This window comes from Nelumbo nucifera, chromosome 2 (assembly GCF_055504915.1).
Source record: "Nelumbo nucifera cultivar China Antique chromosome 2, China Antique-T2T, whole genome shotgun sequence".
Taxonomy (NCBI): Eukaryota; Viridiplantae; Streptophyta; class Magnoliopsida; order Proteales; family Nelumbonaceae; genus Nelumbo; species Nelumbo nucifera.
This window is the reverse complement of record NC_142650.1, coordinates 70,302,559-70,446,737: the sequence shown is the minus strand read 5'-3', so window position 1 is coordinate 70,446,737 and position 144,179 is coordinate 70,302,559. Positions and strand designations below refer to the sequence as shown.

The following is a 144,179-nucleotide window of genomic DNA, read 5'->3' as shown; positions in this document are numbered from 1 at the left end:
ATACATCACATGGTGTCACATGTGAACGGATTGTGATGGAACACTAAGAAAAGCTAACAACAGGGGAAGATTTAATCAATTGTCAGAAAACTTAGGGATACTTTAAGGAAATCTCTAAACAATAGGGGTAGAGTTGGTTAATTTCCTAAAATTTAAGGGTAACTTATGAGATTTGCCCTTTTTATAAACTTTAGAAAATATTATAGGCTTCTATATCCTCTTAAGGCTCTAAACCATCTTTTTCCATATAAAGTACAAAGTTGTAATGAATTGTTGAGGGGTCAAGCCATCAAGCCATATAAAGTACTGGATTCTCTTTGGGAGAAGGATGTTCAAGACATCAAGAGAGGGCGGTGAGGGCTCTGTTTTTGGTATGAACACCAAGGTGCAAAGTGAATGAGTTTAAGGATAATGCTTCGTGCAAAAGTGGGTAGATAGAGAGGTCACGATTGGAAAAAGTTTGGGTCTCTATTTTTGGAGTGGTGAAGAGTTCGCTAGGAGGGCCTTTGAGAAATTTGAAAGGAAAAAGAGGGAAGAGAAGTTAAAGAGCATATCTACTAGGTGTTTCAAGGTTTTTCGCTTGAGTCCAGTTTAGTATGAGTTCTTGGCATATAAGTTGCATGTTTGTTTTTTAGGTGTTGTTTAAGGGGTCTTGTAGTTTGTTTGTTGGGTCATTTAGTTGTTCTCTCCTTTTGGATGTTATCTTATCATCTTCTTGCTGTAATTCTTTTTCCTTTTAATAAAATTTTCCTTTTATTCTTCAAAAAAGTATAGTCATATAAATCTTGCATCTAGAATAAAATTAAAAATTAGAGATAGAGTGAATAAAGATAACAGAGTTATAACCTTATCTAAATCTTGCACCAAAGACAAAATAAACAAATTAGAGATAGAGTGAATAAAGATAAGAGTTATACCCTTATCTAAATCTTGCACCAAAGACAAAATAAACAAATTAGAGATAGAGTGAATAAAGATAAGAGTTATACCCTTATCTAAATCTTGCACCAAAGATAAACAAATTAGAGATAGAGTGAATAAAGATAACAGAGTTATACTCTTATCTAAATCTTGCACCAAAGACAAAATAAACAAATTAGAGATAGAGTAAGGATAACTGAATTATAATCTTTTCCTAGTTTCTTTGTACTATGTCAGGAGAGGTTGCGACTTGTACCTCTCTAAGGGATCTTGTATGAGATTGTAATCCTGAATCAGTTTTTGTGTTAATAAAACTCCATTATTATTCATAAAAAAATTACTCTTTTCCTTAAAAACATGCAACCAGAAGAGAAGTATGTAACATGCTAGGCATCAAACTGTTACGGACAAGGACTAGTCGGTTGAACCGTGACTCGGGCACTTGGCTAGTTCAATTATACCCCCAAAACCAAAAGTGACAAAAAACCACCCAAAACCGTTGACCTAGATGGTCCAACTGAAAAACCAGTAAATTGTTCTTGGTTTCAGAAAATCAACCAGTTTTTTGATTTATTTTTTAAACATAGATGCAAACTTCTAGAGGCCATAACTTTGTGTTCAACTGTTTGATTACGATGATTTTTTTGGGTAACTTTTTGAGACCTACATATTCTTAGGTGACCTACCCCACTATTTTTCCCCAAAAGTGCCTTTTTTGGCCTAAAATATTATATTTAATATAAAATTGAAACTAAAATAAAAAATATGTTATAGATGAATTCAATTATATCTGTATTGATAAATGAATAATGATTTTATTAATAAGAAAGGAAGTGTACATTCACCCTAAGAGGAAGCATGAGATGTTGCCTCCCCTTGGAGGTGAAAAAATAAACAAACTCTTAACAGAATACAATCACGAAGTGGCATAAAATAACTCAACCCTTGAGAGGCCTTGTTTTGCCAAAGAATCTGCCATGGCATTTATTGATCTGCTGACCCACTAATAGGTGAGACATATTCCTTGTGAGCCAATTCACTTTCTTAAGAAGATCATTGTATCCCCATAGAACAGTCTCTAGAGGGGAAAGATAACAGAATTACTAGAGTAGATATTGAAACAGGATCCTTTTTAAAGAGGGAGATAAAGTACATGGGGGGGAAACGATCTTTTAGTGGTTAAGAGCCCATCCAAATATCTTTCCAAAAAAGAACAGAATTACCAGAGCGGATGCCATACCTTACATACTTGAGGAAATTAGGGAGTGTGCTTGAAATAGCCTTCCAAGGGATTGTGAGGGAAGCTCGTTAAGATACCTCTGCATCCCAAACGGTCTTAGAACAGTCATGAATGCTAGGCACCACCTCATGCCATAACCTCTCTCTCTCTAAGGGCCACCTCCAAAGCCATTTGCCTAGAAGAGATTTGTTCTTCCTAGCTATCTATCCTAGCCCTAGCCCCCCTTCTTTTTTAATTCGGTGCATTCCCAGTTGACCAAATAATCCTTTTTTCCTTCCCTTTGCTCCCATAGGAAGTCCCTCATCAATTTTTGCAATTCTCTTGACTTCCCTATTAGGTATCCTAAAGACTAACAGGAAATAAATTAACAGATTGGCAAGTGTATCTTTTATTAAGGTTACTCTGCCTCCTAAAGAAATGTAGTTCCCCCTCCAAGCTGCCAATGTTTTTTCAAACTTTTCCATCATAGGGTTCCAAAACTGACTTTCCTTTGGGTTGGCACCTAGAGGAAGTCCTAAATAGGTCAAAGGCCACTTGGAATAGATGCAACCTAAGCAAGAAGCGATAATCTCCAATACCCCTTCATCCAAGTTTAATCCAACCTCACAACTTTTTTCAAAATTGATTTTCAAATTAGAGGCATTCTCAAAGAGTATAATCAGATTGTTCAAGTTTCTCACTCCCACCAAATAACAACCCTCACAAAAGATGATAGTGCCATTAGCAAACTAAAGGTGGGTTACCTGAATTCTATCTCTATCTATTCTCTAGCCTCTTAAAAGCCTAACCCTATCTGCATTTGATAAAAGTCTACTAAGAGCATCAACAACCAGGCTGGGAAAAAATCATTAACTACCCCTTTGATTAGAATAGAAAAAAGATAGGAGCAAAGGCATCCCTTCATCCATTTACACCATCTGTCCCCAAACCCACACTTCTTGAGCACCTCTAACAAGAAACTCTAGTCCACTAGATCATAGGTCTTTTCAAGATTCAATTTACAAACGAATCCTTGATTACCCAATCTTCACATCTCCTCTATACATTTATTTGCTATTAAAATTTGATCAATTATTTGTCTCCCCTGAACAAAAAGCACCTTGTGCTTGATTGATGATTGAGGGGAATACATTTTTGATCCTCAATGACAAGACCTTGGCCATAATCTTGTAAATTCTAGTCACCAAACTGATAGGTCTAAAATCTTTAGGATGAATGACCTATTTCTTCTGTGGAATCAGGGCTAGAAAAGTAGCATTAACTCTTCGACTTATTATTGAACTTTCCTCAAACTCTCCAAAGACCTCAAGCAAGTCTTCTTTAATACTATTCCAACAATCTTGAAAGAAAGCCATAATAAATCCGTCCAGCCTTGGTGCTTTAAATTTATCCATAGAAAAGATAGTATGTTTAATTTCATCCTCCTCAAACTGCCTTTCAACCCATCCTTTATTTCCCTCAGAAAGTCTTGGCCAAGTAACACCTTCCAATTCCATATCTTATGGAATCCAATTCCAATTACCATTTGAACCAAACAGGTGGGGAACACTCCGGATTTACTATCCACAAATTGTACCCATATCCACACACGAAACACCATTGCATGTTTTGGAAACATCTCCCCATGAATGATAAGGGAGATATTCCCAATATGTAAGTGTAATTACTCATGGTCATGGGTAGAGATATGGGATCAACTCGTGAGTAGCAGATCGGAACCCATGGGGGAATAGGTGATTCTAATTCTGATTCTAAAGAATTTCTATTATTGACCACAAACCAAATAGAACCTTAGTTTTTATTAATAATGTATATTCTTTGATTTGTCATTTAATTTTGTAAATGAATTGGATATACAGATGTATAAAAGAATCAAGATAGAATTCATGTCATATACACACACAAATACCATCCCATATTCCCATTCCGTCCCCGATACTAGAGTTTTGAATTTCCCCGACCCCACTGGAACCAGTGGTCAAAAACCACCCCGATTGGGGTGGACCCCGCGAGATGGGTCAAATTGCCATAACTTCGCCGTACCAACAGGAAAATGTATAGTAGAGACGTAGAGTAACGGTGTACACCCAATAATGCAATAACGATCGAGAACCGACAGAAACAAGCATCATTTAGTAACGGTGTACACCCAATAATGCAATAACGCAATGACCTCTTACTAAATAATTTGCAAATTACAACAATAAATCACTTACGTGTCAAAGTTCCAACCCTAAAATGGAAAATATTAACTGTGTACAAATCGGAACAAATTAACACAGAGCATAACCCGGGTTGCTTCAGTTCATCTGGATTCTCAAAATCATCAACTCCCAGAGCTTGCACATACGAGTCTGAGGACGAAGAAGGCGGAATTCCAACTAAATTTTTATCCAGAATCAAAGAAGAGGAAGGGACAACCGACTCTTTCTGTTGTTGTTGCTCCGATCGATATGCGTCTCATCACATTCTCCTTGCTTCGGTCAACGCAGGTTCAACTTCTCGAATTTGACCTTCAAAACCATCCAAATCAACGCATGCGGTATCATCTTCAACAGCTAGACATGTTGGCTCGGGGTGCTGCCGGGTCTGATGATGAAGGAGAAGGTAGCGATCGATTATGGAATCGACCAGTGGATCTCCGAACTTGAAAATCTTATCAGCCGGAGAGAAAATGACGATGGCTGTCTTTGCACCGGAGAGATGGCCTAATTTTTCAGCTTTCTTGAACAGTCCAGTCCTACCCTTGGAGAAACAAACATTGAGTTTCTCCTTGCTCTGAATCTTCTCAGTCTCGATCTTTCTACGACCCATTGCAAAACCCAAAATTATAAAATTATTGTCCGATTGATTAATCGGAACACAGAAAACTAAAATAAAAAGGTCGCAAGAATGCACACACTAGGGTTTAGGGTTTTGGATGATATAGAACTGGTGTTTTTTTTTTTTTTTGTTTTCTTTATTGCCAAAGAGATCAAACGAAGGTAGAGCGAGAGAGAGAGAGAGAAAGAGAGAATAATCAATAAAGACGATCGGGTGTAAGGTCTTGTGCACTGGTGGGAAATGGGAAATCTGAGAATAGTGCAGCGAGTAGGGGTGTCAATTGGACTGGATTTGGTCCAATCCGGTCCAGTCCAATGTGAGTCCATTACAAATGGACCTGGTCCAATCCAGTCCAATGAATATTTTGGACCATTTTCGACAGGTTCAGAGATTGTTCAATCTGTTCAAATCATGTTAATTTAGATTGGTTTCAACTCAAACTTGGCCATTGACACCTATGTTCTAATCTTCTATCAATGGACCAGATATTGGCACAATCCGATATAAATTCATTATGGACGGACCAGGTCCAATCCAATATATCATATTGGTCCGTCCAGTCCGTCCAAATTCAATATGTCTTATTGGTCCGTCCAATCCGTCCAAATGGATTTTGATTTGGGCGGAGTCCAACCCAAAATCGGTCCATTGACACCCTTAGCAGTGAGTGCGTGTTATGTTTATAGTGTTGCTAAAAGTAACTTCGTGGAGTAACTGGAGTTTCAATTTTGCTGCCAAGACGTTATTAACGGAATATTCGTTATACCAGATTTTTAGGCTCATTGCAGCCATAAGTAGTGTCCAAACAAGTCTAGATTAAACCAATCAAGGGCTGGCTCATTGGTGTGTTAGTTGGTTTGTTCCAGCGTTGACGTAGCCTAACCATCCCAATCCGACTGACTGGATCTCATTCGAATCCCAATCCAACCAGATCTCATCATTTTATCATCCCATTTGCCCTAAGCCTTTAGTATACCTCCTGCACTTGGTCTTCCTTTGTCCTTCAAAGAGACCCCGTACGTAGCCTAACCATCATACTCACAATTATTAAATAATAAAATACATAGAATTCTAGAAAATGTAGAAATTTGTTGACAAATTTAGGTACATTCTATAATATTATATATTTTTCATATAAAAAAGTGTGATTAATGAGAATTATTTTCATTAATGATAGAAATGGGATGAAAATTAGGATAAAAAATAAAGAGCATTAATGTCTAACACATGACCCCACTAACCATGTCAAATGGTTCAATGATTTAATTAGTTAGGTCATTGTAGGCAAGTGGTTTGGTAGGGATGCAAATAGATCAGATCAGATTTGAATCAGGGTATATTTGAGTTCGATTCAATCCGAAGATCGGATTGGATCTCATAAATACTGATTCAAATCTGAACCCGATCAATATGATGGATATCTAAATCTAATATGACCCGATTTAATTGAAAAAATAATAAATTATTAAAAGGAAAAGAAAATATTATAGTTAAAATAAAGAAAAACAAAAAAAAATATAAGTATTTTTTCAACTATTTTCATTATATAAGAAGTTTATAAAAATGCAATATAAATAACATATTTATAAATAAATAATAAATAACATATTATATATATAATTGATTTGACTACAATATTAAAAACCAATGTTCAGACAATATATTGGAATTGCATTTCCTCTTGGTAAATAAGTAATTTTTATTATCTCATAAATCAAATAATAAAATATAAAAATATAAAATTTTTATAAATTTTATAGAAAAATGTGAACATGCATTAATATTATATATTTTTCATATTAAAAAAAATATATTTGAAAAATAAGAATTCTTGTTAGTAAAGATAGAAATGACTAAAGTATAAAGTAAAAAAATAATTAATGTCTTAATTATAGTCCATTTTCCTAGTTAAATAGGTTAATGGCTGAACCATTAAGGTCATTTGATTGTTGACTATTATCATCATCATCATTTGATATTGTCACGTGTACACTTTTACTGGTGTGTGAGAAAAGAGAGGATGAAGAGGTATGGTGAGCTATTTGGTGAGAGGACCCTCACCTCCACACACATCTCATACATGGTGGGTTGCATTATTATGGTGAAGTATCCAAAATACAAATCATGTTGGAACAGTTTTTGTTGAGAGGAGATCCCAATTCTAATATATGAATGATGGTAGTAGTTTTTTCCCGGACTCTAAATCTAGCCCCAACAGAGGGACCCAACAACACAGTCCTAATGGCCATTGCAGTCATGCATCTATGATCCGGATGTACATGAGGAACATCTCCCTTGTCCTTCATGCGAGAATGTTCCTGATGTACAACTACAATAACTGTTGGGACCATGTACTAGTATCAGATCTTTTTTTTTTTTTTTTGGTAAAAATGGTCATTGTTTTGAAATCCAGCTTCTATAAACTAACTCTACTCCTATTCTAGCTATCTCCCTTATGGCTAGAAATATATGTATGATGGTTTTAATGTGATACTTTTCATCTTCCTTCTATCTACTTACATTCCAAATTTTAGTGAATACATAAACAAATAGATTAGAACAAATTAATATGATCCATTTAAGTTGGATTTGATGTTCATTAATTTTGCCATAATCGAAGAGATGATGGAATTTTGAATTCCAACGAACTAAAGATCCATTTGATTCAAAGGAATGGGGGTTTGAAATCGGAACTAGAATGACCTAATTGTTTGGTTTGGTGGAATGGGATTCCTATTCTTACTTCTAGTGAAATGGCATTCCCCCTTTTGAGAATAGCCATTCCTACTCTCCCAATGAGAATCACATTCCAGCCAACCAAAAAAAGAAAAGAAAAAGTCAAGTGACTTAAACCCCCAACCCTATTTCTCTTTAATTACCCAATCCTAATCTTCATTGAAAGTCATGCATATTTTATGGAATACAATTCCAGTTACCATTTGAACCAAACAGGTGGGAAAAACTCCGGATTTTCTATCCACAAATTGTTCCCACACCCACATACGGAACACGAACACCATTGCATGTATTGGGAACATCTCCCCATGAATGATAAGGGAGATGTTCCCAATGTGCAACTGTAATTACTCATGGTCATGGGAAGGGATGTGGGATCAACTTGTGGGTAGTAGATTGGAACCTGTGGGGGAATAGGTGATTCTAACTCCGATTCTGAAGAATTTTTATTCCAATCCTGACCGCAAACCAAATGGAACCTTAGTTTTTATTAATAATATATATTTTTTGGTTTTTCATTTAATTTTGTAAATGTATGCTGGTTTTATACTGATTTACTAAGCTATCAATTCAATTGGATATATAGATATAACAGAATGAAGCTCGAATTCATGTCATACACACACACACACACAAATACTGTCTCCTTTTTTTGGACCTGGTCCATTTTATAATGGAATCACATTGGACTGGATCAGATTGGACCAAATCTGGTCCAATTGACACTCTAGGCCCCACGAGATGGGTCAAATTGCCATTTCTACCTTCCCCATACCAACAGTACAATGTATAGTAGAGAAAAAGAGTAGGAGTGTACACCCAATAACGCAGTAAGCCAGTAATGAGAATCGACAGAAACTACTTAGACACAAGCATCATTTAATTAGTATAACAATATAGAAATTAATTATACATAACTATCTCAGAGCCTTAGATGTTAGATCAACTGACCTCGCACTAAATAATTTGCAAATTACAACAATAAATCACTTACGTGTCAAAGTTCCAACCTTAAAATGGAAAATGTTAACTGTGTACAAACATAATCAATTTGAATAATGATCAGAAAAAGCTTGCCAACAATTCATCCACATCTGGTTGTGCTTCACCAGATTCAGATCGCAAATCTGGGGAGGTCTCGAAATGTGATTGCTCAAACCTCTCTGCATCTTGTTGTTGCTGATTTTGATCGGTGGATTCTTCAGGTGGTAGCGGGTCAGACAGGGTGTCAAGTAACTCATCAATATCGAAGAACAAATTGGGGTCCCATGAGAGTTCCTCCAACCAGGTTTGTTCATGTTCAATTCCACTTGTAAGATCGTCAACTACCAAATCTAATCCAGGTTGCTTCACTTCATCTGGATTCTCAAAATCACCAACTCCCAGATCTTGCACATACGAGTATGAGGACGAAGAAGGCGGAATTCCAACTAAATTTTCATCAAGAATCAAGGATGAGGAAGGGACAACGAACTCTTTCTGTTGTTGTTGCTGCTCCGACATGTGTCTCATCACATTCTCCTTGCCTTTGATCAACGCAGATTCAATTTCTCGAATTTGATCTTCAAAACCATCCAAATCAACGTCTGCGGTATCATCTTCAACAGCTAGACATGTTGGCTCGGGGCGCTGCCGGTTCTGATGATGAAGGAGAAGGTAGCGATCGATTATGGAATCGACCAGTGGATCTCCGAACTTGAAAATCTTACCAGCCGGAGAGAAAATGACGATGGCAGTCTTGGCACCAGTGAGATGGCCTAATTTTTCAGCTTTCTTGAACCCATTGCAAAACCCATTGAGTTTCAGTCCTACGCTTGGAGAAACAAACATTGAGTTTCTCCTTGCTCTGAATCTTCTGAATCTCGATCTTTCTACAACCCATTGCAAAACCCAAAATTATAAAATTATTGTCCAATCGGAACACAGAAAGCTAAAAGAAAAAGATCGCAAGAATGCACACACTAGGGTTTAGGGTTTTGGATGATATAGAACTGGTGTTTGTTTTTGTTTTCTTTATTGCCGAAGAAATCAAACGAATATATTAATAAAATATTCATAAGATATTAATAAAATATTCATAAATTAATGATAAATAATAAGATATTGATTATTAAATACTAATAAAGTAATAATAACAAAGTACTAATAAAAGTAATTATATATTCATAAGATATTAATAATGTAACAGTAAAATAATAAAAAGGCTAATAAAAAATTTAAAATTTTCAGTTGATCCCAATTCTGACTCCAAATGAATCAAGCAACAACAATCAGAATCTGATTTTGATTCCAATTCCAATTTCGATTTTGATCTTGTCTGCGGACCAAACGAACCTTAACTACACTAAGGCTAGCCTATATTTTGGCTAGGGTAGAATTTGTCTTGCAGTGTAAATGTAATATGTTACAATATTTCATTCTTATTACACTCTATAGTACAACAAAAAAGTAAAAATTAAATTCTACAAATATGGACATAGTATGCAGTTACCCTTATTAGTGGTCCATCATGTTGATATTGTTTTTTATGGAAGTAGTGTTTTATGTATTACTTGCAATGTAAATGTAATTTGTTGGGAGGAGATCCCAATTTTAATATATGAATGATGGTAGTTGTTTTTTTCCCGGACTCTAAATCTAGCCCCAACAGAGTGACCCAACAACACAGTCCTAATAGCCATTCAGTTATGCATCTACAATCCGGCTGTACGTGAGGAGCATCTCCCTTGTCCTTCATGCGAAAATGTTCCGGATGTACAACTACAATAGCTGTTGGGACCATGTACTAGTATCAAATCTTTTTTTTTTTTTTTTCTTGTGGTAAAAATGGTCATAGTTTTGAAATCTAGCTTCTATAAACGAACTCTACTCCTATTCTAGCTATCTCCATTATGGCTAGAAATATATGTATGATGGTTTTAATTTGGTACTTTTCATCTTCCTTCTATCTACTTACATTCCAAATTTTATTGAATACATAAACAAATAGATCATAACAAATTAATATGATCCATTTAAGTTGGATTTGGTGTCCATTAATTTTGCCATAATCGAAGAGATGATGGAATTTTGAACTCCAACGAACTAAAGATCCCTTCGATTTAAAGGAATGGGCGTTTGAAATCGGAACTAGAATGACCTAATTGTTTGGTTTGGTGGAATGGGATTCCTATTCCTATTTCTAGTGAAATAGCATTCCCCCTTTTGAGAATAGCCATTCCTACTCTCCCAATGAGAATCACATTCCAACCAACCGAAAAAAGAAAGGAAAAAGTCAAGTGACTTAAACCCCCCAACCCTATTTCTCTTTAATTACCCAATCCTAACCCTCATTGAAAGTTATGCATATTTTATGGAATACAATTCCAATTACCATTTGAACCAAACAGGTGGAGAAAACTCCGAATTTTCTATCCACAAATTGTTCTCACATCCACATACGGAACCCGAACACCATTACATGTATTGGGAACATCTTCCCATGAATGATAAGGGAGATGTTCCCAATGTGCAACTGTAATTACTCATGGTCATGGGTAGGGATGTGGGATCAACTCATGGGTAGCAGATTGGAACCTGTGGGGGAATAGGTGATTCTAATTCCGATTCTGAAGAATTTTTATTCCAATCCTGACCACAAACCAAATGGAACCTTAGTTTTTATTAATAATATATATTTTTTGGTTTTTCGTTTAATTTTGTATATGTATGTTGGTTTTATACTGATTTACTAAGCTTTCAATTGAATTGGATATATAGATATAAAAGAATGAAGCTTGAATTCATGTCATACACACACACACACACAAATACCGTCCCCTTTCCGTCCCCGATTCTAGAGATTTGAATTTCCCCGACCCCAACTAGTGGTAAAAAAACCACCCCGATTGGACTAGAACCCACTATGGGTGTCAATGGACCGGTTTTGGATTGGACCCCGTCCAATCCAAAATCAATTTGGATGGATTGGATGAACCAACAAGACATATTGGATTGGACCAATCTGATCCACAATATTTATTAGATTGGATTGGACCTGGTCCGTCCGTAACAAATTTATATTGGATTGGGTTGGATTAAGCCAATATCTTGTCTATTGATATAAGATAAGAATATGTGTCAATGGACTGGGTTTGTGTTGAAACCAATGTAAATCAAAATGAATTTAAATAGAATGGACAGTCCAAACATTGAATTGAACTGGTCCAAATTGATTCAAAACAATCATTAGATTGGATTGGACCTGGTCCATTTTATTTGCTACTACCATGTGCAAAAATAAATGTGGAAATAAGAATTACTTTTATTGATGATAAAAATGTAAAACACAATTTAAGATCAACCAAAAGAGAAAAGAAAAAAGGTTCTCCATCCAAGTGGTGGGTTAGTGGTTCAATTATTCATGTCATATGGACCAACACATGATATCATTATTAAATAAAAAAATACATAAAATTCTTCAAAATGTTGAAATTTGTAGATATGTTTGGGTACATTCTATAATATTATATATTCATCATATAAAAAAAATGTGATTAATGATAATTATTTTCCCTAATGATAGAAATAGGATAAAAATTATGATAAAAAATAAAGAGCATTAATGTCTAACACATGGCCCCACTAATCATGTCAAATGGTTCAATGGTTTAATTAGCTAGGTCATTGTAGAGAAGTGGTTTGGTAGGGATGCAAATAGATCATATTTGAATCAGGTTATATTTGAATTCGATTTGATCCAAAGATCGGAACATATCTCATAAATATTGATTCAATTTTAAATCTGATCAATATGTTGGATATCCAAATCTAATTTGACCCAATTTAATTAATAAATAATAAATTATTAAAAGAAAAAGAAAATATAATAGTTGAAATAATAAAAAACAAAAAATATAAGTATTTTTCAACTATTTTCGTTATATAAGAAATTTACAAAAATGCAATATAAATAACATATTTATAAATAAATAATAAATAACACATATATTATATATAAATGCTACATATGTAATATATATAAATGATATATATATATATATATATATATATATATATATGTATATTATTGATTTGACCACAACATTAAAAACCAATATTCAGACAATATATTGGAATTGCATTTCCTCTTGGTGAATAAGTAATTTTTATTATCTCATAAATTAAATTATAAAAACTAAAAATATAAAATTGTTTGTAAATTTTATAGAAGAATTTAAACATTCGTTAGTATTATATATTCTTCATATTAAACAAAAATATGTTTGAAAAATAAGAATTATTGTTAGTAAAGATAGAAATGGCTAAAATATAAAGAAAAAAAAAGAATTAATGTCGAAATCACAATCCATTTCCCTAGTTAAATAGATTAATTGTTCAACTAGTAAGGTCATTTGGTTGTTGACAATTATCATCATCATCATTTGATATTGTCACGTGCAACACACATACGCTTTTACTAGTGTGTGAGAATAGAGGATGAAGAGGTACAGTGCGTTATGTGGTGAGACGACCCTCACCTCCACACACATCTCATTCATGGTGGGTTGCATTATTATGGTGAGGTATACAAAATAAAAATCACGTTGGAATAGGGTAGTAGTTTTTGTTGGGAGGAGATCCCAATTTTAATATATGAATGATGGTAGTAGTTTTTTTCCCCAACTCTAAATCTAGCCCGAACATAGTGTCCCAACAAGACGGTCCTAAAAGCCATTTGCAGTCATGCATCTACAATCCGGTTGTACATGAGGAACATCTCCCTTGTCCTTCATGCGAGAATGTTCCTGATGTACAACTACAATAGCTAGTTGGGACCTTGTATTGGTACCAGACCTTTTTTTTTTTATTTTGGTAAAGATGGTCATAGTTTTGAAATCTTCTATAAACAAACATCTCCCTTATGGCTTGAAATATATGTATGATGGCTTAATTCGATTCTTTTCATTTTCCTTCTATCTACTTACATTCCAAATTTTAGTAAATACATAAACAAATAGATCAAAACAAATTAATGTGATTCATTTAAGTTGGATTTGGTGTTCATTAATTTAGCCATAATCGAAGAGATGATGGAATTTTGAATTCGGATGAACTTAAGATCCATTTAATTCCAAGGAATGGGGGGTTTGAAATCGGAACTGGAACGACCTAATTGTTTGGTTGGGTGGATTGGGACTCCTATCCCCACTTCTAGTGGAATGGCATTCCCCCTTTTGAGAATGGCCATTCTGACTTTCCCAATGAGAACCACATTCCAGCCAACCAATAAAAAGATAAGAAAAAAGTTTAGTGACGTAAACCCCCAACCCTATTTCTCTTTACCCAATGCTAATCCTCATTGAAAGTTTGAAAGTCATGCATATCTTATGGAATCCAATTCCAATTACCATTTGAACAAAACAGGTGGGGAACACTCCGGATTTGCTATCCACAAATTGTACCCACATCCACACCCGAAACACCATTGCATGTATTGGAAACATCTCCCCATGAATGATAAGGGAGATATTCCCAATGTGTAAGTGTAATTACTGATGGTCATGGGTAGAGATATGGGATCAATGCATGAGTAGCAGATCGGAACCCGTGGGGGATTAGGTGGTTCTAATTCTGATTGTAAAGAATTTCTATTATTGACCACAAACCAAATGGAACCTTAGTTTTTATTAATAATATATATTTTTTGTTTGCCATTTAATTTTGTAAATGAATTAGATATGCAGATGTATAAAAGAATCAAGATCGAATTCATGTCATACACACACACACACACAAATACCATCCCATATTTTTCAACTATTTTCGTCATATAAGAAGTTTACAAAAATGCAATATAAATAACATATTTATAAATAAATAATAAATAACATATATATTATATATAAATGATACATATATATTATATATAAGTGATATATAAATATATATATATATATATATATTATTGATTTGACCACAGCATTAAAAGCTAATATTCAGACAATATATTGGTATTGCATTTCCTCTCGGTAAATAAGTAATTTTTATTATCTCATAAATTAAATAATAAAAAATATAAAATATAAATTTTATAGAAAAATTTGAACGTTCATTAATATAAATATTCTTCATATTAAACAAAATTATGTTTGAAAAATAAGAATTATTGTTAGTAAAGATAGAAATGTCTAAAATATAAAGAAAAAGAAAAGAATTAATGTCTTAATCACAATCCATTTCCCTAGTTAAATAGGTTAATTGTTCAACTAGTAAGGTCATTTGGTTGCTGACAATTATCATCATCATCATTTGAATGCACACACTAGGGTTAAGGGTTTTGGGTGATATAGAACTGGTATCGCTGAAGAGATCAAACGAAGGTAGAGAGAGATAGAGAGAGAATAATCAATAAAGACGATCAGGTGTAAGATGTTGTGCACTAGTGGGAAATGGGAAAATCTGAGAATAGTGCAGCGGGTGCGTGTTATGTTTATATTGTTGCTAAAAAGTAACTTCGTGAAGTTTTAATAATTTTGCTGCAAGACGTTATTAACGTAATATTGGTTGTGCCAAGACGTTATTAATTTTGCTGCCCCGTGTCTGGTGGAGGACTCCGAAAGTGCCGGCGAATCTTGGTATTGTCGAAAGTCCATCCTCTAATCCTCATTTGGTTAACGGATTGGTGTCAAATTCTTTACACCGACAATGGTCTAAGTTGATAGATTTTGCTTTATGAAACTCTTGGTTCTTGGACATTGCTGTCCTATATATGGTTGGTTTCCTAGGTTTAAATAAGATATATATTATTATTTAAGGTAAATTACGTAGTGACACATAGCCCTTGGGGTGTTTACAGTTTGGTTATTAATTGAATGGTGGGCATATTTTTTAAATCGAATTAGTAGTATTGGTTTTTGGAAAACAAATAACCAAAATAAAAAAAAAGTCGATTGATTAACTGGATGATCAGTTCAGTTAACCATTGGTTCTGTTTGTTGATTTTTTGATTTTTTTGATTTTTATAATATATATTATAAATAAGTATATAAATATATAAAATATTATATTATAAATAATAAATAATACATTATATATTATATACATATATATAATATATAAATAAATATATATATTTATCGAACGATTCAGTTAATTGAAAATTTTGGTTCAGTTTCAACGGTTCAATTTGACTTTTTGGTTTTTCCTAATCACCCCTACTAGGCCCTCAAATTGTTTTGTGACAACTCTTACCAATTTTTGGAATTCCAGCACTTTGTCCTGACCCTTAGCATTCCATTAGTCAATTTCATGGAATAATCTATTAACCTTATAAGACTTCTTAGTTATTGTAGAGTCCATTTTATCGTTTTGACTTAAGTTTTTTTGAAGTCTCATGTTTCTTTCAATTTCTTTAACAAAGAACACATGGTGCATGATCAGTTCATCAATACTGTAAGAATGATTTATGCTTTAAAATGACCAATAAATATGCAAGTGCGTTGCATGTGGCATTTTCAGATAACATTAATATTTTCAACATCCTTATTACAACCACTTAAAAAGGATAAATAATTAAAGAATGGTGTGTTGATGGATTTAGATTTTATATTTCATTTTCATTATTAATAAAAATACTTATTACTTGTCATATTTATTTTTGTCTAATATGATACATATATAATATTAGAGATGTGCACAAACTTTATAGACATATTTTGATGTTTTATATATTTTTATTTTTATTTATCTTTTGAGTTTATATTATATAATTATGACATCATGTTCTGGCCTATTTGACTTGTAAAAAGCAATCTCATTTTTTGACAACTTTAAATGTTTTACTCCATTTACATAATTAATTCTAAAAATAATTCTTGTTTATTACACTTATTTTTGTTTGATATACTAAGTTTATAATATCTAAGATGTGCCAAAATTTTCTATGAATTTTATGTATTTTTTATTTTTGTGTTTCTATCTGTTTTTTAAAATTTTATTGTTTAACTATGTTAGCATTGGTTAATCCATTTACTGAAATGATTGGACCATTATGGTGCAAGTCATGTAGGTTGGGATGAATTTAATCTTAACCCGAACCCAACCCTATGTATTGGATCTAAGGCTTTAGACCAAAGTCAAGCTTGAGTTGTCCAACTTGGGCCCAACTTGCATTGAAATTTTATGCACTTGGGTTAGTCTTATACTTGGTTTTGTTGATTAGCACCCTTAACCAAATTTAACATAAAATGTATGTCTATGATTGCATGTATGTACATATATGCAAATATGTGCTATAGATGTATTTATGAATGTATGCATATAATCAGGCTTGACTTTAGCTACTTAAGGGCTAGACTTGGGTTCAACCTAAAAAATAAAAAAAAAGGCCAAACATTTGTGCCTTGGCTTAGGCCCAAGTCAGGGACCAAAAATCGAAGCTAGCCTCTCTAAAATTATGAGTTAGATTAATTCAAACTCGAGTTAAACCACCTAATTTGGCTCCATTAGATGCAAAAATAGTTTTCTTTTTATGTTTATTTAATTTTTAATTCTATTTCTATTGTTAATAAAAATAAATCTTATTTGTCACACTTATTTTTGTTTAATATGATGAATACATAATATTAGAGATGCACCCAATTGAGTTTTTACAAAATACTATGTTTTTAATATTTTTTTGTGTTTATATCTTTTTTTTTAATTTTAGTATTTATTTATTATATCACGAACTGATCCATTTGACTTAAAGGATTGAACTATTGACCCACCACTTGAATAAGAAAAATGGTTTCGTTTTTGCGTCAATTTTAAATATTATATTTCATTTCCATCGAATAAAAATACTTTTATTTAGCATGCTTATTGTTGTGTGATATAATAAATAGATAATATTAGAGATATATCTAAATATAAGATTTAAAGAAAAGTCCACAAAGAATATCATGTGCTTTAAATATAAAATTTAACGAAAGGGTGGCTTAAATACCGGGCTTAATGATAAAGGATATAATGATTTGAATAAAAATAGTAGATTATAAAGGGATACAAGGTGTAAAAAATATGGGTATTTTACAAAACACCTTACGAAATGTGGTGTTGTTCAAAACATGCGGTTCTAACCACACTATATAGGGCTTAAAAGATTCAACTACACCACCTTATAGAGACTATATTACCAAACAATCCCTTAATTTCTAATTTATGTTCAAATTTTCCAACCAAAATGTTTTTGTTATTTCCTTTAGTTCTTGTTGTGACAATGGCAGAAAGGAGGCTTATTTGAGTATGCAGAGTTGCATTTGATAAGCTTTGGGATTTGAGCATTTAAAGGCCAAAAGCATTTACGTAGCCATAATAAAAACTAATAAACATAATAAAAGAATTAATACAAGTTTTTCTAACAATACATAACAAAAAATATTGTTTGGGTTGGGATCAATTTGATTTTGTCTAATTGAAAATGTCACTAGTTCCTTCAACTCATATTTTGTTAAATAAAGACCATGCATCAAACGAGGCCATCGCTAGATTATATGCCAATTTGGTTGGGTCTTTCCGTGTGGGCTTCTTGACTTTTGAACGCCTGTTGGCTTGAATTCTGGTCTGTTTGGCAAGTCATAGATCTTTCGCATAAAAGACCCAACTCATAAAGGACACGCGACGCTCAAATTTTGCGCTTTTTGGGAACCTTCAACTGAAGATTCCCATCTTTTTCACCCCTAACTCTTCCTCGAGCATGTGTCACAATGCACATGCTTGGGAGATTTTGACTCTCTTCGATAAATATCTACGAATCGAGAAAATCAAACCAAAAAATGTGGTTAACCAAACCGATTGATTCGGTTTCGGTTCGGGATATTTGAAAAACCAAAGGAGAGGTTCGGTTTTCGGTTAACCGACAAGAAAACCGATGGTTAACCGAACCAACCGGTATATATATTTATATATCTATTTTTAATATATGTCACATATTTTCAATGTACTATATATAAATATATATTCATTGTATATATATAAATATATACTTATATTATATTTATAATGATCTATTTATAAATATATTATATATATTATTTATTTTTCAAATATTTAAAATATATTATATATCATTTATTATTTATTATATAATTTTATACATATATTTGTATAATATATATTATAAATATAAAAAACTAAAAAGTCGAAGAAGTAAACCGGTCAAAAACCAAAACTGGCAGACCAGTTAACTAGTGGTTCTAATTTGATTTCGGTTTGGAGAATTAGAAAAACCGATACCATTGGTTCAATTTACAAAAAAGTGGCTTGATTCGATTAACTGAACCTTGGACACTCCTACTAACACCTTTAAAATCATACATGCGGTAAGTCCTCCCATATTCTTCTTTTCTTCTTCTCCATGGGCCTAATGTGTCTTGCCTTTTGCAAAGAATTCATCAAAGGTAACTGGCTACATCAACCGAACAATGGAAATTTCTTTGTGTGACAGGTACAATCCGCATACGACCGTTGTTCATCATTTGTTTTGGTTTTTTTCGTCAGGTAATTAAAGTGTTTATTTTTTTTTCTGTGGCCGAATATTTTCTACAATATGGAATGGGGGTTTTGTTTTTATATGATTCACAATGAGCGTTTTATTTCCAAGTGATTTACAATGGAAATCCAAATATTGTTATAAATAAGAACTCCAAGTTCTTAAAAAGAGGCACAAAGAAAGGAATGGAAACTTATGTTGCTTATACAATTTTCTGCCAAATGGCAAAATAGTGAAACAAATAAAGGCTTAATATCCTTTTGTTTCTATCTGAAAATTTGATTGTTATAATAGCTTCCATGCATTGTTCTCTTATTTTGAATAAAACATTGAAACATATTTTCCAAACAAATGTTTGAATAATCTTTTCTTGGGAAATGTTCCGTGTGAGTAGTAGATTCATATATACAATCGAAACGTAGAACCAATATCTATGGGGCCCACTTGGGAAAATATATGTTTTGTGAAGTCCAAAATGTGGGATATGCATAGGTGGACTTGCATGTAGGGCCCATTTGTGATAATTGCATGTTGGGCGTACAAGTATGATATGCACATATGAACGTATATGTGGGTCCCACATTTGTTAAATGAATGGTTTGCTGGCCAATACACAAAACATTTCATGTATATGTAGCACATATTTTCACAACATTAGCAAATGGTATTTCAGCTTTTATAGTATTTTAAAAGATCTATGGAAAATATTTCAACCAAACAATCTTTGGTCTTTCATGATCTATTTGAAAAAAGCTCAAATCTAACTACAGTTTATATTGAAGAAAAACACTTAGATTATTAATACATACATGTGGTTAAGTTAGTTTGTATATTGAAAACAATTTAAATTAGTTATTGGAGATAAAAGAAACTTTGATATTAATATAAATTATGTTTCTATTAAATGTAAATTAATTAACTATCTATCTTAAATTAATAAATTATTTATTTAACTATTTCTATTAGTTAAAATACTTTTTTAGGACAATTATATAATGTTTACGTTTCTTTTTGATCCCTTCAATCATCACATTAAATATTGTATTCCTAGGCATGAACCTTGTTAATATTATTAATAGAGTAAATTGCTGAAACTTCTCTTGAAGTTTGGTCATGCAATTACCTCTCCTAAACTTTCTAACATGGTTGCAAGAAGACTTCCTATGTTAGAATCCTCTAAAACTAAAACAGAAGTATAGAGTGTGTGTGGATTTCAAAACCGGACTGGACTGGACGGTCGGACCGGAAAAACTGGAAACCGTGATCGGTTCAGTTTTACCCCAGAAGCGTTATTTTCCCCAAAACAGTTGATTTAGTCTGTAAACCGCTGACTTGGGCAGTTGAACCGTTCAACGATTTGGCAGGTTTTTATTTTTTTGGGAGAATGACAGTTCAACTTATGGTCAGAATTTTTAGGCCCAAAGTACCATTGGGGTAGGTGCCAGCTCGGAATTGATGCCAATTCACAGGCGGGCATTGATGCATAGAGTGGGAGTATTTGACCTTTTGAATGCTTATAGGTCTGCAGTAGAATTGAGAAATCTGCATTGAGTCTATTCGTACTTATCTGAATTTTTTATTTTTTGTTAGAATGAGCTATCTATTCAGTTCGAACAATTGGACCGTTCGACCCGGGAACCGGACCCCTAATCGGTTCATTTTCCGAATTAGTTTTAAAAACCTTGAAATAAACATGATACAAATCAAAATTTGGTCTAGATATGGATCCTACCAATGCATTTTTCTGTCGGACATGAGACATAACTGAACCCAACACCTAATAATGATAATGATTTATTAGAAGATTAATATTTTTTATGGTGGAAATGATGACCCTCTAAAATGATCATTTTGTTTTACATTTCACACTCGGCTACATGTGACATAATATGTAGTCCAAATTCTTTGATATTAATTGAAGGTTGTCTTTGTTTACATGTAAAAGCAATTCACAACATAATTTTCATTTTTCTTTTTGGTCAAAAAGCCAATTCCTTGAGAGTGGAACGGGGCAAATCTTGGGAATGGGTTTTCTCAAGTAGAATCATATACCCTAGGGTAGTTCCCTATGTTCCATTGCAACTAGCAACCATATTCTCTTAATAATTATTCATAGTTTTCATAAAAAAGTATAAACTTCATTGTGAAGTATGGAAAATCAACATATCCATGAGAAGAAAAAGAGAAAGAAAAGAAAATTCAGAAAAATATAGGGGTTAAACCCCTATTTTTGTTATAGGTAAAGAAATGTGTTGAATAGACAAAATTTTAAGATCTTCCATTGACATATTGGTTTAGGTTTTGAAGTCTTTGAGAGTTCAAGACAGCATTTAATAACGTTTGTGTGGATTAAACCCTAACAAATATGAAAATAATAAAAAAAAAACAAGTATATAAATTGACAAAATGAATATTTTAGTTTAATAATATCTATTTTATAATTATAATCTCAAAAAAATTAAGAATATAAAGTTATTTGATTACACTATATAGAAAACTGCTTTGCAATTTACCTTGACAATTATGGCTACCACAAACTTAAGGGTCTGTTTGGTTTCTGGGAATAGGTGCCTAGAATCGGAATGGCATATTTCAATTCCAACTATTCACTTAGCAGGAATGGGATTCCAATTCCCGTTCTGCCCAGAATGGGATTCCCCCATATGGGGAAATGGACATTTTAGGCCCCCTTAGGGAATGAGATTCCCATTCCAAAGTTTGTCAAGAACTAAAGAATTCATGACAAAAAACCCAAACCCTAATATTAATGAAATAATAAAATTTATTAAATTAATAATGAGATAATAATATAATAAAATATTAATAAACAAAAATAATAGAATATTAATAAACTAGTAAGAAAATAATAATAAAATATATTAAATTAATAAATTATTAATAAAATATTATTAAAGTCATACTAAAATAATAATATATTAATAAAATATTCATAAATTAATGATAAATAATAAGATATTAATTATTAAATACTAATAAAGTAATAATAACAAAGTACTAATAAAACAATAGTTATATATTCATAAGATATTAATAATGTAACAGTAAAATAATAAATAGACTAATAAAAAATTCAAACTTTTCAGTTGATTCCAATTCTGACTCCAAATGAATCAAACAACAACAATCAGAATCTGATTTTGATTCCAATTTCGATTTTGATCTTGTCTGCGGACCAAACAGACCTTAACTAAACTAAGGCTAGCCTATATTTTGGCTAGGGTAGAATTTGTCTTGCAATGTAAATGTAATATGTTACAATATTTCATTCTTATTACACTCTATAGTACAACAGAAAAGTAAAAATTAAATTCTACAAATATGGACATAGTATGCAGTTACCCTTATTAGTGGTCCATCATGTTGATATTGTTTTTTATGGAAGTAGTGTTTTATGTATTACTTGCAATGTAAATGTAATTTTTTGGGAGGAGATCCCAATTTTAATATATGAATGATGGTAGTAGTTTTTTTCCCGGACTCTGAATCTAGCCCCAACAGAGTGACCCAACAATATGGTCCTAATAGCCATTGCAGTCATGCATCTACAATCCAGCTGTACATGAGGAACATCTCCCTTGTCCTTCATGCAAGAATGTTCCGGATGTACAACTACAATAGCTGTTGGGACCATGTTCTAGTATCAGATCTTTTTTTTTTCATTTTTGGTAAAAATGGTCATAGTTTTGAAATCTAGCTTCTATAAACGAACTCTACTCCTATTCTAGCTATCTCCATTATGGCTAGAAATATATGTATGATGGTTTTAATTTGGTACTTTTCATCTTCCTTCTATCTACTTACATTCCAAATTTTATTGAATACATAAACAAATAGATCATAACAAATTAATATGATCCATTTAAGTTGGATTTGGTGTCCATTAATTTTGCCATAATCGAAGAGATGATGGAATTTTGAACTCCAACGAACTAAAGATCCCTTTGATTTAAAGGAATGGGCGTTTGAAATCGGAACTAGAATGACCTAATTGTTTGGTTTGGTGGAATGGGATTCCAATTCCTATTTCTAGTGAAATGGCATTCCCCCTTTTGAGAATAGCCATTCCTACTCTCCCAATGAGGATCACATTCCAGCCAACCAAAAAACGAAAAGAAAAAGTCAAGTGACTTAAACCCCCAACCCTTTTTCTCTTTAATTACCCAATCCTAACCCTCATTGAAAGTCATGCATATATTTTATGGAACACAATTCCAATTACCATTTGAACCAAACAGGTTGAGAAAACTCCGAATTTTCTATTCACAAATTGTTCCCACATCCACATACGGAACACGAACACCGTTGCATGTATTGGGAACATCTCCCCATGAATGATAAGGGAGATGTTCCCAATATGCAACTGTAATTAATCATGGTCATGGGTAGGGATGTGGGATCAAGTCGTGGGTAGCAGATTGGAACCTGTGGGGGAATAGGTGATTCTAATTCTGATTCTGAAGAATTTTTATTCCAATCCTGACCACAAACCAAATGGAACCTGAATTTTTATTAATAATATATATTTTTTGGTTTTTTGTTTAATTTTGTAAATGTATGCCGGTTTTATACTGATTTACTAAGCTTTCAATTGAATTGGATATATAGATATAAAAGAATGTAGCTCGAATTCATGTCATACACACACACACACACACAAATATCATCCCCTTTCTGTCCCCAATTCTAGAGATTTGAATTTCCCCGACCCCAACTAGTGGTCAAAAAACCACCCCGATTGGGTTAGGCCCCACTAAGAGTGTCAATGGACCGGTTTTGGATTGGACCCCATCCAATCCAAAATCAATTTGGACGGATTGGATGAACCAACGAGACATATTAGATTGGACCAATCCGGTCCAAAATATTTATTAGATTGGATTGGACCTGGTCCGTCCATAACAAATTTCAATTGGATTGGGTTGGATTAAGCCAATATCTTGTCTATTGATATAAGATACGAATATGTGTCAATGGACAGGGTTTGGGTTGAAACCAATGTAAATCAAAATTAATTTGAACAGATTGGACGGTCCATACATTGAATTGAACCGGTCCAAAGTGGTTCAAAACATTCATTAGATTGGATTGGACCTGGTCCATTTTATAATGGACTCACATTGGACCAAATCTGGTCCAATTGACACTCTAGGCCCCACGAGAAGGGTCAAATTGCCATTTCTACCTTCGCCATACCAGCAGTACAATGTATAGTATAGAAGAAGAGTAACAGTGTACACCCAATAACGCAGTAAGCCATTAATGAGAATCGACAGAAACTTCTTTGACACAAGCATCTTTTAATTAGTATAACAATATAGAAATTAATTATACATAACTATCTCAGAGCCTTAGATGTTAGATCTACTGACCTCGCACTAAATAATTTGCAAATTACAACAATAGATCACTTACGCGTCAAAGTTCCAACGCTAAAATGGAAACTGTTAACTGTGTACAAACATAATCAATTTGAATGATGATCAGAAAAAGCTTGCCAACAATTCATCCACATCTGTTTGGGCTTCACCAGATTCAGATCGAAATTCTGGGGAGGTCTCAAAATGTGATTGCTCAAACCACTCTGCATTTTGTTGTTGCTGATTTTGATCGGTGGATTCTTCTGGCGGTAGCAGGTCAGACAGGGTGTCAAGTAACTCATCAATATCGAAGAACATATTGGGGTCCCATGAGAGTTCCTCCAACCAGGTTTGTTCATGTTCAATTCCACTTGTAAGATCGTCAACTACCAAATCTAATCCAGGTTGCTTCACTTCATCTGGATTCTCAAAATCACCAACTCCCAGATCTTGCACATACGAGTATGAGGACGAAGAAGGCGGAATTCCAACTAAATTTTCATCAACAATCAAGGATGAGGAAGGGACAACGGACTCTTTCTGTTGTTGTTGCTGCTCCGACATGCGTCTCATCACATTCTCCTTGCCTTTGATCAACGCAGATTCAACTTCTCGAATTTGATCTTCAAAACCATCCAAATAAACGTCTGCGGTATCATCTTCAACAGCTAGACATGTTGGCTCGGGGCGCTGCCGGTTCTGATGATGAAGGAGAAGGTAGCGATCGATTATGGAATCGACCAGTGGATCTCCGAACTTGAAAATCTTACCAGCCGGAGAGAGAATGACGATGGCAGTCTTGGCACCAGTGAGATGGCCTAATTTTTCTGCTTTCTTGAACAGCCCAGTCCTACGCTTGGAGAAACAAACATTGTGTTTCTCCTTGCTCTGAATCTTCTGAATCTCGATCTTTCTACGACCCATTGCAAAACCCAAAATTATAAAATTATTGTCCGATTGATTAATCGGAACACAGAAAACTAAAATAAAAAGATCGCAAGAATGCACACAGTAGGGTTTAGAGTTTTGGATGATATAGAACTGGTATTGCCGAAGAGATCAAACGAAGGTAGAGAGAGAGAGAGAATAATCAATAAAGACGATCGGGTGTAAGATGTTGTGCACTGGTGAGAAATGGGAAAATCTGAGAATAGTGCAGCGAGTGCGTGTTATGCTTATATTGTTGCTAAACAGTAAATTCGTGAAGTTTTAATAATTTTGCTGCAAGAAGTTATTAACGTAATATTGGTTGTGTCAAGAAGTTATTAATTTTGCTGCCCCTTGTCTGGTGGAGGACTCCAAAAGTGCCGGTGAATCCCTTGGTTAAGGGATTTGTGTCAAATTCTTTACACCGACAATGGTCTAAGCTGATAAATTTTGCTTTATGAAACTCTTGGTTCTTGGACATGGCGGTCCTGTACATGGTTGGTTTCCTAGGTTTAAATAAGATATATATTATTATTTATGGTAAATTACGTAGTGACACTTAGCCCTTGGGGTGTTTACAGTTTGGTTATTAATTGAATGGTGGGCCTATTTTTTAAACCGAATTAGTTGTATTGGTTTTTGCAAAACAAATAACTGAAATCAAACCAAAGTCGATTGATTAACTGGGTGATCAGTTCAGTTAACCATTGGTTATGTTTGTTGGTTTTTCGATTTTTTTTTTATTTTTATAAAATATATTATAAATAAATATATAAATATATAATAAAGCTATAAATATATAAAATATTATATTATAAATGATAAATATTACATTATATATTATATATATGTATATAATATATAAATAAATATATATGTTTATCGAACGATTCGGTTAATTGGAAATTTTGGTTCAGTTTCAACGGTTCAATTTGACTTTTTGGTTTTTCCTGATCACCCCTACTAGGCCCTCAAATTGCTTTGCAACAACTCTGCCCAATTTTTGGAATTCCAGCACTTTGTCCTGACCCTAAGCATTCCATCAGTCAATTTCATGGAATAATCTATTAACCTTATAAGACTTCTTAGTTATTATAGAGACTATTTTATCGTTTTGACTTAAGTTTTTTTGAAGTCTCATGTTTCTTTCAATTTCTTTAACAAAGAACACATGGTGCATGATCTGTTCATCAATACTTTAAGAATGATTTATGCTTTAAAATGACCAGTAAATATGCAGGTGCGTTGCATGTGGCACTTTCAGATAACATTAATATTTTCAACATCCTTATTACAACCACTTAAAAAGGATAAATAATTAAAGCATGGTGTGTTGATGGATTTAGATTTTATATTTCATTTTCGTTATTAATAAAAATACTTATTACTTGTCATATTTATTTTTGTCTAATATGATACATGTATAATATTAGAGATGTGCACAAATTTTATAGACATATTTTTGTGCTTTATATATTTTTATTTCTATTTATCTTTTGAGTTTATATTATATAATTATGACATTATGTTCTGGCCTATTTGACTTGAAAAAAGCAAACTCATTTTTTGACAACTTTAAATTTTTTACTCCATTTACATAATTAATTCTAAAAATAATTCTTGTTTTTTACACTTATTTTTGTTTGATATACTAAGTTTATAATATCTAAGATGTGCCAAAATTTTCTATGAATTTTATGTATTTTTTATTTTTTGTGTTTCTATCTATTTTTTAAATTTTATTGTTTAACTATGTTAGCATTGGTTAATCCATTTACTGAAATGATTGGACCATTATGGTGCAAGTCATGTAGGTTGGGATGAATTTAATCTTAACCCGGACCCAACCCTATGTATTGGATCTGAGGCTTTAGACCAAAGTCAAGCTTGAGTTGTCCAACTTGGGCCCAACTTGCTTTCAAATTTTATACACTTGGGTTAGTCTTATACCTAGTTTTGTCGATTAGCACCCTTAACCAAATTTAACATAAAATATATGTATATGATTGCATGTATGTACATATTTGCAAATATGTGCTATAGATGTATTTATGAATGTATGCATATAATCATGCTTGACTTTAGCTACTTAAGGGCTGGGCTTGGGTTCAACCTAAAAAATAAAAAACGCCCAAACTTTTGAGCCTTGGCTTAGTCCCCAGTCGAGGACCAAAAATCGAAGCTAGCCTGTCTAAAATTATGAGTTAGATTAATTCAAACTTGAGTTAGACCACCTAATTTGCCTCCATATGGACCATTGACATCGATTAGATGCAAAAATAGTTTTCTTTTTATGTTTATTTAATTTTTAATTCTATTTCTATTGTTAATAATAGTAAATCTTATTTGTCACACTTATTTTTGTTTAATATGATGAAAACATAATATTAGAGATGCACCCAATTGAGTTTTTACAAAATACTATGTTTTTAATATATTTTTTTTGTGTTTATATCTTTTTATTTTCAATTTTTAGTATTTATTTATTATATCACAAACTGATCCATTTGACTTAAAGGGTTGAACTATTGACCCACCACTTGAATAAGAAAAAAGGTTTTGTTTTTGAGTCAATTTTAAATATTGTATTTCATTTCCATCGAATAAAAATACTTTTATTTAGTATGCTTATTGTTGTGTGATATAATAAATAGATAATATTAGAGATATATCTAAATATAAGATTTAAAGAAAAGTCCACAAAGATTATCATGTGCTTTAAATATATGATTTAATGAAAGGGTGCCTTAAATACAGGGCTTAATGATAAAGGATATAACAATTTGAAGAAAAGTAGTAGATAATAAAGGGATACAAGGTGTAAGAAATATGGGTATTTTACGAAACACCTTACAGAATGTGGTGTTGTTCAAAACACACGATTCTAACCACACTATATAGGGCTTAAAAGATTCAAATACACCACATCTTATAGAGACTACATTACCAAACATTCCCTTAATTTCTAATTTATGTTCAAATTTTTCAACCAAAATGTTTTTGTTATTTCCTCTAGTTCTTGGTGTGACAATTGCAAAAAGGAGGCTTATTTGAGTATGTAGAGTTGCATTTGATAAGCTTCGGGATTTGAGCATTTAAAGGCCAAAAGCATTTACATAGCCATAATAAAAACTAATAAACATAGTAAAAGAATTAATACAAGTTTTTCTAACAATACATAACGAAAAATATTGTTTGGGTTGGGATCAATTTGATTTTGTTTAATTGAAAATGTCACTAGTTCCTTCAACTCATATTTTGCTTAATAAAGACCATGCCTCAAACGAGGCCTTCGCTAGATTATATAAGCCAATTTGGTTGGGTTTTTCCATGTGGGCTTCTTGGCTTTTGAAAGCCTGATGGCTCGAATTGTGGTCTATTTGGCAAGACATAGGTTTTTTGCTTAAAAGACATGCGAAGCTCAAATTTTGCGCTTTTTGGGATCCTTCAAATGAAGATTCCCATCTTTTTCACCCCTAACTCTTCCTCGAGCATGTGTCACAATGCACATGCTTGGGGAATTTTGACATTCTTCAATAAATATCTACGAACCGAGAAAACCAAACTACAAAATGCAGTTAACCGAACCGGTCGGTTCAGGATTTTTGAAAAACCGAAGGACCAGTTCGGTTTTCGATTAACCTACAAAAAACTGACAGTGACCCAAACTCACCGGTATATATATTTTTAATATATGTCACATAATTTCTATGTATTATATATAATAATATGTTCATTATATATATAAATATATACTTATATTATATTTATGATGATCTATTTATAAATATATTATATATTTTTCAAATATTTATAATAGATTATATATCATTTATTATTTATTATATAATATTATACATATATTTGTATAATATATGTTATAAATATAAAAAACTAAAAAAATGAAGAACCAAACCGTTTCAAGACCGAAACTGGCGGACCAGTTAATTGGTGATACCAGTTCAGTTTTGGTTTGGAAAATTGGAAAAACCGGTACCACCGATTCGGTTTACAAAAAAGTGTCATGGTTCGGTCAACCGAACCGTGGACAGTCCTACTAACACCTTTGAAATCAAACATGCGGTAAGTCCTCCCATATTCTTCTCCTCCATGGGCCTAATGTTTCTTGCCTTTTTCAAAGAATTCATCAAAGGTAAGTGGCTACATAAACCGAACAATGGAGATTTCTTAGTGTGACAGGTACAACCCCCATACAACCGTTGTTCATCATTTGTTTTGGTTTTTTTTTTTCTTCAATTGGTAATTTAAATGTTTATTTTTTGTTTCTATGGCCGAATAATTTTGCAATATGAAATGGGGGTTTTGTTTGTATATGATTCACAATGAGGGTTTTATTTTCAAGTGATTTACAATGGAAATCCAAATATTGTTATAAATAAGAAGTCAGAGTTCTTAAAAAGAGGCACAAAGAAAAGACTGGAAACCTATGTTGCTGATACAATTTTCTGCCAAATGGCAAAATAGTGAAACAAATAAGGGCTTAATATCTTTTTGTTTCTATCTGAAAATTTGATTTCTATAATAGCTTCCATGCATTGTTCTCTTGTTTTGAATAAAACATTAAAACATATTTTCCAAACAAATGTTTGAATAATCTTTTCTTGAGAAATGTTCTATGTGAGTAGTAGATTCATAATACAATCGAAACATAGAACCAATATCTATGGGGCCCACTTTCAAAAACATATGTTATGTGAAGTCCACAATGTAGGGTATGCATAGGTGGACTTGCATGTGGGGCTCATTTGTGATAATTGCATGTTGGGCCTACCAGTATGATATGCACATATGGACGTGTATGTGGGTTCCACATTTGGCCTATACACAAAACATTTCATGTATATGTAGCACATATTTTCATCACATTAGCAAACGGTCTTCTAGCTTTTATTGTGTTTTGAAAGATCTATGGAAAATATTTCAACCAAACAATCTTTAGTCTTTCATGATTTATTTGAAAAAAGCTTAAATCTAACTACAGTTTATATTGAAGAAAAACACTTAGACTATTAATACCTTCATGTGGTTAAGTTAGTGTGTATATTGATTCAATTTAGTTTAGTTATTGGAGATAAAAAAAAAACTTTGATATTAATATAAATTATGTTTCTATTAAATGTAAATTAATTAACTAACTATCTTAAATTAATAAATTTTTTATTTAACTATTTCTATTAGTTAAAATATTTTTTTAGGACAATGATATAATGTTTACATTTCTTTTTGATCCCTTCAATCATCACATTAAATATTTTCCAAAATTTTCACAAGAAGATCCCCTATGTTAGAATCCTCTAACGCAATTGCACCTTTAACTTTAAGCAATTGGTATGAAGGGCAAATTTGAAAAATAAATGAATTTCATAAAAGAGATGAAAAGGGTTTTGAATAACAATTCTTATGTGAAAAAAACTTGAAAAATAAACATTTTGGGCAAAATAATTATATGGATATTTTGAACATTTTCATACCTCTTTTTAGAGGATTCTAACAGAAAGGATCTCCTTGCAACTGTGTATGAAAGTTCAGGTTTCAACAATTTATCCTAATTAATAAAATATTATTTTATTTCAGAAAGGCTTGCAGATATTAAAGAATTCCTATTTATTAAACTTTACATAATGCATGGCAAAGGCTCATTTTGCTTCAATTTGGCTCATGTAACATAAAAATACTTATAGGAAGATTTCCATATTCCATGTGTTCGACTTGTAGAGAAAGGAAAGAGTAGGATGTGGGACGACCGCAAAACAAGGGACGCAATGCGACCCCGGTGGGAAAGGAAAACAATGAGACATTTTGCGAGAAAAGGAGTCGGAGACTTGTCAGAGCGGAGCTCATTTCTCTTACCCACTCTAGCGTCAAGCCGATCAACGTTCGGATCTCCGATCGTTTTTCACGCCATCTCAGGCAACGCTAAGACTAGATCTACGTTCTAATCTCTATGTGCTTTCTTCTTTGTAGCCTGCCGGCAAGTCATGGGTTCTCCTGGTCTGGTAGACATGGATTCTGGCATTTTTTCGTCCCATTTTTGCAGCTGTCTCTTTAAACGAATCCAAAACTGAGGTAGGTAACATTTTGTCTTATGATTGTAGTTTTTTTCTCTTTGTTTTTGTTGTTCTTTTTTGTTTTATAGTGTAAAATAGCATTATTATTTCTTCCAGTTGACGATTCGAACAGCTTGATCCAATCCAATCTGTCAATGGATTCTATCCCAGATTCTCTAATCTTGGATAAAAATCCCAGGTGCTTTGCTCACTTCATTATTGTTTTATGTTTAATCTTTCCTTTTGTTTTATGTTCTTCTCATAAAATTAATGGTTTGTCGAGCTTCCACCTATGCTTTTTTTTTTTTTTTTTAATTATGATTTGTGAATGAAATTTCCCCATTGATTTTCTCTGTTCCTCGGCCAAAAAGAGTATCAGAACATTCAATCAATTGAGCAATGCTTATGATTTATTTTAAATTTCTTTTTGATGCCATAATTCCTAAAGTTAAAAAATAAAGAAGAAACCATTAATATCTTTGATCTAAATCATTTCCATTGTTCATCGGAATTTAAAATCAGTATTTGGGAGTCTTGACATGTTTAAATCCTGAGTAGAAGAAGAGATAGTGACTATAAAAGTCACTCTTCCAAACTCGGTATGAATTGGAATGGGTCATTTTACGTACCTACTTACTACTTTGTAGGTTTGGACCCTACTAATGATCTGCATTAAAAAATAAACCATCGTTTTCAAAACCGGACTAGATTGGACGGTTGGACCGGAAAAACTGGAAACCGTGACCGGTTCAGTTTTACCTCAGAAGCGCTATTTCCCCCAAAACAGTTGATTTAGTCAGTAAACCGCTGATTTGGGCAGTCGAACCGTTCAACGTTTTGGCCGGTTTTTTTTTTATTTTTTATTTTTTTGGGAGAATGACAGTTCAGTTTAGGGTCAGAATTTTTAGGCCCAAAGTACAATTGGGGTAGGTGCCAGCTCGGAATTGATGCCAATTCACAGGCGGGCATTGGTGCATAGAGTGGGAGTATTTGACATTTTGACTGCTTATAGATCTGCAGTGGAATTCAGAAATCTACATTGAGTCTATTCATACTTATCTGAATTTTTTATTTTTGTTAGAACAGGCTATCTATTCAGTTCGAACAGTTAAACCGTTCGACCCGGGAACCGGACCCCTAATCGGTTCGTTGTCTAAATTGGTTTTAAAAACCTTGAAATAAACATGATACAAATCAAAATTTGGTCTACATATGGATGCTACCAATGCATTTTTCTGTCGGACATGAGACATAACTGAACCCAACACCTAATAATGATAATGATTTATTAGAAGATTAATATTTATTATGGTGGAAATGATGACCCTCTAAACTGATCATTTTGTTTTACATTTTCACACTCAGCTACATGTGACATAATATGTAGTCCAAATGACAACATAGTTTTCATTTTTCTTTTTTGTCAAAAAGCCAATTCATTGAGAATGGAACGAGGCAAAGCTAGGTGACAAGGGTCACCTAGGGAATGGGTTTTCTCAAGTAAAATTATATATCCTAGGGTAGTTCCTTATGTTCCATTGCAATTAGTAATCATATTTTCTTAATAATTATTCATAGTTTCATAAAAAAGTATAAACTTCATTTTGAAGTATGAAAAATTAACATATCCATGAGAAGAAAAGGAGAGAAAAGAAAATTCAGAAAAATATAGGGGTTAAACCCCTATTTTTGTTATAGGTAAAGAAATGGGTTGAGTAGACAAAATTTTAAGTTCTTCCTTTGACATATTGGTTTAGGTTTTGAAGACTTTGAGAGTTCAAGACAGCATTTAGCAACGTGTGTGTGGATTAAATCCTAACAAATATGAAAATAATAAAAAAGCTAGTATATAAATAGATAAAATGAATCTTTTAGTTTAATAATATCTATTTTATAATTATAATCTCAAAAAAATTAAGAATATAAAATTATTTCATTAGCTTTGCAATTAGGTGAGGCGACCCTCTAAGGGTGTCTTGTTGCCCAGGTGTTACCTTGACAATTATGGCTACCACAAACTTAAGGGTCCATTTGGTTTCTGGGAATAGGTGTCTAGAATTGGAATGACTTATTTCGATTACAATTATTCACTTAGCAGGAATGGGATTCCAATTCCCGTTCTGCCAAGAATGGGATTCCCCTATATGGGGAAATGGACATTCTAGGCCCCCTTAGGGAATGGGATTCCCATCCATAGTTTGTCAAGAAGTAAAGAACTCATGACAAAAAACCCAAACCCTAATATTAATTAAATAATAAAATATTATTAAATTAATAATGAGATAATAATAATGAAATCATAATATATTAGTAATAAAATAATAAAATATTAATAAACAAAAATAATAGAATATTAATAAACTAATAATAAAATAATAATACAAAGTAATAATAAAAAGCAAAGATGTTATTTATTAAATACTAATAATAATTAAGTACAAATAAAGTATTAATATAATATAATTAAAGTAATAATAAGATACTGAAATAGTAATTATTAAATAATAATAAATTAATTTTAAAATAATAAACAAAAATAATAGAATATTAATAAACTAATAAGAAAATAATAATAAAATATATTAAATTAATAAATTATTAATAAAATATAGTAATAAAATATTATTAAAGTCATACTAAAATAATAATATATTAATAAAATATTCATAAATTAATGATAAATAATAAGATATTAATTATTTAATACTAATAAAGTAATAATAACAAAGTACTAATAAAACAATAATTATATATTCATACGATATTAATAATGTAACAATAAAATAATAAATAGACTAATAAAAATTAAAAATTTCAGTTGATTCTAATTCTGACTCCAAATGAATCAAACAACAACAATCAGAATCTGATTTTGATTCCAATTTCGATTTTGATCCTGTCTGCGGACTAAACGGACCTTAACTAAACTAAGGCTAGCCTATATTTTGTTTAGGGTAGAATTTGTCTTGCAATGTAAATGTAATATGTTACAATATTTCATTCTTATTACACTCTATAGTACAACAAAAAAGTAAAAATTAAATTCTACAAATATGGACATAGTATGCAGTTACCCTTATTAGTGGTCCATCATGTTGACATTGTTTTTTATGGAAGTAGTGTTTTATGTATTACTTGTTTAAAGAGGGTACAAGTTATTATAACTCTGATTTCTATCTTGATATAAGTAAATAGATTATTATGTTTTGGATATACGTTCTTCCTGGCTCCATTCACTTTGAAAACTTTCTACATTGGTAAAGCTTTCCAACCGATTGAGATGTCCAATGAAACCTTCTACATCCCAAAAACTAGATGGGATCATCTCCCTTCTTTGTTTTTGCAAAGACCTCTGAAAGGTGAACAGGAGAGATCATTTTCCACCCACAAACTAGATTTTGAGGATTCCATGTTAACTCTTATTAGCTCCATGTCCATTTGCTTCAATATCACAGGAAATGATGAGATTTGCCCTGTTTATAAACTTTAGAAAATATTATAGGCTTCTATATCCTCTTAAGGCTCTAAACCATCTTTTTCCATATAAAGTACAAAGTTGTAATGAATTGTTGAGGGGTCAAGCCATCAAGCCATATAAAGTACTGGATTCTCTTTGGGAGAAGGATGTTCAAGACATCAAGAGAGGGCGGTGAGGGCTCTGTTTTTGGTATGAACACCAAGGTGCAAAGTGAATGAGTTTAAGGATAATGCTTCGTGCAAAAGTGGGTAGATAGAGAGGTCACGATTGGAAAAAGTTTGGGTCTCTATTTTTGGAGTGGTGAAGAGTTCGCTAGGAGGGCCTTTGAGAAATTTGAAAGGAAAAAGAGGGAAGAGAAGTTAAAGAGCATATCTACTAGGTGTTTCAAGGTTTTTCGCTTGAGTCCAGTTTAGTATGAGTTCTTGGCATATAAGTTGCATGTTTGTTTTTTAGGTGTTGTTTAAGGGGTCTTGTAGTTTGTTTGTTGGGTCATTTAGTTGTTCTCTCCTTTTGGATGTTATCTTATCATCTTCTTGCTGTAATTCTTTTTCCTTTTAATAAAATTTTCCTTTTATTCTTCAAAAAAGTATAGTCATATAAATCTTGCATCTAGAATAAAATTAAAAATTAGAGATAGAGTGAATAAAGATAACAGAGTTATAACCTTATCTAAATCTTGCACCAAAGACAAAATAAACAAATTAGAGATAGAGTGAATAAAGATAAGAGTTATACCCTTATCTAAATCTTGCACCAAAGACAAAATAAACAAATTAGAGATAGAGTGAATAAAGATAAGAGTTATACCCTTATCTAAATCTTGCACCAAAGATAAACAAATTAGAGATAGAGTGAATAAAGATAACAGAGTTATACTCTTATCTAAATCTTGCACCAAAGACAAAATAAACAAATTAGAGATAGAGTAAGGATAACTGAATTATAATCTTTTCCTAGTTTCTTTGTACTATGTCAGGAGAGGTTGCGACTTGTACCTCTCTAAGGGATCTTGTATGAGATTGTAATCCTGAATCAGTTTTTGTGTTAATAAAACTCCATTATTATTCATAAAAAAATTACTCTTTTCCTTAAAAACATGCAACCAGAAGAGAAGTATGTAACATGCTAGGCATCAAATTGTTACGGACAAATATTGAAGTGTAGTGAATATTTAAATTAATACTTTTTTCCCTTGCTTAGAGAATTGGACTGGACTAGTCTGTTGAATCGTGACTCGGGCACTTGGCTAGTTCAATTATACCCCCGAAACCAAAAGTGACAAAAAACCACCCAAAACCGTTGACCTAGATGGTCCAACTGAAAAACCAGTAAATTGTTCTTGGTTTCAGAAAATCAACCAGTTTTTTGATTTATTTTTTAAACATAGATGCAAACTTCTAGAGGCCATAACTTTGTGTTCAACTGTTTGATTACGATGATTTTTTTGGGTAACTTTTTGAGACCTACATATTCCTAGGTGACCTACCCCCCTATTTTTCCCCAAAAGTGCCTTTCTTGGCCTAAAATATTATATTTAATATAAAATTGAAACTAAAATAAAAAATATATGTTATAGATGAATTCAATTATATATGTATTGATAAATGAATAATGGTTTTATTAATAAGAAAGGAAGTGTACATTCACCCTAAGAGGAAGCATGAGATGTTGCCTCCCCTTGGAGGTGAAAAAATAAACAAACTCTTAACAGAATACAATCACAAAGTGGCATAAAATAACTTAACCCTTGAGAGGCCTTGTTTTGCCAAAGAATCTGCCATGGCATTTATTGATCTGCTGACCCACTAATAGGTGACAGACATATTCCTTGTGAGCCAATTCACTTTCTTAAGAAGATCATTGTATCCCCATAGAACAGTCTCTAGAGGGGAAAGATAACAGAATTACTAGAGCAGATATTGAAACAGGATCCTTTTTAAAGAGGGAGATAAAGTACATGGAGGGGAAACGATCTTTTAGTGGTTAAGAGCCCATCCAAATATCTTTCCAAAAAAGAACAGAATTACCAGAGCGGATGCCATACCTTACATACTTGAGGAAATTAGGGAGTGTGCTTGAAATAGCCTTCCAAGGGATTGTGAGGGAAGCTCGTTAAGATACCCCTGCATCCCAAACGGTCTTAGAACAGTCATGAATGCTAGGCACCACCTCATGCCATAACCTCTCTCTTTCTAAGGGCCACCTCCAAAGCCATTTGCCTAGAAGAGATTTGTTCTTCCTAGCTATCTATCCTAGCCCTAGCCCCCCTTCTTTTTTAATTCGGTGCATTCCCAATTGACCAAATAATCATTTTTTCCTTCCCTTTGCTCCCATAGGAAGTCCCTCATCAATTTTTGCAATTCTCTTGACTTCCCTATTAGGTACCCTAAAGACTAACAGGAAATAAATTAACAGATTGGCAAGTGTATCTTTTATTAAGGTTACTCTGCCCCCTAAAGAAATGTAGTTCCCCCTCCAAGCTGCCAATGTTTTTTCAAACTTTTCCATCATAGGGTTCCAAAACTGACTTTCCTTTGGGTTGGCACCTAGAGGAAGTCCTAAATAGGTCAAAGGCCACTTGGAATAGATGCAACCTAAGCAGGAAGCGATAATCTCCAATACCCCTTCATCCAAGTTTAATCCAACCTCACAACTCTTTTCAAAATTGATTTTCAAATTAGAGGCATTCTCAAAGAGTATAATCAGATTGTTCAAGTTTCTCACTCCCACCAAATAACAACCCTCACAAAAGATGATAGTGCCATTAGCAAACTAAAGGTGGGTTACCAGAATTCTATCTCTATCTATTCTCTAGCCTCTTAAAAGCCTAACCCTATCTGCATTTGATAAAAGTCTACTAAGAGCATCAACAACCAGGCTGGGAAAAAATCATTAACTACCCCTTTGATTAGAATAGAAAAAAGATAGGAGCAAAGGCATCCCTTCATCCATTTACACCATCTGTCTCCAAACCCACACTTCTTGAGCACCTCTAACAAGAAACTCTAGTCCACTAGATCATAGGTCTTTTCAAGATTCAATTTACAAACGAATCCTTGATTACCCAATCTTTACATCTCCTCTATACATTTATTTGCTATTAAAATTTGATCAATTATTTGTCTCCCCTGAACAAAAAGCACCTTGTGCTTGATTGATGATTGAGGGGAATACATTTTTGATCCTCAATGACAAGACATTGGCCATAATCTTGTAAATTCTAGTCACCAAACTGATAGGTTTAAAATCTTTAGGATGAATGACCTATTTCTTCTGTGGAATCAGGGCTAGAAAAGTAGCATTAACTCTTCGACTTATTATTGAACTTTCTTCAAACTCTCCAAAGACCTCAAGCAAATCTTCTTTAATAATATTCCAACAATCTTGAAAGAAAGCCATAGTAAATCCGTCCAGCCTTGGTGCTTTAAATTTATCCATAGAAAAGATAGTATGTTTAATTTCATCATCCTCAAACTGCCTTTCAACCCATCCTTTATTTCCCTTAGAAAGTCTTGGCCAAGTAACACCTTCCAATTCCATATCTTATGGAATCCAATTCCAATTACCATTTGAACCAAATAGGTGGGGAACACTCCGGATTTGCTATCCACAAATTGTACCCATATCCACACACGAAACACCATTGCATGTTTTGGAAACATCTCCCCATGAATGATAAGGGAGATATTCCCAATGTGTAAGTATAATTACTCATAGTCATGGGTAGAGATATGGGATCAACTCGTGAGTAGCAGATCGGAACCCATGGGGGAATAGGTGATTCTAATTCTGATTCTAAAGAATTTCTATTATTGACCACAAACCAAATAGAACCTTAGTTTTTATTAATAATGTATATTCTTTGATTTGTCATTTAATTTTGTAAATGAATTGGATATACAGATGTATAAAAGAATCAAGATAGAATTCATGTCATATACACACACAAATACCATCCCATATTCCCATTCCGTCCCCGATACTAGAGTTTTGAATTTCCCCGACCCCACTGGAACCAGTGGTCAAAAAACCACCCCGATTGGGGTGGACTCCGCGAGATGGGTCAAATTGCCATAACTTCGCCGTACCAACAGGAAAATGTATAGTAGAGACGTAGAATAACGGTGTACACCCAATAATGCAATAACGATCGAGAACCGACAGAAACAAGCATCATTTAGTAACGGTGTACACCCAATAATGCAATAACGCAATGACCCCTTACTAAATAATTTGCAAATTACAACAATAAATCACTTACGTGTCAAAGTTCCAACCCTAAAATGGAAAATATTAACTGTGTACAAATCGGAACAAATTAACACAGAGCATAACCCGGGTTGCTTCAGTTCATCTGGATTCTCAAAATCATCAACTCCCAGAGCTTGCACATACGAGTCTGAGGACGAAGAAGGCGGAATTCCAACTAAATTTTTATCCAGAATCAAGGAAGAGGAAGGGACAACCGACTCCTTCTGTTGTTGTTGCTCCGATCGATATGCGTCTCATCACATTCTCCTTGCTTCGATCAACGCAGGTTCAACTTCTCGAATTTGACCTTCAAAACCATCCAAATCAACGCATGCGGTATCATCTTCAACAGCTAGACATGTTGGCTCGGGGTGCTGCCGGGTCTGATGGTGAAGGAGAAGGTAGCGATCGATTATGGAATCGACCAGTGGATCTCCGAACTTGAAAATCTTATCAGCCGGAGAGAAAATGACGATGGCTGTCTTTGCACCGGAGAGATGGCCTAATTTTTCAGCTTTCTTGAACAGTCCAGTCCTACCCTTGGAGAAACAAACATTGAGTTTCTCCTTGCTCTGAATCTTCTCAGTCTCGATCTTTCTACGACCCATTGCAAAACCCAAAATTATAAAATTATTGTCCAATTGATTAATCGGAACACAGAAAACTAAAATAAAAAGGTCGCAAGAATGCACACACTAGGGTTTAGGGTTTTGGATGATATAGAACTGGTGTTTTTTTTTTTTTTTTGTTTTCTTTATTGCCGAAGAGATCAAACGAAGGTAGAGCGAGAGAGAGAGAGAAAGAGAGAATAATCAATAAAGACGATCGGGTGTAAAGTCTTGTGCACTGGTGGGAAATGGGAAATCTGAGAATAGTGCAGCGATGTCAATTGGACTGGATTTGGTCCAATCCGGTCCAGTCCAATGTGAGTCCATTACAAATGGACCTGGTCCAATCCAGTCCAATGAATATTTTGGACCATTTTCGACAGGTTCAGAGACTGTTCAATCTGTTCAAATCATGTTAATTTAGATTGGTTTCAACTCAAACTTGGCCATTGACACCTATGTTCTAATCTTCTATCAATGGACCAGATATTGGCACAATCTGATATAAATTCATTATGGATGGACCAGGTCCAATCCAATATATCATATTGGTCCGTTCAGTCCGTCCAAATTCAATATGTCTTATTGGTCCGTCCAATCCGTCCAAATGGATTTTGATTTGGGCGGAGTCCAACCCAAAACCGGTCCATTGACACCCCTAGCAGCGAGTGCGTGTTATGTTTATAGTGTTGCTAAAAGTAACTTCGTGGAGTAACTGGAGTTTCAATTTTGCTGCCAAGACGTTATTAACGTAATATTCGTTGTACCAGATTTTTAGGCTCATTCCAGCCATAAGTAGTGTCCAAACAACTCTAGATTAAACCAATCAAGGGCTGGCTCATTGGTGTGTTAGTTGGTTTGTTCCAGCATTGACGTAGCCTAACCATCCCAATCCGACTGACCGGATCTCATTCGAATCCCAATCCAACCAGATCTCATCATTTTATCATCCCATTTGCCCTAAGCCTTTAGTATACCTCCTGCACTTAGTCTTCCTTTGTCCTTCAAAGAGACCCCGTACGTAGCCTAACCATCATACTCACAATTATTAAATAATAAAATACATAGAATTCTAGAAAATGTAGAAATTTGTTGACAAATTTAGGTACATTCTATAATATTATATATTTTTCATATAAAAAAGTGTGATTAATGAGAATTATTTTCATTAATGATAGAAATGGGATGAAAATTAGGATAAAAAATAAAGAGCATTAATGTCTAACACATGACCCCACTAACCATGTCAAATGGTTCAATGATTTAATTAGTTAGGTCATTGTAGGCAAGTGGTTTGGTAGGGATGCAAATAGATCAGATCAAATTTGAATCAGGGTATATTTGAGTTCGATTCAATCCGAAGATCGGATTGGATCTCATAAATACTGATTCAAATTTGAACCCGATCAATATGATGGATATCTAAATCTAATATGACCCGATTTAATTGAAAAAATAATAAATTATTAAAAGGAAAAGAAAATATTATAGTTAAAATAAAGAAAAACAAAAAAAAATATAAGTATTTTTTCAACTATTTTCATTATATAAGAAGTTTATAAAAATGCAATATAAATAACATATTTATAAATAAATAATAAATAACATATTATATATATAATTGATTTGACTACAATATTAAAAACCAATGTTCAGACAATATATTGGAATTGCATTTCCTCTTGGTAAATAAGTAATTTTTATTATCTCATAAATCAAATAATAAAATATAAAAATATAAAATTTTTATAAATTTTATAGAAAAATGTGAACATGCATTAATATTATATATTTTTCATTTAAAAAAAAATATATTTGAAAAATAAGAATTCTTGTTAGTAAAGATAGAAATGACTAAAGTATAAAGTAAAAAAATAATTAATGTCTTAATTATAGTCCATTTTCCTAGTTAAATAGGTTAATGGCTGAACCATTAAGGTCATTTGATTGTTGACTATTATCATCATCATCATTTGATATTGTCACGTGTACACTTTTACTGGTGTGTGGGAAAAGAGAGGATGAAGAGGTATGGTGAGCTATTTGGTGACAGGACCCTCACCTCCACACACATCTCATACATGGTGGGTTGCATTATTATGGTGAAGTATCCAAAATACAAATCATGTTGGAACAGTTTTTGTTGAGAGGAGATCCCAATTCTAATATATGAATGATGGTAGTAGTTTTTTCCCGGACTCTAAATCTAGCCCCAACAGAGGGACCCAACAACACAGTCCTAATGGCCATTGAAGTCATGCATCTATGATCCGGATGTACATGAGGAACAACTCCCTTGTCCTTCATGCGAGAATGTTCCTGATGTACAACTACAATAACTGTTGGGACCATGTACTAGTATCAGATCTTTTTTTGTTTTTGGTAAAAATGGTCATTGTTTTGAAATCCAGCTTCGATAAACTAACTTTACTCCTATTCTAGCTATCTCCCTTATGGCTAGAAATATATGTATGATGGTTTTAATGTGATACTTTTCATCTTCCTTCTATCTACTTACATTCCAAATTTTAGTGAATACATAAACAAATAGATTAGAACAAATTAATATGATCCATTTAAGTTGGATTTGATGTTCATTAATTTTGCCATAATCGAAGAGATGATGGAATTTTGAATTCCAACGAACTAAAGATCCATTTGATTCAAAGGAATGGGGGTTTGAAATCGGAGCTAGAATGACCTAATTGTTTGGTTTGGTGGAATGGGATTCCTATTCTCACTTCTAGTGAAATGGCATTCCCCCTTTTGAGAATAGCCATTCCTACTCTCCCAATGAGAATCACATTCCAGCCAACCAAAAAAAGAAAAGAAAAAGTCAAGTGACTTAAACCCCCAACCCTATTTCTCTTTAATTACCCAATCCTAATCCTCATTGAAAGTCATGCATATTTTATGGAATACAATTCCAGTTACCATTTGAACCAAACAGGTGGGAAAAACTCCGGATTTTCTATCCACAAATTGTTCCCACACCCACATACGGAACACGAACACCATTGCATGTATTGGGAACATCTCCCCATGAATGATAAGGGAGATGTTCCCAATGTGCAACTGTAATTACTCATGGTCATGGGAAGGGATGTGGGATCAACTCGTGGGTAGTAGATTGGAACCTGTGGGGGAATAGGTGATTCTAACTCCGATTCTGAAGAATTTTTATTCCAATCCTGACGGCAAACCAAATGGAACCTTAGTTTTTATTAATAATATATATTTTTTGGTTTTTCATTTAATTTTGTAAATGTATGCTGGTTTTATACTGATTTACTAAGCTATCAATTGAATTGGATATATAGATATAACAGAATGAAGCTCGAATTCATGTCATACACACACACACACACACACAAATACCGTCTCCTTTTTTTGTCCCCAATTCTAGAGATTTGAATTTCCCCGACCCCAACTAGTGGTAAAAAAACCACCCCGATTGGGGCAGGCCCCACTAAGGGTGTCAATGGACCGGTTTTGGGTTGGACCACATCCAATCCAAAATCAATTTGGATGGATTGGATGAACCAACAAGACATATTGGATTGGACCAATCCGGTCCAAAATATTTATTAGATTGGATTGGACCTGGCCCGTCCGTTACAAATTTATATTGGATTTGGTTGGATTAAGACAATATCTTGTCTATTGATATAAGATAAGAATATGTGTCAATGGGCTGGGTTTGGGTTGAAAACAATGTAAATCAAAATGAATTTGAACAGATTGGACGGTCCAGACATTGAATTGAATCGGTCCAAATTGGTTCAAAACATTCATTAGATTGGATTGGACCTGGTCCATTTTATAATGGAATCACATTGGACTGGATCAGATTGGACCAAATCTGGTCCAATTGACACTCTAAGCCCCACGAGATGGGTCAAATTGCCATTTCTACCTTCCCCATACCAACAGTACAATGTATAGTAGAGAAAAAGAGTAGGAGTGTACACCCAATAACGCAGTAAGCCAGTAATGAGAATCGACAGAAACTACTTAGACACAAGCATCATTTAATTAGTATAACAATATAGAAATTAATTATACATAACTATCTCAGAGCCTTAGATGTTAGATCTACTGACCTCGCACTAAATAATTTGCAAATTACAACAATAAATCACTTACGTGTCAAAGTTCCAACCTTAAAATGGAAAATGTTAACTGTGTACAAACATAGTCAATTTGAATAGTGATCAGAAAAAGCTTGCCAACAATTCATCAACATCTGGTTGGGCTTCACCAGATTCAGATCGCAAATCTGGGGAGGTCTCGAAATGTGATTGGTCAAACCTCTCTGCATCTTGTTGTTGCTGATTTTGATCGGTGGATTCTTCAGGTGGTAGCGGGTCAGACAGGGTGTCAAGTAACTCATCAATATCGAAGAACAAATTGGGGTCCCATGAGAGTTCCTCCAACCAGGTTTGTTCATGTTCAATTCCACTTGTAAGATCGTCAACTACCAAATCTAATCCAGGTTGCTTCACTTCATCTGGATTCTCAAAATCACCAACTCCCAGATCTTGCACATACGAGTATGAGGACAAAGAAGGCGGAATTCCAACTAAATTTTCATCAAGAATCAAGGATGAGGAAGGGACAACGGACTCTTTCTGTTGTTGTTGCTGCTCCGACATGCGTCTCATCACATTCTCCTTGCCTTTGATCAACGCAGATTCAACTTCTCGAATTTGATCTTCAAAACCATCCAAATCAACGTCTGCGGTATCATCTTCAACAGCTAGACATGTTGGCTCGGGGCGCTGCCGGTTCTGATGATGAAGGAGAAGGTAGCGATCGATTATGGAATCGACCAGTGGATCTCCGAACTTGAAAATCTTACCAGCCGGAGAGAAAATGACGATGGCAGTCTTGGCACCAGTGAGATGGCCTAATTTTTCAGCTTTCTTGAACAGCCCAGTCCTACGCTTGGAGAAACAAACATTGAGTTTCTCCTTGCTCTGAATCTTCTGAATCTCGATCTTTCTACGACCCATTGCAAAACCCAAAATTATAAAATTATTGTCCGATTGATTAATCGGAACACAGAATACTAAAAGAAAAAGATCGCAAGAATGCACACACTAGGGTTTAGGGTTTTGGATGATATAGAACTGGTGTTTGTTTTTGTTTTCTTTATTGTCGAAGAGATCAAACGAATATATTAATAAAATATTCATAAATTAATGATAAATAATAAGATATTAATTATTAAATACTAATAAAGTAATAATAACAAAGTACTAATAAAAGAATAATTATATATTCATAAGATATTAATAATGTAACAGTAAAATAATAAAAAGGCTAATAAAAAATTTAAAATTTTCAGTTGATTCCAATTCTGACTCCAAATGAATCAAACAACAACAATCAGAATCTGATTTTGATTCCAATTTCGATTTTGATCTTGTCTGCGGACCAAACGAACCTTAACTACACTAAGGCTAGCCTATATTTTGGCTAGGGTAGAATTTGTCTTGCAGTGTAAATGTAATATGTTACAATATTTCATTCTTATTACACTCTATAGTACAACAAAAAAGTAATAATTAAATTCTACAAATATGGACATAGTATGCAGTTACCCTTATTAGTGGTCCATCATGTTGATATTGTTTTTTATGGAAGTAGTGTTTTATGTATTACTTGCAATGTAAATGTAATTTGTTGGGAGGAGATCCCAATTTTAATATATGAATGATGGTAGTAGTTTTTTTCCCGGACTCTAAATCTAGCCCCAACAGAGTGACCCAACAACACAGTCCTAATAGCCATTCAGTCATGCATCTACAATCCGGCTGTACGTGAGGAGCATCTCCCTTGTCCTTCATGCGAAAATGTTCCGGATGTACAACTACAATAGCTGTTGGGACCATGTACTAGTATCAAATCTTTTTTTTTTTTCTTTTGGTAAAAATGGTCATAGTTTTGAAATCTAGCTTCTATAAACGAACTCTATTCCTATTCTAGCAATCTCCATTATGGCTAGAAATATATGTATATGATGGTTTTAATTTGGTACTTTTCATCTTCCTTCTATCTACTTACATTCCAAATTTTATTGAATACATAAACAAATAGATCAGAACAAATTAATACGATCCATTTAAGTTGGATTTGGTGTCCATTAATTTTGCCATAATCAAAGAGATGATGGAATTTTGAACTCCAACGAACTAAAGATCCATTTGATTTAAAGGAATGGGCGTTTGAAATCGGAACTAGAATGACCTAATTGTTTGGTTTGGTGGAATGGGATTCCTATTCCTATTTCTAGTGAAATAGCATTCCCCCTTTTGAGAATAGCCATTCCTACTCTCCCAATGAGAATCACATTCCAACCAACCAAAAAAAGAAAGGAAAAAGTCAAGTGACTTAAACCCCCCAACCCTATTTCTCTTTAATTACCCAATCCTAACCCTCATTGAAAGTCATGCATATTTTATGGAATACAATTCCAATTACCATTTGAACCAAACAGGTGGAGAAAACTCCAAATTTTCTATCCACAAATTGTTCCCACATCTACATACGGAACACGAACACCATTACATGTATTGGGAACATCTTCCCATGAATGATAAGGGAGATGTTCCCAATGTGCAACTGTAATTACTCATGGTCATGGGTAGGGATGTGGGATCAACTCATGGGTAGCAGATTGGAACCTGTGGGGGAATAGGTGATTCTAATTACGATTCTGAAGAATTTTTATTCCAATCCTGACCACAAACCAAATGGAACCTTAGTTTTTATTAATAATATATATTTTTTGGTTTTTCGTTTAATTTTGTATATGTATGTTGGTTTTATACTGATTTACTAAGCTTTCAATTGAATTGGATATATAGATATAAAAGAATGAAGCTTGAATTCATGTCATACACACACACACACACACAAATACCGTCCCCTTTCTGTCCCCGATTCTAGAGATTTGAATTTCCCCGACCCCAACTAGTGGTCAAAAAACCACCCCGATTGGAGTAGAACCCACTATGGGTGTCAATGGACCGATTTTGGATTGGACCCCGTCCAATCCAAAATCAATTTGGATGGATTGGATGAACCAACAAGACATATTGGATTGGACCAATCTGATCCACAATATTTATTAGATTGGATTGGACCTGGTCCGTCCGTAACAAATTTATATTGGATTGGGTTGGATTAAGCCAATATCTTGTCTATTGATATAAGATAAGAATATGTGTCAATGGACTGGGTTTGTGTTGAAACCAATGTAAATCAAAATGAATTTAAATAGATTGGACGGTCCAAACATTGAATTGAACCGGTCCAAATTGATTCAAAACAATCATTAGATTGGATTGGACCTGGTCCATTTTATTTGCTACTACCATGTGCAAAAATAAATGTGGAAATAAGAATTACTTTTATTGATGATAAAAATGTAAAACATAATTTAAGATCAACCAAAAAAGAAAAAAAAAAGGTTCTCCATCCAAGTGGTGGGTTAGTGGTTCAATTATTCATGTCATATGAACCAACACTTGATATCATTATTAAATAAAAAATTACATAAAATTCTTCAAAATGTTGAAATTTGTAGATATGTTTGGGTACATTCTATAATATTATATATTCATCATATAAAAAAATGTGATTAATGATAATTATTTTCCCTAATGATAGAAATAGGATAAAAAATAAAGAGCATTAATGTCTAACACATGGCCCCACTAATCATGTCAAATGGTTCAATGGTTTAATTAGCTAGGTCATTGTAGAGAAGTGGTTTGGTAGGGATGCAAATAGATCATATTTGAATCAGGTTATATTTGAATTTGATTTGATCCAAAGATCGGAACATATCTCATAAATATTGATTCAAATTTAAATCTGATCAATATGTTGGATATCCAAATCTAATATGACCCAATTTAATTAATAAATAATAAATTATTAAAAGAAAAAGAGAATATAATAGTTGAAATAATGAAAAACAAAAAATATAAGTATTTTTCAACTATTTTCGTTATATAAGAAGTTTACAAAAATGCAATATAAATAACATATTTATAAATAAATAATAAATAACACATATATTATATATTAATGCTACATATATAATATATATATAAATGATATATATATATATATATATATATATATGTATGTATATTATTGATTTGACCACAACATTAAAAACCAATATTCAGACAATATATTGGAATTGCATTTCTTCTTGGTGAATAAGTAATTTTTATTATCTCATAAATTAAATTATAAAAAATAAAAATATAAAATTGTTTGTAAATTTTATAGAAGAATTTAAACATTCGTTAGTATTATATATTCTTCATATTAAACAAAAATATGTTTGAAAAATAAGAATTATTGTTAGTAAAGATAGAAATGGCTAAAATATAAAGAAAAAAAAAAGAATTAATGTCGAAATCACAATCCATTTCCCTAGTTAAATAGGTTAATTGTTCAACTAGTAAGGTCATTTGGTTGCTGACAATTATCATCATCATCATTTGATATTGTCACGTGCAACACACATACGCTTTTGCTAGTGTGTGAGAATAGAGAGGATGAAGAGGTACAGTGCGCTATGTGGTGAGAGGACCCTCATCTCCACACACATCTCATTCATGGTGGGTTGCATTATTATGGTGAGGTATACAAAATAAAAATCACGTTGGAACAGGGTAGTAGTTTTTGTTGGGAGGAGATCCCAATTTTAATATATGAATGATGGTATTAGTTTTTTTCCCCAACTCTAAATCTAGCCCGAACATAGTGTCCCAACAACATGGTCCTAAAAGCCATTTGCAGTCATGCATCTACAATCCGGTTGTACATGAGGAACATCTCCCTTGTCCTTCATGCAAGAATGTTCCTGATGTACAACTACAATAGCTAGTTGGGACCTTGTATTGGTACCAGACCTATTTTTTTTTTTTATTTTGGTAAAGATGGTCATAGTTTTGAAATCTTCTATAAACAAACTCTATAAACAAACATCTCCCTTATGGCTTGAAATATATGTATGATGGCTTTAATTCGATTCTTTTCATTTTCTTTCTATCTACTTACATTCCAAATTTTAGTAAATACATAAACAAATAGATCGAAACAAATTAATGTGATTCATTTAAGTTGGATTTGGTGTTCATTAATTTAGCCATAATCGAAGAGATGATGGAATTTTGAATTCGGATGAACTTAAGATCCATTTAATTCCAAGGAATGGGGGGTTTGAAATCGGAACTGGAACGACCTAATTGTTTGGTTGGGTGGATTGGGATTCCTATCCCCACTTCTAGTGGAATGGCATTCCCCCTTTTGAGAATGGCCATTCTGACTTTCCCAATGAGAACCACATTCTAGCCAACCAATAAAAAGATAAGAAAAAAGTTTAGTGACGTAAACCCCCAACCCTATTTCTCTTTACCTAATGTTAATCCTCATTGAAAGTTTGAAAGTCATGAATATCTTATGGAATCCAATTCCAATTACCATTTGAACAAGACAGGTGGGGAACACTCTGGATTTGCTATCCACAAATTGTACCCACATCCACACACGAAACACTATTGCATGTATTGGAAACATCTCCCCATGAATGATAAGGGAGATATTCCCAATGTGTAAGTGTAATTACTGATGGTCATGGGTAGAGATATGGGATCAATGCGTGAGTAGCAGATCGGAACCCGTGGGGGAGTAGGTGGCTCTAATTCTGATTCTAAAGAATTTCTATTATTGACCACAAACCAAATGGAACCTTAGTTTTTATTAATAATATATATTTTTTGTTTGTCATTTAATTTTGTAAATGAATTAGATATGCAGATGTATAAAAGAATCAAGATCGAATTCATGTCATACACACACACACACACAAATACCATCCCATATTTTTCAACTATTTTCGTCATATAAGAAGTTTACAAAAATGCAATATAAATAACATATTTATAAATAAATAATAAATATATATTATATAAATGATACATATATATTATATATAAGTGATATATAAATATATTATTGATTTGACCACAGCATTAAAAACTAATATTCAGACAATATATTGGTAATGCATTTTCTCTCGGTAAATAAGTAATTTTTATTATCTCATAAATTAAATAATAAAAAATATAAAATATAAATTTTTTTATAAATTTTATAGAAAAATTTGAACATTCGTTAATATAAATATTCTTCATATTAAACAAAATTATGTTTGAAAAATAAGAATTTGTTAGTAAAGATAGAAATGTCTAAAATATAAAGAAAAAAAAAGAATTAATGTCTTAATCACAATCCATTTCCCTAGTTAAATAGGTTAATTGTTCAACTAGTAAGGTCATTTGGTTGCTGACAATTATCATCATCATCATTTGAATGCACACACTAGGGTTAAGGGTTTTGGGTGATATAGAACTGGTATCGCCGAAGAGATCAAATGAAGGTAGAGAGAGATAGAGAGAGAATAATCAATAAAGACGATCGGGTGTAAGATGTTGTGCACTAGTGGGAAATGGGAAAATCTGAGAATAGTGCAACGAGTGCGTGTTATGTTTATATTGTTGCTAAAAAGTAACTTCGTGAAGTTTTAATAATTTTGCTGCAAGACGTTATTAACATAATATTGGTTGTGCCAAGACGTTATTAATTTTGCTGCCCCGTGTCCGGTGGAGGACTCCGAAAGTGCCGGCGAATCTTGGTATTGTCGAAAGTCCATCGTCTAATCCTCATTTGGTTAACGGATTGGTGTCAAATTCTTTACACCGACAATGGTCTAAGCTGATAGATTTTGCTTTATGAAACTCTTGGTTCTTGGACATTGCGGTCCTATATATGGTTGGTTTCCTAGGTTTAAATAAGATATATATTATTATTTAAGGTAAATTACGTAGTGACACATAGCCCTTGGGGTGTTTACAGTTTGGTTATTAATTGAATGGTGGGCATATTTTTTAAATCGAATTAGTAGTATTGGTTTTTGGAAAACAAATAACCAAAAAAAAAAAAAAAGTCGATTGATTAACTGGATGATCAGTTCAGTTAACCATTGGTTCTGTTTGTTGATTTTTATAATATATATTATAAATAAATATATAAATGTATAATAAAGCTATAAATATATAAAATATTATATTATAAATAATAAATAATACATTATATATTATATACATATATATAATATATAAATAAATATATATGTTTATCGAACGATTCAGTTAATTGAAAATTTTGGTTCAGTTTCAACGGTTCAATTTGACTTTTTGGTTTTTCCTAATCACCCCTACTAGGCCCTCAAATTGTTTTGCGACAACTCTTACCAATTTTTGGAATTCCACCACTTTGTCCTGACCCTTAGCATTCCATTAGTCAATTTCATGGAATAATCTATTAACCTTATAAGACTTCTTAGTTATTATAGAGTCCATTTTATCGTTTTGACTTAAGTTTTTTTGAAGTCTCATGTTTCTTTCAATTTCTTTAACAAAGAACACATGGTGCATGATCAGTTCATCAATACTGTAAGAATGATTTATGCTTTAAAATGACCAATAAATATGCAAGTGCGTTGCATGTGGCACTTTCAAATAACATTAATATTTTCAACATCCTTATTACAACCACTTAAAAAGGATAAATAATTAAAGAATGGTGTGTTGATGGATTTAGATTTTATATTTCATTTTCATTACTAATAAAAATACTTATTACTTGTCATATTTATTTTTGTCTAATATGATACATATATAATATTAGAGATGTGCACAAACTTTATAGACATATTTTTATGTTTTATATATTTTTATTTTTATTTATCTTTTGAGTTTATATTATATAATTATGACATCATGTTCTGGCCTATTTGACTTGTAAAAAGCAATCTCATTTTTTGACAACTTTAAATGTTTTACTCCATTTACATAATTAATTATAAAAATATTTCTTGTTTATTACACTTATTTTTGTTTGATATACTAAGTTTATAATAACTAAGATGTGCCAAAATTTTCTATGAATTTTATGTATTTTTTATTTTTTGTGTTTCTATCTGTTTTTTAAAATTTTATTGTTTAACTATGTTAGCATTGGTTAATCCATTTACTCAAATGATGGGACCATTATGGTGCAAGTCATGTAGGTTGGGATGAATTTAATCTTAACCCGAACCCAACCCTATGTATTGGATCTGAGGCTTTAGACCAAAGTCAAGCTTGAGTTGTCCAACTTGGGCCCAACTTGCATTGAAATTTTATGCACTTGGGTTAGTCTTATACCTGGTTTTGTTGATTAGCACCCTTAACCAAATTTAACATAAAATGTATGTCTATGATTGCATGTATGTACATATATGCAAATATGTGCTATAGATGTATTTATGAATGTATGCATATAATCAGGCTTGACTTTAGCTACTTAAGGGCTAGACTTGGGTTCAACCTAAAAAATAAAAAAAAGGCCAAACATTTGTGCCTTGGCTTAGGCCCAAGTCAGGGACCAAAAATCGAAGCTAGCCTGTCTAAAATTATGAGTTAGATTAATTCAAACTCGAGTTAAACCACCTAATTTGGCTCCATTAGATGCAAAAATAGTTTTCTTTTTATGTTTATTTAATTTTTAATTCTATTTCTATTGTTAATAAAAATAAATCTTATTTGTCACACTTATTTTTGTTTAATATGATGAATACATAATATTAGAGATGCACCCAATTGAGTTTTTACAAAATACTATGTTTTTAATATTTTTTTGTGTTTATATCTTTTTTTTTTAATTTTAGTATTTATTTATTATATCACGTACTGATCCATTTGACTTAAAGGGTTGAACTATTGACCCACCACTTGAATAAGAAAAATGGTTTCGTTTTTGGGTCAATTTTAAATATTATATTTCATTTCCATCGAATAAAAATACTTTTATTTAGCATGCTTATTGTTGTGTGATATAATAAATAGATAATATTAGAGATATATCTAAATATAAGATTTAAAGAAAAGTCCACAAAGAATATCATGTGCTTTAAATATAAAATTTAACGAAAGGGTGGCTTAAATACAGGGCTTAATGATAAAGGATATAATGATTTGAATAAAAATAGTAGATTATAAAGGGATACAAGGTGTAAAAAATATGGGTATTTTACAAAACACCTTACGGAATGTGGTGTTGTTCAAAACATGTGATTCTAACCACACTATATAGGGCTTAAAAGATTCAACTACACCACCTTATAGAGACTACAGTACCAAACAAGTCCTTAATTTCTAATTTATGTTCAAATTTTCCAACCAAAATGTTTTTGTTATTTCCTTTAGTTCTTGGTGTGACAATTGCAGAAAGGAGGCTTATTTGAGTATGCAGAGTTGCATTTGATAAGCTTCGGGATTTGAGCATTTAAAGGCCAAAAGCATTTGCGTAGCCATAATAAAAACTAATAAACATAATAAAAGAATTAATACAAGTTTTACTAACAATACATAACGAAAAATATTGTTTGGGTTGGGATCAATTTGATTTTGTCTAATTGAAAATGTCACTAGTTCCTTCAACTCATATTTTGTTTAATAAAGACCATGCATCAAACGAGGCCTTCGCTAGATTATATATGCCAATTTGGTTGGGTCTTTCCATGTGGGCTTCTTGGCTTTTGAAAGCCTGTTGGCTCGAATTGTTGTCTGTTTGGCAAGTCATAGATCTTTCGCATAAAAGACCCAACTCATTAAAGACACGCGAAGATCAAATTTTTCGCTTTTTCGGAACCTTCAACTGAAGATTCCCATCTTTTTCACCCCTAAATCTTCCTCGAGCATGTGTCACAATGCACATGCTTGGGAGATTTTGACTCTCTTCGATAAATATCTATGAATCGAGAAAATCGAACCGCAAAATGCGGTTAACCAAACCAATCGATTCGGTTTCGGTTCGGGATTTTTGAAAAACCGAAGGACAGGTTCGGCTTTCGGTTAACCAACAAGAAAACCGACGGTTAACCGAACCAACCGGTATATATATTTATATATATATTTTTAATATATGTCACATATTTTCAATGTACTATATATAAATATATATTCATTATATATATATATATATAAATATATACTTATATTATATTTATAATGATCTATTTATAAATATATTATATATATTATTTATTTTTCAAATATTTAAAATATATTATATATCATTTATTATTTATTATATAATATTATACATATATTTGTATAATATATATTATAAATATAAAAAACTGAAAAGTCGAAGAACTAAACCGGTCAAAAACCAAAACTGGCAGACCAGTTAACTAGTGGTTCTAATTTGATTTCGGTTTGGAGAATTAGAAAAACCGATACCACTGGTTCGATTTACAAAAAAGTGCCATGATTCGATTAACTGAACCGTGGACACTCCTACTAACACCTTTAAAATCATACATGCGGTAAGTCCTCCCATATTCTTCTTTTCTTCTTCTCCATGGGCCTAATGTTTCTTGCCTTTTGCAAAGAATTCATCAAAGGTAACTGGCTACATCAACCGAACAATGGAAATTTCTTTGCGTGACAGGTACAATCCGTATACGACCGTTGTTCATCATTTGTTTTGGTTAGGTAATTAAAGTGTTTATTTTTTTTTTCTATGGCCGAATATTTTCTACAATATGGAATGGGGGTTTTGTTTTTATATGATTCACAATGAGCGTTTTATTTCCAAGTGATTTACAATGGAAATCCAAATATTGTTATAAATAAGAACTCAAAGTTCTTAAAAAGAGGCACAAAGAAAGGAATGGAAACTTATGTTGCTTATACAATTTTCTGCCAAATGGCAAAATAGTGAAACAAATAAAGGCTTAATATCCTTTTGTTTCTATCTGAAAATTTGATTGTTATAATAGCTTCCATGCATTGTTCTCTTATTTTGAATAAAACATTGAAACATATTTTCCAAACAAATGTTTGAATAATCTTTTCTTGAGAAATGTTCCATGTGAGTAGTAGATTCATATATACAATCGAAACATAGAACCAATATCTATGGGGCCCACTTGGGAAAATATATGTTTTGTGAAGTCCAAAATGTGGGATATGCATAGGTGGACTTGCATGTGGGGCCCATTTGTGATAATTGCATGTTGGGCCTACAAGTATGATATGCACATATGAACGTATATGTGGGTCCCACATTTGTTAACTGAATGGTTTGCTGGCCTATACACAAAACATTTCATGTGAAAATGGGTCCTACATATTTTCACAACATTAGCAAATGGTATTTCAGCTTTTATAGTATTTTAAAAGATCTATGGAAAATATTTCAACTAAACAATCTTTGGTCTTTCATGATCTATTTGAAAAAAGCTCAAATCTAACTACAGTTTATATTGAAGAAAAACACTTAGATTATTAATACATACATGTGGTTAAGTTAGTTGGTATATTGAATCAATTTAAATTAGTTATTGGAGATAAAAGAAACTTTGATATTAATATAAATTATGTTTCTATTAAATGTAAATTAATTAACTATCTATCTTAAATTAATAAATTATTTATTTAACTATTTCTATTAGTTAAAATACTTTTTTAGGACAATTATATAATGTTTACGTTTCTTTTTGATCCCTTCAATCATCACATTAAATATTGTATTCCTAGGCATGAACCTTGTTAATATTATTAATAGAGTAAATTGCTGAAACTTCTCTTGAAGTTTGGTCATGCAATTACCTCTCCTAAACTTTCTAACATGGTTGCAAGAAGACTTCCTATGTTAGAATCCTCTAAAACTAAAACAGAAGCATAGAGTGTGTGTGGATTTCAAAACCGGACTGGACTGGACGGTCGGACCGGAAAAACTGGAAACCGTGATCGGTTCAGTTTTACCCCAGAAGCGTTATTTTCCCCAAAACAGTTGATTTAGTCTGTAAACCGCTGACTTGGGCAGTTGAACCGTTCAACGATTTGGCAGGTTTTTATTTTTTTTATTTTTTTGGGAGAATGACAGTTCAACTTATGGTCAGAATTTTTAGGCCCAAAGTACCATTGGGGTAGGTGCCAGCTCGGAATTGATGCCAATTCACAGGCGGGCATTGATGCATAGAGTGGGAGTATTTGACCTTTTGAATGCTTATAGGTCTGCAGTGGAATTGAGAAATCTGCATTGAGTCTATTCGTACTTATCTGAATTTTTTATTTTTTGTCAGAACGAGCTATCTATCCAGTTCGAACAATTGGACCGTTCGACCCGGGAACTGGACCCCTAATCGGTTCATTTTCCGAATTAGTTTTAAAAACCTTGAAATAAACATGATAGAAATCAAAATTTGGTCTAGATATGGATCCTACCAATGCATTTTTCTGTCGGACATGAGACATAACTGAACCCAACACCTAATAATGATAATGATTTATTAGAAGATTAATATTTTTTATGGTGGAAATGATGACCCTCTAAAATGATCATTTTGTTTTACATTTTCACACTCAGCTACATGTGACATAATATGTAATCCAAATTCTTTGATATTAATTGAAGGTTGTCTTTGTTTACATGTAAAAGCAACTGACAACATAGTAGGGAATCTAGGGAATGTCTTGAGAGTGGAACGGGGCAAATCTAGGGAATGGGTTTTCTCAAGTAGAATCATATACCCTAGGGTAGTTCCCTATGTTCCATTGCAACTAGCAACCATATTCTCTTAATAATTATTCATAGTTTTCATAAAAAAGTATAAACTTCATTGTGAAGTATGGAAAATCAACATATCCATGAGAAGAAAAAGAGAAAGAAAAGAAAATTCAGAAAAATATAGGGGTTAAACCCCTATTTTTGTTATAGGTAAAGAAATGTGTTGAATAGACAAAATTTTAAGATCTTCCATTGACATATTGGTTTAGGTTTTGAAGTCTTTGAGAGTTCAAGACAGCATTTAATAACGTTTGTGTGGATTAAACCCTAACAAATATGAAAATAATAAAAAAAACAAGTATATAAATAGACAAAATGAATATTTTAGTTTAATAATATCTATTTTATAATTATAATCTCAAAAAAATTAAGAATATAAAGTTATTTCATTACACTATATAGAAAACTGCTTTGCAATTTACCTTGACAATTATGGCTACCACAAACTTAAGGGTCTGTTTGGTTTCTGGGAATAGGTGCCTAGAATCGGAATGGCATATTTCAATTCCAACTATTCACTTAGCAGGAATGGGATTCCAATTCCCGTTCTGCCCAGAATGGGATTCCCCCATATGGGGAAATGGACATTTTAGGCCCCCTTAGGGAATGAGATTCCCATTCCAAAGTTTGTCAAGAACTAAAGAATTCATGACAAAAAACCCAAACCTTAATATTAATGAAATAATAAAATTTATTAAATTAATAATGAGATAATAATAATGAAATCATAATATATTAATAATAATATAATAAAATATTAACAAACAAAAATAATAGAATATTAATAAACTAGTAAGAAAATAATAATAAAATATATTAAATTAATAAAATATTATTAAAGTCATACTAAAATAATAATATATTAATAAAATATTCATAAATTAATGATAAATAATAAGATATTAATTATTAAATACTAATAAAGTAATAATAACAAAGTACTAATAAAACAATAGTTATATATTCATAAGATATTAATAATGTAACAGTAAAATAATAAATAGACTAATGAAAAATTCAAACTTTTCAGTTGATTCCAATTCTGACTCCAAATGAATCAAACAACAACAATCAGAATCTGATTTTGATTCCAATTTCGATTTTGATCTTGTCTGCGGACCAAACAGACCTTAACTAAACTAAGGCTAGCCTATATTTTGGCTAGGGTAGAATTTGTCTTGCAATGTAAATGTAATATGTTACAATATTTCATTGTTATTACACTCTATAGTACAACAAAAAAGTAAAAATTAAATTCTACAAATATGGACATAGTATGCAGTTACCCTTATTAGTGGTCCATCATGTTGATATTGTTTTTTATGGAAGTAGTGTTTTATGTATTACTTGCAATGTAAATGTAATTTGTTGGGAGGAGATCCCAATTTTAATATATGAATGATGGTAGTAGTTTTTTTCCCGGACTCTGAATCTAGCCCCAACAGAGTGACCCAACAATATGGTCCTAATAGCCATTGCAGTCATGCATCTACAATCCAGCTGTACATGAGGAACATCTCCCTTGTCCTTCATGCAAGAATGTTCCGGATGTACAACTACAATAGCTGTTGGGACCATGTTCTAGTATCAGATCTTTTTTTTTTCATTTTTGGTAAAAATGGTCATAGTTTTGAAATCTAGCTTCTATAAACGAACTCTACTCCTATTCTAGCTATCTCCCTTATGGCTAGAAATATATGTATGATGGTTTTAATTTGATACTTTTCATCTCCCTTCTATCTACTTACATTCCAAATTTTAGTGAATACATAAACAAATAGATCAGAACAAATTAATATGATCCATTTAAGTTGGATTTGGTGTTCATTAATTTTGCCATAATCGAAGAGATGATGGAATTTTGAACTCGAACGAACTAAAGATCCATTTGATTCAAAGGAATGGGGGATTGAAATCGGAACTAGATTGACCTATTTGTTTGGTTTGGTGGAATGGGATTCCAATTCCTATTTCTAGTGAAATGGCATTCCCCCTTTTGAGAATAGCCATTCCTACTCTCCCAATGAGGATCACATTCCAGCCAACCACAAAACGAAAAGAAAAAGTCAAGTGACTTAAACCCCCAACCCTTTTTCTCTTTAATTACCCAATCCTAACCCTCATTGAAAGTCATGCATATATTTTATGGAACACAATTCCAATTACCATTTGAACCAAACAGGTGGGGAACACTTGGGATTTTCTATCCACAAATTGTTCCCACATCCACATATGGAACACGAACACCATTGCATGTATTGGGAACATCTCCCCATGAATGATAAGGGAGATGTTCCCAATATGCAACTGTAATTAATCATGGTCATGGGTAGGGATGTGGGATCAAGTCGTGGGTAGCAGATTGGAACCTGTGGGGGAATAGGTGATTCTAATTCCGATTCTGAAGAATTTTTATTCCAATCCTGACCACAAACCAAATGGAACCTGAGTTTTTATTAATAATATATATTTTTTGGTTTTTTGTTTAATTTTGTAAATGTATGCTGGTTTTATACTGATTTACTAAGCTTTCAATTGAATTGGATATATAGATATAAAAGAATGTAGCTCGAATTCATGTCATACACACACACACACACAAATATCATCCCCTTTCTGTCCCCAATTCTAGAGATTTGAATTTCCTCGACCCCAACTAGTGGTCAAAAAACCACCCCGATTGGGTTAGGCCCCACTAAGGGTGTCAATGGACCGGTTTTGGATTGGACCCCATCCAATCCAAAATCAATTTGGACAGATTGGATGAACCAACAAGACATATTAGATTGGACCAATCCGGTCCAAAATATTTATTAGATTGGATTGGACCTGGTCCGTCCGTAACAAATTTCAATTGGATTGGGTTGGATTAAGCCAATATCTTGTCTATTGATATAAGATACGAATATGTGTCAATGGACTGGGTTTGGGTTGAAACCAATGTACATCAAAATTAATTTGAACAGATTGGACGGTCCATACATTAAACTGAACCGGTCCAAATTGGTTCAAAACATTCATTAGATTGGATTGGACCTGGTCCATTTTATAATGGACTCACATTGGACCAAATCTGGTCCAATTGACACTCTAGGCCCCACGAGAAGGGTCAAATTGCCATTTCTACCTTCGCCATACCAGCAGTACAATGTATAGTATAGAAGAAGAGTAACAGTGTACACCCAATAACGCTGTAAGCCATTAATGAGAATCGACAGAAACTTCTTTGACACAAGCATCTTTTAATTAGTATAACAACATAGAAATTAATTATACATAACTATCTCAGAGCCTTAGATGTTAGATCTACTGACCTCGCACTAAATAATTTGCAAATTACAACAATAAATCACTTACGTGTCAAAGTTCCAACGCTAAAATGGAAAATGTTAACTGTATACAAACATAATCAATTTGAATGATGATCAGAAAAAGCTTGCCAACAATTCATCCACATCTGTTTGGGCTTCACCAGATTCAGATCGAAATTCTGGGGAGGTCTCAAAATGTGATTGCTCAAACCACTCTGCATCTTGTTGTTGCTGATTTTGATCGGTGGATTCTTCTGGCGGTAGCGGGTCAGACAGGGTGTCAAGTAACTCATCAATATCGAAGAACATATTGGGGTCCCATGAGAGTTCCTCCAACCAGGTTTGTTCATGTTCAATTCCACTTGTAAGATCGTCAACTACCAAATCTAATCCAGGCTGCTTCACTTCATCTGGATTCTCAAAATCACCAACTCCCAGATCTTGCACATACGAGTATGAGGACGAAGAAGGCGGAATTCCAAATAAATTTTCATCAACAATCAAGGATGAGGAAGGGACAACGGACTCTTTCTGTTGTTGTTGCTGCTCCGACATGCGTCTCATCCCATTCTCCTTGCCTTTGATCAACGCAGGTTCAACTTCTCGAATTTGATCTTCAAAACCATCCAAATCAACGTCTGCGGTATCATCTTCAACAGCTAGACATGTTGGCTCGGGGCGCTGCCGGTTCTGATGATGAAGGAGAAGGTAGCGATCGATTATGGAATCGACCAGTGGATCTCCGAACTTGAAAATCTTACCAGCCGGAGAGAGAATGACGATGGCAGTCTTGGCACCAGTGAGATGGCCTAATTTTTCTGCTTTCTTGAACAGCCCAGTCCTACGCTTGGAGAAACAAACATTGAGTTTCTCCTTGCTCTGAATCTTCTGAATCTCAATCTTTCTACGACCCATTGCAAAACCCAAAATTATAAAATTATTGTCCGATTGATTAATCGGAACACAGAAAACTAAAATAAAAAGATCCCAAGAATGCACACAGTAGGGTTTAGAGTTTTGGATGATATAGAACTGGTATTGCCGAAGAGATGAAACGAAGGTAGAGAGAGAGAGAATAATCAATAAAGACGATCCGGTGTAAGATGTTGTGCACCGGTGAGAAATGGGAAAATCTGAGAATAGTGCAGCGAGTGCGTGTTATGTTTATATTGTTGCTAAACAGTAAATTCGTGATGTTTTAATAATTTTGCTGCAAGAAGTTATTAACGTAATATTGGTTGTGTCAAGAAGTTATTAATTTTGCTGCCCCTTGTCTGGTGGAGGATTCCGAAAGTGCCGGTGAATCCCTTGGTTAAGGGATTTGTGTCAAATTCTTTACACCGACAATGGTCTAAGCTGATAAATTTTGCTTTATGAAACTCTTGGTTCTTGGACATGGCGGTCTTATATATGGTTGGTTTCCTAGGTTTAAATAAGATATATATTATTATTTAAGGTAAATTACGTAGTGACACTTAGCCCTTGGGGTGTTTACAGTGTGGTTATTAATTGAATGGTGGGCCTATTTTTTAAACCGAATTAGTTGTATTGGTTTTTGGAAAACAAATAACTGAAATCAAACCAAAGTCGATTGATTAACTGGGTGATCAGTTCAATTAACCATTGGTTATGTTTGTTGATTTTTTGATTTTTTTTTTATAATATATATTATAAATAAATATATAAATATATAATAAAGCTATAAATATATAAAATATTATATTATAAATGATAAATATTACATTATATATTATATACATATATATAATATATAAATAAATATATATGTTTATCGAACGATTCGGTTAATTGGAAATTTTGGTTCTGTTTCAACGGTTCAATTTGACTTTTTGGTTTTTCCTGATCACCCCTACTAGGCCCTCAAATTGCTTTGCGACAACTCTGCCCAATTTTTGGAATTCCACCACTTTGTCCTGACCCTAAGCATTCCATTAGTCAATTTCATGGAATAATCTATTAACCTTATAAGACTTCTTAGTTATTATAGAGACTATTTTATCGTTTTGACTTAAGTTTTTTTGAAGTCTCATGTTTCTTTCAATTTCTTTAACAAAGAACACATGGTGCATGATCAGTTCATTAATACTTTAAGAATGATTTATGCTTTAAAATGACCAGTAAATATGCAGGTGCGTTGCATGTGGCACTTTCAGATAACATTAATATTTTCAACATCCTTATTACCACCACTTAAAAAGGATAAATAATTAAAGCATGGTGTGTTGATGGATTTAGATTTTATATTTCATTTTCGTTATTAATAAAAATACTTCTTACTTGTCATATTTATTTTTGTCTAATATGATACATATATAATATTAGAGATGTGCACAAATTTTATAGACATATTTTTGTGCTTTATATATTTTTATTTCTATTTATCTTTTGAGTTTATATTATATAATTATGACATTATGTTCTGGCCTATTTGACTTGAAAAAAGCAAACTCATTTTTTGACAACTTTAAATTTTTTACTCCATTTACATAATTAATTCTAAAAATAATTCTTGTTTATTACACTTATTTTTGTTTGATATACTAATTTTATAATATCTAAGATGTGCCAAAATTTTCTATGAATTTTATGTATTTTTTATTTTTTGTGTTTCTATCTATTTTTTAAATTTTATTGTTTAACTATGTTAGCATTGGTTAATCCATTTACTCAAATGATTGGACCATTATGGTGCAAGTCATGTAGGTTGGGATGAATTTAATCTTAATCCGGACCCAACCCTATGTATTGGATCTGAGGCTTTAGACCAAAGTCAAGCTTGAGTTGTCCAACTTGGGCCCAACTTGCTTTCAAATTTTATACACTTGGGTTAGTCTTATACCTAGTTTTGTCGATTAGCACCCTTAACCAAATTTAACATAAAATATATGTATATGATTGCATGTATGTACATATTTGCAAATATGTGCTATAGATGTATTTATGAATGTATGCATATAATCAGGCTTGACTTTAGCTACTTAAGGGCTAGGCTTGGGTTCAACCTAAAAAATAAAAAACGCCCAAACTTTTGAGCCTTGGCTTAGTCCCAAGTCGAGGACCAAAAATCAAAGATAGCCTGTCTAAAATTATGAGTTAGATTAATTCAAACTTGAGTTAGACCACCTAATTTGCCTCCATATGGACCATTGACATCGATTAGATGCAAAAATAGTTTTCTTTTTATGTTTATTTAATTTTTAATTCTATTTCTATTGTTAATAATAGTAAATCTTATTTGTCACACTTATTTTTGTTTAATATGATGAATACATAATATTAGAGATGCACCCAATTGAGTTTTTACAAAATACTATGTTTTTAATATTTTTTTTTTGTATTTATATCTCTTTATTTTCAATTTTTAGTATTTATTTATTATATCACGAACTGATCCATTTGACTTAAAGGGTTGAACTATTGACCCACCACTTGAATAAGAAAAAAGGTTTTGTTTTTGGGTCAATTTTAAATATTGTATTTCATTTTCATCGAATAAAAATACTTTTATTTAGTATGCTTATTGTTGTGTGATATAATAAATAGATAATATTGGAGATATATCTAAATATAAGATTTAAAGAAAAGTCCACAAAGATTATCATGTGCTTTAAATATATGATTTAATGAAAGGGTGCCTTAAATACAGGGCTTAATGATAAAGGATATAACGATTTGAAGAAAAGTAGTAGATAATAAAGGGATACAAGGTGTAAAAAATATGGGTATTTTACGAAACACCTTACGGAATGTGGTGTTGTTCAAAACACACGATTCTAACCACACTATATTGGGCTTAAAAGATTCAAATACACCACATCTTATAGAGACTACATTACCAAACATTCCCTTAATTTCTAATTTATGTTCAAATTTTTCAACCAAAATGTTTTTGTTATTTCCTCTAGTTCTTGGTGGGACAATTGCAAAAAGGAGGCTTATTTGAGTATGTAGAGTTGCATTTGATAAGCTTCGGGATTTGAGCATTTAAAGGCCAAAAGCATTTACATAGCCATAATAAAAACTAATAAACATAGTAAAAGAATTAATACAAGTTTTTCTAACAATACATAACGAAAAATATTGTTTGGGTTGGGATCAATTTGATTTTGTTTAATTGAAAATGTCACTAGTTCCTTCAACTCATATTTTGCTTAATAAAGACCATGCCTCAAACGAGGCCTTCGCTAGATTATATAAGCCAATTTGGTTGGGTTTTTCCGTGTGGGCTTCTTGGCTTTTGAAAGCCTGATGGCTCGAATTGTGGTCTATTTGGCAAGACATAGATTTTTTGCTTAAAAGACATGCGAAGCTCAAATTTTGCGCTTTTTGGGAACCTTCAAATGAAGATTCCCATCTTTTTCACCCCTAATTCTTCCTCGAGCATGTGTCACAATGCACATGCTTGGGGAATTTTGACATTCTTCGATAAATATCTACAAACCGAGAAAACCAAACTACAAAATGCAGTTAACCGAACCGGTCGGTTCAGGATTTTTGAAAAACCGAAGGACCAGTTCGGTTTTCGATTAACCTACAAAAAACTGACAGTGACCCAAACTCACCGGTATATATATTTTTAATATATGTCACATAATTTCTATGTATTATATATAAATATATGTTCATTATATATATAAATATATACTTATATTATATTTATGATGATCTATTTATAAGTATATTATATATTTTTCAAATATTTATAATAGATTATATATCATTTATTATTTATTATATAATATTATACATATATTTGTATAATATATGTTATAAATATAAAAAACTAAAAAAATGAAGAACCAAACCGTTTCAAGACCGAAACTGGCGGACCAGTTAACTGGTGATACCAGTCCAGTTTTGGTTTGGAAAATTGGAAAAACCAGTACCACCGATTCAGTTTACAAAAAAGTGTCATGGTTCGGTCAACCGAACCGTTGACAGTCCTACTAACACCTTTGAAATCAAACATGCGGTAAGTCCTCCCATATTCTTCTCCTCCATGGGCCTAATGTTTCTTGCCTTTTTCAAAGAATTCATCAAAGGTAAGTGGCTACATAAACCGAACAATGGAGATTTCTTAGCGTGACAGGTACAACCCCCATACAACCGTTGTTCATCATTTGTTTTGGTTTTTTTTTTTCTTCAATTGGTAATTAAAATGTTTATTTTTTGTTTCTATGGCCGAATAATTTTGCAATATGAAATGGGGGTTTTGTTTGTATATGATTCACAATGAGGGTTTTATTTTCAAGTGATTTACAATGGAAATCCAAATATTGTTATAAATAAGAAGTCAGAGTTCTTAAAAAGAGGCACAAAGAAAAGACTGGAAACCTATGTTGCTGATACAATTTTCTGCCAAATGGCAAAATAGTGAAACAAATAAGGGCTTAATATCTTTTTGTTTCTATCTGAAAATTTGATTGCTATAATAGCTTCCATGCATTGTTCTCTTATTTTGAATAAAACATTAAAACATATTTTCCAAACAAATGTTTGAATAATCTTTTCTTGAGAAATGTTCCATGTGAGTAGTAGATTCATAATACAATCGAAACATAGAACCAATATCTATGGGGCCCACTTTTGAAAACATATGTTATGTGAAGTCCACAATGTAGGGTATGCATAGGTGGACTTGCATGTGGGGCTCATTTGTGATAATTGCATGTTGGGCCTACCAGTATGATATGCACATATGGACGTGTATGTGGGTTCCACATTTGGCCTATACACAAAACATTTCATGTATATGTAGCACATTTTTTCATCACATTAGCAAACGGTCTTCTAGCTTTTATTGTGTTTTGAAAGATCTATGGAAAATATTTCAACCAAACAATCTTTAGTCTTTCATGATTTATTTGAAAAAAGCTTAAATCTAACTACAGTTTATATTGAAGAAAAACACTTAGACTATTAATACCTTCATGTGGTTAAGTTAGTTTGTATATTGATTCAATTTAGTTTAGTTATTGGAGATAAAAAAAAAACTTTGATATTAATATAAATTATGTTTCTATTAAATGTAAATTAATTAACTAACTATCTTAAATTAATAAATTTTTTACTTAACTATTTCTATTAGTTAAAATATTTTTTTAGGACAATGATATAATGTTTACATTTCTTTTTGATCCCTTCAATCATCACATTAAATATTTTCCAAAATTTTCACAAGAAGACCCCCTATGTTAGAATCCTCTAATGCAATTGCACCTTTAACTTTAAGCAATTGGTATGAAGGGCAAATTTGAAAAATGAATGAATTTCATAAAAGAGATGGAAAGGGTTTTGAGTAACAATTCTTATGTGAAAAAAACTTGAAAAATAAACATTTTGGTCAAAATAACTATATGGATATTTTGAATATTTTCATACCTCTTTTTAGAGGATTCTACCAGAAAGGATCTCCTTGCAACTGTGTATGAAAGTTCAGGTTTCAACAATTTACCCTAATTAATAAAATATTATTTTATTTCAGAAAGGCTTGCAGATATTAAAGAATTCCTATTTATTAAACTTTACATAATGCATGGCAAAGGCTCATTTTGCTTCAATTTGGCTCATGTAACATAAAAATACTTATAGGAAGATTTCCATATTCCATGTGTTCGACTTGTAGAGAAAGGAAAGAGTAGGATGTGGGACGACCGCAAAACAAGGGACGCAATGCGACCCCGGTGGGAAAGGAAAACAATGAGACATTTTGCGAGAAAAGGAGTCGGAGACTTGTCAGAGCGGAGCTCATTTCTCTTACCCACTCTAGCGTCAAGCCGATCAACGTTCGGATCTCCGATCGTTTTTCACGCCATCTCAGGCAACGCTAAGACTAGATCTACGTTCTAATCTCTATGTGCTTTCTTCTTTGTAGCCTGCCGGCAAGTCATGGGTTCTCCTGGTCTGGTAGACATGGATTCTGGCATTTTTTCGTCCCATTTTTGCAGCTGTCTCTTTAAACGAATCCAAAACTGAGGTAGGTAACATTTTGTCTTATGATTGTAGTTTTTTTCTCTTTGTTTTTGTTGTTCTTTTTTGTTTTATAGTGTAAAATAGCATTATTATTTCTCCCAGTTGACGATTCGAACAGCTTGATCCAATTCCAATCTGTCAATGGATTCTATCCCAGATTCTCTAATCTTGGATAAAAATCCCAGGTACTTTGCTCACTTCATTATTGTTTTATGTTTAATCTTTCCTTTTGTTTTATGTTCTTCTCATAAAATTAATGGTTTGTCGAGCTTCCACCTATGCTTTTTTTTTTTTTTTTAATTATGATTTGTGAATGAAATTTCCCCATTGATTTTCTCTGTTCCTCGGCCAAAAAGAGTATCAGAACATTCAATCAATTTAGCAATGCTTATGATTTATTTTAAATTTCTTTTTGATGCCATAATTCCTGAAGTTAAAAAATAAAGAAGAAACCATTAATATCTTTGATCTAAATCATTTCCATTGTTCATCGGAATTTAAAATCAGTATTTGGGAGTCTTGACATGTTTAAATCCTGAGTAGAAGAGATAGTGACTATAAAAGTCACTCTTCCAAACTCGGTATGAATTGGAATGGGTTATTTTACGTACCTATACTTACTACTTTGTAGGTTTGGACCCTACTAATGATCTGCATTAAAAAATAAACCATCGTTTTCAAAACCGGACTAGATTGGACGGTTGGACCGGAAAAACTGGAAACCGTGACCGGTTCAGTTTTACCTCAGAAGCGCTATTTCCCCCAAAACAGTTGATTTAGTCAGTAAACTGCTGATTTGGGCAGTCGAACCGTTCAACGTTTTGGCCGTTTTTTTTTTTTATTTTTTATTTTTTTGGGAGAATGACAGTTCAGCTTAGGGTCAAAATTTTTAGGCCCAAAGTACAATTGGGGTAGGTGCCAGCTCGGAATTGATGCCAATTCACAGGCGGGCATTGGTGCATAGAGTGGGAGTATTTGACATTTTGACTGCTTATAAATCTGCAGTGGAATTCAGAAATCTACATTGAGTCTATTCATACTTATCTGAATTTTTTATTTTTGTTAGAACAGACTATCTATTCAGTTCGAACAGTTAGACCGTTCGACCCGGGAACCGGACCCCTAATCGGTTCGTTGTCTAAATTGATTTTAAAAACCTTGAAATAAACATGATACAAATCAAAATTTGGTCTACATATGGATGCTACCAATGCATTTTTCTGTCGGACATGAGACATAACTGAACCCAAGACCTAATAATGATAATGATTTATTAGAAGATTAATATTTTTGATGGTGGAAATGATGACCCTCTAAACTGATCATTTTGTTTTACATTTTCACACTCAGCTACATGTGACATAATATGTAGTCTAAATGACAACATAGTTTTCATTTTTCTTTTTTGTCAAAAAGCCAATTCATTGAGAATGGAACGAGGCAAAGCTAGGTGACAAGGGTCACCTAGGGAATGGGTTTTCTCAAGTAAAATTATATATCCTAGGTAGTTCCTTATGTTCCATTGCAATTAGCAATTATATTTTCTTAATAATTATTCATAGTTTCATAAAAAAGTATAAACTTCATTTTGAAGTATGAAAAATTAACATATCCATGAGAAGAAAAGGAGAGAAAAGAAAATTCAGAAAAATATAGGGGTTAAACCCCTATTTTTGTTATAGGTAAAGAAATGGGTTGAGTAGACAAAATTTTAAGTTCTTCCTTTGACATATTGGTTTAGGTTTTGAAGACTTTGAGAGTTCAAGACAGCATTTAGCAACGTGTGTGTGGATTAAATCCTAACAAATATGAAAATAATAAAAAAGCTAGTATATAAATAGAAAAAATGAATCTTTTAGTTTAATAATATCTATTTTATAATTATAATCTCAAAAAAATTAAGAATATAAAATTATTTCATTACACTATACAGAAAACTGCTTTGCAATTAGGTGAGGCGACCCTCTAAGGGTGTCTTGTTGCCCAGGTGTTACCTTGACAATTATGGCTACCACAAACTTAAGGGTCCATTTGGTTTCTGGGAATAGGTGTCTAGAATTGGAATGACTTATTTCAATTACAATTATTCACTTAGCAGGAATGGGATTCCAATTCCCGTTCTGCCAAGAATGGGATTCTCCTATATGGGGAAATGGACATTCTAGACCCCCTTAGGGAATGAGATTCCCATTCCAAAGTTTGTCAAGAAGTAAAGAACTCATGACAAAAAACCCAAACCTTAATATTAATGAAATAATAAAATATTATTAAATTAATAATGAGATAATAATAATGAAATCATAATATATTAATAATAAAATAATAATAACAAAGTAATAATAAAAAGTAAAGATGTTATTTATTAAATAATAATAATAATAATAATTAAGTACAAATAAAGTATTAATATAATATAATTAAAGTAATAATAAAATACTGAAATAGTAATTATTAAATAATAATAAATTAATTTTAAAATAATAGACAAAAATAATAGAATATTAATAAACTAATAAGAAAATAATAATAAAATATATTAAATTAATAAATTAATAATAAAATATAGTAATAAAATATTATTAAAGTCATACTAAAATAATAATATACTAATAAAGTATTCATAAATTAATGATAAATAATAAGATATTAATTATTAAATACTAATAAAGTAATAATAACAAAGTACTAATAAAAAAATTATATATTCATAAAATATTAATAATGTAACAATAAAATAATAAATAGACTAATAAAAAAAAATCAAAATTTTCAGTTGATTCCAATTCTGACTCCAAATGAATCAAACAACAACAATCAGAATTTGATTTTGATTCCAATTTCGATTTTGATCCTGTCTGCAGACCAAATGGACCTTAACTAAACTAAGGCTAGCCTATATTTTGGCTAGGGTAGAATTTGTCTTGCAATGTAAATGTAATATGTTACAATGTTACAATGGACCCTTATTAGTGGTCCATCATGTTGATATTGTTTTTTATTGAAGTAGTGTTTTATGTATTACTTGCTTAAAGAGGGTACACGTTATTATGACTTTGATTTCTACCTAGATATAAGTAATAGATTATTATGTTTTGGATATACGTTCTTCTTGGCTTCATTCACTTTGTAAGTTGTTTTAGGGTGAATCTCTTAAACTACCCCTAAATTTTAGGAAATTGGCGTACTCACTCCACCGGTTTAGGAATTGCCTTAAAGTACCCCAAGTTTTCTGACAATTGACTAAATCCTCCCCTGTTGTCAGCATTCGTTAACATATTGACCAAAAAGACTATTTTACCCATCACTCTTCTTTAAAATTACAAAATAAAACATGCAAATAAACCTACACATTTGAATAACACCTTGTTGGTCTTATCCACTTCAAAAACTTTCTACATTGGCAAAGCTTTCCAACCGATAGAGATGTCCAATGAAACCTTCTGCATCCCAAACTAGATGTGGGATCATCTCCCTTCTTTGTTGCTGCAAAGACCTCTTAGCTCTTATTAGCTCTTATTTGCTCCATTTCCCACCCACAAACTAGATTTTGAGGATTCCATCTTAGCTCTTATTAGCTCCATGTCCATTTGCTTCAATATCACAGGAAACGATGGAAAAATTCTCTTATGTGTTCTTGGCTTTCAATCAGGTAAAGGTTGAAGGCCGTGTTCTTGTTAGCATGGTGGATGTTGAGTTTTATTTTGAAAATTTGAAGAATGATGGGGGGCAAAATCAACCACAAAAGTGTAATATTGGGTTCTAAAAAAATTTATACATCACATGTTGTCACATGTGAACGGATTGTGATGGAACACTAAGAAAAGCTAACAACATGGGAGGATTTAATAAATTGTTAGAAAACTTAGAGGTACTTTAAAGAAATCTCTAAACAATAGGGGTAGAGTTGGTTAATTTCCTAAAATTTAAGGGTAACTTGAGAGTTTTGCCCTTTTTATAAACTTTAGAAAATATTATAGGCTTCTATATCCTCTTAAGGCTTTAAACCTTCTTTTTCCATATAAAGTACAAAGTTGTAATGAATTGGTGAGGGGTCAAGCCGTCAAGCCATATAAAGTACTGGATTCTCTTTGGGGGAAGGATGTTCAAGCCATCAAGAGAGGGCAGTGAGGGCTCTGTTTTTTGTATGAACAACAAGGTGCAAAGTGAATGAGTTTAAGGATAATGCTTCGTGCAGTGTGACTCTTCAAAAGTTGGTAGATAGAGAGGTCACGATTGGAAAAAGTTTGGATCTCTATTTTTGGGGTGGTGAAGAGTTCGCTAGGAGGGCCTTTGAGGAATTTGAAAGGAAAAAGAGGGAAGAGAAGTTAAAGAGAAAAGCTCTGTCGAAAGGAGAAACTTGGGACAAGAAAGTTTCAAATTAGGAGGATGAGATCGTGGATGAAGATTGAGCATCTCTACCAGGTGTTTCAAGGTTTTTAGTTTGAGTCCAGTTTAGTATGAGTTCTTGGCATGTAAGTTGCATGTTTGTTCTTTAGGTGTTGTTTAAGGGGTCTTGTAGTTTGTTTGTTGGGTCATTTAGTTGTTCTCTCCTTTTAAATATAAAAGATATCTTATCATCTTCTTGCTGTAATTCTTTTTCCTTTTAATAAAATTTTCCTTTTATTCTTCAAAAAAATATAGTCATATAAATCTTGCATCTAGAATAAAATTAAAAATTAGAGATAGAGTGAATAAAGATAACAGAGTTATACCCTTATCTAAATCTTGCACCAAAGACAAAATAAACAAATTAGAGATAGAGTAAGGATAACTGAATTATAATCTTTTCCTAGTTTCTTTGCATTATGTCAGGAGAGGTTGCGACTTGTACCTCTCTAAGGGATCTTGTATGAGATTGTAATCCTGAATCAGTTTTTGTGTTAATAAAACTCCATTATTGTTCATAAAAAAATTACTCTTTTCCTTAGAAACATGCAATCAGAAGAGAAGTAGGCATCAAACTGTTACGGACAAATACTGAAGTGTAGTGAATATTTAAATTAATACTTTTTTCCATTGCTTAGAGAATTGGACTGGACTAGTCAGTTGAACCGTGACTCGGGCACTTGGCTAGTTCAATTATACCCCCAAAACCAAAAGTGACAAAAAACCACCCAAAACCGTTGACCTAGATGGTCCAACTGAAAAACCAGTAAATTTCTTGGTTTTCGAAAATCAACCAGTTTTTTTATATTTTTTTTAAACATAGATGCAAACTTCTAGAGGCCTAAATTTTGTGTTCAAGTGTTTGATTAGGGTGATTTTTTTGGGTAACTTTTTGAGACCTACATGTTCCTAAGTGACCTAGCCCATTATTTTTCCCAAAAAGTGCCTTTCTTGGCCTAAAATATTATGTTTAATATAAAATTGAAACTAAAATAAAAAATATGAATTTAATTATATATATATTGATAAATGAATAATGGTTTTATTAATAAGAAAGGAAATGTACATTCACCCTAAGAGGAAGCATGAGATGTTGCCTCCCCTTGGAAGTGAAAGCATAAACAAACTCTTAACAGAATACAATCACAAAGTGGCATAAAATAACGCAACCCTTGAGAGCCCTTGTTTTGCCAAAGAAACTGCTATGGCATTTATTGATCTACTACTGATAGGTGACTGACATATTCCTTGTGATCCAACTAACTTTCTTAAGAAGATCACTATAGCCCCATAGAACAGTCTCTCGAGGGGAAAGAGAACAGAATTACTAGAGCAGATATTGAAATAGGATCATTTTTAAAGAGGGAGATAAAGTACATGGAGGGGAAACGATCTTTTAGTGGTTAAGAGCCCACCCAAATATCTTCCCAAAAAAGAACAGAATTACTAGAGCAGACGCCATACCTTACATACTTGAGGAAATTAAGGAGGGTGCTTGAAATAGCCTTCTAAGGGGTTGTGGGTAAAGCTCGTTGAGATACCCCTGCATCCCAAACGGTCTCAAAACAGTCATGAATGCTAGGCACAACCTCATGCCATAACCTCTCTCTTTCTAAGGGCCACCTCCAAAGCCACTTGCCTAGAAGAGTTTCGTTCTTCCTAACTATCTATCCTAGCCCTAGCCCCCCTTCTTTTTTAATTCGGTGCATTCCCAGTTGACCAAATGATCATTTTTTTCCTTCCCTTTGCTCCCATAGGAAGTCCCTCATCAATTTTTGCAATCCTCTTGACTTCCCTATTAGGTATCCTAAAGACTAACAGGAAATAAATTAACAGATTAACAAGTGTAGCTTTTATTAAGGTTACTCTGCCCCCTAAAGAAATGTAGTTCCCCCTCCAAGCCACCAATGTTTTTTCAAACTTTTCCATCACAGGGTTCCAAAACTAAATTTCCTTTGGGTTGGCACCTAGAGGAAGTCCTAAATAGGTCAAAGGCCACTTGGAATAGGTGCAATCTAAGCAGGAAGCAATAGTCTCCAATACCCCTTCATCCAAGTTTAATCCAACCACACAACTTTTTTCAAAATTGATTTTCAAATTAGAGGCATTCTCAAAGAGTATAATCAGATTGTTAAAGTTTCTCACTCCCACCAAATAACAACCCTCACAAAAGATGATAGTGTCGTTTGCAAACTAAAGGTGGGTTACCAGAATTTTATCTCTGTCTATTCTCTAACCTCTTAATAGCCTAACCCTATCTGCATTTGATAAAAGTCTACTAAGAGCATCAACAACCAGGCTGGGAAAAAATCATCAACTACCCCTTTGATTAAAATAGAAAAAGATAGGAGCAAAGGCATCCCTTCATCCATTTACACCATTTGTCCCCAAATCCGCACTTCTTGAGCACCTCTAAGAAGAAACTCTAGTCCACTAGATCATAGGTCTTTTCAAGATTCAATTTACAAACGAATCCTTGATTACCCAATCTTCACATCTCCTCCATACATTCATTTGCTATTAAAATTTGATCAATTGTTTGTCTCCCCTGAACAAAAAGCACCTTGTGCTTGATTGATGATTGAGGGGAGCACCTTTTTGATCGTCAATGACAAGACCTTGGCCATAATCTTGTAAATGCTAGTCACCAAACTGATAGGTCTAAAGTCTTTTGGATGAATGACCTCTTTCTTCTGTGGAATCAGGGTTAGAAAAGTAGCATTAACTCTTCGACTTATTATTGAGCTTTCCTCAAACTCTCCAAAGACCTCAAGCAAGTCTTCTTTAATAATATTCCAACAATTTTGAAAGAAAGCCATAGTAAATCCGTCCAGCCTTGGTTCTTTAAATCTATCCGTAGAAAAGATAGTATGTTTAATTTCATCCTCCTCAAAGTGCCTTTCAACCCATCCTTTATTTTCCTCAGAAAGTCTTGGTCAAATAACACCTTCCAACTCCACCCTATTACCTAGAGGCCTCTTTATAATAGATTTGAAGTGGGCAACAAAACAATTGTCTATCTCCTCTTGAGACTCATAAGTCACTCCATCCACTTCAAGATTAGTCACCAAAATTTTCATCCTCCCATTGTCCATCTCATGGAAGAATATGGAAGATGGAAACACTAATTATATATTTCAAATATAGTTAATGTTATTATATATGATATAATTGTGCATATACATATATGTTTTATGATTATTACATTCCATATTTAAGAAGAAAGGTGATTAACAACTATTAAGGGATTAAACTCATGAGTCACACTATGAAACTTTGGAGAGAATAATTGAACAAAGATTACAATTTGAAACAAGTTTTTCAGAAAACCAATTTGGCTTTATGCCAGGGAGATCAACCATGGAAGCTATATTTCTTATGAGATGATTAATAGAAAAGTTCAGAGAGAAGAAAAAAGATCTTCATATGGTGTTCATTAATATAAAAAAAGCTTATGATTCCTAAAGAGATAATATGATGGGTCTTGGAAAAGAAAGGGGTTCAAAATAGGTATACAGACCTAATTAAGGATATGTATGAGGAGGCAACAACCAATGTTAGAACACCAGTGCTAGAGATTTCAAATTTTACAATTACATTGGGTTTTCACCAAGGTTCACCAATTAGTCATTTTCTATTTGCACTGATCATAGATGAATTGACTAAACATATTCAACAAGAAATTCAATGGTGCACGTTGTTTGCATCTAACATTGTTTCAATTGATGAAACTAATGAAAGATTATATGCAAAATTAAGCGTATAGGCAAATACTCTAGAAACAAGAAGTTTTAAAATAAGTAAGACTAAAATAGAGTATATGAAATGTAAATTTAGTAATAATAGGAGTGTAAATCAGGATACACTTAGGATTGAAGACACAGTGATAACTCAACGTAACCATTTCTAGTACCTGGTTCAATAATTCATAATAAGGGCAAGATTAAGGAGGATGTCACCCAAAGAATTATAATAGGTAGGGAAAGATGGAGGGGTGGATGCATTTGGACTTTTGTGTGGTAGGAGAATACCACTTATATTAAAAGGAAAATTCTATAAACTAGTTGCAAAGCCAGCTATATTGTATGGAGCAAAGTGTGGGATAAGGAATAGCGGAAAAGCTAGGAAGGGGAGGATCAAGAATGAAGCCATCCATAAAAACCTAGGAGTAACTCCAATAAGTGATAAAATGAGAGAGAATAGACTAAGATGGTTTGGTCATGTGCATAGAAGACCACAAACAATTATAGTTAGAAGAAGTGATATGTTACAAGTGGAAGGGGCTGGGAAAACTAGGGGTAGACCAAAAAGGACATGGGTAGAAGTAATAAGAAATAAACATTTTACAAGAAAACAAGGATGTGTTGGTCCCCCCTTCCACATCATATGATCAAATTAAGCTTTGGGAAAGGAGGAAAAGGGAGTTGAAGCAATGGAGAAGAGTGCTGGTGTGAAGGGTAGTTTTGTGAATGAAGCAAAATAGAGAAGAATAATCAAATCCGAGGCAAAAAAAATTCTGTTAGAGAGCTGTAAGGTGTAGGGGAAAATTGCTCTGAAGATCAGAGAAATGAAGATTGCCATGGTGTTTCTGGTGGGTGAGAAAGTGCTAGTTTGGTTTGTGGAGTTTCTGGACAAAGCAATGAAGAAACAATGGAAGGAGGATTGCAAAGATTTTATAGAAGATGGAGGCAGGCGGTATGTGGAAGAAAGGAGAAGAAATGCCAAAGGGAGATTCTTGGTGTTGGTTGAGTTTTTCGGGTTACGGAATAAAGCAACTAGTGTGCTTCCCGGAAGGTAGGAAAGGTGAGGGATGGTAGGAGGCCTCAAACACTTTAAAAGATTTTCTAACATTGGCATCTAGTCCACAAGCTCTAGAATTGTTGAACTCAGAAGAGAAGCATATGCAGATATCAAAGGAGGTGGTAGGGGCCTTGGCAGTAGGTGGAGCTTCATGTGAAAGGAGGATGGTGGTCAATGCTTCGAAGGAGGAATGGGAAAAGCAGCTAGTTGTAGAAACAAGTAGATCACGAAGGGACTGGAAAATGGTAGCAGAGGAGCTGGTGAAAAACCTGAGAGTGGAAAGTACAACTATCTTAACTCCATTTGAGAGTTGTAAAGCACTGTTGTAGGCGTCAGTGTTGAGCTAGAGACTGATGTAGTTTGCTATCAGATGGAGTGTGGTGTAGTTACAATGTCAAGATGGTCTCCTTCGGCTAATGCAAAGGATTTGTCAGTAGAAGATTTAGTTATAGTTAGGCTGTTGGGCCTGGCTTTTCATCTTTGGAAGGTTGAAGTTTTTGAAGCAATTGCGGTTTTGTGTAAGGCACGTTTAGATGGATTCATTGTTAAGGATTTGCGTTCTGCAACTATAAGCCTCAGATGTATTTTCCCTAAAGAAATTCCAAAGAAGATTAATGTAGCCGATGATAGTGTGTTCTTCTCAATTTAGCTAATGACAGCCATTGAAGCAAACCTCTGGGTTGAAGCCTGAAGGAGAGAAGAAGAAAGGGTTGAAAGAGATTGGCTACATGGCAAACTGAGAGGGGGTAGCTCTGATTCCTCAGAATCTTTCACGCATAAGGAAATCTTTGAGAAGGAAACCTTGAAAGTTAAACAAATACATATGTATAGTGCAAATACATACAAATAGAACAAAATACAAGGTTTTGCACTCTACATATTTGTATTTATACTCCTTCCAAAGTGAGCCTAAGGCTGCGTTTGGTTGCAACGCAAATGCAAATATGTATCCTATATATTTATCCATTATTCGGTTCATGAATGCAAACACGGTTCACATTTTAAACTGTTTTTGCATTCTTCTTGTTTGTTTGAAATCGGTGCAAAAGTGTGGGTCCATCATTAAATGCTCCAACTATCTTATGCTCCAATGCATTAGCTTTGGTCAAAAAGTTAATTATTAAAAGAACACAAAATTGTATCCAAAAAATAGGTATAGTATGCTTTTCTTCTCAAAATACAAAAATGTCAGAAAATATATTTTTGCTCTAATAATCATTACTTTTTTAGGTTTCAAACAAATGCTAGTAAACATCGAACCAGGTACATTCGCAAACAAATGGAGTCTAAAGAACATGACGTTCAATAGAAAAATTGAAAATAGGGTTGTTCATAAGAAGGCCCAACCCGACCAAACCGACCAATTCGGACCGACCCAACCCGAGTTGGCCGGGTTTTCATCAGCATGGGTCGGTTTCGGTTTTCTTGTGCGAAAACCGAAACCGACCCAAACCGAACCAACTTAGTTCCTAGTTCAAACATGAAGTTCCAAAGCCCATTAGACCACCTAGTTTTTGAATGGTTGCAAAAAACTTTGGATTAGTGAATAGTGATTAATGAACAACTTTTGTGATTAACTTTTCATTTAAATTTTATCATAGGAGATGGCTGAAATGGTGTTCAATTTATGACTGTTTTTAAAATTAACAAGATTTTATTACAGGGATGAACTTAGAACTGAAACCGACCCAACCTGACTCAAACCGAACAGGTCGGTTTTGCTTAACACTGGATCGGTTTCGGTTTCTATGTCAGGTAACCCGACCAGGTCGAATCGATTGGAAAAACCACAGTAAACCAACCCAACCCGAACCATTGAACAGCCCTAACTGAAAAGAAAAATGATGAAGTCTTGACCTTTTGTTGACATGCAAGGACAGGCGGAATATGAAGCTTCAAAATTTGAATTGATAGGACATGTGGGCACCAGTGAGGAAGGGGCATAATTAAATGGCCAGGTGGAGTTTCTTGACGAGAGGATGAACTGGGCTGGGCCGATGGGTCCGATTGGGCCAGTTGAAAAAAGGAAAAGGGCCTAAGAAGTTAGAGAAGGGGTGTGGGCCTTTGTTTTTTATCAAAGCCAATAATTGTAGTAGACAAGAGTGGGGTGGGACGACAAAATGGGCTGCCTGTTTTAGAAGAGAGGACAGAATCAGATGACTTGTTTAAAAGTCACGTGGTGGGGGTTCTAAAAGGGGCGACGATAGATGGAAAATTAGATCCATCATCGTCCCCACCGAGAGCTCCTACCCGTTTCAAGAACCAGGGGCGGAACAAAAGCCCGAACAGCTTGCAGTGGAAGCCGTCCAGGGCCAACTACTCGTCTCCAGAGCGCCGGAACCCCACAAGCAAAGGAACGACGCCAGAAAGAGTGGAAGATCAGTCAGAAAATGAAGCACTATCGAGTGAGCAGGAAAGTGATTCTGACGATACAGAAACTTCAAGTATCAGCAGTGATTCTTTGGGGAAATGTCCTTTGCAACAAGACGAAGAGAGATTTAATACCGAACAACTGTTTTTAGAGGAAGAAGATGCTGCAGCATTGAACCCCACGTCTGTTCCTTCAAAATCTGTAGCTGAATCGGAAAATCGAAGGGGAGAAGAGAGCTCCATCGGTAGGTAACAAACCTCGAGACCAGCCAGTCCAAGTCTGAACTCAGAGGATAGTCTTGGGCAAGATAGCCAGGGAGGAGACAGGAAGTTAACAGTGGTGAATGAAGATTATAAGCTAAATTTGAGAGGGTTGGGGAGCGCTAGGAAGAGAAGGGTTATCAAGGCCTTGCTTGAAAAGGAAAAATAGATATAATAATGTTACAGGAGACAAAAGTAGCAGAAATGGACAGGAGATGGGTCAGAAGTGTGGCAGTGCCGTCTTAGGGAGCTTTTGGTGTCTTAATTACAAATTGGAGAAATGAAGGTCTGGAATCTTTAGAAGAGTTGATTGGCCAATTCTTAGTGTCTATAAAATTCAAGAATGTGGGGATGGTTTTACTGGGTGCTATCGAATATATATGGTCCAGTTAGGTATAGAGAGAGAAAGGGCCCAACTATGGGAGGAGTTTTGTGATATTAGGGGTCTATGGGAAGGCCCTTGGTGTTTTGGAGGTGATTTTAATGTGATAAGATTTACATTTGAGACAAATAACTCCAATCAGGTCATTTTCACAAGTATGAAAATGTTCAATGAGTTTATTGAGGATTGTGAACTAAAAGAAATTCCAATTCAATAGACCCAATTCACCTGGTCCAATTTCCAGGCCTCCCCCATTTGTTCAAAGTTGGATAGATTTATGTTCAATGGTGATTGGGAGGACTACTGGGGAGGGTTGATGGTGAGTGAATTGCCTAGAGTTACCTTAGACCATTGTCCAATTAAAATAGGCATTGAAGATTTCTTGACCGATCCTACCCCATTTAGATTTGAGAACATGTGGCTCACCCATCTGGATTTTATTAGCAGAGTGGAAGAATGGTGGAATGAGGAGGTGAGGGGTTTTTGATTGGAAAAGGGTAAGGTTTCATAGAAAGATACAACATTTAAAGGGGAAGTTAAAGGAGTTGAATGGAGATGTTTTTGGAAGAGTTGAGGAAAGAAAGCTGAGTGTGACCTCTTGAATTAAACAACTGGATCAAAAGGAAAGTCAAAGGTTGATGACTGAAAATGAGAGAAGGTTAAGATGGACTTTAAAAAAGGAGCTAGAGGAGATATGCTGGAGGCAGAAATCAAGACGTAAGTGGATTAAGGAGGGTGATGGCAATACTAAATTTTTTCATACAATAGCCAATGGGAGAAAAAGGAAAAACTTTGTGGATAAATTGGAAATAGATGGTAAAATATCGAGGAACCAAGAGGAAATTGAAAAATGTTTTGTGGATCATTTTAAAAGTGTTTACAAGAAGGTGAGTGATGGTGGAGGGGTTAGACTAGCCAAGGATGGATCCAAAAGGACTTTGAGATGGAAGAAATTAAGAAGGCGGTCTTTTTCAATGGATAGATCTAAATCTCCAAGGTTGGATGGCTTGATAATGGCTTTTTACCAAGATTGTTAGGAGATAATTAAATTTGATTTGCTAGCAGGTTTTGAGGAATTTGTTGAGGAACATTTCCTTAGTCCATTGATAAATTCCATTTTCTTGGCCTTGATACCTAAGAAGGATGATGCCATTAGTCCAAGAGATTTTAGACCCATTAGCTTGGTGACTAGCATGTATAAAATTCTGGCTAAAGTTTTGTCAATAAGATTGTCCTCCCTAATTTGGTTACATAATCTCAAGGGGCTTTTGTTCAAGGCAGACAAATCACTAATCAAATATTGATAGCCAATGAATGTGTGGAGGATTACAAGAGAAGGAAGAGGAAAGGTTTTGTGTGTAAATTAGATTTGGAGAAGGCCCATGACATGGTGGATTCAGTGTTTTAAAAGAACAAGGCAAAAAAAAGGCGCAAGGCGAGGCGTGCGCCTTTTTAAGAAAGGCACAAAACTACAAAAAAAAAAGCTAAAAATAAAAAGTAAAGTCAGAAAATTCAAAAAAAATGCCAAAAAGTTTTAAAAATGCAAAAAAATAAAAAAAATATTAAACATGATGTTAATAAAAAATATAAACATCAATTTTAAAATTAATGTTTTAAAAAACCAATTATCTAAAATTAAAATACATAAATATAACATGTAAAGCGTATTCAAATGAAAATTTAAAAATAAAAGCAAACATATAAAGCATTTTCAAGCATGTAAAACCCACAATCTCTTTTTTTTTTTTCCTTAATTGCATTGCTTCAAGTAGATAATGTGATGTAAAACATATTACATTCTTGATTCTATGAGTTGCCTTTGTACCATGCCCCTCGAGGCAAGCCCGAACAAGTCTATATTAGGGTTTGAAATTCTTATTTTTCACATGAAAAATAATGATTTTATAACTTTAATTGCCTTTTAAGAAGATATTTTATTGGAATGAACAAGGGGATCCCTTGTCCCCTTTTCTTTTGACCCTAGTAGTGGATGTTTTTAGTAGACTTGTCCTAAGAGCAGATATGATGGATCTCTTTAAAGAGTGTAGAATAGGTAGGCTTAATGCAGTGATGACAAATTTATAATTTGATTGATGATACAAATATCTTTTGTGAAGGGGGGGGGGGACTCTTTAAAGGCAAGGCAGCTGAAAGAGGTGATTAAGTTGTTTGAGCTTATTTAAAAATTAAAAATTTTAATTTCGGGAAGAGTTGTGTGGCAGGGATAAACTTGTCCTAGGAGGAATTAGAAGAAGTAGCAGAGTCTTTAGGTTGCCCTATAGTTGCTTGGCCTTTGAAATACCTTGGGATGCCACTATGAGACAATCCAAAAGAAAGTAGGTTCCGGAACCTAGTTGTGGAAAGGTGCTCTAAGAGATTAACTACTTGGAAGAAAAAATATATTTCGATGGGAGGTAGAATTACTTTGATAAAATCCACTTTAGCAAATTTTTCAGTCTACTTTCTTTCAGTCTTCAGAATGCCATGGAGTGTTGAAGGTAGAAAAATTGATGAGAGATTTTTTGTGGGAGCCAGGGGAAGGTAGGAAGGATCACTTGATCAAGTGGGACGTAGTTTGCAAAACTAAAGATTAAGGGGGTTTAGGCATAGGAAATTTATACAAGAAGAATTCCTCATTACTAGGCAAGTGGCTTTGGAGGTAGACTCTGGAGAGGGGGAGATTGTGGCAAGAGGTGATTGGTAGTATCCATGGTTCAGCAAGCAATGGTTGGGATGCTGGGGTATCTACTTGGGCTACTTTGGCATCTCCTTGGAAGTCTATTTGTGGAGTGCTTCCTCAGTTCCTAAGCCAAGTCAGGTATGACACTTGCTTTGGAGATAAGGTTCTTTTCTAGGAGGACCTTTGGCTTGGTGATTCTACCCTTAAAGATCTGTTCCCTTTGTTGTATTCTCTTTCTTTGTTTAAAAAAGAACCTGTTTCTCATTTTGTTTCCTCTCTAAGTCGACTGGGTTAAGCTGGAATTTGGGTTTAAGAAGAAATTTAAGGGACTTTGAATTTGAAAGGGCAACCTCCTTGTTACAAATTCTTGATTCTGTTTTCCTGGATTGTTCTAACTCTGATTGTCGGATCTGGATTCTGCACCCCAAAGGTCTCTTCTCTTGTGCCTCCTTCATTGCATTCTTGTGTTCAGATCCAAACTCTTCTCTTTGCCCTGCTAATGAAATTTGGGCTAAACCTATTCCTCCCAAGGTTGGGACTTTGTGCTGGGAAGTTTTCCATGGAAAAATAATCACGTTGGATGTCTTGTAAAAAAGACCGTTTCTGTTTTTGCTCCCTAACTAGTGTACTTCGTGTAAAGAAAGTGGAGAAAACTGTTACCATCTTCTGATTTCCTGCTCCTTTGTGCTGGTCTCTGGGAAAAGATTTTTGAACTTCTTGGTCACAGCTGGAGTACTCTGTGTTTGCTCCTTTGTGGAGTTCCAAGCTGTCTTACAAGGAAGGCAGATTGTTAGAGAATTAAATTATGGCAGACCGGTAGTGGAAGGTGGCTCTAAACTGGTAATAGGTTGGTTGAAGGCACCTGAAATGGTAATTTGGAAATACAAAGAATGTATGAAAAGATTTAAGTGGCTGGTCAGAGATGCAACATTTTCAGTCCAGTGGGAAAGGCGATCAGCCAATGGGATAGCTGTTTTTTTTTTTTTGCAAAATGGGGGGATGGATAAATCTTATTCTGGGCTCATTTGTAATCTTGTCTCAATTTGGGGCTGCATCTCGCACCTCTTCTGGTAGTACTCTGTAATCATGTGATATTTTTATGTTTTAATAAAATTTCTATCATTTATAAAAAAAGAAGTAATAAGAAATTATTTAAGCAATAATAATTTAATAGTGGATATGCCTTTAAATAAAATAGATTGGTGAAACATGATTCATGTAATCGACCCCATATACTTGGGATATTGCATGGATGATGTGATTATTACATATAATATAATATAAATGTATGTATATACCCATACGTGTGTGTAGTTGTGTCATCAATATTGTATCTCCTATTTCTACTTGCCTCATGCATGCTAAGTAATTTTCTCTAAACTGTAGCATGCTTAAATCATGATTTCATATTAAAGCCTGGTTCACTGAAATGCATTTTCTAATGCCAATTTTTTTATTAATAACCAGCAATTTTATTAAGGGTTTGACTATGATGCTGGAAAGACATGATATCGAAAAAACTAATAACCAATCAACTGGCATCCTAAAAGTGGCTGCAAATCAAGTGGGTTTTCATCAAAATTTGTGGGGTGTTTTGATTGGGTAAAGTATTTTCGGTACCATGTCTTTCCAGCACCATAAATTTTTCCTTTTACTAATTATAATAAAAGGTACATAATTGATCAAAAAATAATAAAATGTACATATATGCATTCATTAATTGGAGAGATAGGTCTTAACTCTCATCATTTTACTTATAATTGTGCCCAAAACATTTGATTTCTTCCTACCCCTTTCTTGGCTAGAGCATCAGCCATGATATTCATTTCCCTTTTTGCCCATTGAAGTCTCACATCCATTCCTCTAGTCAGCCATTTAAACTTCTTAATTCATTCCAATAAGTCTATAGAGCAGCCTCACCATCTTCCAACCATCCAACCACCAACCTTTAATCTCTTTCAATTACTGACTTGGTAATATTTATATTCTTTGCTCTTTGTACCCCTTCTATCATTGCCAAACTCTCCGCCCTTAGTGAGTCCCCTACGCTCTCAGGACCTGAAAACAGTGCTTCTATATGGCCTTCCTCATTTTTAAAAATACCTCTATTCCAGATGGGCCCAGATTCCCTATATTGCTCCCATCAAAGTTAAGCTTTAAGGATCCCTCTTCAGGTGTTATTCAGTCTCTACTAATTGATGCCTTTCTTGTTAGAGGTCCTTGTGAGTTCCCTCTACTTCCTAATTACATTATCTATTGTGAAAGATGAAGATCCAAAATTTTCATCCAATATTCTATCCTAATAGTGATGCATTAACATTTGCCAAAGTTAATTTTGTTGACAATGTATGTTTCTCCTTTCCTAGAATTAGACCTACTTTAAGATGTAGTGCCTATAAAAGGGGTGGTTTTTAATAATTTCCTTCTATGCTAGATGGACCAAACTTTTTTGGCTTCATAGAGGGACCAAAATTTGCTTTATACAATTGTTGAGGCTGCAATCTGTGGTTGCAGTGACATTCACAATGTTGCAAGAATACATGGAACCATCTATGAACCATTATCTAAAACGGAGGAATTTATGAGACAGATGACAGATTATATAGAAAGAGAGAAGTAACTGTTAATCATTTGAGAATGGGGAAGGAAGCCTTTGCAAGATTATTTATGAGATAGGAAGGCTACATGATACAATGAGGTGCACGGTAGCAGAACACATGGAAAATTTTTGTACATACTTCTTGGTTCTTGCTTTATCGTTTTCTCTTTCAGTTGGGTGGTTCCTCATCAACTTGATAAATTGTATTGATCTTTGATTTTTGTATTGAATTTCTTTTTTCATTTATTATAAAAAACCATCCCATATAGAGGTTTCTAATTTGTTGATTTATGATAAAGCTAATACATGGAAAATCTGGCATTTTAGATCAGTTTTACAAATTCTGCAAATTCAAGCTCTTGGACATGGTTTTAATCTTGTGATGGGTAATTTAATTAAGCCATCTAAAAGATGACATATAAATGTGAAATGTCGTATACAGTTTGAAGCAATGGGGGTCTACTGATTGCAGAGATATTTTTGTCTTTTGCCTTTTCCTTTATGGTTTTGATGACTAACATACATTCGCTTTATAATTCTAAGTCTTAATTAAACAAAACAAGTTACCAATAATATTTCAGTAGTTAATGGCTGTCTAATAAATCATTTTATTCCCTCTTCTTGTTTAAGCATGGATATTTACTGGGAATGATAATTTATCTTTATTGTGATTCTACCAATTTCAGCTTCGTGATGGTGGGGACCTTATTCAAAATGGTCGTCCTTCTGGTGCAACATTGGAGATAACCTCAAGTATCTCCACAGTCTTAATACAAAGGCAGTGATTGACTTCTATTCACGTTAATCTTCCTTGAATTTGAGAAGCTCAGATGTTGGGTCAGACCGTGCAAATATGCAAATGAGAACTAGTACAGATGGTTTCAGACTTAGTGTTTCAAGTTCTGCACCTATCTGTTCAAATCAAGGTTCAGGCCCAGATGACATTGAATCGTTGGGTGATGTTTATGTGTGGGGAGAAGTTTGGTCTGATGGGACTTCAACTGATGGATCTGTGACTCCTTTTCCTTCAAAAATTGATGTGCTGCTTCCCAGGCCTTTAGAATCTAATGTTGTTTTAGATGTTAATCAGATTGCTTGTGGTGTTAGACATGCAGCTCTTGTTACAAGGCAGGGTGAGGTTTTCACTTGGGGAGAGGAGTCTGGTGGTCGGCTTGGCCATGGAGCTGATGCAGATTATAGTTGTCCTCAACTTGTTGAATTCCTGGCAGTCAATAATGTGGATTCTGTTGCGTGCGGTGAGTATCATACATGTGCTATAACTACATCCGGTGATCTTTTTACATGGGGAGATGGCACCCATAATGCTGGACTTCTTGGTCATGGCACCGATGTTAGCCATTGGATACCAAAAAGAGTTTCTGGTCCCTTAGAAGGCCTTCAAGTATTATCTGTTGCATGTGGAACATGGCATTCAGCATTGGCAACTTCTAGTGGGAAGTTGTTTACATTTGGTGATGGAACATTTGGTGTTTTGGGCCATGGAAATCGAGAAAGTGTTTCATTCCCAAGGGAAGTTCAAAGTTTGAGTGGATTAAAGACTATTAAGGTTGCATGTGGTGTATGGCATACAGCTGCAATTGTAGAAATTATAGGACAAATTGGTACAAACATTTCCTCTCGAAAATTGTTCACTTGGGGTGATGGTGGTAAATACCGTTTGGGTCATGGGGATACAGAAGCAAAGCTTGATCCCACCTGTGTGCCAGCACTTATAGACTACAACTTCCACCAGCTGGGCTGTGGGCATAATATTACTGTTGGCCTCACAACATCAGGGCATGTTTTTACAATGGGAAGTACTGCATATGGTCAGCTGGGAAATCCACAGTCTGATGGTAGGATACCTCGCTTAGTACAAGATAGGTTGGTAGGGGAATTTGTTGAAGAGATTTCATGTGGTTCATTTCATGTTGCTGTCTTGACATCAAGAAGTGAAGTTTTCACCTGGGGTAAAGGTGCAAATGGAAGATTGGGACATGGGGATACTGAAGACCGCAGAGCTCCAACTCTAGTTGAAGCACTAAAAGATAGACATGTAAGAAGTATATCATGTGGTTCAAGCTTCACAGCAAGCATATGCATTCATAAGTGGATATCTGGTGCAGACCAATCAGTCTGCTCTGGTTGCCGGCAAGCATTTGGTTTTACTCGAAAAAGACACAACTGTTATAACTGTGGATTGGTTCATTGCCATGCTTGCAGTTCAAAGAAAGCACTGAGAGCTGCATTGGCTCCAACTCCTGGTAAGCCACATCGTGTGTGTGATTCTTGCTATGCAAAGCTAAAGGCATCGGAGGCTGGTGCTGCCACTACTATTAATAGAAGAAATGTTGCACCTAGACGTTCGATAGACAGCAGGGAAAGGTTAGAAAGGGGAGAGGTTAAGTCCTCGAGGATGCTGCTTTCTCCTGGGACAGATCCAATGAAGTACCTTGATGCAAGGTTGGCCAAGCAAGGGATGAGATCTGATTCTCCACTCCATATCCGACCTTCCCAAGTTACAACACTCTCACAACTCAAAGATATTGCTTTTCCAAGTTCATTGACTGCACTTCAATATGCTTTAAAACCAGTTGCTACGCCAGGACCTCAGCCTGGACAGACATTGAGACCTGCTTCACCATATTCATGGAAGCCAAGCCCTACATGCATAGGAACTGTATTCGCAAATAGTACTGTTGAATGCCTTATGAAAAGGAATGAACTTTTAAATCAAGATAACATGAAGTTGCAAAGCCAAGTATGTTTTCTTTTTGCCCCGCACAATTGAGTATTCTAACATTTTTGGCTGCACTTCTCTTGTTGATTCAAGTCTTTATAATCCATAAACTACCAATGGTACTAAGTAGTATGTGCCATCTTCTGTGATTACTAGGTGAAAAACTTGAAACAGAAATGTGATACTCAGGATACGGAAGTTCATAAATCACTAAAAAAAGCTCAAGAAGCTGCTTTGCTGGCTGAAAAGGAATCATCCAAATGTAAAGCTGTGAAGGAGGTTGTGAAGTCTATCTTAATCCAGGTACTATTATTAAATGTATTTAGTCTATAATGACCCATCTATATATCTATATCTATAATTGCCCATTAACTCTCTCCTTTAATAACTTATACCACTAATTCTCTCTCCTCTCCGTTAGTCCATTAAATTGCCTAAAATTCATTGACATTATCTATATCTATATCTATATCTATATCCATTTGAATTTAACTATAATTTTATATACACTAGATATGTTTACATTAAAATGTTATTATTAATAAAGATTAATTATATTGATACAGAGATATTCAATGTTAGGCTAAATAATCTACTTACATTTAAAAGATAGTTAAATTTTAAGTTAATTAGTCAAGTAATTTGCATTTCAGAATAACTATTATTTATTTCACCTAACAAATAAAATTGGTGTTTGGTGGCTGAGTAGTTTTTGCCTTTAGGTCACAAGTCAATGATTCAACTGTCCAGGTTGGACAGGCCAAACCCGAGTCGGCCAGTTTTTCTTAAGCACTGGTCGGTTTCGGTTTTCACAAACCAAACCGACTCGAACCGACTTAGATATATATTATATATAATATATTTCAGATATTATATATATATCTGATATATTTCAGTTTTATTATATATATATTTCAGATATATATTTATGGAAATATATATATATATATATATATATATATATATATTTCAGCTTTATTTCGGAAATATATGTAGAATATAAGGTCTAATTATTATTAATCTTTTATAAATATATGAGCTGAAAATTGAAATTTGAGGCCAATAATTAAGTTTTTTTTTTTTGGATTGTGAGGTTGCAAAGATCACAAAAAATTATCCAAAAAAAGATCATCCCCAACCAGAAAATCGAGTACAAAGTTAAAATAAAAACTTAATATAGTTAATTAAATTTAATAATGATTAGAAGATTTGGCAATAGTCAGGCAAATGGTCTTGCTAAGCAAGGGGTTTAGAGACAGAGTATGTTTTGGTCTCAGCTGTAATGTTTGGGGGGTTTAGACATCTGGTGTCTTTAGTTTCTTCCACAATGTTTTGTTTCTCTGCTTTCTTTTCAAATTAATAAAAGTTAAATTTAATAATGATTAATAAAAACAAAAAATATTAATTTAAAATCAATTTAAATTTCATTTAAAAATAGGGAAGTTATAAAAACTTCATTGGGTTTTCTAACAATCCTATGAAACTCCTTGTATTTTGACCTTAACAAAAGCCTCCCCTATTGTTTTGAAAAAAAAGATGCAAATACCTTCCTTTCATTAGCATTCCAAATATAAAATGCTTATGTAATGCATTATTTTTTTTTTAACACCAAATTTACCCTTAACCAACTTCACTTCAGCCCTTTTACCTTACTTCATCAAAGAAGAGTAGGGAGAGTTACTCCTTGAAAGTTGTTTGGAAAATAAAGTAGTGGAGGGTAAAGTTGAATCTTTAAATTGTGTATAGTAATGCCTAAACAATTAAAAGGGTATTTTGGGGGGTTTAGACATCTGGTGTCTTCAATTTCTTCCACAATGTTTTGTTTCTCTGCTTTCTTTTAAAATTAATAAAAATTAAATTTAATAATGATTAATAAAAACGAAAAATATAAATTTAAAATCAATTTAAATTTCATTTAAAAATAGGGAAGTTATAAAAACTTCATTGGGTTTTCTAACAATCCTATGAAACTCCTTGTATTTTGACCTTAACAAAAGCCTCCCCTATTGTTTTGAAAAAAAAGATGCAAATACCTTCCTTTCATCAGCATTCCAAATATAAAATGCTTATGTAATGCATTATTTTTTTTTACACCAAATTTACCCTTAACCAACTTCACTTCATTCCTTTTACCTTACTTCATCAAAGAAGAGTAGGGAGAGTTACTCCTTGAAAGTTGTTTGGAAAATAAAGTAGTGGAGGGTAAGGTTGAATCTTTAAATTGTGTATAGTAATGCCTAAACAATTAAAAGGGTATTTTGCTAACTTTAATGCCTTTGTTACTAAAAAGCCAAGGGAAAGGAGGCATTTGCATTTTTTTCCCAAAATTGTAAGGGAGGCCTTTGTTTGGGTCAAACACAAAAGTGGTTTATAGAATTGTTATAAGAGGAGTTTTATATTTTCACCTAAAAATAATATGAAAATAATAACAAACCAATAAAAATTAATAAAAAATAGCATTAAGATACAAAAAAATAATAAAAGTTTATCTAAGCATAGGAAATTGACCACTCTCACTAAAGCATAACTTAGATTGTAATTGGATAAACTAAATGTAACCCAAAAAAATACTTGGATTTGGACTTAGATGGGCACCTCTTAATTGGAAATGTCATAGAGCTCCGTTCCCAATTTTGCTTATAAATAGAGCCCATCCATTGCATGGGTCCTGACTAGTATATACAATAAAACAAGACGTCGCTTGCCAACATGGCTCTCTTTTCTCCCTTATCATTTATCTATTTGGTGTTTTTTTTTGAATTTTTATTTTTCAAATTGAATAAAATTACTTAAGTAGTCAATCAATTTATTTTGGTATTTTTGGGATATGCCTGAATCCCCTCATAGGGATCGTTTTGAGTAATACAGAACCACACTGAATTCCCTTCCCCAAAGTCAGTGGTTGCGAGAATAGAATTTGCGTGTTTGCTAGGACAAACCAGTTAATGTACCAACTAAGCCACCCCTAAGTTGGTAGTAGCCAATGAACTTTAAGTCTTTAAGACTTTCATCTCTCCCCATTAACTCTCTTTCTCATTAACTTCTTTGGTTATCTCTCCTCATTAATCATTCCATTAATTCTCTCTCTTCCAATAACTCACTCTGCCAATTATCTCTCCTCTCAATTACTCCATTATTGCTCAAAATTCATTTACTCTTTTTCTTTTTCTTTTCTTATTTTCTTTTATCCATTTTTATTTTATTCTCTCTTCTCTCCTTATTAATATAATAAACGAGGAGCAATTTAGAGGTGATCATTCAGTCCGGTCTAGGCCTAGGTCTACATCAATCAAGCCCACAAATTTGAAGGTCGACATGGACCCAGCCCAACCTGTAAACAAATAACAGTTTAAAAACTAGTTAATGAAAATATCATAAATAGTTAAATCACCTAAAAATAATGAGAGAGAATTCTAAGATAGGTCTCACCCCTTCCATCATTAACCTATTTTAGCATATTTCTATAGGCCTCTTCCATTATTAGCTTATTGTATTCCAAAGAGAGAATTTTACTCTCATCGAAATTCAATTTATTTGTTTCATATTAAAATTCTATTTAATTGGTTATTCGTTAGAAAATTACAATTTGAAACAGTAGAATTTGCTAATAATAATTTAGATGAATGCCTTGTGAAGAAAAGTAGAAGAAATTGAAAGGTTTCAGCTGTAGAGAAGAAGAAGAGAGTGGGATGTTGCTAGATTTTTAATAGTTCTGGCCGCTAGCCCCTCCTTATTTATATACTTAAAATAAAAGAATGGAAGATTACATGAATACCCTTAGTAGGTGGCTACTTTAAGTAACTGAATAGTCACAACTTAAAATAACATAAACTAATGGGCCTAAGTTCCAATTACTTCCTAACTTAGTAGGTCGGCGACTTTAAGTGGCTGAACAATCACAACTTAAAATAACATAAACTAATGGGCCTAAGGCCCAATTACTTCCTGTTGAGAATGGCTAGACAGGGGTGTTTGGTTTTCTTCTCCTTTATTATACTCTCTCAGTATTTGGGCACCCATATAGGGGCCTTCTTGTAGTTATTATTTTCTCAGATTATAGTGTATTCTTTTTGAGGGTGTGAATAGTGAAATACACACACACACCTCTCGACAACTCTCTTCTTCCCCTTCTTCTTCTTCTTCTCTTCTCCTCTTCTTCCTATCTTGAAACCCTAGTTTCTACAACTTGGTATCAGAGGAAGGTAGAGCATCTAGGAGTTGTTCTCTGTTGATCTCTTACCCAGAGGTGAACTACTGATGTCAGACCACCATCGGGTGATGTCAGCAATCCGTACAGGTGCCAGCGGCAGTCTATGAAACCAGCACAGTTTGATTTGCCCTGATTTTTGAAAAATTTTGGTATGACTCTTGTCATCATAGGATGCTTCTATGATTTTTGGTGGATTTTTAAGGAAAAAATCGCAAATATTCTAGAACTGATGTCGAGCCATGTACAACAGGTTTAATGATATTTTTCTACTATAAAACCTAGACCATTCAGATCATTTTTCAATTTGCGATTAACCGGAAGTGGTCCTGTATTTTTTTGAGCACTGTGTGATTTTTGGGAGATTTTTTTCTCCTTATATTTTGCAGCCAACCTAGTTTTTTCAGGCTTCCTTTGGTTCTTAACTGTGTGGTAACCTGGTTTTTGGGTCTGGAACCTCGGTTAAAGTGTTGGGGGTCCTTTTTGGTTGGTTAAAAGGTTTCTTGTTAGAATATGGAATCATCTAAGGATTTTTAGATGGTTCCCAGCGTGCTCCCGGGAATTGCAGATATTTCCACTGGTATGATAACTATTGTTAAAATGGATGGAACTAATTTTTTAGAGTGGTCTCAGTTTGCTAAGCTTACCATTACTAGGAGGGGTAAACTGAGATTCATCACAGGAAGGGAAGTGAAGCCGAGTCTTGAAGGCTCAAAATTTGCAAGGTGGGAACATGATAACTCCCTTGTTATGTCATGGCTGATTTGCTCAATGCAACCTCATATTTACCGAAATTACATGTTTCTTCCATCTACCAAGGATATCTAGGATAGGGTGGTTGCTACTTAATCCCAAGTCAACAATACTGCTAGAGTGTATCAGATTCGGAGGGAAGCTTGTAGTATGCGTCATGGGGAGAGATCCGTTGCTATGTATTTCTCTTCTCTATAGTCGATTTGGGAAGAAATGGATCACTTGAAATCTCTAGTTTGGAAGGACCCTGAAGATGGTGAATAGTATCGGAAGTACATAGAGGAGAATAGAGTCTTTGATTTTTTGGTAGGCTTAAACCCAGAGTTTGATTTTACCAGGCAACACATTCTTAGTGTAGGCGTTGTCTCTCTTATTACTGCTTACTCTCTTGTACAAGGGGAAGAAAGTCGAAGAACCGCCATGATGCAATCCTCTATGAGTTATCATTCTGCCTTTATGTCATCATGACCCAAGCAAAATACTAGCAAACATCCCATTGTAGAGAAGGTTGAGGAAGTTATTTGTAAGTACTGTAAGAAGCCAAGACACACTAAAGAAAGGTGTTGGAAGCTCAATCCTCATCTAAAGTTAGAGAAGTACAAAACCAGGAAGAAGGGAAATAATGCTCACTTGGCTACAGTTGGTAATGATGCTCAGCCCTCAGATGTGCTTAACTCCTCTGATGTGATGGACAAACTCAGGAATATATTGTTGCAGCTAGAGAAGGGTGGTACATCCTCCTCATCTGGTTTTGAACTTGGTAATCTATCTAGTTCATATGCCAACACAGGTTTTGCACTTGCTTGTTCCACCTCCTTTATCCCATGGATTGTAGACTCTGGGGCCAGTGCCTATATGACTGGTATGCATTCACATTTTACCTCATATAGGTTAACCTCGGGGAAGGGCAAGATTATTGTTGCTGATGGATCTCAGACCCCAATCTCGGGTTAGGGTGAAGTCAGAATCACTAATAACCTTTCTCTTGACTCTATTCTACATGTGCCCCAGCTATAAAAAAATTTATTGTCTGCTAGTTCTTTAACAAAATCCCACAATTGCTTAGTGACCTTTTTTCTTCCAACCATTATGTTTTTCAGGACCTGAGCACGGGGAAGACGATTGGTAGTGGGCATGAAGTGGATGGAGTCTACCTCCTGGATGGACCTTCAGAGCATGGATTGTCAAGCCAGATTGAGTCTTGTTCCAATGAGAAAATGAGTCTTTTGAAATTGTGGCATTGTCGCCTTGGTCATATGTCTGTCAATTCTGTCAAGCTTTTGTTTCCAAACTTGTTTGATTCTGTGTCCAAATTGAATTTTGAATGTGAAGTTTGTCATTTATCCAAACAATGTAGAAACACATATTCTGCAAGTAGCAAAAGAAGTAATGTTGCTTTCCACTTGATCCATACTGATGTTTGGGGCCCATATGTTGTTCCCTATATGGGCGGGTACAAATATTTCATTCTCTTCATTGATGACTATAGTCGGTATACATGGATTTATTTGATGAAAAGTAGAGATGAAGTTCCTATGATTGTACAAAACTTCATGAATATGGTAGAGACATAATTTAAGAAAAGAGTTAAGATAATAAGATCTAACAATGCCAAGGAATACTTTGAACATCACTTGCATAGATTTCTTGACGATAGAGGCACTATTCACCAAAGTTCATGTAGTCATACTCCACAACAAAATGGGGCAGCTGAAAGAAAAAATAGGCATGTGGTTGAAGTTGCTCAAGGCTTATTGTTCCAAACTCATGTTCCAACTCATTTCTGGGGTGATGCTGTTGAGGCAGTTGTATATCTCATTAACAGACTTCTGTCAAGTCTTTGGCCTTCATTCTCCTCATCAACTACTCTTCTCTGATGAAACTCCTTTTAATCTATCCCTTAAGGTCTTTGGTTGTGTTTGTTTTGTTCATGATATGAGTCCTTCCCGGTGCAAGTTTGATCCTAAATCAATTAAGTGTGTATTCCTTGGTTACTCTCCAGTCTAGAAAGGCTATTGATGCTTTGATGCTCTCTTTAGCAAGAGATATGTCTCTAAGGATGTTACCTTTTTAGAATCCTCTTCCTTTTTCTAGTCACCCTGTCATTCTCTTCAGGGGGAGAATGCAAGTGAAGATCGGACTCCCTTCTGCCTTCCTATTCCTACTTCTATTCCTTCCTCTCTTCCTACCTCTATTCCTTCTCCTCCTCCTCCTGTGTATCGACCTCGGTCCTGGTAGTAGTTTTTCATCAGATGCAGTAAGAGGGTGGCTCCTAAAGCAGAATGCCCATCACAATCTGATTCCCCGGACTCAAGTAATCTTGAACCTCCTGACAATCCTATTATTGATTCTAACATTGATCTTCCTATTGCCATTCGAGAAGTGAAGAGGACATGTAGAAAGTATCCTATCACTAACTATGTGTCTTATAATGCTCTTTTACCTTTTTATTGTGCCTATATTTCTACTATTTCTTTTGTTTCGATTCCTCACAGTGTTACAGAGGCAATGTAGTGCCCCCACTAGAAGGAAGCTATGATCCAAGAAATGGAGGCCCTAATAAAAAACCAGACTTGGGAGGTTGTTCCTTGCCCTAAAGATAAGATTCCTTTTGGGTGTAAGTGGGTTTATACTATTAAGCACAAGGCAGATGACTCAATTGAAAGATACAAAGCTCGGTTTGTAGCCAAAGGATACACTCAGACTTATGGCATTGATTATTTGGAAACATTTGCTCTAGTTACTAAAATGAACTCAATTTGTGCGATCATGTCTCTTGCCGCCCATTACTCATGGCCTTTATATCAAATGGATGTAAAGAATGCCTTCCTTAATAGGGACTTACAAGAGGAAATGTATATGGACTTACCACCTGGGGTAAGCTTTCCTAGCAGTGATAGAAAAGTGTGTCACTTGAAGAAATCTTTGTATGGGCTAAAACAATCTCCAAGAGAATTGTTTGATAGGTTTAGGAATGCCATCTTAAAGATTGATTTTTCTCTATCTTAGGCTAACCACACCTTATTTATTAAAAGAGTTTATGGTAGAATAACAATGTTGATAGTATATGTTGATGACATTGTTGTGACAGGTGATGATATCACAGGTATCTCTCAATTAAAGTCATTCCTTGCTTTTGAATTTGGGATTAAGGACCTTGGTGATCTCCGATACTTTCTTGCATTGAAGTTGCAAGATCCAAGAAGGTGATTTTTCTGTCACAAAGGAAATATGTACTTGATTTACTTCATGAGGTTGAGAAATTAGGGTGTAAGCCTGTAGAAACTCTAATTGATCCCAACCACAAGTTGAACTCTACTGAAGGAGAAGTTCTTCTAGACAAGGGGGTATATCAGACATTGGTGGGATGCCTTTTGTATCTTTGTTTGAATAGACCTGACATTTCTTATGTTGTTAGAGTGGTTAGCCAATATATGCATGAACCCAAGACATCACATATGTAGGCAGTTAACAGAATTTTAGCCTACCTGAAAGGATGCCTTGGCAAAGGGATGTTGTATTCCAACCACGACCATCTAAAGACTGAGGCTTACACAGATGTTGATTGGGTAGGGTCCATCGATGATAAAAGATCTACATCCAGTTATTGTGCCTCAGCTGGAGGAAATGTGGTTTCCTAGAGAAGTAAGAAACAATCTATGGTTGCTCATTCTAGTGCTAAGGCATAGTACAGGGCAATGGCTCATGGAGGGTTTAAACTACTCTGGTTGAAGACCTTATTGACTGAGATGGGCATTCAAGAAGATGTTCCAATGAGACTATATTGTGACAATCAAGCAGCCATAAATATTGCTCACAATCTTGTCTAACATGATCTTACAAAGCATATTGAGGTTGATAGACACTTTATTAGAGAAAGAATTGCTAGCGGAGATATTTGCCTTCCTTTTGTAAGGTCAGAAGACCAACTAGCTGATCGCCTCACTAAAGGTGTTCACCATCCAAAGTTTGCTAAAAACCTTGCCAAGATGGGCATGATTGACATACATACTCAGCTTGAGGGGAAGTGTTGAGAATGGCTAGATAGGGGTGTTTTTGGTTTTTTTTTCTCCTTTTTTATACTCTCTTAGTATTTGGGCACTCATATAGAGGCCTTCTTGTAATTATTATTTTCTCAAATTATAATGTATTCTTTTTGAGGGTGTGAACAATGAAATACACACACCTCTCGACAGCTCTCTTCTTCCCCTTCATCTTCTTCTCTTCTCTTCTCATCTTCCTCTCTTGAAACCCGAACAGTGAAATACACACACCTCTCGACAGCTCTCTTCTTCTTTTCTTCTCTTCTCTTCTTCCTCTCTTGAAACCCTAGTTTCTACAACTCTTCCTAACTTAACAACTTAAAAATAAAAATAAAATGATAGGCCTAATAACTTAAATTCGACCTAACTCAACACTCCCCCTCAAGTTGGGAGTAAATGTCACACATTCCCAACTTGCGTAGATCACTTGTTCCATGTAACACCTTTTGCAAGAACATCAGCAAGCTGCAAATCAGAAGTAATGTATGGAAGACAAACTTCCCCCAAAATCACCATTTTTCTTATGAAATGTCTATCCACTTCAATGTGGTTTGCACTGTCATGTTGAACTGGGTTGTGGGCAATGTTAATTGTTACCTGATTATCACAGTACAACATCATAGGTTCTTCTGCCTCAACACCAATCTCTCCTAACAAGGAACGGATCCAGAGAAGCTCTGAAACTCCATGTGCCATGGCTATGTATTTAGCTTCTACACTTGACCATGCCACAACTGTTTGTTTCTTATTTTGACATGACACAAGATTACCCCCAACAAGATTGCAAACTCTTGATGTAGATCTCCTATCATCAAGGCATCTTGCCCAATCAGCATTTGTATAAGCTTCCAGCTTCAATTGTCCATGGTCAGCAAAAAGTATGCCTCTACCAGGGTGTCCCTTCAAATAAGCAAGAATCCTGTCAACAACCTCCCAATGCTGGACTCATGGGGCATGCATGTATTGACTTACCACACTCATTGCATAGGAGATGTCTGGTCTTGTCGTACATAAATATAGCAGCCGCCCCACAAGTCTCTGATATCTTCCAATGTCCTTTACCAGCTCACCTTTTGATGCTTTAATTATTTGATTCTGATCAATAGGAGTATTAGCTACCTTTGTTCCAAGTTTCCTTGTTTCTTGTAAAAGGTCCAGAACATACTTCCTTTGAGAAATGAAAATTCCATGCTTTGATCTTACAACCTCGATGCCCAAGAAATACCTCAGCTCTCCAAGATCCTTAATTTCAAATTCTCTTTGTAGATTCTTCTTCAAGCTATCAATCTCACTTAGGTCATTTCCTGTAACTACAATATCATCCACATAAACAATCAAAACTGACACTAGAGACCCCCTCCGCTTCACAAACAAAGTATGGTTTGAGTGTAGCCAAAAGCAATCAAGGCCTTCCTGAACATGTCAGACCATGCTCTAAGAGACTATTTTAAACCATAAAGTGACTTCTTCAATCTGCATATCTTCCCATTTTCAGCATCACTATAGAAACCAGTAGAAAGATCCATATACACTTCCTCTTGCAAATCCCCATTCAGAAAAGCATTTTTTACATCAAGTTGGAAAAGGGGCCAAGAGTATGTAGCACAAAGAGAGAGAAGGATCCGAACAGAAGTCATCCTGCAACTGCAACTGGTGCAACCAGTCTGGCTTTATACCTTTGTATACTTCCATCTACCTTGTATTTAGTTGTATAAACCCATCTGCATCCAACAGTCTCCTTGCCCTCTAGTAGATCCACAATCTCCCATGTCTGATTCTTAATTAAGACTTCCATCTCTTCTTGCATAGTTGTCTTCCACTCAAGTTTGGAGAGTGCCTCACTGGCACCCTTGGGTATAGACACAAAGTCAAGGGAAGAAAGGAAAGCATGACAAGAATGAGAAAGTCTACTGTAGGATAGATATTGTAAGATACAATGAGTAGTACACTTTCTCTTCCCTTTTCTGAATGCAATAGGAAGGTCTAGGTCATCTGCAATGGGATTAGTAGAATCAATAGGAACTAAAACATTAGAGGGATCAAGAGGAATACCTGAGTCCATGTCAGCCAAATCTGGAGTCTCCAAGGATCCGATAGGAAGTGATGTGGGTTTTGTTGCAGTGGAATCAACCTCCCCATGAAGTCGTAGGTGCTGTCGTGAGTAACACTAAGAAGCAGGATGCAAGGGAGGTGGTAAGATAGGTGACAAAGGAGGATTAGACAAAGGAGTGGGCATAGGGACTGGAACTAGAAGAGGAATAGACTGCTCATTTACCGAAAACACTCCCCCTAGGAAGAACCCTTTGATCAAAAAGATGTGGACTCAAAAAAGGTGACATCCATAGTAACATACCGGCTCCCAGAGACTGGGTCATAGCAGCAGTACCCTTTTGATTTTCTACACACCCAAGAAAAACACACTTTTTTGCCTTTGGATCAAGCTTCGAGCGGTGAGGACTAAGAACGTGTGCAAAGCAAACACAACCAAAAACCTTGAGAGGGATGTGAAACATTTCCTCCTTAGGAAAAAGGAGGCTGAATGGGGTGTTGAATCCAAGTACACGAAAGGGCACCGTATTAATCAGGAAAACTACTATGAGAACTACATCACCCCAAAACTGAACTGGAATAGTGGATGTGATCATCATGCTTTTTGCAATTTCAACAATGTGTCTGTTCTTCCTCTTTACAACACCATTCTGCTGCGGACTGTAAGAACAACTGCTCTGATGGATAACTCCATACTCTAATAGATATGAAGCAAGGTTCTTCTCAAAATATTCCTTGGCATTGTCTGACCTGAACACATTCACTCGTACCCCAAACTGTGTTAGCACTATCTGATGAAACTGTCGAATCAAGGATGGTACCTCATTACGGCATCTTATTAAGTAAATCCAAGAATATCGAGAAAAATCATCCACAAATAAATGAAAATATTGATAGCCACCCATAGAAGGAAACATGGTATGGTCCCCACACATCAGTATGAATAACATCAAAAGTAGGTGAACACCTTTTATTACTAGCTTTAAATGAATGTCTACAATGTTTTCCAAGCTGACAACTTTCACACTCTAAGCTAGACAAATTAACGGACTCAAATAACTTCGGAAACAAGAAGCGCAAAGAAGAAAAAGACAAATGTTCCAAACGATTATGACAAAGCATAATCTGACTCACAGACTCTGACTCAAAATCCCTACTAACATGATGACTCTAATGATGAGGAAGTGCATCCAGAAGGTAGATTCCATTCATCTCATGACCAGTCTCAATCTTCCTCTTTGAAACCAGATCTTGCAAAACACAATGGCCAGGAGAAAAAATCACTGAGCAATTAAGTTCTTAGTCAAACTACTAAAACATAACAAGTTAGTACTCAATCTAGGAATGGGAACATGAGATCCATCAGTTGTAGAAACTCTGTCTCTGCTAGAACAGAGTTGGTAAGAAGAAAAATAGTGGAACTATGGGTTATGTGTTTTGAGGGTTCAGAATCTATAATCCAAGGACATCCCTCCTTACCTGTAATAGAAACATAGTTTGCAGTGGCATGTGAACTACCTGTATGAGCAAAGGAAGTAAAATGTCCACCACTAGAACCACTTGTACCTAGTTGTCCACTTGTTACTGGATTAGATCTGACTGTATCTCGCTGATTTAGTAACTGCCCATATCTCTCAAGTTCGGCCCTCACTGCAGCAGCTGCAACAGAGTCCAAAGTAGTTATAGTAGGGGGCTATGTAAGTCACTAGTGACTACAATGTTAGCATTTCCCTTTTTGCTTTTCAGTCTATTTGGCACAAGGTGAGGATGAAGCTTCCAACGGGTATCTCTTGTGTGTTTAGGCTTCTTACAGTAGTCATAAATCAAATTCTTCTTATCTTCCTTCCTGGTTTCACTGCCACCCCGATCTCCACTTTGTTTAGGTTTCACGGTACTGGCCATGGCTGACTGTTCAAGACCTGAATTCCTCATCATTACATTCCCCTTACTCTCTTCCCCTGATACACATGCCTGAGAGAGAGTAACACTATCCCTAGAAAGTATATGTTGCCTTGCAATGTCATACTTTGGATTAAGACCAGCAAGAAATTCAAAAACCCTATTCTTCTCTAGAGTTTCTAGTAGGCAGCAACATCCTTAGTGGTTTCCCAAACCATTGTCTCCAGATGGTCAAGCTCTTGTCATAAGGTTTTAAGGGCTGAAAAATAAATAGCAATAGGTTTATCTCCCTATCTGGTAGAGATAACCTGGTTCCTCAATTGATATGCCCTAGCAACATTTTTATTCTGTGAGTAGGTTTCTGCAACTCCATATCAAATTTCCTTAGTTTTCCTATACCCATCGGGAACTATTAGTCTCGGGTTTCACTTCCTCACCAGTGATATACCCCAACTTTCCACAAGCACCAATGGCCATCTTTGCATATTGTGACCATTTTATAAAAATTGTACCATCCAACTTAACTGTAGTGATGATTCCAACCCCGAAATGGTCTCTGACTTGCTGGTTCCATTTCACTCCCCAGTTTGTTCTCAACTCCGTGACCCTCCATACCCAAAAAAGAGGTAAAAGATCACTTTAAGATGAAAGAATATGAAATAAAACCCTTAAAGCACCATAAACACCCTTCTGGTACCCTAGATGATCCTCTCACAAAAGATTCTTTTTCTATGGGACGGGAGAAGAGAGAGAAGCAGCCGCTCCCTCCAAAGGCCTCCAAAACAAATGGGACTTGAACTACCCACCTCAGAAAACTCTAAGGAACCCGAAAAATTTAGGACGCCACTTCCTAGGTCAAAATTGAAGAATCCTACAAAAACAGGACTCTCCTCCTTTCTCTAGTTCTTCCTGAATTCGATGGGAAACCCTAGACCAGCTATAGGGAAAAACAGATCCACCATAAAATCCAAAAAATGGGCTTACTTGAGATCTCTTCGATCAACCTCTCATATCACCATGCAATCGACTAATCTAGTGTTGCATGATAAAGCAACTCAAGAAACCTTCAGCCTGCTCTGATACCAAGTAGAATTTGCTGATAATAATTTTAGATGAATGCCTTGTGAAGAATAGTAGAAGAAGTTGAAAGGTTTCAACAGTAGAGAAGAAGAAGAGAGTGGGATGTTGCCAGATTTTTTTTAATAGTTCTGGCCGCTAGCCCCTCTTGATTTATATACTTAAAATAAAAGAATGGAAGATTACATGGATACCCTTAGTAGGGCGGCTACTCTAAGTAGCTGAACAGTCACAACTTAAAATAACATAAACTAATGGGCCTAAGGCTGAATTACTTCCTAACTTAACAACTTAAAAATAAAAATAAAAGGCTGGGCCCAATAACTTAAATTCGGCCCAACTCGACAGAAACCTAATAACTAAAATTATAAAAAAATTACTAACATTAATAAAACTATTAAAATTTTGCAAGTTTTTATCTAGCAACTATTAAAAATTAAGAAATTAATAAAAATTAGTAGTTCATAAATTAAAAATTAAAATATATTTGAATTCTATTTAAAAATAATTAATATTAATAGGATAATAAAAACTAACAATAAAAGTAAAAAATTATTAAAAATAATTAAACAAACCATTTGCATTCCATATGAAAATTATAAAATTAATTAAAAAATAAAACCGATAATGGTTCAGTTAGAGATGTCATAAGACTCCTACTTAGGGATGCAATTTATGACTAATAATTGATAATTGGAAGTGTGCAAAATATCATAGTGAAACTATTGGCATCAATGTTAAGAATGGTGATGAGCTCAGTCATCTTGAACTCTCAATGAGATTTTATGTACAATAAACATATCCAAGATAGGGTCCTAATAGCTAATGAGTTGATAAACTCAAGAAGAACTGGTGGTAAGAAGGGCTTAGTTTGTAAAGTTGATCTAGAAAAATCTTAGGACTATGTGAATTGGGCTTTCCTAGGATACATAATGGCTAAGATGCACTTTGGGAAAAAGTGGAGAAATTGAATGAAGGTTTGTATCACTGCCACAAAGTTCTCAATTCTTTTAAATGGGCTGGCAAAAGGAAACTTCAAGAGCTCTAGGGGACTTGGGCAAATGGACCCCTTTTCACCACTCTTATTTCTTGTTTTGATGGAAGGCTTAAGTAGGATGACTGCTAGAGCCAAAGAAGGTAGCTATTTGGAGGTCTTTGGTGTTGGTAATATAGGTGAGGAACTCCCTCTACTTAAATTTGCTGATTATACTCCTTTTTTTGTGATGCTAAATCTGAGCAAGTGATTTATCTAAGATACTTGCTAGTCGGGTTTTAGGTGGTTTGAGGTTTGAAGGTTAATCTTGCTAAAAGTGAAATGATGGCAATGGAAGAAGTGGAAAACTTACATGAACTGGTAGGTTTGCTAGGTTGTAAGAAAGGTACTTTGTCGTCCAAGTATCTGGGTCTACCATTAGGAGCCAAATGCACATCAAAAAGCATATGGGCCCTAATGGTGGAGAAGGTGAACAACAAATTGGTTCCCTGGAAAGAAAGGTATTTATCAAAGGGGGTAAGGTGACCTTGATAATAAGTGTTTTGGCTAGCATTGGGTTTATTTTATGTCTTTCTTTCCCATGTCCACAGAAATAGCTTTGAAAATTAATAAAGCTATGAGAGACTTCTTGTGGATTAGTTGGAAGGAGTCTAAAAAATATCACTTTGTCAAATGGTATTGATAAAAAAATGGTAGATTTGCAAACCCTTCAAAAATGTTTCCTTGGGCATCAGAAATTTAAAGGTTTTCAACTTGGCTCTCTTGGGCATGTGGTTTTGGAGGTTCTTTGATGAACAAAATGACTTAGGTAGAATTATTATTGCTCAGAAATATGGTCTCCAAAATAATGGATGGGATGCAACTGATTCTGATCTTCCTTTTGGTTGTGTAGTTTGGAAGGGGACTTACAAAGATACCCTCCTTATTTTGAAGTGGATCAAGTATAAGGCAAGAGTACGTGATAGTTTAAACTTTTGGAAAGATAATTTGTGTGCAGGCTTACCCCTTAATGTTAATGTAGTTTAAAAATATGCTCTGAGAAGCGCTATCATTTTAAAAGGAGAAGACAATTGGGCCTACATTTTAACTCACTAATGAGCTTCTAACAGCTATTTCTGTTAGTGGGTTTCTAATGGCTAGTTTTACATTAAATGTTCCATCAAGTAGTTTTTGTTTTCTATTTAAAGCTTTTTAATCTCAAACTAGAGGCATCAAGTTCTTCCCTTTGTTTTGAGAAGCTTAGAGCTTTCTTTAGAAAGCTAAGAGAGTCCTCTCTTGGGCAGTTGAGTCCCTAACCTTATTGCCTCATATTGCAAGCCATCTCATTTTTGTGAAGTTCCATCCTATTTCCATTTTTTGTTTAGTTCTTTGAGCAAATTTCTTCCATTTTCTTTCTTCATATTTGAGCTGCAGCAAATGTTCCCAAATTTGTACTAAATGGCTTCTAAGAAAGAGGTTTTAGTGGCTTCTTATGTTGGTCATGGTGATTTTGTGTTATAGATTCCTTCTTTTATAAGGAATTTTAATGATTGGGAGATGTCCCAAATATTTTATCTGTTGTCCATGCTGCAAAACTCAAGATTAATCCACAGCTTCTAGATCAACGGTTATGGTTCTGGTCTAAATCCGATTTTTCTCAGTCAATAAGTCAATAATGACTTAGGGTCAGAATCCACCAACTACTTTCCTAGTAAAGCTGTTTGAGATGGGATTGATCCATCAAAAGTTAAAATTTTCTCTTAGTCATCTACTGAAGAGAAATGCTTGAACTTGTCTAAAATCTTGTGTGTTTTGTGCAACAAAGAAGCAAAGACCACTAATCACTTGTTTATCCATTGGGACTTTTCCACCAAAATTTGGTTACATTTGTTGGAAGGGCTGAAATTCAAATGTTTCATGGCCGAACCTGTTAGGGTTGCTGACCAAATTACAAAATCCAATCTGGGAATCGATTTCTCAGTATTTGAAAATTTGAATTTTCTTGATCAAACTTGCATTGAACTAGATTATTAGATTTGAAACCCAAAATTTAACTGAGCGTACCTGATACGGGGTCCACAAATTGCATCTCCCAGAGTGGTAGTTCACACTCAAAATTCAGACCTAGATTGGCCCCTCAATTGAAGATGGCGCAACTGGAAACTTGAAAACAAAAGTAATGACATATTAGTAGTGAAAAAGAATATTGAAAGTATTTAATATTCATTGCTAAATATACAATAAGAATCCACTGGTGTGGTCCCCACTGTGTTCGTATGACAGTAGTTAGTTATGATTAGTTTATTTCAGCTTTATCTTATCTTATCTTATTATTATCTTTCCGTGTAAGCAATAAGGGTATTCAGCCCTTTTTCAATCCTTTTACAATTATGATACTATGAATATAAATTTAAGAGTGGGGCGCCTGTTTTGATACAACCACTCTCTTTCCTCAGAAATCTCTCTATGAGTTCTCCTTCTCCTTCTCTCTTCTCCTCTTCTCTTCTTCTCTTCTTCTCTTTTTCTTTTAGTTTTTATTTTTTGTTCAAAACCTAAGACTAGTTGTAGTCTTGTATGACTACTTGGTATCAGAGCAAGATCTAGGGCTTCTCATGTGAGTCTGATCCAGCTGATCACATGAGAATTGCCTAGGGCTGGAAGATTAAAACGATTTTTTTTTTCGGCTGGTTCTTGGAGGTTATCAGAAATTGTAGCAGCTGTCCAAAGATTGGATTGTGTTCTTGATAATCAGGAAGAATCAGAGAAAGATAAAGAGATCAAGATTAGTTTTTTTATCAAGACTGAAGGTGGCGATCAGAATTTCCTGAGGATTCTTAGATCAATATCAGTTTTTGATCAAGACTAAAGGTGACAATCAGAACTTCCAAAGGACTTTTGGATCAAGATCAGTTTTTTCAAAATTTTCTGGGTAAGATTTCATTCCTTCTTGAGTTCGGCAACAAGGTTAGCTTAATCTGAGAGGTACGACTATAAAAAATTACCTTTTATCTATTTTAGGTTTTTAAGAGAAAACCCTAAAAATCCAGGACTGTTACTATTTCCAGATAGGTGATTAGACTTCCCTTTCTCAATTGAAGTTTGTTTTTTTGCTCTCTGGAAGACCCAGTAGAGTTGTTCTCTATTTCAAAGACCCAGTACTGTTGAATCTGATTTCTGTTTCTAGGCTGACTGTTATTAGTTTTCAAACCCAATAGGTTGACTGATACAGTGATTAGAAGTTTTTTTTTTAATTATCGAATCTGAATTCTGCTTGTAGACTAGTTGTTATTAGCTTCAGACCCAGTAGGCCAAATGTTACAGTGATTAGAAGGTGTTCTTTAATTAACTCCTAACCAAGAATGAAGTTTAAGAACTAAGGGGAAGGTGTTTTTGGGACTGGTGGTCCAGGTAACATGACTGAGAACACTTTTCAGATTACAACTGTTAAGTTTGATTGATCAAACTACTTAGAATGGGTCCAATCATCCATGACAGCCATTTGGGGTAGAGGAAAACTGAACTATTTGTTAGGGGATGTGAAGGAACCAACTAAGAAGGATCCCACTTATGCTAAGTGGGTTCAAGAGAATTATTTGGTGATGACATGGCTGTGCAACCCTATGCAGCCACATATCAGTCAAAACTACTTATGGGCAAAAACAACCAAGGAAATATGGGATGTTATGAAAGAAACCTACTCTCAACCCCATAATGTTGCTAGGGCTTATGAGCTAAAATGTAAGGTTAGAAATCTCAAGCCATGAGAGAAACAGGTCTCTGTTTATTTTTCAACCTTGAAATCCCTGTGGCATGAAATTGACCATCTTTAAACAGTTGAATGGGAGAGTCAGAAGGATGCACAGACTTACAGAAAGCAAGTCGAAGCTAATAGAGTGTTTGAGTTCCTAGCTGGTCTAAATTCTAAATATGATATCGTGAGACAACAACTGTTGACAAGAGACAATGTGACTCTATCACAAGCCTATTCCTTAGTGCATAGTGAAGAGACTAGGAGAAAGGTTATGTTGCAGCAACAACCTTTCGAATCAGCCTTGGTAGCAATTAGGCCCAAGGGGTGATAAGGAGAGGGATATGAACAAGGAAGCTAAAAGGGACCTAGTATGTGAGCATTGCAAGAAACCTAAACATACTAAAGACACCTGTTGGAAGTTGCATCCACATCTAGTTCTAGGAAAACTTAGAAACAAAAAGGGGAATGCTAATATGGTTGTTAATGGTACAACCTCATTAGGCACAAGAGGCACTCCTTTAGACACCCTAGCTATTGTCCGAACTGCTTTGACTCAGCTGGAAAATAAAGTTGTTAATTCAGCTCCATCTCCTCAGCCACCATTAGCTCCTCCCACCTAAGCTTTTGCTCATTCAGGTAATCGGGCCTCAGCTTACCATGCTTCAGCTTTAGGTAATACAGAATATTTTTGGGTAATAGATTTAGGAGCATCTGACCATATGACTAGCTTGCCATCACTGTTTACTACCTATCATTTATCTTTCAACAGAGACAAAGTATCCATTGCGGATGGCTCCCTTGTTTCTATTTCTGGCAAGGGAGACATCAAGTTGTTTAATGCCATTTCCTTATCTTTGGTTTTGCATGTTTCTAAACTTTGCACTAACTTACTTTCAGTTAGTAGCATTACAAAAAACTAGAATTGTTCAGTAACCTTTTTCCCTGATTGATGTGATTTTTAGGATCTAGAGACAAGGAAGGTGATTGGGACTAGCCGTGAGATGAATGAAATCTATCTGCTTGAAGGGAGTTCTCATTGAGAAGATAGTGAAACTAAGAGGTCTTTTGTTTCTTAGTCTATTGGTCAGGTTATGCTTTGGCATAATCGATTGGGTCATTTATCTTTTTCAGCTTTAAAGAATTTGTTTCCTAGTTTGTTTGAATCTATCCAAATATCCAATTTTAGATGTGAGAATTGTGAGCTTGCAAAGCACTGTAGGACTACTTATTCATTGAGTAATAACAATAGTATTCCTTTTGAAATTGTGCATACCGATGTTTGGGGACCTTATCATATCATTGCCATAGGAGGGTACAGATATTTCTTGTTGTTTGTTGATGATTATACTCATTTTTTCTTGGGTCTACCTTATGCATTCTCGAAATGAGGTTCCAGCATTGACTTAGATCTTTCATTAGATGATTTTAACCTAATTTGGGGTCAAAATCAAAATTTTTAGATCCACATTTTTGGGGTGATGCTATTCTTACAGCAGTATATCTCATAAATCGAATTTCTTCACGGGTACTTGACATGAAACCTCAATTTACCCTTTTTATATCCTAATAAAGAGTTGTTTACCGTTCCCCTTAAAACCTTTGGGTGTACTTGCTTTGTTCAGATTCTTGGTTCTCATCGTTCCAAATTTAATCCTAAGGCCTCAAAGTGTATCTTCCTTGGTTATGCACAAACTCAAAAGGGATATTGCTACTATGAACCCACTTCTGGGAGGAGATTTGTCTCTATGGATGTCACCTTCTTTGAGGATATACCCTATTATCCAAATGATTCTCCTCAGGGGGACAGTAGTGAGGTTGGGATTAACTCATTAGAAGTTCCTTTACCAGTTTCATTAAGTGAAGAGGGATGTAATGGAGAGGGTTGTTAGAGGTGCAAGAATGTGAGAGTCTATCATAGACGGTGGAGGTAGGTTGATTTTGGTCATCAGTAGTCTAGGCCAGCCCCAGTTCCTTCTACAAATCTAGATCCAAGTACCACAGTCCCTTTATCAGATATTACAGATGAGATACCTTCCACTATTGAGCCTTCACCTCATTAGATGACCTTGACCTCCTTATTGCAGTCCGTAGAGGCAAACGTCGTTGCACCACATCCACAACTCACTGCATTTCCTCGTTCCTGTCCTATGATCATCTGTCCCCCTCTTACAAGTCTTTTTTTGCGTCCATTGCTGATATTCCCATTCCCAGAATAGTGCAGGAAGCCTTGTCAATTCTTGAGTGAAAGGATGCAATAAAAGTAGAAATGGATGCTCTCATCAGAAATAATACCTGGGAGATAGTTGATCAGCCTAAAGGGAAGAAACCGGTTGGATGTAGATGGGTGTTCATTGTGAAACATAATGTTGATGGTTCCATTGAAAGGTATAAGACCTGATTAGTTGCAAAGGGATTTACTCAAACATATGGTATTGACTACTTGGAGACTTTTGCACTAGTAGAAAAGATGACCACTATCAAAGTCTTACTATTTCTTGCAGCCAGTTACTCTTGGCCTTTGTTTCAAATGGATGTTAAAAATGCCTTCCTCGACGAAAACTTGCAGGAAGAAGTTTACATGCAATTGCCTCTTGGATTTTATGGTGCACAAACAAGAAAGAAGGTTTTCCAGATGAACAAAGCCTTGTATGGACTAAAACAGTCCCCCAGAGCTTGGTTCGATAGATTCAGACAAGCCCTTGAAAAGTTTGGATATGTGCAGGCCCAGTTAGACCACACCTTGTTTATTAAGAAAGTGGATTCTTCCTTAACCTTGCTTGCTATATATGTGGATGATATTGTAGTAACAAGGAGTGATAACAGTGAGATTGATTTTCTTAAGAAACTCCTTCATCAAGAGTTTGAGGTGAAAGATCTGGGAGAGCTATGATACTTCTTGGGTATTGAGGTAGATAGGTCCAAGCATAGGATTTTTGTTTCTTAAAGAAAGTATGTTCTTGACTTGTTGGAACAAACTGGAAAGTTGGGTGTTAAGCCTGCTGACACGCCTATTGAATAGAACCACAAGATCAGTGCAGAGGGTGGAGAGCCTCTTGAAGATAAAGCTATGTTCCAATGGTTAGTTGGAAAGCTTCTCTTTGTCTCACGACCAAACATCAGTTATGCAGTCAGTGTTGTTAGTCAATATATGCACTCTCCTATAACTACTCACCTACTTGTAGTTGAGAGGATATTGGCATATTTGAAGAGGTGCCCAAGCAGAGGCATTTTATTCAAGATTAATGATCACATGAAAATAGAAATTTACAGAGATACTGAATGGGCTGGGTATGTTGATGATAGAAGATCTACCTCTAGATGTTGTGCTTTTGTAGGAGGTAATCTTGTCTCTTGGAGGAGTAAAAAACAAAATGTTGTTTCTTGTTCCAATGATGAAGCTGAATATAGGTCCATGGAAAATGGTGTGGCTGAGATTCTATGGTTGAGATCACTATTTGAGAAGTTGGGTATTGTTTATAAGAAGCCCTTAATGCTATACTGTGATAATCAGGCTAGCATTAATATAGCCCATAATCCGGTACAGTATGACAGAACTAAGCATATTGAAGTGGACCAACATTTTACCAGAGAAAGGGTTACATCTCAAGAAGTATGTCTTTTGTACATCACCTCCGACATGCAGCTTGCAAATCTTCTCACCAAGGTTGTTTCAAGGAAGAAGTTATAGGCAGGCCTATGCAAGTTGGGAATGACAAATATCTATTCCCAACTTGAGGGGGAGTATAGAGAACACTAATGTGGACCCCACTGGAGTGGTCCTCATTGTGTTTGTATGACAACGGTTATGATTAGTTTATTTCAGATTTATCTTATCTTATCTTATTATTATCTTGCCATGTAAGCAATAAGGGTATTCACCCCTTTTCAATCCTTTTACAATTATGATACTATAAATATAAATTTAAGAGTGAGGCGGTTGTTTTAATACAACCACTCTCTCTTTTCTTAGAAATCTCTCTATGAGTTCTCCTTCTCCTTCTCTCTTCTTCTTTTAGTTTTTATTTTCTGTTCAAAACCTAAGACTAGTTGTAGTTTTGTATGACTATTGTGTCCAACTACAGTATCTTTTTGATGTTAGAACCATATTTTCAATATCAATGATATTTGGAAAAATTTCTTTGAAATTTCCCCATTTTTCTAGGGACAATATGAAATTATCCAGGAATATTTTTTCTCTAATATCTTCAATATATCATCAATATGTTGGTGATATTTTGGATCTTATTGATAGATTATACATTTAAAAGAAAAAGAAGGAACAACTAATATTTTAGGGCACTGTTAGAGAGTTTCTAATATTTCATTAAGTAATCATAGTTTTTTATAAATCTTTTACTAAAAGAACAAGTGGGGATTTTGTGATTGAATGATTGGTATATTATTTTGATCTGTTTCCTTTACGAAGTCAATATAATCCAAAAGAAAAAGAAGAAACACAACTACAAAAGATGATTCTTAATCTAATGAAAATGTATAGTGAAAAAAAGGCAAAAATCAAATTGGGAAGTAAATGGCATGTATAATAATGAATAAAGAGAACAAAGATAAATGGAATTCGGATTCAGTCCTCACAAAATCATTCTCACACTGTTCCCATAGCACCTTGCAGCTGTGCATTGGGAATATCTCCCCATGACTAAAAACATACAAGCATGGAGATCTTCCCAATGCATGGTTGCAAAAGGCTGTGAGGACGGTGTGAGGACAGTTTCGTGAAGACTGAATCCAAATTCAAATAGAAGACTAAAAGGGAGGCAGAGAAAATATCTATTAAAGCCCCTTAATGTTTTCTATTTGGTTCATACGGTTGTTTGCTATGATTTTTTAGCCTTCAATGTTGCAATTTTACTTCTTTTAATATTTCCTTTAAGGTTTATTAGTAAATTCCATGTTTTAGAAAATTTCCATGACTTTTTTTATTTTCCAAATTTCTTATTGAGATTAGCGAGATATCCCCAAAATTCCCCATCTCTAGATGGTGAAATGTCCATCGATATTGAAATACGAACCATGGTTGGAACCCTATTCTCATTGTTGTTTGTAGAGCCCCTCAATGTACACAGTTGGATGTATATATTAACAGTTTTATATTTATACAATACATGCACTACAATCTAATACTCTACCTTTTCAAAAAAAAGTGCATCACTTTGCAACTAGCCTAACTTTGTACCTATCAGGGCTACCATCTACCCTGTATTTAACTATAAAGGCCCATTCACAATCAACTGAGGTCTTTCTCTGTGGTAGGTTGACAATATCCAACGTTCCATTCTTTAAGAGAGCATCCATTTGACCTGCATTGCCTCCCTCCCCTTAGTCTTTACCAAAGCTTCCACTACGTTTCTAGGAATAAAAGTAGAGGATTTTGAAAGGATTGGTAGATAAGAGGTGAATAAGAGAGAGACAAATATATTGTGGGTAGTAGAAACTTGCTTACTCTTAAAGGAATAGCAAGGTCATGGTTTAAATCAGGTAATATTGGACTTACCTCTTTAAAGCAGATTAGAAGTGGTTGAGGTGAGGGATCATTAATAACATGCTTTCTTCATCACTAATATTTCCAAGAACTCAATTAAAACATGCATCTTCATTTTTCTTAACAGAAAACATTTCTTTTTTCATAAAAAAAATTGAGATCCCCTTCTTCTTCTTCTTTTTCTTTTTCTTACACCTATTATGTTCTGAACTATGTCTCATGTCTCTGCCCTCTAGGTAGTGGAATGCCTTGCATTACGCCTCCCCATTTTAAAACATTGCTTCCAACTTTCTTCATGTCCCTCGTTTCAATTCCATCAGATATGTCTGAGAATATTGAAAAAAAATCCAAACAAAAATCTTAGGAGAGGCTAGCAAGAAAAGGATAAAATACATTTGGTGGATTGGGTACAAGTGTGTAAACTTGAAGAAACTGGAGGTTTGGGTTAAAAAAACAAGGGAGATGAGCACAACACTATTAGCGAGATGGTTCTGAGGACTCAGTTCTAGACCATACCAGCTTTGGAGGAAAATCATCACGGAGAATTTTGGTTCTAGAAACTTCATTTGGGACCTAGGTATCATCAAGGGCTCCTACGGTTGCTCAATTTGGAAGGGCATTGGAAGATACTACAACATTTTTATTCAAGGAATACAGCTGAAGGTGGGATTTGGAGATAAGATAGAGTTTGTTTCTGGAGAGATGTAAGGTATGAAGATAGGGCCTTGATGGAGAGGCTCCCCTCCCTACTCATACTATGTGATAACAGGGATGCCAGGGTGGTGGATTCTTATAATGTGCAGAATGGGGGTGTGTATCGGTGCCCTACTTTTTGGAGAAATTTGAATGACTAGGAAATATAGGAGCTAACCTCTCTCCTCAAAATCCTAAACAGTAATTGCCCAAAGCTGGACCAAGAAGATAAAAGGTGTTGGAGATGGGAAAAACCAAGAAGGTTCTCTGCTAAATCTTTTTACATTCAGCTAATAAATTCTCAGAGAACAAGTCCCTTCTAGGGCACCTTTTTTATTGTGGACTGCTCTGTCAGACAGATATCTCAGTAGAGACAATCTGGTCAAAAGAGGGATTCAAGTTCAAGCCAAGCACTGCATAATATGTGGGTTTGACAGGGAAACAGCATATCATTTGTTCTCACATTGTAACATGGAAAGAGAGATCTAGAACATTTCTGCAATGCTGTAAACCTTAGTCTTATCCAAGCACTTTAAAAGATCATATAAAGGCTTGGAAGGTGCAGGGGCTAAGTAGAGAGGGAAGGAAGGTATGGAACACAATCCCTGTAACAGAAACTTGTTGTATTTGGAAAGCAAGAATCAGAAGATCTTTAAATCTAAAAGGCATACATGGGAGAAGTGATAAGATGGGTGGTGGGGGTGGCACATTCATCGTTAAGTGCATCAGATTTATTTTATAATATTCCCTATTAGAGATCTTTTGATTATTTGCTTCTCAGTGCACACAAAATTCAGCTAACTTAAACTTTTTGTAATATAGTTCACTGTACAGGTTCTCAATTTTGATGTAAAGGATTACAACGAATAAATATGAGAACACTTCACCTTTCTCTCAAAAATTCGTGAGTTCTCTTATTGAGGATTACATTTCTGGAACCCAAACTTTTCCCTTCCTTTTCCTTCAAACCAAAAAACAGCCTAAAGGTCCTTCAAAAGCTGGAACACAAATCAATCCACTATTTATTGTATTAGTAGGAATCAGCCACTATAGCTTCTCTGTTGCTGCTTCCGGAATCAAAAAAAAGGAAACAACTCCCTCAGCTCTCTTAGAGGAGCATCAGCACACCATGGATTATTCTAGAAACTCACCCTTGTTTCAGCACCTGACTTATATTTGATAATTTTTTTTAAATGAGGGTATGCTTTGCAAATGCCTTTTCAAACACTGCAGCCATAGAAATATGGGGAATTCCTTTATCCTAACCATTGTTTTACATGCCATATTTCTCAATGATCAAAATTTTCCATAAACCATCTCCTTCTTCATTGAACTGCCATATCCATCTAGACAATAAGGATAAATTGAATTGTTTAACCCTTCTTATGTCCATTTACCACAGTTTATAGGTTTACAAACCTTATCCCAATTCATCACCTTTGATGATTCTTTCCATCCAGACCATAGAAAATCCCTTGTAGACTTCTTAACTGATTAGCTACTGCTTATGGAATATGAAAAAGTGACATAGTAAGCTGTAAGTCTAGCAAGAACACTCTTGAGTGTTATCCTTCTCCTTTGGACAAGTTTCTGGCTTTCCATGAAGCTGGATTTCTTTCCACCACAAGATTCCAAATGCTTTTGGCATTGCTTTTTCCCTTAAAGGCATCCCAGATATTTGGAAGGTGGGAGCAATGCCGCAACCCAACTCAAGGGCCAGGTCCTCTATATTATCTACCACTTCAACGGGAAGCATTGGACTCTCACAAATAAGGTGAGACTCAGAAGAAGATGAAAGAATAGATTCAGAAGTCAGAAGAGATCATAAGTACAGGAACAGAAGGAGGAATGGCAAACATATCTATGCTCCCCATGTGGCAACTCTCCTCCTGGGAAGAAGCACCCTAATAAAAGGAATTCAGATCTCTTACCCACAAGAATCCTATCCACACCTACCCACAGGACACTACATCCGTACATTGAGAACATTTCCTGTATTTGCATGTTACCATTCATGGGGAGATGTTCCCAATGTACAACTGTATGTAGTATCCTGTGGGTAGGATTCTTGTAGGCAGGAGATCCAGCTTGTAATAGAAGGGTATAGACTCAAAAATGGTCGCACCTATAGACAACCTCTTCTCATACATAGGATCAAATTAGATCTTTGGGGATACAACAAGCAGTGGTCATAGTGTATAATCACTTTGTATGTGCTGTACCTAGAAGGGTAATACTGTAATTTCCTTTGTCATCATTAATTTATTATAGTGAATATATTTTCTCTTGGACTGGTTGACAGAACAGACTACCCATTTCTAATCATGGCTTCCTCTCTTCTCTCCTCTTCCAAATCTATTAATTTAGTATTGGGGCCATGTATGAAGGTTCTCTCATTGATCAAACATAAAGTTTAGGCTACTATCACAGAAGTGATTTTTGGTCTACGATTTGGAAAGAGAAAACTGCAGCCTAGGGCTTTTATTTTTTACATCTGCCACAGGCCAGAGTTATTTATTTAGACAATCAAATATTTGGAAGAACAGAGTTCAGTTTGCCTTAATTTATGTGCTATTGGTTTTCTGCGTTATTTCTTTTTATTTTAAATTATAATGGCTTTAGTAAGTTAATCATATCAGAATAGTAAGCCAATAATCCAATCATCAAATCCTCCTTTACTCTTAAACCAAATTCCTTGAAATGGATACAGACCCTAAAATATTTTGATAAAAAGATATTGAATTATATAGTCCAGATATACTTTACCTAGACCACCTTGAATGTATGATGGTATAACTTGATACTGCTTTTAGATCATTAATATTATCTTTTAGAAATACTATTTAGTACTTTATATTTATTTTACCTTTCTATTCATCTTCTTTGAAATGAGCCATCTATTAAGAATGTTATACATGCAGGAAGTTCTACATGATATGTGTCTTCTTGTATAATTCATTCTTTTTTTTATGACATTCACTAATGCTAGTTATACCATTTTTTCTCTTCATTTTTTCAGCTGAAAGAAATGTCAGAGAAGTTACCTTCTGAGGTTTATGATAGTACAGACATCAAAGCTATGCATTCTCAGATAGAAGCTTTGCTGAAAACAGATGGAAGTCAGGCATCAGAAGCTTCCTCTTCCTCACCTACTGGCATTTTAGATTCTGAACAACAAAGTATGCTTGACAATACTCTCATGGTTGATGAATCCTCTGCTAGCATGCAAGACCAAAGGATGGATGGTACTGAAGGTGAGGATGGTAATAGACCATCTGTTTCTGATATCAATGAGGCTGTTCCTCCGCAAAGTATGGAAAATGGCTCAAGACCATCAACATCAGAGGTGACTGAACAATTTGAACCTGGTGTGTATGTAACCCTTGTTCCACGTAAGAATGGGACCAGAGTCTTCAAACGAGTCAGATTCAGGTATTTATTTTCTAGCATGCCACAGAAATTTTCTTCTCCACCTTTCAATATTTATAGTTTCTATCTAACTACCAGTAGTTAAATTCATATTTCAAGACAGTGTTAATTATCTAGCTTTTAGATAAAAGTAGAGCAGGATCTTCAAGGGGAGGTCCATCATCTTTAGAATATTTGGCATTGTGTTCTAAAGGTGTGTATCAACTTGTTTGTAATCAGTCCAATTTTCCAAATTGATAAGGTCTCTGGTGTATTTCTACTCTTTAGTATCTAACCATGAGGAGATGAATGCATCGCCAGAGTCACTAGTGTGGATAAATAGGCAATAATCATGGCAGCTCCAGTAATTATTTTCTTGACATGTTCACACCAAGGTCTCGGAGCTTGTTCCCATACAATTATTTCTTCAACTTATGAACAATAGACTTGTCACTGCAATACCTTGGAGGGGGTCTCATGTACAAAAATCACCTTCAGATGTCCATGTAGGAAAGCATTTCTGTCATCCATCTGTGAGATAATCCAATCCTGAACAGATGTAAGAGAAAGAAGAACCCAGATTGATGTCAATTTAGCGACTGGAGCAAAGGTTTCTTCACAATCCACGCCATACTCTAATTTTATCCCTGAGATGCCAAGTAGAATTTATATCAGTTTGTTGAACTATTGGACTTGATCTTCATAGAGAAAGCCATTTACTACTAACAATAACTACAGTAGAGGGGACCCGTGCAGTGCATGGGACTTATCAAGGAAAAGTGAAACAACAGAAACTGGTAATTATATTAATAATTTTAATTAATATTTGGGTGATGACTTTCCACCCTTAATGTGTAATCTCTTTTTTTTCCTTGACAAAATTTTTATTTACTTATCAAAAAATAATAGATTAATAATTTTAGTAATTTCTTACAAAAGAATATTTAGTAATTTATCTTAATTGTATTAATAATTTTTAACAAAAAGAATAAATTATTGATAATTACTTAATAAGTAATTATTTTTTCATATTATCCGTTAGTGTTCTATTTTATTTATTTTATTCTACTAATGGTTAAATGTTATAATTAAATTAATCTATAGATTTAACTTTTTTCAATTAATCTATAGCTTGCTCAAGGTTTAAGACTAGTTGGGCTTTGGTTGATCCTCAACCTGACCCAACTCCCTAAGTTGCACCCCTAAGAGCAATGTGAAATTTGTAATTAGACTGAGCCAAAACTAAGCACAACCCATGCATGCATTATTTTTGGATTTTTAACTATTTTTAAATAAAAATTATTAATATTGAATTCAAAGGAACTATGGGGGATGAGCTACCCCCATTAAGAACCAAAAATATAAAAGATCTCAGGCAAGATTTTGATACTGTATTGACAATTTTAGATGTTGTGTAGCCCATCCCTGCCCACACCCTAAGCATAATAATATTTGTCTGGGCTTGGGATAGGGACAGGTTCACCTGTCCCATGGAGGGGTTGGATGTATGGCTGTATCTCTTTAGTCTCTTTCTCTGTGATCCTTAATGGGATTTCTTCGGATTTCTTTCATATATGTAGGGGTTGAGACAAGGGGATCCCTTGCCCCCTCTGTTATTTGTTTTAGTGATGGAAGCCCTAAATCTGTTATTGAAGAGGGGTGTCCAGGAAGGATGGTTAGGGGATTTAGTGTAGGGACAAAGGGACCATGCATTTCACATCTGCAATTTGAAATTGGCACCCTCATATTTATAAATTCAGTGGAGGATCAAGTTCTGAACCTAAGGGGAGTCTTAGCAAATTTTGAACTGCTAACAGGCTTGAAGGTGAACCTGGAGAGGAGTATTCTGATTGCAGTTGGAGAGATCAATCAAGAAGAGATGTCAATGTTTGTGGCAGTCTTAGATTGCAGAATAGGGGAGCTCCCTTTTTCTTACTTAGGACTCCCAATTGGGGCTAAATTTGGCTCAGCAAGCACATGGAAACCTCTCATAGAGAGAGTGGAAATGAGGTTGGAAAACTGGAAGGCAAGATATCTCTCTTTGGGGGCAGAATTACCCTCATAAGAAGTGTATTCAAAGTCTACCTACTTATTACCTCTCACTATTGAAAATATCAACTTTTGTAGCTGATAAGATAGAAAAAAATCATAGGGACTTTCTATGGGAAGGGGCAAAGGGTCCAAGGAAGTTTCATCTAGTAAGGTGGGAGAAAATTTGTAGGACGAAAGCTTTAAGGGAGCTGGGTTTAAGAAGAATAATAGTGTTCAATAAAGCTCTTATGGGGAAATGGTTATGGAGGTTTGGGCTAGAAAAGGAAAGGGATTCATTATGGAGAAGAGTGGTGGTAGGGAAGTATGGTGTGGTGAGATTTGGGTGGGAACCAAGGGAGGTATCCAATGGGGTGGGTGTATGGAAAGGTATAATGAGTTTTAACCAGGATTTTAGAGGCCTGGTTAGTTTTAATGTAGGAGCTGGACCTAGAGTGAGGTTTTGGGAGGATGATTGGAGTGGGGTTGGGAAATTGTGTAATTTGTACCCAAGATTGTACAGGCTGACTGATCATTAGGTCTCTGTGGCCCAATGTTATGAAGTTAGTGGTGAGAAGGTGGTTTGGAGTCCTAAGTTAGAAGACCTTTGCGTGACCAAGAGTTGGAGGAATGCGTTAATTTGCGTGACAGATTGGAGCAAATCAGAATCTCTACAACTAGTGAAGATGGTCAGTGGTGGAAGGAGTGCGGTAATGGAAAATTTGCAGTGGAATCATTTTACATGGACCTCATCAAGCAGTGTAGTTAATGATCAAATGAGTGGAATATGGGGAAACCCAGTTCCCCCAAGAATTGAAGCTTTTGCCTGGTTGACTACAATGGATAGTGTCCTCACAATAGATCATCTAAAAAGTAGGGGGTTTTGCATGGCTAGCTACTGTACATGTGCAAGTCAGATGAGGAAACTCTACCCACTTGTTTTTCTCCTGCCACTTAGCCTGTTTTCTTCTTAATTACTATTTAATTTTTATTATTATTACTTTAATATTGTATTAATATTTTATTTATACATGTGTCTTTGCTTGTTATTATTAATTTATTAATATTTTATTATAATGCTATTATTTTATTATTATTTTACTAGTATTTTGTTAATAATTTATTAATATTTTAGTATTTTATTAAGGTGTTATTTGAGAATTCTTTTTCGATAGATCTTCTAGTAGCCCAGATGACCAAAAGACATATTGAGCTTTTGGGGTCTTGTTTTTAAAGACAAAGACTGTTTGGTAAGTGGCTTGGTTTTCCGGGCTTTTAAAAATGCGTTTAGAGGCTATATATCATGTAGAAAGACCCAAAAGCTTCATTTGGAGCTTCTCGAAATTCAGCGTTTTCAGTCTTTTCGGGTCTTTCCATGCACATGTCTTCTCATCCTTCTGCCTTTTGGTTACCAAATGGAAAAAGACCAATTTTAGGTCTTTCGAGCTTGTCGAAGCCCAAAAGACCACACGGAAAGACTTGCCAAATGCCGCCTACCTAATATTAGGGTTTGGGGGATATTTTGTCATGAGTTCCTCCTTAACAGATTCTAGAATGGGAATCCCATTACGCCAAGAATGGGAATCGGAACCCCATTCCTGTGAAACAAACAATTGGCCATTCTAATTCAAATTCTAGGCATCTATTCTAGGGAACCAAACAGACCCTTAATGTATTATGTTATATTACTATTCCCTCTCCCCCACTCCCTCTCTCTCTTAAATATCTTTATTAATATAATAGTTCTCTCATTAGCACATTATAACATGCATTATTATGAGAGGCTTTGAAAAACTCTGACGCCCCTCTCTCTTTCTTTATTAATATAATAGTTCTCTTTCATTAATGCCCCCTCTTAATTATCTCTATTTGATAATATAATCTCTCTCTCTCTTTCTCTAATAATATAATATTTTGAAAATAGTGTACAGCTTTATTGATGACATAACAATGTTTATATTTTATATTTTTAAATCAAAAGAAATCAAAAAAAGCAAGAAAAAAAGAAAAAAAATAGATAAATACCTTTGCTGAAAGGAGAGGTCTGCTGACATGGACTATATATATATATATATAGGGAGGCTGAAACCAAATCTGATGTTTCATTCTCATGTAATACTTGAATTTCAGCATCTATATCCTCTCTCCAACGTGATGTACTATGAGCTTCCTGATAAGTAGTAGGAATGTCAACTGCATCAAGAGAAGAGAAAAGCGAGCTAGAGGTTGACAACAAACCATATCTATTGGGGAATCTAGAAACATGCTGAAAATGATGAGGTGTAGAAGTTTAACTAGAAGGAACAGAAGAAAAGAATGGATCAAGATTGGATACCTGAGGTGTAGATTCAAGATTAGGACTATCCACTGCTAGTGTTAGAGGAGAGGGTTCAAATTGATCCGACTTTTTCCTTCTTTGAAAAACAATCAATGGTGGCACTGACCAAGCCATAGAAGACTAACACATCGAAGTTACATATAATAGAAGTAAGACTTTTAAAGGATTTAGACGCAGAATGATGATAGGATAAGTTTTCTAGGAAAACAACACGGGTGGAGAGATAAATCCTTTGTTTGTTTGGGTCATAGAATACGAACAAATTATGCTCAGAACTGTATCCATTGAAAATGTAAAGGGCAGCCTAAGGTGACAACTTGTTTCCTTCATGTGAAGCTAAGTGGACAGAAGTTGGACTGAATACTGATGACCTGAATTGACTAAGAACTTTTACCCCTTCATTATTCTTTCTCCTTCACCCACTCTTGCAAACAACTCATCCTTGAGCTTTCTAATTCATATCCCCCATTATAATATGATAAATGTTTCACATTAAAAGTATCACTAATTTTAATTTCTGAAGGTAATTAAACTCTACATGAATTTGCTCCCATTTTCTTTACAATCATGCAAGTTTCTTGGGCTTTAATTTGTGATATTCACCAGATTGATACCTTTCTTTAGAACGACATACCTATACTTCATCTCCCACGTCAAAATTTAATTTTGTCTGATGCCTATCTACTTGCGCCTTGTATCTAGATTCTAGCATAGCTTTCTCAATATTGTCCATTTCATGCTCATGAATTGCCTTCAGTTTTACAATGACATCTTCAGCTTTTTTGTTGTGGTGCTTGAGATCAGGAAAAGGAATATGGTTGAGTGGTTTCTAAGGATTCCTCCCAAAGACTACTTCAAAAGGGGAAAACTAGTGATCCTATTTTTTGAGCAATTGAACTCGAATTCTAGATTTGGCAGGGCTAAATCCTACTTTTTCCAAATCTTCACATGGGCTTTGAGCATGTTCCCCAAAGTTCCATTGACAATTTTAGCTTGTTCATTAGTTTGGCGGTGATATGGAATATTAAATTGAAGCTTAGTGATGCAGCAAAATGTAAAAAACAGTAGAAAACAGCAACAAGAATTGTTGAAAATCTTGAGGTGAACAGTATAGTTGAAGCTTGAACAAGGAACACCGAACACCCCACTTTTAGGGCTGAAATCTCCAATTCAGTGGATAGTACAAGTCTTTAGGGTTTCAAAGCAGCAAAAAAATCCTTCTACAAACATGATATGAGGCTTCTATAATTGCCTCCAAGCAAAGTGACGCCCTAACACAGTTTGACAGAAATACCCCCACCTAAGTGTAAAGTGATTCACATGACAATCACATGACTCAACTTAAAGATAAAAGATTAGGACACTAACAAGCAACTATAAAGTCCATACAAGTTACATAACTCAAGAAAATAAGAAGCAATGCTGAATAGCTAACTTGGCCTCCCTAGGGATCCACTGCTAGCAGGGTTACATGTGGGCCTCACATGCTCTTGCATCACTTAGTACTAAGTTTCTGCCAAAGGAGCTTCCAAAAGGTGCACTTAAATTTAGAATCTTTGTTAGAAGTAATAGTAGTGGGTACTCCATGATATCAAACCTCCTTGAAGAAAGAAATCAGCAAACTTAGTTGCATCATGTGTTCTCTTACATGGAACAAAGTGAGCTTGTAAAGAATGGACAAACAAAAATGCCATAGTCTTGAATTAGTGGACATGCAAAACAGGTTGTTTGACCTAAGCAGGCATGTTTGAGAGATGGTGTGGGGCTGAAAACAACACTCATTCAGTAGCACGATCCCCATGTGAGTCAGTTAGTAACAGGCCACAGTGACATGGCAACTTACATGTTTTAAAGAATCTTTCAGTTGAGGCACACGATCTGATTGTTCTAGAAGTCAGGGAGTAGAATTTTTTAGAAGAAGCTTCCATAACTGCCTATAAATACGTAGTTTCACAGCAGAATCAAACATTAGAAAAAGGAGATATTCGACTCTGAGATCACCTGCCTTCTGGTGTCACCATATTTACTCCTTTCCTTTGGACCTTCCGAGATCCATGGCCACTACCTCATCTAGGTCCATTTGCTTAGCCATCTTCAAAAATCTGTCCATAACCACAAAAATACTATCTAATATTCTAGAAAAAGATAAAAAACTATTTTTGAAAAGTTACTAAATGAACATGCAGATGAAGCTGAAGGAGGAGAGGCTAGTAATGCAATAGTGTTCTCTTTTTTTTTTTTTTTTTTTTGAAAATTCTGTACTTTTTTCATATTTAGTGCCACAAGGGAACTATTGCAATTTCTCTCTTTTATTTCGGGTCATCCTAGTATATAATCTAATGCTGGCGCTGCCAGCACAACTTTTGGCCTCTCATTCTTCCTCTCTTCTCTTCTCTTCTTTCTAATATAATAGATCTAGTGATTCTTTCCTTTTTTGCTGCTTTCTCTCAAAGAAACTTGAGAATACTATTCGGACAGGTTTGAGAGTCTTTTTCAACCTTCTTTCCTTTTGGTCTTGGTTGTGTACCAAGAACAACCTGTAACAGGTTCGTGTGATTAAATGTGAAGGGTTTAGAACCTATTTTTTTAGTTTTTTGTGGATTGTGTGATCCTTTGTTGTGTATTCGTAGGTCAGGAGATGACTTGTGCTTGCTGTAACAACAGCTAAGTGGAAGTTTGATGGTTTTAGGGCCAGTTTTTTGTCCCAGGTGGTGATTTTGGTGCTTGTTCTACTATTATCTGATGCTGTATATGTTTTCCAGAAATCATACTGTGTGTGGACTGAGAACAAAATATAAAATAGTAATAATAATATTTTTTCCTTCCTGGTTTTAAACTACAGTGCTTTTCTGTCCTCTTGTGATGAGTGTAGAAAAGAAAAAACAATAATCTGATTTGAGAACAATGAGAAAAAAAGAGAGAAAGAGATAGATCTTAGTGAGAAGAGAAGAAGAGATGGAGAGAAGCCAATAATGATCTGGACACCCCACTCATTATCTTATATACTCATAAAAAAGATTAATTACAAAAACTAAAATTCTCTTAATGGGGCAGCTACTATTTCATAACATAGAAACAGCTCCAAAGAAACATAAACTAATGAGCATTGGGCCCAATAACACTAACTAATGATCATCCATAAGAAAATGCTGAATTTCAACACTCCCCCTCGAGTTGGGAGTGGATGTCACACATTCCCAACTTGTGTAGATCATGCTTAAGTCTATTTCTTGCAACTCCTTTTGTAAGAGCATCAGCTAGTTGTAAATCAGATGAAACATATGATAGGCATGCTTCTCTAAATGTCACTCTTCTCTTATAAAATGTCCGTCCACCTCTATTTTCTATGGTCTATCATTGCAACTCCTTTTGTAAGAACATCAGCTAGTTGTAAATCAGATGCAACATATGGTAGGCACGCTTCTCTAAATGTCACTCTTCTCTTATGAAATGTCTATCCACCTCTATTTTCTATGTTCTATCATGCTGAACTGGGTTATGAGCCATGTTAATTGTTGTTTGATTATCATAGTACAATATCATAAGTTCGTCTACATTAACTTCAATCTCTCGTAATACGGACCGAACCTAGAGAAGCTCTAAAACACCATGTGACATAACTCCATGTTCAGCTTCAACACTTGACCTGGCCACAACTAATTGCTTCTTACTCTTGCATGAAATTAGATTACCTCCAACAAGGGTGCATACTTGATGTAGATCTCCTATCATCTAGGCACCCTACCCAATTGACATCTATGTAAGCTTCCGGTTTCAAATGTCCATGGTCAACAAACAATATCCCTCTACCTGGATGTCCTTTTAGATAGATAAGAATCCTATCAATGGCTTCTTGGTGTTGAACTCATGGGGCATGCATGTATTGACTCACCATATTAACTACATAGGAGATATCTGGTCTTGTCATGCACAAGTACAACAATCGACCTATCAATCCTTGATACCTCACAACATCCTTTACTAACTCACTATCAAAAGCATTAATTTTGTGATTCTGGTCAATGGGTGTATCAAGTTATCAATTGGTTTAACCCTAAGTTTTCTTGTCTTTTGTAGTAGGTCCAACATATACTTCCTCTAGGAAATGAAGATCCTTATGTTTGGACCTTTCCACATTAATGCCTAGAAAATACTTTAAATTCCTAAGATCCTTAATCTCAAACTCACATGTAAGTTTTTCTTGAATGCATCAATCTCACTCAGGTCATTTCCCATGACTACAATATCATCCACGTACACTATCAACACTGATACCAATGATCCCCTTCTCTTCACAAATAAAGTATAACCATACTGGGTTTGAGTACAAATAAACACAATCAATGCACTCCTAAACCTATCAAACCAAGCTCTGGATGATTGTTTCAAACCATATAAAGTAGGGCTGTTCATAAGAATGCCCAACCCGACCAAACCGACCAATCTGGACCGACCCAACCCGAATCAGCCGGGTTTTCATCAGTACCGATCGGTTTCGAGTTAGGCAAATATATAAACCGATATATCGGGTCGGTTTCAGTTTTCTTGTGTGAAAACCAAAACCAACCCGACCCGAACCGAACTAGTCTTCTATACTAGTTCGGTAGTTCCTAGTTTGAGTAGTTTCCTACTTAATTATAACTAGTCTTCTACTAGAACTAGAAGGCCCATTAGGCAATTACAATTAGAATAGGCAATCTATCCTAGTTTCTAACTTTCTATAGTCTTTTACACCAAATAGGCAACCCATTAGGCAATTACAATTAGAATTCAATTAGGTGTCCTTTTGTACAGGAGCAAAATCGAAACTGACCCAAACCGACCCAACCCGACTCAAACCGACCAGGTCGGTTTGGCCTATAAGTGGGTCGGTTTCGGTTTCCACCTCAAGTAACCCGACCAGGTCGGGTCGGTTGGGAAAACCCCAATAAACTGACCCAACCCGACCCATGAACACCCCTAATATAAAGGTCTTTTTCAATCTACATACATTTTCTTTAGTCACACCACTATAAAAACTAGCTGGAAGGTCCATGTAAACCTCCTTCTGCAAATCTCCATTAAGAAAAACATTCTTCACATCATGTTGAAAGAGGGGACAAGAGTAAGTAGCTTCTAGAGATAAAAGGATTCAAACTAAACTCATCTTGGCTTGTGGTGTAAAAGTCTCCAAGCACTCTACCCCATAAGTTTGAATGTACCATTTTTCTACCAGCCTTGCCTTATACCTTTTTATGCTTCCATTAGTCTTGCATTTCATAGTATAAATCCATCTACAACCAATTGTCTCCTCATCAGGTAGATCCAAGATTTTCCATGTTTGATTTTTAATCAAGGTTTCCATTTCCTCCTACATAGTTGTTTTGTACTCAGGTTTGGTATAGACACAGAGTTAAGAGAAGAAAGGAAGGCTTAGTAGGAAGGAGATGACCCACTACAAGAAATATGGTGTAAGATACAATGAGTTGTGCATTTTTCTCTTTCACTTTTGGAGTACAATAGGAAGGTCTAGGTCACCTACAATGGTGTAGTTCAAGTTCATGTCCTGGGAAGCACCATATCATTTTAAAAGGAAAGGCAAGTGGACCTACCTTTAAAATCACTAATGGGCTTTCAACAACTATTTTGGTTAGTGGGTTTCCAACATCATAGGTTCATGATGAAGAATCTATCACTTATGAGAAGTTTGTTGTTGTTCGTGATCAATTCCAAAGTGGTGGAGATAATATTGATTGGGATAGCCCTCCAAAATTTGATGAAGAGTCTATCACTTAGGAGAAGTGATAATGATGATTGGGATAGCCTTCCAAAGGTTGATGAAGAGTCTATTACTTATGAAGAATCTTCTATTATTCGTGCTCAACTTCAAAGTGATGGAGACAATATTTGTCAAGTAAAAGATTTTGATTACATATTTTCCATGCAAGTGTACAAGGATCCTATTGGTAGCCATTTTCTCAAAGTTTAAAATGGTTGTTAAATGAAGAATTGAGTTATTTGAAATACAAGAAACATGTCTCAATAGCTAGGAGACATGATGAAGGAATTTCAATCAATATTAGAGGTTTACATCGCCAATTGTCTACCAAAGGATTAGTAATAGAAAAATATAGCGGAAGCATAGTGGTGAATTATTCTTTTGAAGTTATTAAAACTCAAAGATGAGTTCTTTTCAAGAGGGGGAGATCGATGTAGTTCAAGTACATGCCTTGAGAAGCACCATATCATTTTAAAGGAAAGGCAAGTGGGCCTACATTTGAACTCACTAACAGGCTTTCAACAGCTATTTCTGTTAGTGGGTTTCCAACAGTTAGTTCCTTAAAAGCCCCAACAACTTCTAATAGCTATTTTCTCATACAATGCTCTAACAGTTAGTTTTGCATTTAATATTCCAACAGTTAGTTTTTCATTTATTGTTCCAACAACTAGTTTTATTCTCTATATAAAGCCTTGTAATCTCAAGCTAGAGGCATCATGTTCTTTCCTTTGTTTTGAGAAGCCTAGAGCTTTCTTTGAGAGTTGAGATAGTCCTCTCTTTGGGTGAGTGGGTCCCCAATCTTGTTTCCTCATATTGTATGCCATCTTCGATTGAAGAAGTTCCATTCAATTCTCTTCTTCTTTTTCCTATTTCTTTGAGAAATTTTTTTTCACATTCTCTCCTATTTGAGCTATACCATAGTATCAACAGGAACTGAAACATCAAATGGAGAAAAGGCATACTTGGGTCTATGTCATCCGAACTTGGAACCTCAGATGAACTAATGGGAAGTGGTATAGGTTCCTCTGTTGTGGAATCAACCTCTCTGTGCTGCCATAGGAGTTGTGTAAAAAAAATAAGAAGCAAGATGTAATGGAATAGACAAAGTAAGTGGAATGGGTGGGTCAAACACTGAAGTAGGCAAAGGAGTTGGAACATGAAGTGGTATGGTGTGGGTTGCTCATTTCCTTCCCCAAAACACTCCCCTTGAGAAAGACTTTCTGAAAAGAAAGGTATGGACTTAGAAAGCAACATCCATGGTGATTATACAAACTCCCTTATAGTGGACCATAACAACAATACAATTTTTTATTTCCTACATACTCAAGGAATACACTTCATTGCTTTAGGGTCCAGCTTCAAGTGGTGGGGACCAAGAATATGGACAAATCATATACACCCAAACATCCTTAATGGAACATGAAACATCCCCCTCAAGAAAAAGAAGGTTGACCATAGCAATGTATCCAAGAAGGGGGTACCTGATTAATTAAGAAGACTATTGTGAGAACTGCATCACCCAAAAATCGAACTGGAGTTGGGGAACGCACCACCATATTTCTTGCCACTTCCATGATATGTCTGTTCTTCCTTCCTACAACATCATTTTGTTGTGGAGTATATGTGCAATTACTCTAATGGACTACTCCATGCTTTAATAAATATGATGTCGGATTTTTCTCAAAGTATTTCCTATCATTGTTTGATATGAGCACCTTCACTTTTACTCAAAACTGCACCAACCCCATCTAATGGAACTGTTGTACCAAAGAAGGTACCTTATCACGAGATCTTATCAAGTATACCTAAGAATATTGTGAATAGTCATCCACAAATAGAAGAAAATAAAAGTAGCCACTCCAATTTTTCTCGAGCACCAATAGTCATTTTTGCTAATTGGGACCACTCCAAGTGGCTTGTATCATCCAACTTAATTGTACTTATGGTTCTTGCCCTTAAAGGGTCACTATGACCTACGCCACCTAGTCCCATTTCACTTGTGGTCTTGTATTCAACTCCACTGCCCTCCATAATTCCTAGAATAGCTTAGGAAATCAATTGTAGATGAGGAAAAATAGACCAGGTATAAAGGGAGAAAAGGTTGTTGCTCCCTCCAAAGACCTCAGAAAACTCCAGAATTTGAACCTACCCTCTTTAGAAATCACCAGGAAATCCAGAAAATCTAGAGCACCCTTTCCTAGGTCAAAATTGACGAGTTTTACTGCAATCAGGGCTCTTCCTCTTCCAATTCTTCTTGATTTCGATGATCAACCCAAGATATGACACAAAGGGTTCTAGATCCACCGAAAATTCCAAGAACTAGGCACTATTGAAGTCTTCAATCAGCTCACTAACTCACCATGTGTCGGTCGGGGCTGCATGATAGAAGACTCAAAAAATCCCAAAATAAACCTGCTCTAATACCAAGTAGAAAAGAAAAAAAATAATTTGATTTGACAACAGTGAGAAAGAAGAGAAAGGAAGATCTTAGTAAGAAGAGAATAAGAAAAAGAGAAGAAGAGATGAGGAGAAGCCAATAATGATCTTGCTGCACCACTCATTGTCTTATGTACTAAAAAAAATATTAATTGCAAAGACTAAAATGCCCTTAATGGGGTGGCTCTGTTCATAATGTAAAAACAGCTCCAAAAAAACAACATAAACTAATGGGCCTGGGCCCATTAACACAAACTAATCATTATAAACAAGAAAATCATAAGAAACTAGTGAATTTCAACAACCTAAAGTGACCTTTATGGCTTCTGAGGACTTGAATACCTCTAGTGTATTATTTATTTATAGTGGGCAGAATGATTTAAACTTTCCGATGGTTGTTGTTCCCCTAGATGGGCTTAACTATTTAGAGTGGCCAAAGGGGATTAAGCTGTATATCACTGCAAGGAGAAAAATAGGGTATATCAATGGGAAGATTAAAGAACCTAGATCTAGAAGTGTAGAGCATAACAAATGGAACCACGAAAATAGCATTGTGATGTTGTGGATATTAGTGTCTTTGCAGCCATAAGTAAGAAGTAATTTCATGTGGGCTGAGATAGCCTATGAAATCTAGGAGCAAACTAAGTCTACCTATTCTGAGCAATGACACTATGCTAACATTTATCAACTACAGACAGAATCATCTACTTTTAAACAACAGGAGAGAAGTCTTTCTGTCTATTACTTTGACTTGACTTCTATCTAGAAAGAGCTGGACCGTTATTAGAATATGAATCAGAAGTGTGATGAGGATGGAAAAGCTTACAAGACTCTTGTTTCACAGCAATGGGTGTTTGCTTTCCTCTTAGGTCTAAATCTTGTATATGAATCCATTAGGATACAAATCCTAGGGAGTAAGGACCTTCCACCCGTTCAAGAAGTGTATGCCCTAGTGTAGCCCAAGGAAATTAGGAGAAGTTTGATGAATAGTTTTGGGGGAGAATCAATGGCGTCGGTAGCAAAAGGAGGTGTAGGTACAGGTGGTGGAAGTTCTTTTAAGGAGGGGAAGTTTCAAAAGAAAGCAGATGACAATGATAAGTTATGGTGCACTCACTGTTAGAGGTCTAGGTATACTCATGACACTTGTTGGGATCTTCATGGTAAGCCAAAATGGGCTCAAGAATTGAGTAAGAAATCCGGTTCAGATCAAAGTAGGAAATCAGGGCAGTAGGGTCCAAGAAAATCTAGTATGGCAAATATGGCTTCTCAGGAGATTCAGTTACCTACTAATACTAGGAGTCAAGAATGCTCTTTTGGATCTGATCCCGAGGAAGATATTATTAATTCCTTCCAGGACTATTTGGAATTATATGGTAGGGAAACTCGTCAGATGGATAATTTTGCCCCTACTCCCTTGACTTCCTTTGTGTCTATATTAGGTAATTCTGCCACATCTTTCCATGTGACTTCTGATTCCCCTAACTTTCCTTGGATAATTGATTAAGGGGCCTTGAATCATATGATTAGTACGTCAAGTTGCTTTCAGTCCTATTATCACCTCGCTGGTAAGGACAAGGTGAGACTAGCTAATGGCTCTTTGTCCACCATAGATAGTCAAGGAACCGTCTCCCTCCCTTTTGGACTTCATCTTTCCAATGTTCTACATGTCCCAAAATTACTTATTAACTTATTTTCTATTAGTAGCATTACAAATTCATTAAACTGTTGAATAACCTTCTTCCCTTCTTGTGTCATACAAAATCTAGCCTTAGAGAAGACAATTGGTAGGGGTTGTATGGTGGACAAGCTCTATATGATAGAGAATAAGACTAGTCTTATAGTCACAAAGTCTAAGAGTCAAGTCAATTTTGGCACAATTGTCTTGGTCACTTATCTTAAAACTTTTGTTTCCATAGCTATTTAAGTCGGCGTCAGCTTTTGAATTTATGTGTCAAAATTGTCAATTAAGCGAACAATGTAGAACTCACTTTCCTTTAAGAAATAATAAATCTTAGTTTCCTTTTTATATTGTTTATTTTGATGTTGGGGTTCTTACTACTTTGTCTTCTGAGACTGGCTATAAGTACTTTGTTACACTCATTAATGACTACTCTAGGTATGCATGGGTGTATCCAATGCGGTTCATGGATGAAGTACCAAAAATTGTAAAAGATTTCCAACAAATGGTTTTTACCCAATTTTAAGCCAAAATTCAAATCTTCCAATTTGACAATGCAGAGAGAATTTCCATAGTGACCTCACAGAGTTTTTTGCTTCATGTCAATCCTTTCACTATAGCTCTTGTACTTAAATACCTCAACAAAATGGTGTTGCGAAAAGAAATAACCACCATTTTCTTGAAATTGCTTGTGGGTTACTTATTCATATGAACGTTCCAAAACGTTTTCAGTTGAAAGCTATTTTATGAGTTGCATATCTTATTAATCACATGCCTTCTTAATGGTTAGAGTACAAGGCCCCACATCAGCTTTTGTTTCCCAAGGTTCCCTATTCCCCTATTCCCTATTCCTCTATGTGTGTTTGGGTGTTGTTGTGTCTAAGATCTATCCCCCACTCGTGGTAAACTTGACCCTCAAACTATTCCATGTGTTTTCCTAGGGTATCCCTCTTCTCAAAAGGGTTACTGGTGTTTTGATCCTGTCTCCTAGAAATACCATGTTTCTATGGATGTGTCCTTTCTTCAGAGTGACCCTTATTTCTCAATTTCTCTTTGGGGGAGTGTAGTAGGGTTGTGGTGAAACATGCTCAGGTTCACCTCCCTTCCCTTCCTGATCCTCCTCAGTTTCATGTTTTCTTTTGTCAATGCAAGGGCAAGCCTAGTTCAAGGGATGTGGAGCATCTAAATGCTATTACCACTAGTGTCATTGGATTCCTTGGGGCCAGATTCTATCCAACCAAGTACTCTTATTCCCATTGATATGTCTGATCCCATTAACATTGATACTTCTGCTATTGATGACCTAAACCTTCCTATTGCTCAAAGGAAAGGTATTACATCTTGCACTACTAAACACCCCATTTCCCATTTTGTTTCTTACAAGAACATTTCACCTTCATTTCGTGCTTTCCTCTCTTCGATTGACAATGTCCCTATCCCCAAAAATGTGGCAAAAGCTCTCTTAGTACCTAAATGGATAAATGCAATGAAAGAGGAGATTAATGATTTACACAAAAATGGCACATGGGAATTGATAGTTATTATTGAGGAAAAAGAACCTATAGGATGTTAGTGGGTTTTCATAGTGAAGCATAGAGCTGATGGAGTGGATTATGTAGAAACATTTGCTCTGATAGCGAAGATGAATTCTATCATAGTCATTTTCTCCCTTGCTGATAACCTTGATTGGGATCTTCACCAATTGGATATCAAAAATGCCTTTTTCAATGGTGATTTTGAAGAAGAGTATACATGGTACAACATCCTGGTTTCCATGCTCAAAACAGTGAATAGAAAATGTGTAAGCTAAAAAAGTCCTTATATGGCCTAAGTAGTTACCAAGAGCTTGGTTTAGCAGGTTTCATGCAGTTGTGCAATAGATAGATTACAAGCAATGTCAGTCCGATCATACTCTGTTTGTGAAGAAAGGGGAATGGATGATTGCAGCTCTAATAGTGTATGTTGACAACATAGTAATCACTAGTGATTGGAAAACTGAAATTCAGAAGTTGAAGTAGTTTCTTGCTATTCAATTTGAGGTAAAAGATTTAGGCCCCTTACAGTTTTCTCTTGGAATTGATGTTGCCTGTTCGCAAAAAGGGATCTTCATTTCTCAGAGGAAATACATCTTAGATCTGTTGCAAGATTCTGGTAATCTAGGGGTGAAACTAGCTGACTCTCTAATTGATACAAACCATAAACTAGGTGATTGTCAAGGTGAAACCATCAAAGATGTGAAGCAATTTCAAATACTTGTGGAAAGACTTAGCTCGTTCATGACATTAAAGATGTGAAACCATCTATCCATTATATGCCCAGATATTTCTTATGCTATAGGGGTTCTTAGCTAGTTCATGCATGCTCCCAAGGCTACTCACTTAGAAGCACCTAAGAGGATCCTCAAATATCTCATAACGTTTCTAGGTGTTGGTTTGTTGTTCTAGAAGCATGGGCATTTGAAGGTTGAGCTATATACACATGTTGATTGGGTTGGATCTATTAATGATAGAAAATCCATAAGTTGTTATTGTACCTTTCTGGGAGGGAACTTAGTCACATGGATAAGCAAAAAATAAAGTGTTGTGGCTAAGTCTAGTGTTGAAGCTTAATACAAGCAATGTCTTATGGAGTGGTTGAGATCATGTGGATTAAGAACTTGTTGAGTGAGTTGGGATTTGCAATGGATAATCCCATGTCCTTTTATTGTGATAACAAGGCTGCTATGAACATTGCAGCCAATCCTATGCTTCATGATAGGACCAAGCATATTGAGGTGGATAAGCACTTCAATGGTGAGAAGCTTGTTAGTAGGGAAGTATGTACTCCCTATATCAGTTCTGAAGAGCAGCTTGTAGATATTTTCACTAAGGCTGTGTTTGGTTGCAATGCAAATAAATTTAAATTGATGCAAAACTATGCCAACACAAATGATTTGAGTGTAAATTCTGACCTATTTTTGTTTCAAATTTTAGCTTATTTTGTTTGATTACAATACAAATGAAGTAAATTAAAACAAGAAACGGAATAAAGTAAAACAAAAAAAAATTAAATCAAAATTTTTCATTTTTTTTTTCATTTGCACTTCCATGCATTTGTACTAGTGCAAATTAAATTGCACTGCAACCAAAAACAACCTAAGGGTTTACATCACTTGTGGCATAATGATTTGTGTGACAAGTAGGGGTGGAAATGAGTCGAGCCTTTAATGAGCTATTCAAGCTCATCTCGGTCTAAACTAATCTTTGAGTCGAATTCGAGCCCAATATATAGGCTCGTTTTCTAATCAAGCCAAGCTCAAGCTTAATATAGCTCAACTCGCAAGCCTAATCGAGCTTATATATATAACATTTTTAGTTTTTATATGTATAATAATAACTAATTTTTATAATTCTTAAATTTTTTATATGTAAAATGAAAAATAATGTTTTATATATATATATATATATAATTTTTTTTAATTCTATAAGAAGCTTGGCTTGCAATTGAGTTCAAGCCAAGTTGAGCTTGAGCTTACGAGCTTCTAAGTAAATCCGAACTTGAGATCAAGCTCGAGCTTGATGGTTTTCTGGCGAGCCGAGCTTGAATAGCTAGATATTTAGCTCGACTTGGCTTGAATCCACTCCTAGTGACAAGTTGGCATGATTGGCATCTATGTCCCAACTTGAGGGGGAGTCTTGAAAATGCTCTACTTTTTTCATATTTATTGTTGTAAGGGCACTGGTGTAATTTCTCTCTTTTATTTATGGTTGCCCTAGTCTTGGTGATTGAAGGAAGAGTAATATGGTACCTATATTTAAGAACGAAGGCAATGTAAAAAGTTGTAATAACTATTCGGAGGATTAAGCTCATGAGCCACACTATGAAACTTTGGGAGAGAACAATTGAGCAATTTGGGTTTATGCCAGTGGAATCAATTGTGGAAGCTATCTTTCTTTTGAGAAAATTGATAGAAAAGTTTACAGAGAAAAAGAGAAATTTCTTTATGATGTTTATTGATATAGAGCAAGCATATGATAGAGTTCCTCGAGAGATAATATGGTGGGTCTTGGAAAAGAAAGGAATTCAAAATAGGTATATAGACTTACTAAGGGTATGTATGATGGTGTAATAATATTAAAAACCTATAGGAGATCACAATTACAATGGATTTTCACTAAGGTTCAACACTTAACCCTTATTTATTTGTATTGGTTATGGACGAATTCACTAAACATATTCGGGAGGAGGTCACATGGTGCATGCTGTTTGTTGATGACATTGCTTTAATTGATGGAAACCAATGAAGGATTAAATCAAAATTAAGCTTATGAACAAATTCCTTAGAAACAAGAAGGTTTTAAGTAAGTAGGAGTAGAACAGAATACATAACATGTAAATTTAATAATGATAGGAGTGCAAATCTAAGTACACTTAGGACCGGAGACCAAGAGATAACTCGATGTGAGCTTTTTTGGTATCTTGGTTCGATAATTCATAACAAGGGAGAGATTGAGGTGGATATCGCCCATAGAAAGCAGGATGAACAAAATGGTGGGTTGCATCTAGAGTTTTATGTGATAGGCAAATACCACTTAGATTAAATTCTAAAACACAGTTGTAAGGCCAGCTACATTGTATGGAGCAGAATGTTGGACAATCAAGATCCAAAAAATGAGTGTGGTAGAAATGTGTATGCTGAGATGGATGAGTGGAAAAAACTATATAGGATAGGATCAAAAAGTGGAGTCATTGGAAGGAACTTAGGAGTAGCTCCAATAGGTGGTAAAATGAGAGAAGGTAGACTAAGATGGTTCGGTCTATACGTAGGAAACTATCAACAAAATCTGTAAGAAGGGATTTGTTACAAGTTGGAGGGGCTAGAAGAGCAAGGGGTAGATTAAAATAGACACATGTAGCTCCCCTTACACATAGTTAAGCAATGGATATGGCATTAAATAAAACAGACTTGTAAAATAGGATTCATGTAGCTAACCCCATGTAGGAACAAGGTTTGGATGATGAGATCCTCTAGCAGCCTTAGGCAGCTAAAAAACAAAGTCCATGGAAATATCAACCCAAGGATAGAAGAATAGGTAAAGGTGTGTACAGACCAGCATTTGAAGCAATCCCCTTGCACATAGAATGATGCATCCCTCTCAGATTAGTTTTCTTGGTCTTATCCTTTCCAAAATGTCCAACTTCATGGGCCTCCTTCATAATGAGCTACCATAGAGATGTGTTATGAGTGCATAAGCAGTCTTTAAAAAGAAAACCTTCGGCCAACAAATAATTTTGATTTTCTCCTTCTCATCAGTCACCAGTCATAATTTTCCTACAGAACTCATCCTTCATTTGTTGCTCCAAGGCATCGGCCACATCATTTAAAGTCCTGAATTTGTGCTTGAGTACAAAGGTATACTCATGGAGGAAATTGACCCACCAGGCTTAGGGTGCAATTTATGGATACTATATGCCTGATATGGGGCATATAATATTGATATAGAAGGGTATGGGAAGAAGCTAGTGGTAAGTTCCAGAAATGCTCACCAAGGTTTTTGGGAGCAGACTGCGATTCTAGATTACTGTCTTGATAAAGAAGAATAACTCCGCACTATGAAGTGGTAATGAATCCAGATGGGGAAGTTAGAGATCGACTCAGAGTTCTGGAGCGCAGCTTGGTTGGGCGCTTCATTAATTCCGACCCAGAAGTGGAGAAGATTGAGGAATGGGCTATTGCTGAATAGTGACCTGAGAAACCTTTTCCAGTAAGAAGATTGAATGCTGTTTTCTTTCTTTTCACTTTCAAAAGCGAGGAGGAGGCAAGCAATATCCTGTTGAGAGAACAGAATTGTGTGCCTGACCTCAGAATTGGGAGATGGAATCCTTTAGTTGGATCTATTAGAAATTTGGGTCCTTTAAACATGGTTTGGATTGTTGTTTTCGGGATTCCCCTGCATGCATAGAGCTTCCAAACCTTTAAGGCTGTGGGAGACGCATGTGGAAGATTCAGGTTTGTTGCTATAACACTTTCTTGAAGAACTTGTTTGCTGCCCGCATCTTAATTGAAGTTGAAGAGATCCACATTGTCCCTGCTTCTTCTGGAGAAATCTTCGATTTAAGATTGATCATAGAAGGGCCTTACCCAACAAGGTGGATTGAAAACATGGAGACATGGAGTGAGGAGGCCAAGAAGGTCTGGCAGTGTTCTAGAGTTTGTGGAGGGAAGACGAATAGCCAGTACGAAGGGAAAGGAGGGTGTTTTTGGAAATAGACTTAATTTTAGTGCATCTGGGGACTTGTCCTTGGGAAGAATTAGGAATAATGAGAGGGAAGTCCCAAAAAATATCAAAAGAGGTGGGGCCCGTGTGATATTGAATGGTGAGAGAGAAGACTTTTAAACTTAAGTGGGGCAGAGATGATGAGTCTATTTTTATGAAATGACAGTGGTATCAGGGGAGAGAGGAGAGTTTGGGGGTCCACGTGGAAGGAGAAACTAAAGAGAGGGTAGGGGAGTTGAAAGAGAGAGTGGAAGGGAACATCAGAAGACGAAGAGGCTTCTCGGGGAGGAAAGAAGGTGAAGGCTCGAACGAGGTTCGAGCTTCGAAAGACAGTGCAGTCAAGAAAGCTGGGGAAACTTCAAAGACATCTCGTTTCAGGCTGGGGGTTTTGAAAGAGAGAAATTTTAAGCAGAGCCAAAGAGCTGGGTGTGTGTTTCAGTCTGAAGATCTGCGGAAATGGATTGTGCAATAAGAACCGGGAGGAGACATATCAAAGTGGAAGCACAGCTGAAGGGTCTGATCCAGGGAATCGCTGCAGGGGAAGGGAGTATCGAGAAGTCGAGTTCTGGTCAGCAAGCAGGTATTGTTCTGTGTTTTGGTGATTTTGAAGTCGAGCTTCCTTCCTCTTCTTCCTTCTTGTCACATCAAAGAAGTTTGGAAAAGGAGAACAGAGGGATAGTGTGCTTAGAAATTCAGTCGGAAGGAAGGGAGGTGGTTTCTGGTGAAGCGGTGAAGGGACCAGTTAGGGGAGAAGGGGAGGACAAGACAGAAGTGATAGGCAGGGATGGAGAGGAAGGGATTGACGTCAAGAGACGCTGTCTGAGAGTGAGAAAGAGGCTCTGGACAAGGACGACAATTCTGGCTCGGCTTTATAACGTGAGGAGTTCCAAAAGGTAGAAATCGTAGCCGGCAGGATTGGAGTCCATTTTGGTTGGAGAAGACGTGTTCACAAGGATGGAGACTTCGAATATTCAGAAGGATTAAGAAAGCTAAAGAGGCAAATAAGACTCGCTTTGTCCATGTGTCAAAGGTTTTTTCAAGGCTAAAAGATGTATTGATTGGGGCAGGACCATCCAATAAATATAAAAGAGTTTACAAGAGGAAGAAATTAAAAGTTCTGGAATGAAGAAGAAGGGTGATGAAAGGATGGAGGAGGAGCTTCAAGCTGCAGGAGAGGAGGTTGCGTCGACCTTGATAAGGGAGGGGGAAAAAGTGGAGCTTAACAGGTTGGCTTTTCTCTTGGGGAGGTGAAAGTTTGCTAGAAGAGCTTTCGAAATATTTGAAAAAGGGAAAAAGGAAGAGAGAGAGAGAGAGCAGAAGAAGCTTCGACGGAAACAGGATTTAATTTGGGACGAGGATGATGATAGATGTGACAGGGCGTTTAATCCTGAAGACTAGACATTATGTGTTAAGGGGGCCTTGTTTTCTTTTTTATCTATAAAATTTTTCTTTTTACTCTTCAAAAAAAAATGCTTTCAAGGCTTCATGATCTGAACACATTAAATCCATCTTGGCCCTCATAGCATTTATCTACTTTTGGGTGTCTATATTCAAAGAAAAAAAATCAATTCATGGGATTTTCCTCACTGTCCTTAGTTTCCTTTAGTTGTATTTCATGACCAAAGCTTAATTGCTGTAGGAAGCACAATGAATGGCTCATATGGGGACTTACTCATTGGAATAGTGCTGTTTTTATCAAGAACTGTTTCTTGATAAAGGTATCATTAATCATTTTCTTCTTCTAGTAATTTGGCTTTCTTTTTTTTCATTTCATTTATGCTCACATCTTTTAAAGAGAAATTGTTAATATTCTAATTTTAGAAGAAAAAAGGCTGAGTATAATAAAATCTCATTGTACCCTCTCTTTCACTTCCCTGTTTTGACACCAGGAACTCCCTATCTAGTTATCTCCAAATGCTGATGCAGGAAGCCAGAATTCAAGAGATGAGAGATCCATCCCATGGATGCCCAAAGATTGCGGAATAAGGGACGAATTTCAAAAATTTTTCTCTCCCTTCAACTGGGAATCGCATTCCCTATTTAGAAAATCATATTTTCAATGATCATTCTTGAACCTTAAATTGAATCAGATCTGAACCAAAAGGAGTATGAGAGAATTATACCTGATACGGAGAAGTAGTATCTCCCAACGGAGGTGTTCACGCCCAAGGAAGGATCCAAAACTGCTCCCACTGAAGATGGCGCAGTGTAGGATGGAGCAAAATCAGTAGTGTTCTTCTCCAAGAACTATGTCCTTCGCAAGAATCAGCAGGATGGCACGTGAGCATAGCTTCCTTTCAATCCTTTCTTAAAGAACTGATGTCAAGATCCAATCTTGACTTCTCCCACAACTGGAGATCGAACTGGCAAACAGGGCGGCAAGAACAGGAAGGCGACAAGGGAGTATTCGCAGGGTGCAGAATTCTCTCTTCTTGATTTCAGCACTAAAGAAAATCTAATGTGTATCTTAGGCTGCCGCCCCCTTCTTTTGTTAACCTAAAAGATCAGCTCCTAATCCAATTAGGAGCAGCTTATCCAAATCATATTTGGATAAGACTTCTCTTTAGGTGATAGGGATAAACCCTTATCTTATCTGCAGATTAGATTAGGTTTCCCCTAATCTCATTCGGAGGTTTCTAGATCTGAATCATATTCAGATCTGGACTCTCTGAGTGGATAGGATTAAGACCCTATCCTATCTGCTAATCCATCTCAGAATTCACCTCTTTAATTAACTAAATGAATAGCCCAGTTCGAAATGGACTTTAGGCCCATTAAGCTTATGTGCTCACTTATCCTTCCTAATTGCTGCCTAGTTGGACTTCCTTGTATGGCGTGGGACCCAAGCATTGATCTACACATTAGCCACATGGGTTTGGCCCAGCCTTTGTTACAAGGTCTGGCCGAATACACTGTTAAAGACAGTGCACCCCCTGAAACCCATCGAATGGGCTCTATGGGCCCAACACTTACCCTAAGTGGTCCTTGGGCCAAGCCACCTTGTAACACCCAGGGACTGTGGGCAGATGCAAGATTAGCCCATCAGGTATTATCCTCAATGGTCTTACACTTAACCTCTCAGCCCATAATGATCATACACTACCCGACAAGAGAGGACCTCTCCCTCAACTGCAAGGAACAGTGTTGCACTCTCTGCTTATATGGATCCCGGGGATTAAAACCTTCTTGCAAACATTTTAGAAACCATAATATATATACTTTTATATCTCATATAAAATATACTTTGCAAAACAAATCTCAACGGTTGAAATCGGTTGCCGGCAGTCTTGGTTTCCATCAGTGAGAGTGCATCCCCGATCATTACCTTTGTCCGACAAAGGGGTTGATCCTGTCACTATGATCACCCACTCAGATGAATTCTCGGACTGTCCCAACATACCCAGGTTTTGACCCCCGCTAAGGATCTCACTGATTGGTACATCAAAGACAGCCCGATCCGACACCTAGTGCAATATCGTAATAGAGTCTAGGGGTCGGGTGTAACTTTCCAGTTTTGCCCATCAATCTCCAAGGTCCAGGGCAATACTGGAAATTTGGTCCAGTTTAAAGATTCAATTAATCCTACACTATATGTGCCTAGGGTCTCACCCTGGCAGCTGAGACAGGCCACCCCAACCGACTTGGTGGCACCACAGTGTCAGCCTTGTCAGGATAGGTCTCCCCAGACCGACCCACTGGCTGTGAACATTCTAAACTAACACGAGTCTCATTAAGTGTCCAGTTTAAGGGTATTACACAGAAACATACCAAGGGAACATGAATCAAATATGCACTTATATTCATTTACAATAAACTCATAAAGTACATCATTCTGATTGAAGCTAAGGGCATACAAAACTGTCTAACAAGAATTTGACACCAGAAACCAAGATCTCCATTTGTGGCTTATAGAAAGGATTTTTGCAGTCCATTCTTCACAGTTAATGATTCAATTGCTACTGCTTCTAGAAATGAATGGGGGAAGGTGGTGTGCTGAACTAGCTTATTAAAAAATTCCGATTCTCAAGTCGTATAAGTTGTCAGGCAGTTCTAGAAAAAGAAATTATGGAGGACTAAATGCCAAGATATGATTTAAAGCTAGTAATAGCAATTTTGGGGAAATTGAAAGAGAATTGGTATTTTTCAGAGCTTAGGTCTATTTTTTGGGTTTGTGGATGTAAGGGCAAGTCAATGGGAAGATAAATGAAGGTTTTTTCTAGAACTATAGAGTTGTGTGATTGGATTTGAAAATTATTGTAGAGCTAAAATTCATGTAATACACAGATGTTTTTAGAGAGAACAAAAGTTAATATTTAAGGTTGGAATGTTTTTTTTTTTTCAAACTGAAGAGATACTTGGAGTGTCAACTAAACTTGGGTATTGAATTTAAAGGGATTCTGAGATGGTTTGTAATGAAAGGACTAGAGTTCTCGGAATTGTAAACTTTTGAAGCTAACACTTTTAGGCTTAACTTTCCCTCAACTTTCTTTGTCTCTCTTATTTTCTATCAAACCATGCACAACCTTGGTGAATTTGAAGGATTCTTACTTGGAATGGAGAATGACCTAAAATATGAGCCATCACTAATTCAAACTTGGGTTCCACCAAGGTTCAAAAGGGATGAGTTAGAGAAAGTGTTAAAGGTTGTGAATTGAAGGAAAATGAAACACTTGCCTAGGATCATTTAGGTGATGTTTGGTACTGTGGCTGTTTCTACTTGAAACATTGCCATATCAGCAACACCTAGGCATTTTGAGTTTAAAACTTTAAATGCCAATTTTCTCTTTGGTTGAGACTGTTTTGGGTTGAAACTGTCATAAAATGTTTCTACTAGAACATAAACCAGGGGGTGTTAAGGGAAACGCCAAATTTACGTTTCCTCCATCAACTGCCTGTTTGAAGAAACAATACCTGGCTCTTAGTCGGCATCCCATGTGGCTGTGTGGAGATATATTCTCATGCATTGCATACCAGTAAAGATGTAAAGATGTATATACACCATTGAGAACCCAGAAGCCCTACCTCCAAAACAAAGGTTCTTTTTATGGTTCTAAGCTTCTAGAAGCATTATATCTGCATCTAAATGCTATTCTATCTGTAGTAATGAGCCAATCATCAGGAAACATTTATTTTTAAATTTGACCACCAGATGCAAGTATTAGTGTGGTGTCACATTGGTAAACATTTCATTTAAAAGTTTTAGATAGTAATTCCAATACCAAACACAATACCTGCTCAAAACACTCTTTCAACACCTAGCCGACACAAGTACCAACCAAACAAGTTTAATGTCAAAATGTCCGTGTTAGCATTTCAGGAGTTTTGACATGAAATTCCATGGCCTCTCTGAACATTTGATCCTGAAATGGCTATGGTACCAAATACAACCTTAATCTTTTATTTGATATTGGTGGCTTTTAATGATCACTCTCTAGACCTTAAGGATCATTCTCCAAAAGGTCACAGCAAAAAAAAAAAACATGCTTTGCAACTTTATACTTAAATATAACCACTTGGCTCCTGCATTCGGAACAAGCTAGTGTTAGTTTTATCCATAAGAAAAGGTAATAAAGTGCATTGGTTCTCTACTATTTTATTTGGCCTTTATGAAATTTGAAACCTTTAAACGGAAGCTGACAAAAGATTGTAAAATTAATAAGTTGAGTTCACTTTGGGTTAAAAGCAGTCCTTGTTTAAGTTTTTCTAAAGCTTATACAACTAAGTGGATGAGAAGTCATTAGACTTTTACTTCCAAAGTCCCATTTAACTTTTAGCTGGTTTATGCTTCAGTTTATAAAAGAATAGAGGAATCATAGCTTTTGAATGTTTTTTGTCCCCTACTTTGGCCCAATTTTTCAGCAGTTGTGATTACTCTCACTCAAGATCATTGTCTACAAACCAGTTCTGTGATTGTCCTATTTGGTCAAATTTAGAAGTTCCAATATGTCATTAACTAATATACCTCTATAACTCAAAACCAATCAAATTAAGCAGATATTATATTTTCTTGCACTGTGGATTAACATGAACTTGTACATGTTTGCTCATTTGCATTAAGAAACTGTTTAGCACCATTTTCATATGTAATCACTAGTTCAAATTCTATCTCACCCTAACTACATGTATTTTCTCTTAATATTTATGCAGCAAAAGAAAATTTGATTCGCAACAGGCTGAAGAATGGTGGAAGGAAAACAAGGATAGAGTACTTAAGAAATATAACCACCCAGGGACAGATGGTGCTCCAGTGGGATCATCTGTAGGTCCATCTGTTTCTGAGGAATCTGAGACAACTACTCAAACATGATGAAATGAATGGAAAAACATGTGGTATTTAAGAAGAAAAAAATGCTCATAAATGGCATTATGGCGATCAGTTCTAATTAAAGAAACGGCTTCTTTTCCTAGGATAATAGAGATGATTTCCTCAAGTTTATATACTTTGTATTTCATTTATTCTTTAATTCTTTTGTTCTTTTCACATGTTTCCTTTTTCTCCTTTTGTTCCTGTATGTTCTTTGACATCTATTTGATATGACTGTACTATACAGTAGGTGAACTTTTCTAGATAATTACTATGCCACTGTAAAGCTCTCCTTCACATTTCTTTCTCATTCAAGCCCATGCTTTTTTGATGGATACAGATTCTAAGTTCAAAAGTCGATCTGAACAGCCTTGTTACCTGTCTAGGGAATATAAACAAAATAGACAGTTCATACCCTCAGTTGCATATCTAATCCTATCAACAAGATAAAGACACTGCCAAGAAATAGAACTATCATTTCTTGACAAATTATTAACAGACAAAGGAATTTGTTTCCACACTGATACGGACTTCCTTGTTTCTTATAGATTGCCTTCAGCTCTGCTTGAATGGCACCTTGGGAGGTGGAGAAACATCCTCCCGCAGCACAAATAGACCCTGGTCAGATGCTGATGATAAAACCTTTTGATCCATAGGAGTCCTTCCACTGTTTATCTTTGTATATATTCCTTATGGGAGGTCTCCACTCTCCAGCACCTGTATTCCAGACCTGCACCAGTAGACGTAAAATGAAAATCTCGAATGCTTCTGTTTTCATTTGTTTTTGGAATTGCCACATCAGCAAAAAACAAAAACATGTTCTTTAACTCTATTTTTGTTTTCAAAGTGAAAAACAAGTTGGTTTTGTTTTGAAAAACAATACGTGTTTTTGGAATCAACAAAATATTGGCTTTTAAAACAAAAGAAAATCTAATATAGGAATTATATGATTTGTAGAACATGATGTTGACTGATCAGATGAAAACATGTTTTTGAAACCAGATTCAAGAACATGTTTTTGGCTTCAGTTTTGAAAAAAACATGTATACAACCAAGAATATGTTTCTTGTGTTTTTGTTTTAAGTAACAATATGTGTTTCAAACAAGATAGTTTTGATTTGTTTTTAGAACCGAAAACAAGAAAAACAATTCACATTGTAGAACGCCCCCTAAATGGATAGGTCTGTTGTTTTTAAAAACATTTTAATTCTTGTACCACAATTTATGGTAAAAAGAAATTTCTATCCCACTTAACAAGTTTATTTGCTCATCAGTCTGCTCTAAATTTGAAATCAACAAAAGCATCTTACTAACGAGATTGCCAGAGATCACATTTTCGACTGGAGATGCAGCCTCCATAGCAAGATAAAAAGAATAAACTATATTGAATGGACAATTGAGGAATGGGTGTTCCACAGTTTTAGCTGGATTGGTTACAAAGAGGGCAAGAGCTGCCTTCAATAATTCCTTTTTGTCACAGAACAATTCCAACCCCAACATAATCTCTGCAAATTCTCCAGAGAAGCATTCTGTACGTTGGTGGAATCTTTAAGGCCTAAACACTATTGAGCAAATATGGTAGTTCAGGATGTAAATTAGGTCTCTAGATTTTACACAGCTGATAAACAAAAGTTTTTGACAGTGAATTTTCCAGATTTAGGTTCAAGCCGTAAGGATTTTTTTTTTTTTTAAAGCCAATTGACCAATGAGATTATTCTACAGAATATCTCTCACCTCCCTCTTGGAAAATAGCATCAATTTTCAGTCTATACCTACTACCTGAATTCAACAACTAAATTCTGATGTTTTTTCCTACGAGGTCCAGATGGGGCATAAAATTCTTTTCCTCTAGC

At 34.9% G+C, this 144,179-nt stretch overlaps 2 protein-coding genes and 1 long non-coding RNA gene across 4 annotated transcripts; 2 read left to right on the top strand and 1 right to left on the bottom strand.

The window, feature by feature from the left end:
* Positions 1 to 4,624: 4,624 nt before the first annotated feature.
* LOC148802315 (agamous-like MADS-box protein AGL62) lies at positions 4,625 to 4,975 on the bottom strand. Its single transcript, XM_088897867.1, has one exon. The coding sequence runs from the start codon at positions 4,973 to 4,975 to the stop codon at positions 4,625 to 4,627; it is 351 nt and encodes a 116-aa protein (XP_088753993.1).
* A 26,386-nt stretch (positions 4,976 to 31,361) lies between these two features.
* On the top strand, positions 31,362 to 44,616 carry LOC148802314 (uncharacterized). Its single transcript, XR_016082885.1, has 4 exons — positions 31,362 to 31,624; positions 31,723 to 31,804; positions 44,300 to 44,382; positions 44,481 to 44,616. It is a non-coding gene; the product is annotated as an uncharacterized LOC148802314 (long non-coding RNA).
* A 22,010-nt stretch (positions 44,617 to 66,626) lies between these two features.
* On the top strand, positions 66,627 to 142,661 carry LOC104601522 (PH, RCC1 and FYVE domains-containing protein 1-like). 2 transcript variants are annotated; one of them, XM_088897079.1, is made up of 6 exons: positions 66,627 to 66,960; positions 67,059 to 67,141; positions 85,121 to 87,195; positions 87,331 to 87,477; positions 115,139 to 115,551; positions 142,170 to 142,661. In XM_088897079.1, exons 3-6 carry the CDS (start codon positions 85,288 to 85,290, stop codon positions 142,327 to 142,329), a joined length of 2,628 nt encoding a protein of 875 aa, XP_088753205.1. In that variant the 5' UTR covers positions 66,627 to 66,960; positions 67,059 to 67,141; positions 85,121 to 85,287; the 3' UTR covers positions 142,330 to 142,661. The 2 variants fall into 2 exon arrangements, with proteins under 2 accessions (XP_088753205.1, XP_088753206.1); XM_088897080.1 differs by lacking the exon at positions 67,059 to 67,141.
* Positions 142,662 to 144,179: the final 1,518 nt, after the last annotated feature.

Bases quoted from the DNA above. Each gene is read 5' to 3' on its own strand.
- LOC104601522 (XM_088897080.1), top strand. From the start codon at position 85,288: ATGCAAATGAGAACTAGTACAGATGGTTTCAGACTTAGTGTTTCAAGT. The intron at 87,478-115,138 runs GTACTATTATTA...TCATTTTTTCAG, and splicing joins TGAAGTCTATCTTAATCCAG to CTGAAAGAAATGTCAGAGAA. The intron at 115,552-142,169 runs GTATTTATTTTC...ATATTTATGCAG, and splicing joins TTCAAACGAGTCAGATTCAG to CAAAAGAAAATTTGATTCGC.
- LOC148802315 (XM_088897867.1), bottom strand. From the start codon at position 4,975: ATGGGTCGTAGAAAGATCGAGACTGAGAAGATTCAGAGCAAGGAGAAA.